At 43.8% G+C, this 134139-nt stretch overlaps 2 protein-coding genes across 2 annotated transcripts; one reads left to right on the forward strand and one right to left on the reverse strand.

The window, feature by feature from the left end:
* Nucleotides 1-28834: 28834 nt before the first annotated feature.
* On the reverse strand, nt 28835-121337 carry LOC147642015 (phosphatidylinositolglycan-like protein). Its single transcript, XM_086802149.1, has 5 exons — nt 121006-121337; nt 120839-120923; nt 74875-74929; nt 29360-29498; nt 28835-29236 (listed from the first exon to the last, which is right to left on the reverse strand). The coding sequence occupies exons 1-5, from the start codon at nt 121195-121197 to the stop codon at nt 29168-29170; spliced, it is 540 nt and encodes a 179-aa protein (XP_086658275.1). The 5' UTR covers nt 121198-121337; the 3' UTR covers nt 28835-29167.
* LOC147642016 (uncharacterized) lies at nt 110325-111507 on the forward strand. The gene is made up of 2 exons (XM_086805323.1): nt 110325-110521; nt 110640-111507. Exons 1-2 carry the CDS (start codon nt 110325-110327, stop codon nt 111505-111507), a joined length of 1065 nt encoding a protein of 354 aa, XP_086661449.1.
* Nucleotides 121338-134139: the final 12802 nt, after the last annotated feature.

Raw genomic sequence — 134139 nt, forward strand, 5'->3', positions numbered from 1 at the left:
GAGAGAGAGAGAGAGACCCCACAACCCAATGTAACCTGCCCCAACAAAGTAAAACCACCTCTGAGCCACCGATGATGTAGGCCACGTGGTAGATGTATGTGTGAGCACTTATAGTAGCCTTGGACACATAGAGAGAGAGTGTGTCAAGGACTATGGAGTTTAGGGACTTGAGGCACTGGTCACGGACTGCCAAATAAGAAAGAAACTTGATACAGGGTCCAGGTGTACTAAGATAACTTGAGGGGAGGTGTAGGCACTAGTCACGGACTATCAAGTAAGGGGAGGCAAACTTGGTATAGAGTCTAGGTGTGCTAGAGAGTATTCACTTGAGGGGAGGTGTTGAAAATACAAGTGAATAGGGTGTGTGCGAGAACAAGCCCTTGGTTAGAGGCTGTAAAAGAGAAGATGCAATTGTGAAAGAACCTGTGAAAAGGTGAGAAGAATCTACTGGGAGGGAATAAAGGGTAGCATGAGAGAATTTAGGAAGTGTGGAGATATTCTGGGAAGTGTGGAGTTATTCTGGGAGATATTCAAGGAAAAGAGAAGAGGTGGAGAGAATTAGGTAAGAGGTGGAGATATTCTGGGAGTAAATCATGGAGAAATCAATGGGATTTGATGCTTGATGTAAACTCTATAAATTGAGGCATAGCCCTAATGAGAATTTACTGGTTTTTGAGTATCCATGCCTACATTAATCTATTTGCTAATTACCTACTAATTACATCTTAATTATTTGTTAATTACTTTGTTAATGATGTTGATTCTAGTGTTTGATCCACCATAGCTCATCACAATGCCCAAATTTCAACAGTTGGGTGGTTGGCTAACCCATGGGATTGGATGGGGTTAGCCTGGATCGATGGATTCTATAATAAAATTCAATTCTGTTAAAGTTACGATAGTTGAAGTAAGTTATAGGATAATCCTTGTTCTATGGAAAAGAATCAACGGTTGTGCCTCTTTTGATGGGGAAAAAAGCGTTGGTCTCTATGAACAACGTGCAAGTTCCTCCTTTGAACTGGCCATGTGACCGCGAGTTTGGTAAGAATACAAAGGATAGTTAAGGCTCTTGACTACATTAGGAAATTTTCCCAAAGGAATCGCCTATGCTTTCCGAGAGAGGAAAGTTTTTTCCGGTTTGGAAGAACCGAGGGATTACTCTCTTCTCCGGACATTCGTGGGTGAGGCCCGAAGTGGGAAGCTTTGCCTTGCCCATGAGGTTGCTACTTCCACTGCCAGCACTCCAGAGTTCAATGCGCAGAGAGGGCAGGGATCTCACACTAATGGAGAGGTATCAAAGTCGTCCTCTTCTTATAATGACTTTCCTTTTCCCTTTCCCTTATTTTGCATCCTTTTTTGGCACTTTTTTCCTTCATCATCATCATCCTCTTCATCTTCATCATCCTCTTCATCTTCATCATCCCCTTTATCTTTTATAAGACCTTTGTCCTTGCCTTGAACATGTGATACGTAGACTTCTAGGCTTCACAATTCAAAAAGATATAAGAAAAATTATTTAAAATAAAGGGAAATATCTAATTGTATAGTTCATACCATGGTTGATTTCTTTGCTTTACAAGCCCAAGTATACATCTCCTTATCACTCTTGGGAAATTTTACACTTAGAAAGTCAAGGAACAATGGGAATATCTTGTATATTTCTACATCATCCCAAAGGTCTCAAAGTGGCCTGCTATGTATACATAGTGCTCTCATGTTTTGGATTGCGCCAATCTTTTAAGAATTTAGCCACATCTACGATAGATCTCTCCACATGGCACTTACAAATCCATCTACATATTATTATTTCCGTTAAGTTTACAAATATAAGAGTACAACTAAGTAGTAAGTATGCTTTGTAGAATGTTATACACCTAAACACACCACGCTTGGTAGCCTTGACGACAGCAGGGTTTGAAGCTACCACACCTTGTTTCTTTATGGATACCACCATTTCCTTGATAAGCTTCCAAAAATACAAACTCTTAAGATTGACAAGGTCCTCCATGAATGTATGTGGAAAAATTACCTTGTACTTTTCTGATATTTCTACAAGGACGGCTACATCCTATGCTCCAATATCATGCCATATGACTTCTCTTCAAAGCCAATCCCTGAATAAACTTGCATTTGTTGCGTTGCCATTGAAATTGTTATTCAAACAAAATAGATTAGTTTGTAAATATCAAGAAGATGGGGAAAGCAATTATTACATACTTTTAGGGATTTGTGAATCCTTCAACCTCTACAAATCACCATCAATTAAAATATCCAAAATCTATGCTTTTCAGGCATTTGGTAACAAGCTAGCTGCCAAGCTGTATGACCTATCCTCTGTCAAACAATCCAATTTCTCGTCCCAATTAACTTGCACTAGTCGTCTGCAACACAACATCAAAATTAAATTGCAACATTAAAACCATAGAATGTTGTTGCCTACGAAATAGATAGAGGAAAGAGTGTAGGACTTCTTACTCAAAGAAACCTTCCCCTTGTGCAGGGTTTGTAATCACCGCTAGCCGCCTTGTAGCATGCCTCCACTTTTTTTCATCTTTATCAAATGTCGTTCTCCATTTCTCGTCAGACTCATGTGCAGGCAAACTATTTACTAGGGAGTCAATATCTCGAGTGGCTGTGAGGTACTCATCCTATTATTCACAAACTACAACATTAGTGGATAATATGAGAAACATAGTACGTCAAATATTCCTAATTCAAAGAGTCTTAAAACATATATTCTCTTACCTATTTAAGCAAGCTATCACTATGAGAACCTCCCCCTCGCTATCCTCATTGAATTCAATAAGGATAGCATCAACACATGGATGTCTTGATGAGACATTCTTGAATGTGACAGTTAGATAGTGCAGATCTAATTAGTCCCAAAACTATTTTATAAAATAAACGACCGCATTCAAAAAAGTAGGCAATTTAAGTAGACTCACATTTATTAATCTCCTCAATCCATTCCACAACTCGATGATTTACATCCCACACATACAACATCTTGTTGCTCATGAATTCCTGCTCTATGCCTTTGATCATACTCTCGAACTCCTTGTTTTCAAATATCATCCCATGCATTAACATCATCTTGATTCACTTCTCTAATAGGATTATGAGATGAGAAGATGAAGCAAATGAACCTGCATCTATCGGCAACATAGCCATTTATATAAAATTCCCTTGCCAGCTTCTTGTACCTAAACTGCACTATTAGGCACAAGTTTGTACAAGGGAATAGGTGGCAAAGGAGTGGATTTCACCACCTGCAATGTACATACACACACATTATGCTTGGTAATGCAAAAGATACCTTATGTAAGATTTGATCAAAAGTGGTGAACAATTACCGTCACTCTACCTTATGTAAGATTTGATAAAAAGTGGTTAACAACTACCTTCACTCTGTTAAGGCTGTCATGTAGGAGTTCTAATCAATCGGGTTGCATGAGTCACCATGAAACACACTTCATTCTTGCCTTCTTTTTCAATTCTCTCTTCCACCTCTCCTACTTCCTTAGTTTCTTTAATGGTTTTGAAAGAAGCACCTTTCTTCGAAGACTTAGCAACTCGACTTGGATTCCTTCGAGAAGGACTCTAATCATCATCTTCCTCTTGCACTTTCTTCCTCTTCTTGGTACTTGTCACTTCTTGGATTTCTTATATGGAAGGTGTGCTCTTTACACGTTTTGCACGCTTTGGATGTAGGATTTCCTTTGATGTATATGCAACAATCTAAACACATCGACATATGCAAGACATATTACTCTCAAAAAAACCACTAAAAAAGAGCATAATTGGAAAGGTGGAGAGAGATAAAATAAGACTTACACATTTTCTAGCTAGCCACACAATGATGTATCCTTTGATTTGATTTAACTTGTCGATATCACCATCTTTTGGGGAAAAGGAAGAGGAACTTCTCCCACTTCAACATCTTCTATCGACACGCCAATATGATCAAGTGGTAAACCAATTCCATGGACAATATCCATAGTGGGATCTACATGCAAAACAGTCCCAGGAGCTACCTTGGTATCATTGAACATCAAGAACACTTGTGTCCCTCTTTGGAATTGAGGAGATGATGCCATGAGGACGAACAAGTTGCATAAGAGATTGAATAAGGAAGAAAGACCCCTAAAAGCTATAAGAAAGCATGAGAAGAAAGAGATTGAATAAGGAAGAAAGACTCCTAAAAGCTATAAGAAAGCAAAAGATAAAAACAGAGTAAAAAAGTAATAAATATAAATAGAGAGATAGATATAAATAGAGAAAAATTATTAAATTGAAAAATTTAGGGTTTTGAAAGAAGATAAAGAAGGAAGAAACAAAGAAGAAGAGAGAAAAGAGAAGAAACAATGAAGAAAAGAGAGGAGAGGAAAAGGAATAGAGAGAGAGAGAGAGAGAGAGAGAGAGAGGGGGGGAAAAAGAGAGTGAAGGAAGGGTTGGTGAGAGAGAGAGAGAGAGAGAGAGAGAGAGAGAGAGAGAGAAGGGGAATTCTGGGAGAGAGAGAGAGAAAGAGTGTGTGTGTGTGTGTGTGTGTGTGTGTGTGAGAGAGAGAGAGAGAGAGGGAGGGTGCTATCCTTTTAGGGTATAGGGAGGGAGAGAGTCTGTGAGAGAGAGAAGAAGAGAGTCTATAAAACAGAGAAGGAGAGGAGGCTATCGTTTTATGGGGGACAGGGGACCGTTTTGCTTTTAGGGAGGGAGGAGGGAGGGGGGAGTGGGCTGTTGCTTTAGGGGGGGAGTGGCTGCCACGTTTTGCTTTAGGGGGAGGGGGGAGAGGGCTGCCGCATTCATAGGGGAGGGGGGAGTGGATTGCCACATTTCACTTTAGTGGAGGGGGGAGAGGGCTGTAGCGTTTTGCTTTAGGGGGAGGGGGGAGAGCGCTGGCGCATTCACTGGGGGGTGGGGAGGGGAGGGGAGGGGAGGGGAGGGGAGGGGAGGGTTGGTGCATATGGGGAGGAGGCCATTTCAAGCATTTAATGGAGGGGGGGAAGGCACGTGTATCCCCACTAAGGGCGACCGTCACCCTTAGTGGGGTTGGGGGTTGAGACACTCCCACCAACTAAGGGTGACGATCACAGAGGAGGAGGAGAGGGTTGTCGCATATGGGGGGGAGGGCATTTCAAGCATTTAATGGAGGGGGGAAGGCGCGTGTACCCCCCACTAAGGGCGATCGTCACCCTTAATGGGGTTGGGGGTTAAGACACCCCCACCAACTAAGGGTGACGGTCACGAGAGAGGAGGAGCAGAGGGTTGGGGGGGGAGGGCATTTCAAGCATTTAATGGAGGGGGGAAGGCGCGTGTACCCCCCACTAAGGGCGATCGTCACCCTTAGTGGGGTTGGGGGTTGAGACACCCCCACCAACTAAGGGTGACGGTACATCTCATCCATTCACATGTCATCGCATCTATTCACATGCATCACATTCATTGCATCCCCATCCCATCACATACATTCTATCCCCATTATATCACGTCCACATCTTTCCACATCACATCTCATTCATTCCATCCACATTACATCACTTCCACATCTATCCACATCATATCTCATTCATTCCATCCACATTACCTCACATCCACATCTATCCACATCATATCTCATTCATTCCATCCACATTACATCACATCCACATCTCATCACATCCATACACATCCCATCTCATTCATCCACATCCATCCAGTCATTCACATGCACGTCTATCCACATCCATCCATTCATTCACATTCACATCTATCACTTCACATCTTATTCTCATCCATTTACATCACGTCATATCTTATTCTCATCCATTTACATCACGTCATATCTTATTCTCATCCATTTACATCACATCACACCCATAATTATCATCACATCTCATTCACATCTATTCACATTCACATCCACATATATTCACATAACATCACATTTCATCCACATCTCATCACATTCACATCCACATGCCTTTACATCACATCACATCTCATCCACATCCACATCTTTTTATATCGCATCACATCTTATCACATTCACATCCATTTAATCACATCACATCCTTTCACATATCCTCACATCTCACCACATCCACATCCATTTAATCACATCACATCCTTTCACATATCCTCACATCTCATTCTCATCTCTTCATTCACATCCATATCCATTTACATCACCTCACATCCCATCCACATTCATTTACATCACACCACATCTTATCACATCCATATCCACATCCATTTACATCACATCACATCTTATCACATCTTATTCACATTTAGTAACATTTTTTATTTTTGATACCGATGGGACTTTTCTAAATTTCTTCCAATTGCTTGGCCTGGTTAAACGTACTTTTTCTCGACGGATATTTTCATATTCTTTCTCAAATTTCTCAAGTAAAATATATTAAATATTCTTCTTTTGAGTAAAAGATTCATGGGATTTACAAAAATCAATTCTACCCATATTTCCCAATAATGCTCAAAATTCCTCTTTTGATAAATACTCATAATTTAAATTATGATAAAATTTTCTCTTTTTGGATTCAATTTCTTGGATCTCAAAGATCATGGGAATTCCTCTTTTTGCATTTAAATGATTGAATTCCAAATGTCATGGAAATTTCTCTTTTATCATAAAATAACTTTATCTAAAATTTCTCTTTTCTTTAATAAAAATATCCATTATTTTAAATATGTCAAGAATTCCACTTTTACCATTTAAATGATTGAATTCCAAATGTCATGGGAATTCCTCTTTTATCATTTAAATTTTCTCATACATAAAATAAATTTATTTAAAATTTCTCTTTAATTAAAAATATTCATTATTTTTATATACTAGAATTTCTCTTTTTCCATTTAATTACATGGATCTCCATTATCATGGGAGTTCTTCTTTTTGCAATTACCAAGAATTCTCTTTTCTTTAATTAATTATTTATGCATAAATAATAAAAATTAGTTTCCCATGAATTTGAAGAAAATCATTCTTTTAGCATAGGATGTCCAATCCTAGAATCTGGTAGGAAGTCCTCTTTTAGCATTATGCAAAGAAATGAGTTATGTATTAATTTCTAAAATTTTTGCCATAGCTTTGCTGTGCTATTATTGATAATTTTTAACATTTTTAGAAAGAATAAGACTTTGTAATACAATTATGATAGAATAACTATCCTTAGACTAAAATCCAATTTATGGAATTAAATCATAATTTTACCATAATTTTATTAGCATAAAAGCAAAAAAATCCATTTTCTTAACCTCTAGCTTAACAAGCTTAGAGATTGATTTTGAATTAAGAATTTATCAATGAGAAGCATTCATTTGCTTAAGAATTAGTCATAGGAATGACTATTCTTTTGGGAGAGACAGATATACATAAAAAGAGAGATATACATAAAAAGCATTCTAAATAAGCATAAAGATTAAATTTTTTGTGATTAATCATTAAAACTCTTAGAGAAAGCTTGATTTGCATAAAAAACAACTAAATAGAAACTTCTCATGCTTGAGAGGGGTTGAGAAGTGAAATCATTGAGAATATAATCAAAAACCATTAATTTCTTCTTACCCTTAGGTTTGGCTTGCTTCTTTATCTTAGAAGGAAGCCCCCAACCAATCAATTGGTTTAGTACGTTGAGAAGAAAGCTTCAAGGATTGTTGAAGAGAGAGAGACAAGCTCCAAGCTCTCCAAAAGTAGAGGCTTTTTAAGGAATAATTGAAAATATCATTATTTTAATGTAATACTCGCATGGTATAGTTCATAGATTATTTTACAAAAAACTAAGGATCTATTTATAGGTGACGGAGGCCACTAACCAAGTCCAACTGGGTTCTAGAATTTTCCAAGTTTAGTTTGGCACAATTTGGACAAGATTTGGATCAGTTTGGCTCCCTTTTTTATTTGGTTTGATCCAGGAGAGAGGAGAGATAAAAATATCACAATTTTTTTGAATTAAAAACTCATCCACATGTGTGAAATAGGCGCCTACCTCGAAGGTCTCCCCCTCCTTACCAAGGTGTCAAAAATTCATCATTTCTCCAAAATATCTCATATTTAAGTAATATCTCTTAATTTTTAACTAATAAACCTTGTACTCAGTCAACTCCTTATCTTATGTAAGCATTTTCTCATTTTTGGGTATTTTCTTTTATTCTTTGGATTTATCACATCCCGACACTTGGATTAATCCTATTGTCCCATAGGAACCTTAATTAGACCATAATCTAGAAATTTCTAAAAATCTAGACCCTTAGGCTAAGGTCCCTTATATCATTTTTAATTGAAAAATGCACATTGAAAAGTTAATTTTGAACTTCTGTTTCAGGGGAAACCATTTTAAACACTAGGAGGATTTTTATATTCAAAGATATCTCAATTTGGATTGCCTCTCTCTAGACATTTTCTCTCTCTAGGCCAAAACAGGGTAAAATAAGATCTTTCTCCTATTTCAGAGAGGGGAATAATTTCAAGAACATAAGGGGAGGTTCTTACACGACTCATTATTAGATAACAATTCATTCAGAACATATCATTCATATCCTTAACGCAATAATGGTCCATCAGGCCGAAAATTCCATCTGAGCATTCCTCCACAGGAATTTCAATTATGCAGGTTCTCAATTTGTCATCCCTTAATTTGAGCCACTGGGTCAAAGGTCAAATAGCAGCAATCTGTCAGCACAATCCACTAATCTCGTAGTGATTTGCTGAAGTCATTATCGCCATTCTAGTTATTAACATCATTATTGGGATTCGTCCCATTCATCCTCATTGTGGCTTTGTTCAACTTATCTTCTTTCAACCAGAATTCAGGAATCATCATCTTTCAATCAGAATCCAAATCAACTCATCAATTCTCAACCAGAATTCTAAAATCATATCAACCAGCATTCGAATTCATCATCTGGATAGCATTTTTGCTTATAATTTCAAGGTCTTAGATTTACTCATATATATTGTCAATAAAGAGCTGCAGATATAGGGTAGTCATGGTCCTTGGAGTTATAAGGTAAATACCATCATATCTAGGCCTCAAGCGAGTCAAGGATCCCATACAATTGCGGTACTTCCATCTGAAGACCCAATTATCAATTTATGAATCTTTATTCTGAATATCAATTTGTATGAATTTCATCACACAATTACAATCTTTTACTGGTACTTTATAGATTTTTGACATTTCTTGCTTCTCGGTTGATCCACTTTAGCCAATTTGCTCTGATACTAGCTGAAAGACCCTTGCCCCCTCCCTACAACGAAATCGGGGGTCCTATAGCAGAGCAGAAGTAGCACTTCTTGCGCAGGAGGGCAGAGCCTCTCACTCGGGGCCTCGCCCACGGATATCCAGTCAAGAGACTAATCCCTCAGTTCTTCCAAAACCGAACCCGAAAAAAGTTCCCTGGCCCAAAAAGCACAGGCGATTCCTCCACGATATTTTTATTCTAACATAGTCAAGAGCCTTAACTAACCAAACTGATCCGACCGAACCCGTAAGTCACATGATCAGATCAAGGAAAAGACTTACACTTGGATCATAGAGACGAATGCTTTTTTTCTCATCGTCGAGAGGCATAGCCGTTGATTCTTTTCCATAAAACAAAGACTATCTGGGATTTACTTCATCTATTGTACCATAACAGAATTGAGTCTCATTTTAGGGATCCATCAGTCTAGCCTAACCCTATCCAGTCCCATGGGTTAGCCAACTGCCCAACTACTGTACTGATAAGATCCATTTAGGAATTTGGTTATGTTTTGCCTTGGGTACCAAGGAAAAGAGTTCCCAGGCCCCCTAGTCAGCGCTTCAAGCAAACTTCAAGATAGTCACACCACTTACACACCCATTATGAAATTGCCTGTTTCACAAATTCAACTATCGTTAAAACAATCTCTTAATGAAACCATAGTATCATTGATCATAATCCTCCAAAATAATCCGATTGAATTCTAATTTCCAATCATTCCTTCATCGGTATACCCATGGCATCATTGGCAACCAGAACGCTCACCCCACTGTTAAATTTGTAGCAATGTGATGAGCTATGGTGGATCAAATGCTAGAATCAACATCATTAGAAAAGATATTAGATGATGATTAAGACAAGATTAGTGAGCAATTAACTGATAGCTTAATGTAGGCATGGATAATCAAAAACCAGCAAATTCTCATTAGGTATACCCATGGCATCATTGGCAACTAGAATGCTCACCACTGTTAAATTTGCAGCAATGTGATGAGCTATGGTGGATCAAATCCGGTTGAATTCTAATTTCCAATCATTCCTTCATCGGTATACCCATGGCATCATTGGCAACCAGAACGCTCACCACTGTTAAATTTGCAGCAATGTGATGAGCTATGGTGGATCAAATGCTAGAATCAACATCATTAGAAAAGATATTAGATGATGATTAAGATAAGATTAGTGAGCAATTAACTGATAGCTTAATGTAGGCATGGATAATCAAAAACCAGCAAATTCTCATTAGGCCAATGCCTCAATTTATAGGGTTTACATCCAAGCATCTAATCCCATTGATTTCTCCTTGATTCACTCCACCTCTTTTGCTTGATTCTGACCACCTCTTCCCAGAATATCTCCACACCTCCTAAATCTCCTCATGCTACCCTTTATTCTCTCCCAATAGATACTTCTCACCTTTTCATAGCTTCTCTCATATTTACAGATTCTCTTTTATAGCCTCTTGCTAAGGGCTTGTTCCCGCACACACCCTATTCACTTGTATATTTCAACACCTCCCATCAAGTGAATACTCTTAGCACACCTGGACCCTATACCAAGTTTCCCTCTTACTTGATAGTCCGCGACCAGTGCCTCAAGTCCCTAAACTCATAGTCCTTGACACTCTCTCTGTATGTGTCCAAGGCTACTACAAGTGCCCGTGACCTTGACTGAAGTGCTCACACATACATCTACCACATGGCCTACATCATCGGTGGCTCAAAGGTGGTTTCACTCTGTTGGGGCAGGTTACATTGGGTTGTGGGGTTTCTCTCTCTTTCTCTCTCAGAAAAGATGATTTGACTCCACTTCCTTAGGAGCCTCCATGAAGTTTGCCGATATCGTTCCTTCTCCATTGGGTTTGCTGTAGCAGTCTCTTGCCATGTGTCCTGGCTTTCCACAATTGTGGCAAGTGAAGGTCCTTCCTCCTAGTCTTCCTCTTCCTCATCCTCGTCCTCGAGAGAATCCTCCTCGGGTGAAGAATGCTTTTTCTTCTCCAACTGTTGAGTCCAACCATTTCTTCTCTTTGACCTTGGTCTCTTGCTCTAGTAGAGCTCCTTCTATCTCATGCAGCTTTAATTCAGGTACATTCTTTAATGTTGCTAGAATGTTTTCATATTCACCTTTGTCCACACTCTTCAGAAGCACTGCTAGTGCCTCATCATCTTCTACCTTCTTGCCAATTGCTGCCAGTTGTGTTGCTTAATGCTTTTGTATTTGTTCAAGTGTGTGATTAAAGGTTCACTTTCCTTCATATCCAATTTGTAGAATTGCATTAACAGATTTATCTTTGAATTTTTTACTTGAGTGCCAAATAATTTATTGAGTTCATCCCATGCATCTTGCCCATTGTATCCCTGTGATATGATGAATGATTTCATCATTTAAACTGAGTGCAATGAGTCCTAATGCTTTCTCATTCCTGCTCTTCCACTCATTTTTCCTACTCACTTCTGGGCATTCATCTCTTCCTTCAACTAGCCCCCACAGATTTTTCCTCATGAGCAAATACATGGTTTTTGTGTATAAAACTGCTCCCCATTAAATTTGGCTATCTCTTGTGCCGTCCTCATGATGATGTGAAGGGGTCCTTACCTCTTTGATTCAATTTCAAGATTCAAGGGTAGTGTCTACCCTTTTACAACTCAATCTGGTGTTTAGGTGATGATTACAATAGATTTATTAGCATAAATTCACCAGAAATTACATAAAACAAAGGGTAACAAATCTGTACTGAGAATGGTTGGAGTATCAAACCATCTCCGAATTGCAATCTGAAGTTATAGGGATCTGTATCAGATACCCAATGGTTAATTTCAACCCTCAATTGCACCAAAATACAGTGATTAGTACTGATTAATCACTGATTAGCAAAATAATCCTCTGTTTTGTGTGCAAAAAATAGAGTATGCGGGGAGTCCATATCTGGGGCCTTAGAGTTCAAAAGAGCTCAACTCCTTTCAAAGCCATCAATAGCCGTTAGTCTAGTAGAGGATTAAGCCAAGAAATACAAGATTTGACCAAACATTAAATGCTTAATCTTTGTTTTGCCAAAGTCACCTGCAGATTTGATGTAGAGCTTGGATCTCACTCTAGACTTGATGAAATCAAAAACTGTCTTCACCAGCTTGTAGAGCACCCTTGAAAACCCCTGGGTCCAAGAGGAATTAGACCAATGTCAGGAGTAGATTTGTAATTTCCTTCTAGAAATAGGTGCTTCAAAAAATGCAAAAATCAGGAGCATGCGCCGGCAGTTTAGCGATTTGATTTGACTGGCTGAAGCACAGGGAGTATGGCTACATGTGGCTAAGAGGTTTTGGGCCAATGTTATGTGTGAAGGAAGAGAGAGCTCCTCCACCAGCTGGGGATACAAAGGTTAATTGAAAAAGAGCTAAAAATTTGATTTTTTTCTAATCCTAATTAACTAGGTGATTAGCAAGATAATGGGCTCATAAATTTGATGGCTTCTAAGCTAGGCTTTGATACCATGTTAAATTTGCAGCAATGTGATGAGCTATGGTGGATCAAATGCTAGAATCAACATCATTAACAAAGAGATTAGATGATAATTAAGATGAGATTAGTGAGAAACTATTTGATAGCTTAATGTAGGCATGGATAATCAAAAACCAACAAATTCTCATTAGGCCAATGCCTCAATTTATAGAGTTTACATCCAAGCATCTAATCTCACTGATCTCTCCTTGATTCACTCCACCTCTTTTGCTTGATTCTCTCCACCTCTTCCCAGAATATCTCCACACATCCTAAATCTTCTCATGCTACCCTTTATTCTCTCCCAGTAGATACTTCTCACCTTTTCACAGCTTCTCACTTATTTACAGATTCTCTTTTACAGCCTCTTGCTAAGGGCTTGTTCCTGCACACACCCTATTCACTTGTATATTTCAATAACCACCTGTTCACTCAAGGGCCTTTTCAATAGTTCCTAGCTCATAGTACCTAGAAATATATTCACTTATAAAAATCCAGACGGACTCTCCGTTGAAGATCAGCAAGATCAACCAACAGATCCATATAAAAGAGCCATGGACTCATCCGTTGAGGACCATCAAGGCCAATCAACCAGATCCATGCCCGAGTTCAGAAAATAACTCTAACTCCTTGTTCCATTTTCCTCCTCGATGCACGCATGGGTATCTTTGGCGACCCAGAGCCCGAGCACCGTATGGTTTGCACTCTCTTTCGCAAGTCACCTAGCACTTCACTCATAGGCCGCTTCCTTCGTCCCTCATCCACCATACCGGAAGCTCACCATTTAAATCAAACGGAGGCTGGTCCCTCAAGACCTCGGCCGAGACCTTGCTACGCGAGACGTCCTCCATTGACTCTCCGTCAGCTATTGCAACTTTATCAATTTGGTCTCCACGATCTCATTCACAAGATGGTCAAAATGCTTTCCCAGCATTCATGACAAAATAGTCACTTAAAAACAGGTCATAATTCCAGTTTCTAACGAACTCTCATCTTTCCACATTGTTCCACATCATTTCTCGTTATTCCACATTTTTCTACATCAATTCACATTGCTTAATCCACATCCAATTGTATGGGTTCCCATCATCCTTCATCCATTCTCATCTAATCACATCATCAATTCACATTGCTTAATCCACATCCAATTGTATGTATTCCCATCGTCCTTCATCCATTCTCATCTAATCACATCATATTACATCTCATTACATCTATCCACATCTATCCTCATCACATCTCATCCATTCTCATCTACCCATATCCACATCACATCACATCACTTCCATTCACATCTCATCTCATCCATTCACATCTACCCTGACCACATCACATCACATCACATCCATTTTCATCACATCTATCCTAATTCACATCACATCACATCTCATCTATTCACATCTATCCCGATTCACATCACATCCATTCACATCACATCTCATTCATTCACATATATCCCAATCACATCACATCGCATCCATTCACATCACATCTCATCCATTCACATCTACCCCGATTCACATCACATCCATTCACATCACATCTCATCCATTCACATCTATCCCAATTCACATCACATCACATCCATTCACATCACATCTCATCCATTCACATCTACCCCCGATCCACATCACATCTCATCCATTCACATCTATCCCGATTCACATCACATCACAACTCATACATTCACATCTACCCCGCATCTCATCCATTCACATCTACCCCGCATCTCATCCATTCACATCTACCCGATCCACAACACATCTCATCCATTCACATCTATCCCGATTCACATCACATCACATCCATTCACATCACAACTCATCCATTCACATCTACCCGATCCACATCACATCTCATCCATTCACATCTATCTCGATTCACATCACATCACATCCATTCACATCACAACTCATACATTCACATCTGCCCCGATCCACATCACATCCATTCTCATCACATCTCATCCTTTCACATCTATTTACATCACGTAACATTCATATCCATTCTCATTGCATCTCATCCATTCACATATATCCCGATTCACATCACATCCATTCACATCAATCCTGATTCACATCACATCACATATATCCATTCACATCACATCTCATCCATTCACATCTATCCTGATTCACATCACATCACATCTCATCCATTCACATCTATCCCGATTCACATCACATCACATCCATTCATAGCACATCTCATCCATTCACATCCACCCCGATTCACATCACATCTCATCCATTCACATCTATCCCGATTCACATCACATCGCATCCATTCACATCACATCTCATCTATTCACATCTACCCCGATCCACATCACATCCGTTCTTATCACATCTCATCCATTCACATCTATTTACATCACGTCACATTCACATCCATTCTCATCACATCTCATCCATTCACATCTATTTACATCGCGTCACATTCACATCCATTCACAGCTCATCGCATCTATTCACATGCATCACATTCATTGCATCCCCATCCCATCACATATATTCTATCCCCATTACATCACGTCCACATCTATCCACATCACATCTCATTCATTCCATCCACATTACATCACGTCCACATCTATCCACATCATTTCTCATTCATTCCATCCACATTACCTCACATCCACATCATATCTCATTCATTCCATCCACATTACATCACATCCACATCTATCCACATCTCATCACATCCATACACATCCCATCTCATTCATCCACATCCATCCAATCATTCACATGCACGTCTATCCACATCCATCCATTCATTCACATTCACGTTTATCACTTCACATCTTATTCTCATCCATTTACATCACATCACACCCATACATATCATCACATCTCATCCACATCTATTCACATTCATATCCACATATATTCACATCACATCACATTTCATCCACATCTGATCACATTCACTTCTACATCCCTTTACATCACATCACATCTCATCCACATCCACATCTATTTATATCACATCACATCTTATCACATCCACATCCACATCACATCCTTTCACATATTCTCACATCTCATTCTTATCTCTTCATTCACATCCACATCCATTTACATCACCTCACATCCCATCCACATTCATTTACATCACGCGACATCTTATCACATCCATATCCACATCCATTTACATCACATCACATCTTATCACATCCGCTCACATCTTATTCACACATTAGTAACATTTTCTATTTTCGATACCGATGGGACTTTTCTAAATTTTTGCCAATTGCTTGGTCTAGTTAAAGGTACTTTTTCTCAACGTATATTTTCATATTCTTTCTCAAATTTCTCAAGTGAAATATATTCAATATTCTTCTTTTGAGTAAAAGAATCATGGGATTTACAAAAATCATTTCTACCCATATTTTTCAATAATGCTCAAAATTCCACTTTTGATAAATACTCATAATTTGAATTATGCTAAAATTTTCTCTTTTTCGATTTAAGTCCTTGGATCTCAAATATCATGGGAATTCCTCTTTTTGCATTTAAATGATCGAATTCCAAATGTCATGGGAATTCCTCTTTTATCATAAAATAACTTTATCTAAAATTCCTCTTTTCTTTAATAAAAATGTCAAGAATTCCACTTTTACCATTTGAATGATTGAACTCCAAATGTCATGGGAATTCCTCTTTTATCATTTAAATTTTCTCATACATAAAATAAATTTATTTAAAATTTCTCTTTAAATAAAAATATTCATTATTTTAATATACCAAAATTTCTCTTTTTCCATTTAATTACATGGATCTCCATTATCATGGAAATTCCTCTTTTTGCATAAAAATAAAATTACAAAAAAAATTCTATTTTCTTTAATTAATTATTTATGCATAAACACTAAAAATTAGTTTCCCATGAGTTTGAAGAAAATCATTCTTTTAGCATAGGATGTCCAATCCTAGAATCTAGTAGGAAGTCCTCTTTTAGCATTATGCATAAAAATGAGTTATGTATTGATTTCTAAAAAAATTCCCATAACTTTGCTCTATTTTACTGATAATTTTTAATATTTCTAGAAAGAATAAGACTTTGTAATAAGTACCCGGAAATATATTCACTTATAAAAATCCAGATGGACTCTCCATTGAAGATCAGCAAGATAAACCAACAGATCCATATAAAAGAGCCATGGACTCATCCGTTTGAGGACCAGCAAGGTCAATCAACCAAATCCATGCTCGAGTTCAGAAAACAACTCTAACTCCTTGTTCCATTTTCTTCCTTGACGCATGTGTGGGTATCTTCAGGGCAACCCAGAGCCCGAGCACCGTATGGTCAACACCCTCTAGGATCCTTCACACGTCACCTAGCACTTCACTCATAGGCCGCTTCGTTGGTCCCTCATCCACCGTACCGAAAGCTCACCATTTAAATTGAACCGAGGCTGTTCAAGGCCTCGGCTGTTGAATGTCTTACACAGGGTCACCGGTTGTGATTGAGCCTCATAATGCTAAACCTAAAAGAGCAACCAAAATACAAAGCCTAGAGGAGTATCGCTTTCTCTTTCAAGACATACTCTCTACAGAAGAGTCATTTGAAACAGACTGTACGAATTATAGGCTTGAGAAAGCACGTAAGGAATTGGATAATTCCCTTACAAGATTAAAACAGTCTCTCAAAACCTCATTTGGAGGAATGCTCTTCTCTCATGATAAAGCCAGCATCACATCAACACTTGCACCTTTAATGGCTCAACCTGAGTTATACAAGGACATAATGAACTACATAAAACAGGAATATCAGGATTCGCAAGTTTCCAAACAGCCCTCATTAAAAATTGTCAGAGGACCAAGTGTGCCATTGTACGCATTGGGTACTCTTAAAAAAGCTGAGATCCAAATAGAGCTAAGAGGATGAAACTGAATGGGAATATGAAATAGATATAGAATCTGAAGCTGAAACAATAACCGAAACACCCATGGTTCCTTTGGAAGATTCTATCATGGTATGGTTGGATTTCTCTACAGGCAATGATGTTCAACGCAAACGCGCATTGATTAGCCCTCGAGCAAGTCATAACATCATGACAATAGACACTTGGGTGTCATTGGGACAACCTAAACTCACCCTGACAAGCAATAGTCTTGCAAAAGGAACCAATGAACAAAACATTGATGTTCCAGGCTACTTTAGATACACTACTCAAACAATCAATTAGCGATATGGAATTTACATTTCATGTCACCCAAGCTTCCCTTGAGTATGATGTCATCCTTGGCAGACCTTGGATAAGTGAATCATTGTATTCACTAGATGAATCCATGCAAACAATCACCTTGAACACAAGAAGCTATTGCTTAGTAAGTCACGACCTAGAAGATTTAAAAAAAATCATCTCCAGGTCAAAACCTTCAAATTCACAGAATTTCATATTATGGAATTACAATTCACGGAGTTCCATCTCATGGCTTAAGACTTCACATTTAAGCCTCATTACGGATTAAGCCATATCACACAATAGCCACTATATATTTGTTAAGCTTATCACTTACTATTCTTTTGGCTAAATTAATGTAGCAGCTTCTCCATGAGTACAAATCCATACTCATGCACTAAAGAACATTTGCACCAAAGCCTCACCATCAACAACTTCCAAGTACATCTCTGGATTTGATGGGGGGGCCATGGTGGGCGAAAGCTTGGTCAACGGTACAACCCATCACTAGGAATTTTCCTTCAAATTACAAACCTCTCCAAATGACAACATAACCTTCACAACTCAATGATTTTCAATCCCTAGTGAAGATCTCTATATTAGCCTCGTAAGTTGACGTAATTCTTTCAATCCTCACCAACAAGTGGCTACTTCAACACAGAGTAGTTCAATAAGAGTCTATATGACTCAATTCTTGTACTTCATGTAAATCTGCTTTTAAGAGCACTTAAATATGCATAAAAATATAAAAAGCACATCGGCAAAAGAAGACAGGATCGGGTCCTACTCAACAAAATTTGACAAGAATCTTGCACACAAAGGGATAACATCACAAGCCAATTACTTCAAATGATGAATGTCGCTTCAATGAATCAAATGGGGAATTGAGAATCACCATCTTGTTATGATGATTAAGTCTACATTCCTCCGGATCCTTCTCTCCAATTATTAACATCTCTTAGTGTCCCCACTAACAAAAATCACATGTAACCTTGCCGATGATTGCCAAAAACAAATTGAGCCCAAAAAAGGGATCTCAAACAAATATAAAAATGTAATTATTGGCAAAAAAACCCCCACCCCGTTAGGAATTCCCAATACACCACTAACCTCTTCATTCATTAACTAGCTTTTCTTATTCCTTCTGGAGGAACAAAGACTATTGAACGTCATTCAACATCAAAGTCATCGACAAAGCTTGTTCATTCTCCCCACACAAAGGTCCAACGAGATCTCGCGTGCGGATGCGATCGTCACATCAGGAAGGGGGGAATGTTAATCCAATTCTAAGATTAACAAGAGCTACCACCATTATCTTACATAATCAAGGAGTCACGGTAGATACAACAAAGGGTCATACATTCAAGATATGAAGCAATAGTGTCCAAAGCTATAACTTGGATGGGCGCCCGTAATGGTGTGATGGAGTATTTATGGCAATTCTCGCTTCAAGAGTGTGTGATAGCAAGTTAGGATGAAGTCCTAAGTGATGTACTTCATTGGATATATTATGAGAGTAGTCATTGTAATAGCATTAGGCCTCTTATGAGAGTAGTCATTGTAATAGCATTAGGCCTCTTATGAGTCTAAAGTGCCCGACCGGCCATAGTTTAAGTGAGTGTGAACACTTATGGCTATGTATATAAGTGAATTTCTCTCATAATACAATATACTTTCCCATTGGGCAATTGAGTCTTGCTCTTGCTAATCCTCTTTCTAATCGCTCTCCCTAATGCATGCTAGTGAGGTGAGAGGAGGGATGAGGACCCGTAGTAGTGCAACACGGTGGTGTGGCAACGCTCGTGGGAGATGCAGTTGAAATACTTCTCAAGGAGTTGTAGAGCTTGGAGACCTCAAGGATTACGAGCTCGGCCATTGGAAAGATCCTCATGACAGTTGCGGTTCACCAGGTAATCTCTTTTTAGATGTGTTTCAAGGAGGGTTAGGGTGAGCCATAACACTTGAGATGAATGTAGCCACTTGAATTCAAAAATCATAATTTCTCTCTAAGTATTTATAACTCTCAAATTTCTAAGAGTCTAGAAATAATCAATACGAGGGTCATAATCTTGTATAGCTTATTCTTAAAATCTATTTAAATGAGTCTTGGAGCTTTTATGATCTTGTATGTACTAAAGTGTAGGTGACAAACTTTAATGTTAATAATACTTAGTAAATAAATTTAGAAGAATCTTGGACTTAGAAAATTTATTTTATGTCAACTTGTTTGAAATCTTGGTCAGCTTAATAGTATTCAGCCTTGCCTCAAATTAATAATAGCTCAATTGAAATGTTTTGGTATCATGTCCTTTTTTATTCATCCCAAAAATCTAATATTATTAGATTTGGAATAGTACTAACAACTATGGGTGAATCTGCATTCTTTAATGACTCTATACTTCACCATTCTTGTCATAAAATTTGACTACCTTTGTTAGCCAAGCATTCTATTGTCAAGAGTCTCATTCGGGTTGAATATGCATTATTAGGAATGTTGCTACAAAGCATTCTATTCCTATGTATGAGTGGATACTCTTTATCGATGCATATTTAGTGTCATACATCACAATGACTATCCAACTCATTTTCTTGTCATTTAGCTAGTGGGTCATTGGCATTTAGTTGTGGCCATGTAGAATTCAAGACTCTTACTTGTCTAGTGGCTCTAGATATTAGGCTCATTCTAGTCGAGGCATCATCCCTTGTTGCATGTGTTTTGAGGATTTCCATGTCTTTTTTCCTCTCGTAATATGGCCTTTACGTAGGCTCCCAAAGCATGGTCTCAGAAGATAAATGCAAAGTGTGATTTTTGAGGGAGCTTGGTGGAGGGAGCTTTTCTTAGTTGTCCTCTCTCTCTACTTGAACAATCTCTGTCTAACTATTGCCACCACCATCTCCGCCCACCACCGTCTACCCAGCCTAGCCTAACCCACACCACCCTCTCTCTCTCCTTCTCCCACTCTCTTCCCTCCCCCTCTCTCTTTTCCCTCCCCTTTCACTCTCTCTAACTATTGCCACCACCATCTCCGCCCACCACCGCCTACCCAGCCTAGCCTAACCCACACCACCCTCTCTCTCTCCTTCTCCCACTCTCTTCCCTCCCCCTCTCTCTCTCCTTCTCCCACTCTCTTCCCTCCCCCTCTCTCTCTTCCCTCCCCTTTCACTCTCCCACCCATATTTTCTCATGTAGAACTGTGAAGCATGCTTGGGATGCACATGTTGCGCTTAACATGGCCTACTTACCTAAGAAGTTAGAGTCCGAGCATATGAACGAGGAAGATTTAATGAACGAGTTCCTAACAAGGATTATAGATCTCAAGGAGCAGTTAGCATGTACTAATGAGGCATATCTAGATAATTCTTTAGTATCTATTGTTCTCGTAGCTCTACCGGATTCATAGCACAATTTTGTATAAGCCAAAGGTAGAATGAGCCCAGTCTTCTTTGGAAAGGATGCCGAGAAGAGGGGTGATCAACCTACAAAGAAAGGCAAATGCAACTATGATCAAAAGCAAATGCAACTACGATCAGAAGCAAATGCAACTACAAAGAAAGGAAAATGCAACTACGATCAGAAGCTAGGCCATTACATTAATGAATGTAGAAAAAGGCTAGAGAAGGAGAAGAAGAAAGAGTTAGGCATGGTTGTGGTGCCTGATGCATCAGCACACCAAGTGCTAAAAAGGAGTTAGCGAACTATGCACAAGTTGATTGGGCATTCATTATGCACTGCAATCATGATCCTTATGTCCATAATATATGCATGTGAGTGACAGATTAGCATGTCTGGTACTTTGATAGAGGTACTAGCAAGCATATTACTTCTCAAAGTGATTTATTTTCCTCACTTGAGTCTTCTCCTCGAGGAGGAATAGTCACATGTGTAAACAACTCCTCGTATGCACTAAACGGAGTTGGTTAGTAAGGTTGTTCTCACTACTACAAACAAATGGTGGGACAATCACTCTCTCAGAAGTCATGTTTGTGCTAGGCATCAAAAAAACCTTGTTATTAGTCTCTGACATTGCTAGGGTAGGACTAGTGGTCAGATTTATTGATGAGACAGGTGTACAATTCATGACCATAGTGATGGAGACATCACGATGGTATCTAGTACTCTAAGCCATGGGCTTTATAGGTTGGACAGGTATAAGAGACTAACACATGATTCTTGTTCAGTTATACTACCACACATGATATGAGTGACACGGAGCTATGGCGTGCCTGCTTTAGTCACTTAAATTTTGGTAGATTGTTATACCTTAAAATGTAAGAGATGGTGTCACAGTTGCCAAAGCTTGACACCCCCCGTCAAATATATATGTGAGGGGTACATTTTGGGCAAGATGCAATGGGCATCATTCCCCAAAGATGGATCAGTATCTCTACTTTATGAATTTTATTGATGACTACTCCATACGCACATAGGTGTATCCGTTGAAGGCAAATTCAGATGTTTTTACATGCTTTAGACACTTTGTTTCTATGGCTAAAAATGTGTCTACATATAAAGTCACCACCCTTCGTATATATCAAGGGGGAGGAGTGTATGGCAAAGGGGTTTCATGTATATATGGCTAAAAGAGGCATAAAACATCAATGTAGAGTGCCTTATACACCTTAGCAAAATGGTGTGGCTGAGAGGAAGAACATATCTCTCATGGAGATGGCATGTTACATGGTTGAAGGCCAGGATTTGCCTCATGTTTTTTGGTTAAAGGCAATTATGTATGCCTCCTATGGGTTAAACACATGCCCCCACCAAGGCCTTGGAGACAATTACCCCTTATGAAGCTTGGAATTTCAAGAATCCCTCTATAGCTCATTTGCAGGTTTTTTGTTATCTTACTTATGCTCTATACATATATATACATATACATACATATATATGTGTGTGTGTGTATGTATATATATATATATATATATATATATATATATATATATATATATATATATGTATGTATGTATGTATGTATGTATGTATGTATGTATGTATGTATGTATATGTATACGTATATATGTATGTATATATATATGTATATATATATATATATATGTATGTATGTATGTATGTATGTATGTATGTATGTATGTATGTATATGTATATGTATATGTATATGTATATGTATATGTATATGTATATATGTATGTATATATATATATATATATATATATATATATATATATATATATATATATATGTATGTATATGTATATGTATATGTATATGTATATATGTATACGTATATGTATACGTATACGTATACGTATATGTATATGTATATGTATATGTATATGTATATGTATATATGCATATATATGTATAAATGTACGTATGTATGTATACGTGTGTGTGTATGTGTGTGTGTGTGTGTGTGTGTGTGTGTGAATATGTATATGTGTATATATTTAGATACTTATACATTCATTTATATATATATACATATCTCTTCCTAAGCACAACAACGCAATAAGCTAGCTGATAAGGTGGTAAAATGTATTTTTGTGGGATACAGCTCAGAGAGCAAAGGATATAGACTCTATTATCCAACCACAAAGCGGATTTTGGTGAGTAGAGATGTTATCTTTGTTGAGAACTCAGTTCAGCCCATGCTTTTGTAAAAAATAGCAAAATATATGCTCATAAATGGTTCACCTACATCTTGGAGGCTAAGCCTAGCACCTGTCTCTACTATTGTAGCAACATGCTTACAATCTTCCAGACCAGATTGTGTAAGTAGCCTCTATACGTACTTTGACTTTAACATCACATTACCATCATTACACTGTGCATAAATTGTATGCCTAAGTAGTAATGCAACAAGTGCAAATCTGTCATCTCAAATTAGACATGTAATTTAGCCTTGACGACTAAAATCTTCTCCTCATTAGGGCGTGTGAGCTGCTAGCATGTCATCAACGTATCAAACGATGACCAAAAAACAATCTTAACTAATGTACATTCCAACTATGATGCATTACCAATGCAATAATACACCTGATTATAGTCATACAAGATGTGGTTGCAAAGGCCTCATCATAATCTATGCCCTTGTCTTGAGTATAGCCCTTTGCAATAATCTTAGCCATATAGCGATCAACACTACCATTAGCTTTACGCTTTAGCTTATAAACCCACTTCATACCAATGGCCTTTTTAAGGCAAATCTACTAAATACCAAGTGTCATTTTTTAGGATTGAGTCGTACTCATCTTGCATGGTTTGCATCCAATGATCATTTTCATGTGTTTCCTCAAAGGAAGCAAGCTCCTCTTCACTACATATACTGGTGACGAGAGCATGATCCCACAAAAGAATAAGATGCACGATAAGAACCTTCACGTCTCCTGCTAGGAAAAGGAGTAGCTAATTTGCTATCTCGCAATGTCTACACAAGCAATTTTGGCATACTCTTGGTGGACGCCTATATGGTTGCCCTTTCCTCATCCACTGCATTATCCATAATTGCCTCATTATTAGAGTAATTTGTGGGCTGAAATTTGGGCCAATTTTTATTCACTATTGCAACACCTTTTTGAGCATTCATTTTCTCCTCATATGGCTACCTAGCATTTTTTAAAGGTATGTCACTTTATCTACAAATTGTTGGGTGCCTCATCTATCTATGTAATACGAGGCCAAACATTCAGTTTGGGGTCCCCCAGTTGAGCAAGTTTATGCACAATCTCGAAAGTAAGCATGTAGGCTGCCAACAACAAGCGAGTATTCAAATACTTACAGGGCTTGGATTATTCTATGCTAAAGGTGGTAATATTCAGCTGCATGCTTTCAATTATTTTGATTGAGCTGGATGTTATGACATGTGAAGTGTCCACTAGTGGCTTTTGCATTCACCTTGGTGATTCATGTATATCATGGCTCAGCAACAAGAAGTAGACACTTCAAGCTATGAAGTATGTATGGCAACTTTTACAGTGCGACTATGAAGTATGTATGGGGGTCAACTGCCTTTTAGTAGCGATCTTGGTGTTGGACGACAGTCCCCCACCTTTATCTGCACTAACAACCAGAGTGCATTAAATATTGTGAGGAACCTAGTGTCTCATACTCGTAAAAAGCACATTGAGGTGTATTATCATTATGTCAAGGAGAGGCTCATTTTATGAGAGATTTGTCTAGCTTATATCTCTACACACCACGACAATGTGGCAGATATGTTCATGAAGGCTCTCTCACAAGAAAAGTTCAAAGCTTTTCACAAAGCTTTAGGCTATTAGAGATTTATGGTAGTGATGTGGATGTAGGCGAATAATGGTCCAGGGTACTTTTTCCCTCCTCATGAGGTTTTTTCCATTGAGAATATATATGCACTATTATGAGTGTGTAAGTGATCTTATCATGTCATCACTTCACTTGTACTTCACTCATTCTAATCAATCTAGTTTGAGTGCTATACTTCCATGTATCTCTCCTTGCTTGTTGCATCTATGTGTGTGTTGCTACATTGATCGCCACTCCAACATGGATAAAGATGAACAAGATGTCATGCCAAAGAATAAGAAGTGTAAATTTTGAAAGTAAAAGTGGGAGAGCTACAAAGGGAAAAATTAAAAAAATAGCATGCTAAATGTGCTAGTGATTGACTTACCATATGACATAGAGATGAAGAGGTATATATAGATGTAGGACGCAGAGGTGGACGTAGATGTATAAACTTAAACCATGTAGAGTCATGCACAGACAAAACATGTACCTAATTGAGAAATAGTTGGAAAAATTATTATGGGACAAATAGATGAAGACTTAGATATTGAGTTACTATAGGACACACAAATGAAGAGGTAGATACATAAACTTAAACTGAAGAATGAAGATGTAGAATCCATGAACAAACAAAACATGTACCTAATTGAGAAAAAGTTGCAAGAATTACAATAATTGAAGATGGCTAAACAAAAAGAGACTATAAAGGTGCTATGCTCTCAAAATGATGCTCATGCAAAAAGAATGAAGTATGAACATTTGGAGACAATGATGTCCATGCATAAAAAATAAAGTATGAACATTTGGAGAGAATAATGTCCATGCATAAAGAATAAAGTATAAACATTTGGAAAGAGACTTTAAATACAAGGATAGACTTGTAAGAAATGACCAAGCAAGACTAAGTGATACGAAGAAGGCATAAGAAATTTGTTAAGATGAAAACCAAAAGATATCCAAGAAAAGGGTCCCAAAGTGGGGAGTTCATCCAAAATGAAAGTACCTCAAAAACAAACAATGTACTAGACCACCAATATGCAACCATGTCCTAAAAAAGCATGGTCCACTATAGTTGTTGGTAATGTTGTAACTTTGTACTTCCTTATGTCTTGAAATTGTATGCTTAATTTTTTGATCCTTAGACTACTGCGGGGAATCGTTATTGCACCACAAATTATACAAAAGCTAGAGACGCACATTGCTTATTAGAGGAAAATAAATGAGAGCCAATTAAATATAGTTTTTGCTTAGCAAGATCTCAATGGCACTGACTCAAAATATGAGTGAAAAGGAAACAAAACAACACTCATGATATATAGGGATAGGCAATCCTTTTGGCTTTCTCCTACCAAAGGTCTTTGTGATGATTGTGATACCTAAATGGTGGATTACTTTTGTAGCTGATGGTTACCTAGATTCTTGTCAACTCTTTATTGGATACATAGTGAGATGATGAATGTTGGATAGATTATGGTTATAATATTGCACGATTGGATCTTTTGATTGATTGTTATAATGGCTTTATATTATCTAACTTTGAACAAATTAATAAAGGAGTATGGATATCTCACCACATTATATCTCCTTTAAGTAGGATTATGAAGCTCATATGCACGTATGCACACATATACGCACGTGCATGTGTGTGCACGCACACATACACACATAGAGAGAGGGGAAAAATATCTTCCTAAGTCATGTGATCACTTGACTGGGGCTAAATGTTATCACCTCAATGGTGTCACCTTCCCACAAATATTTTAAAGAAAAAAACCAGCCTTTCAATAGTGAACAATGTCTCCTACATAATGTCTCGTACAAAGGCATGGTATACAATAGTAAGAGCTTCATAGTGATTAGTTGGGATCTATATACTATGGTGCTACTCTCATCCCATACATATTGATTTGTGTATCAAGACAACCACTATAATCTTTTTTCATACATGTAGAGACAAACAGAGAAGGAATCCCCCTTGAGAGGCACCTCCCTTAAAATTCTATTGAAAGAGCAACAGAACGCACACGTGCGCGAGAGAGCGAGAGAGAGAGAGAGACAGAGAGACAGAGAGAGAGAGAGAGAGAGAGAGAGAGAGGAGACTTCTGCTGCTTAATTCTGTATGCACCAATTCTAGAGAGAGAGGGGGGGGGGGGGATTGCTGCTTACACACGCACATGGAGTGGGCCCAAGAGGTAAGATTGAGGATTTGAAATATAACCTTTAACACAAGCATAAAGCTCAAAAATAATGGTCGATTATTCTTCCCAAATTATTAGAAGCACCTACCTAAATACTACTTAACCTACCCATATCACTTCCTACGTTAACTCCAATCAAATCTACATCAGCCCTAGTAACTACTCACAAGATTTCTTATTGTGGAATTCTAGCCCTAGCACCTAGCTACTAACAAGGTTTCAAATGTATATGCGTTATGATATATTGATTCTTCAATGGCAAATATAGTTTTGGGATCCTCTCTCACTTCTAGAAGAAGCATGGAAGGATTATGATTGTCATTATCTTGAGGAGGTGGTATCGGGTTCAAATCCACCCTAGTGGCATCTCGATTCAGTACCAACTCACATTAAAACCAGCATACTCTCTTTCATGTTTTATCTGTTCTTGGACATCCTTAGTCAATATAATCAAATTATGCTTATTACCTGTTGCTCAAATTTGTTGTGTTTCTCTTGCATTATCTGGTTTTTTGTTAACTAGTCAGTTGGCAAGACGGATGATCCCTGTATCTAAGCCAAGAGGGTGCACGACAGTGACAAGCTGATTGCATTGTCCTCTTGAGACCAGTGTTGATAGGCATTTAATCTATGTAACGCTTTATCCATTAGAACTGTGATTTAGTCAATGAATTAGTAAGTCGAATTCCATCCAAGCATTCAAGTAAAGTTTTCGTTTTTCTCATTGTTTTCGATTGATTTTTGGAGGTGAAGTACAAGGGAGCTTGCACCTTGATCTGATATACAATCACATTAATGTCATTCATACCAGTAGATCAAACCTAGAAACACACTTTTTTTAAATGATCTGGAACACGATCAAATAATGCTTTTCTGCTACAATCAGTTCCATGCCTTTCAACCATACCCTGTAACATCCATTTCATTTCTTTCTCCTCCTGAATTAATGCTACTCGATTCATTGAGGTTTCCACAACACAAATGCACTGCTTTCGATCTCACATGCAATCCCAATCCATGTTTTAGATCCACACGCATCTCTACATGTTTAAGATCCACGTGCTCACAAAATTTTCTGTGAGCTCCATTTTAGCCCGAGCTTTCTTTATGAAAGGATGAATTCTAAATTGAGAAAGATTTACAATACCACTAATTGGAGAGTATGCTAACAGAAACCTCTATGTGAATGTATAACAAAGTACAAAATGATGAGCTTTCCTACCCAATGACACCGACGACTTGTTCTTATTTCTGCTTGTTGAAAGAAGACACCCACCAGGTGATATGCTTAACCTGAGAGGCCATCTGATGATTTGGTGCAATGAGTCAAAAATTCATGGCTCTACCTGGACCTGATGAAAGTGTCCTCTTTTCTAGACTATTGCTCAGCACTATATGCACTCAACAAGTATGCCGCATTCAAAATAGCACTTGCAGACTACTTCATAGAGTGACAAACGTCAACCAATGGATACCAAAAAAGCAATACAAAATGCCAATCGATGAAGGGAAATAAGACGGATACAGAGTTTAAGCTGCACCCAAAACAAACAACAAACCAAAAAACTAGAGTCATAAGAAAATTTTTCTCCTCGGTGCCCAAGCATTAGGCTGCTCAATGGGTTTCCGAAGGGCTTGGTCTCACTTGGCTAGTATGAGACTTAGCAAACACATTAAACAGCACAATATGAGATAATATATAGCTAAAATGTGCAGGGGTGGAAGTGTGTATTGCAACAAGGCCAAGATTTATTGTGGGTCATCTTTGAGGTTCGAGTCTTCTCCGTTGAAGGTTATGCTCGCACTGAAAATCCTCACTAATTTCCAACAGCTTCACATAGTGCTTTCCAGATTGGAATAAGCACGCTAAGAGGAGGCCGCACTTCCTGGTTATGACCAAAGCAAGCATGTGGAGATAAAATCAAGCTATTTCAAATGTTAACAACTCAGTAAGTAGCTTTAGCTGAGAATACGTCTTTGCACCCAAATATCATGACATGGCAGATTACCTTGAAGGCAAGAACAAGCTTCGAGTCATCTCTTAGCAGCAAAGCCAGATAATAATAACAAGAAGTTGGTGTCACCGCCTCATTGATAACTGCTGCTAGGATTCGCTTTAACGGCACAAACTGGCGCTGCACTTTTCCACTGCATACACAAGGTGGATCTTTTGAGCAATGCCTACAGTATCCTGTATAGACAATCAATGTATATTAAGCCTGTATGACAGACAGATCCCCTGCATGTCCAACAGGAGATATCCCCACCCACAAGGGATATCTCCCCTTTTCGGATCTGTCTGTAAAGATTCTTAGATGGCACAATATGTTTTGCATCAGGCATCATATCTTGCTTCTAGCTGGATGTATGGACCATCCAATGACTGGCAGTTGTTTTGGCTTCTGTCACTAGACATGACTGAAGGAACGTTTGAGAAACAATGTGCATCATTGGAACCAGCAAGTCACAATCAGACTAGTCATGTCTGTCACTAGACATGACTAACAGTTGTTTTGGCTTCCTTCAGTCACTAGACATAACTGAAGGAACGTTTGAGAAACAATGTGCATCATTGGAACTGGCAAGTCACAGAAGAAAGACATCACAATCAGACTAAGGAGCTCAAAAGGGGACCGGTCTTCCTTGATTCTGACCAGGTTGTCAAACCAGAATGGACCAAGGTTACACTCGTGTTGCCTAGGGTTTGACTTTGGTTGACAAACTTTGGACTGAAGGTCTATCAACATTGTCTTGATATTTGACTATCATCCACTTAATTTTAGTAATTTTCAGGCTTATTTTTGTTAAGGTTTATATATATACTACTTCAGGCTGTTTTATGGAAGGTCTCACATTCAGGTTTGCTTTTGACTTGCTATTGGTACAAAGTATCAGCCTAATACTGTCGATGCAAGATGAGAAATAAAAGAATATTGTTTTCAAGGGGGGGGCAGAGGGAGGAAAGAGGGGGAAGAGAAAAAGGAGAGGGGAGGGTAAGGGGACCTGTGTGTGGGGAGTTGTGGGATAAGCCAAGGTCAAGTCCCCCCTACCCCAGCTCCCCACCCCCCACGGTTCATCTTCACATAAACATTTGTGCCAAACTGGTTGCCCTGTGTGCAGCCTGCAAAGAGCACAAATGCAAGCAAGAAAAACATTTCATTCGAGGTGCAGTCTCAAACAGCCCTGTGTGCAACCCCCGAGGAGAAACGCAGCCCTCAGCAGTCAAACACACATCAGCCATTTGGCGACCAGTTTTTGCCTGGTCTCAGCCCATGTGCATGCATCTACATTTGTGCCTCAACCAGACGAAAAGTCAGGTACAGGTCAGTTCTCTGCTACAGTTTTTTTTTTTTTTTTTTTGGTAAGAAGCATTGTTCTATTACTTCACTATACAAGGAAAGAAGCCCCAAAAGTGAGGAGAACTTCAAGATCAAAAACAGTGGAAAAACAAGTCTAACAGCAGCTGGTCCATCTCTTGTGGTCTATGGCAATCATAAAGAGATTGACGCAAAGACCGACGAAAGTATGAGTATATTTGTCAATCTGTGTAGAGTGAAAGATCAGATGATTGCGGCCAATCCAGAGTGTCCAAAGTGCCCAAAAGCATGTCCAAGTGAGGAAACCTCCATAATCAGCCATTCTTTGGTGATATCTCCCAAATATTGGAGAAGCAACATCCTAGAAATCTAGAAGCCAAAGAAACAGATAATCGAAGCAAGAAATCTCTGGTATCGAAACAAGCCCATAGTAAATGAGACACAGTCTCATTGCGATTTGAGACTGTGTCTAGAGTTAAAAGTTATCCTTCTTTTGGCTAGAGTTTCACCAACAGGTAGCACTCCACCCAAGCATCGCCAAAGGAAAACTCTCTACTTTAATGGCGATTTATTGGTCCAAATCTTTTGGAGATATTTTTTCCACTTGGCTGTCTTATCCATATTCCAAAGCATGTTCGAATGAGTAGCAATCCACGGCTCCAAAATAATCAATATATATATTCGCGCAGTAGTGAGTTGTGACAGGTGTTTGGGAAAACCCAGCTCCTCTCTCTGCAACATCCAATTCAACAATTTGTTGTCTCGAATGACAGGTGGAATCACTTCAAATTGTTGCAACAAAGCTCTAATTTTCTGCCAAGGCAAACCTGTAATGCATGCCCAAATTTCATATCCTCTACGCCTGTGGGAATGTAAGTATCCTACCATCCGGAGAGACATCCTGGATTCGACGTATATTTTTAGTCGAAAGAAAATAGGCTTTCCTTGGCTCCTGAACTGCCAAAGGTTCCAGAAAAACTCTACTCCAGTGAATGCTCTCCAATCTCAATGAGTTACCTATCTCTAATGGTCTTCCAAACCAATGCAAGTATTGGAGGACTTTTTCCAATCAACTATCAGTCTAGTAGTGAAAGGACAGCCTGGTATCTTCCCTTGCAGCTTTCCAAGAGTAAATCCCAATGTGTGCATTGCCATCTGCCAAAAGGGTCTGTTTTAATTGCAATACACACAGCTGCAATCATCACTATCCAAGGCTGCTCTTGAGCCAAAGAAAAGTGGACAGCAGAGTTGCTTTTCTTGCCAAAACATGATAATGAATATTGAGAATATTCTCCTATCCTTATGAGCAAGAAGCTTGATTTGGCCTCTCGAGCCTTGGTAGCTAACCAAGTGCTTCTGGTGACAACTACTTGTTTTGTCATGTCTTGCTGGGTTTTCCATAAGGGATGCATTGGCCAGCTTCGTCAGCTTATTCAGAACTTCTCTTGGTCTAAATTAGATGGCATTGTACACACCAAGGCGAGAGTAGCTTGGCCTTGGAAGGAATTTCTTTTGCCAACAGATTACAAGGTGCACTCCAATTAGGGGAGGTAATTGGATTTACAGCCCACATTTTATCTTTTTGGATGCAGAGCTGCACCAACCACCTTCTTTGCCTCTGGTGAGATCTCTTTTGCGAGGCTACGATTGCATGATTAGTTTCTTGGTTCATATACCTCCATGGTCAGTTGAGGAGGCTAACAGGTGGCCCATTGTGTGGAATGACTTGATTTTGGATGAGTATGGTAGACATCTTGGGGCAGCCATGCATGGGATTACATGAGGAGTTTCTTGGTTCATATACCTCCGCCGTGAATTGAGGAGGCTAGCAGGCCGCCCATTGTGTGGAATGACTTGATTCTGGATGAGTACAGTAGAATTCTTGGGGCAGCCGCGCATATCCACTGGGCTGTCTGGGCGACTCTTTTCCCCATAGTGTTGGATTGGAAGAGGCTTAAAAGCTTCACGGAGCATGAGAGAATGCTTCCCACACAGCACTTGAGAGGCACTAGTCAGAGGATTATGCAGATTGAAGCAGCCATACCCAACCATTGGATCACAGAGAACTTCATGCAAGGGCCTCATCACTTATGGTTTGGGGTGTTTTCAGGGACACGGGTACCCCTTCAGGTCACGTGCCTTCCCACTTTGGGTATGTCTCAGACCATGGAAGTCCTATGGAAAACCAAGCATTAGAAGAAATCTCTTAGGCTTTTGACAAAAAGGGAGATCAAGCAAGGAGAAAATATCAACCAGTCAATCTGGTGCCTTGTGGTGCTAGCAAGGTTTCACATGAGTGGAAGTAAACAAGATGCCATGATCCCACTCTCATGAATTGGCCGTGCTTTCTCTTTGCAGCCATTGAGGATCCCTGAATCCTGGCCCAAGTGGCCATGAGCGTGTGGATTATATCACACCGAATCCTGTAAATGCACCGTGTATCATAAACCGAAGTGCCCTCCATGGCCTCAGTGCATCTAGCCTTCCAAATGTGCTAGGGTGTGATGCTAGCAAGATCTCCCATGCAGTTCCTGACCTCTGTGCTGGTGAAACGTAGACCGACTCTAGCAAGTCGTGAAAAGGCACCGCCGATTGACTCTGTGGCTAATCCTTGTGACCATATCTTTGTCGTTCCCCTCAAACTTGAGTTGAGGGCCTGAGTGTGTCAATGACGCAATAGCACCAAAACAAATGTAAGCATCCCTCCGGATCCTTCCAAAAACGTGTGCTATTGCAATCCAAATTCTCTGTGCCTCCTTGCACTCCCATAAGCAATGGTAGATTGTCTCTGAAGCTCTTGCCCATCTCGAGCAAGCTGGGCTAGCACCAATGACCGATCTCCGCTAGTTGTTGGCAAGACCACCATGTAGAGAAAGCCAAACGAAAGAGAAAGTCTTCGTTTCCTTGTATGAGTGCCACCACCTCTGCCAAAAAGCTCAAGGGTGATCCCATAAGCCTCCCATTGAGGTCTAAGATTAGGGATTCTCTAGATGTGTCCTAGAACTAGGTGTCTAGCGTTCCGCACAGTGTAACTAACGAAAGGCATGCTTTTCATGGGGTTAAAAGCATCCCTCCACTCCCACTCACCACGGTCCTAGTGCAGGTATCGGATAGGACATCCATCATATAACTAGAGGCTCCAAGAATCTGAAATCATCCCATGAGGGGGATCAATATAGAAGTGCTTCTCTGCCCTGCCCACCACCTCACCGACCGGACCATTGGACCCTCAATCATATCCTGCCCAAGACTTCTCTCCAAGAAACATCTATCCTGAATGGAGAGAAAAACTGGTACCTTATCCTCATCATATGTTTCTTTGTCCATACCAATAGAGACAAGATAAACCATACATAAGCCATCAAGATGGACTATACTATCCTCAGGCGGACAAGTAAAGGCCAGGTAGGCAATTGCCACTTTTTGCTTTCATCTTCTAAAAGACCTAGTCTGTAGCATCACTAGCAGATACATTCCACCCCAATGGATAACCCAAATGTCTAACAATATCTATTGGTGGAAAAATCTGTCCTTGGCATAAAAATTTGTGCCAATCGCATGCTCTAAGTGGTAGTAGTTTGGATTTGTGAAAAATTGATAAACAATCCTGCAGCTTCCCCAAACAATTGAAGAGCATAAGGCTTTGCAAATCTTGCAGAGTGTTTTGGGGACAGAAAAAGGAATCATCAGCATAAGCCTGTGCCACTAAATTACAACCATCTGCCAATTGCAAACCATGCACAAGCCCTTGATCCATGAGTTTGTCAATATATAGAAGCAAAGGGTGAGTGGCGATTGCATATAGTGATTCACTCAAAGGACAACCTTGCCTAACTAATTTACCTAATATCCAAGGACAGGACAATCGTTTTCCAATTTACAACGCATTGTACTGTCTTGATCAAGCCAATAAATGACTCGCTACATTTTAGGCCCAACACCAGGTTTTGTCATCACTGCAGCTATGAAATCTCATTGAACGGTAGCAAAGGCCTTTGCGACAGCTATCTACAGCAATAGTACATCCTGTTGTGAGTATTTGGCATACTCAATGCCGACATTTGTCTTCTAGGCACAAAACCATATTGGACTTGATGTAATCTTCTATGCAGGATTTTTTTGACTCTCCGAGTTATCATCTTAGTGATGATCTTATAAATAGCAGGCATAAGAGTAATAGAACGCCAGTCCAAAAGATTCCTACAAAGCTGCTTCTTCAGCATTAATTTGACTAGTCCTTCTTTCCAAGATGACATGCATAACACCATGTTGCCATGATTGATTGATCATAAGTAACAATGGCCTCAAGCAGGTCCCAGAATTGCAAAAAGAATTCCATAGTCCATCCATCCCATCCACGAGATTTTCATTTGTCTAAAGCCTTGACTGCATTGCGTATCTCCATGGACGTAAATAGGCTTTCTAGTTCAAAGGCTTCCTACACATCCATTATTTCTTTGACATTCTAAAGCAATCATGTACGAGCATGTCATAGTAAGGGTTTTAGCAAGAGGCGATGCAAAAACTTGCTGAAAGTGAGTCACATTTCTGCACTAGTTGCATGTTACATGCAGAAGCTTGATGAATAGAATCAGTTCTTCAATGGACAAAATTCAGCAATCTTTCGTGACGAAGATAAGGTACAAGATAAATAGATATGTGCAGAAATAGAGAGAGAGAGAGAGAGAGAGAGAGAGTCACAAACGAATACCCTCTGTAGGACCCCCACCACGGATGGTGTATTTGCTTTATTAGAATGATGAACAAATAACGCGAATTCTGTAGATCCGCTGATCGGACTCTTGACCTTCAACCTTCACCTTGGCTATGGAATCCCCTTTGGCTTTCTTGGCCCTTGTAAGACTTCTAACTCTCTTTCCCATGCTCTTATAGCCGCTAAGCTGCTGGTTGGTGGATGCATATTAGCAGTCGGCCTATATATAAAATCACTCCACGACCAGAAAATTATACATATAAATATACGCCTTTTCTGTATGCTCTAGCCACCTTCTCTTGGGCTGTCCAACCTGCGCAAGGCTGCCCCCCTTGTTGGGATGTCACCACCTTGTGAATTTGTGCAGCAACGAACATATGGGCATGGTGGTCAGCATGCAGGACACAAGTGTCTAGACATTTATTGAATGTTCACACTTGTGTTCAAATTTTGAAGGGTCCCAAAGGGACAAAGGTTTTATTCAAACCATAAGTGGGAACAAAAGGTTAAAAAAACCTTTTAAAATTAAAAGAACTCCTTTTTGGTGGTCGTGGCCCTTTTTGGGAGGGCCCACGTTATTTTTGGAGCTCTCTTTTTCTTTGGGAAAAAGTCGGGCTACTGGCTGCACGTGGAGGAGGCTTTTCGTGGAGAGAAGGTTGGCACATAGGGGCTGCTGCAACGAGACGACTGCTGCAATTACGGGGGCACACAAGCTTTTCTCTCCCACTTCCTATCATGGAACGGACTGGTGGGCTGGTCGGCTGAAGACACATGCGCAGGTTTCTCTGGCTCCCATACTCTCTCTCTCTCTCTCTCTCTCTCTCTCTCTCTCTCTCTCTCTCTCTGGTGAGAGGCGGCTGCAGAAGAGGAAATGCACAGCACTATTCTCTCTCTAGGCGATTGGTTGGGCTACAGAGAAGCGCAATTTTGGACTACACGTGGCCAGGACTGCAGGTGGGCAGGACTGTCTCCCTCTCTCTCCATTGTAAATAGGCAAGTAGACTGTAAGAGGCGCAACACGCTTTCTTTCTCTCTCTCTTGTTGTGGAAGACTGGCGGGCTGGGCTGTTGAGGCACAGTATTGCAGACAGCTCTTGATAGCAAATAGAGCATCTCCCACACTTACTCTTTCTCATGGAAGGTGGCATGTTGCAGGGGAAACAGGGGGAGTGTTGTTGGACAGAGACAGCCGGCTCCTATTCTCGCTCTCCCTTTTACAAGCTTGTGGGTGCTGCCAAACGCACACAGGTTAAAGCTCTTCTTTTTCCGGCTCGTGGATTGTTCGGGAGTGTTTCTCCTGGTCCCTTGTGAGAGGAGGGATTTGCAGCCTAAGAGCACAGAAACAGGAGCAAACTTAGCATGTTTTTGGAAGAGATTACGAACTGATGTATGGCTGTGTTTTTGGCTATGTGCATGGGCCAGTTAGATGCGTATTCAAGGCCTCGTGGATGTACTGGCTGATTAGAGGTGAATAACAGTGTGGTGTTTTGGGACACAGGGCTGTGCGAAACGTCTATGCTAAGAGGTCCAGAGGACTGGCAGTTTGGACATGCATATGTATAAGCCATGATGTACTGAGTTGAACTCTTCCATTGAATATGAATAAAGAAATACCGAAAGGGGTGCCAAGACTCAACGCAAAATGAAAGAAAGAATTCTTTGTATCCTTTGTAATAATTATACTTTCTTCTATGTTTTTCATGTTTTCCTTTGAATTTAGATAAGCAAGAAAAACCATTCATTTGGATAGATTCGTGCATAGAAGCTGGCTACTGGTGCGTGACCATAGATCATCGTGGGTCCACGCAGTGGGATAGAACATAGATAGTGCACACTTCCACCTATATGACCTGATTGGGCGCCTATGGCCGGAACTCAAGTATACCAGGATCAAGCTCGCACATAGAAAGGATTGATGCCTGGGAGTGTGGGCTAGATCCACCAGAACAGACAGTTACAATCGATAAGATGGCATTACCAATTAAAGTCTATGTTAGAGTGATTGCTTGATTTTCATTTTACATGAGTAAGATGCATAAAAACCATTACTGTTTTGGGAATGTGGACGAAAAGAGCTTTCATTTGACTCCCATATTGAGGGGTCCCTAAAATCTAGGGCCAGCCCCTAAAAAATAGAGACCTCAATTCGCCCTAAGAAGGCTAATCCTAAAAAATAGAGATTTCCTAAAATTTAGGAATCACTTACTATATTTAGTAATTTTTGCACCCTAATTGTGCTTGCTAAATTTGGAGGTTTCTATTTTTTGGCAGTTGACACCTCACCACAAAAAGTTCTAGAGAGAAAGAATGGACGAGTGTCCCAACACTTGTCACTTGAGTTTCCACTTGTCCCACCTTCTAACATGTGGTTGAACACTTGCCTTTTTCAGCCTTACTTTCCCTCTTAAGCCTTGAGGCTCTCTTTTCCTATAAATACAACCCTTTTCCTCTCATTCTACACATAACTCCCGTAAATCAGTCCCTACTCATCCTAAAGCAGCTCACACCACTTGGATACAACCCCTATCTCTCCATCAACGCTTCCACATGATGTAACTACTCCATCTTCCACCTTTTCCCATGCTGTCCATTATTGCAGCAAGTCTATAAATGAGGTTTCAGCTCTCTTATTACTCCAATTTCAGCTTTATAAAGTCTCTTTGCGCTTCATCTTTGGATCAAGTACAAAGTTGTAGCCATTGTACAGCTCTACATCAACAAGAAGGCTAATTACTCTCTCTCCCATTCGCGCTTCTCACTATCTATGTATTGTAAGAAAATGCATTTGCATAATTGCTTGTTTTTGTATGTTCATTGTCATAGACTTTTACATGGTCTATGAGAGTGAAGATTACTTCTTCTTCACTATCAGGTTGATTGTAACTGAACTCAATCCTAAAGTACTTGGATTGAGTAGAAATAAATTCCCATCTTGGGGAGGGTTTCCCATCTTTAACCCTCAATTTGGCTCATCATATGTCTCTCAACTTTACTTCCAATATGTATTGTTATCTTATGCACGTGTTGTAATTAATTTCAGCATTAAGTTATTTGGAGTTAGTTTTGTTTTTCATCTATTTTAAGTGTGAAATAACCATCGAAAATAAACGGGAACATTAATTACTAAGCATACCACCTTGTACGGGGCACTTAGGGCCAACAGGTGTCGTCGTTCTTTTCATGTAGGAGCACTCTAGCTCCCTTTTGCCTGTCTTATTTGCTGGATTACAACTGTGTGTGGATGACTGCTAGTCTACCGCACTTTAGTCTCTACCAAAGGCCGGTTTCAAGATTCCGTTGACAGGACCATCACCAACTTTCCCAAGGGGGTGAGCTCTGGTTGTCTCGAGGAAAGTCGTCGCTGAAAATTTCAGTAAGATGTCTAACTATAAGGATGACTATGACTAAAGAGCAGGAGACCACTCCTGGGGGGACTGAATCTAAGGATGTACTTGCAGGAGAACATGCTGCAGCAGCAGATGCACGTTATGAGGATGTAACGCAGCCAGAAAATATGCCAAGTAAAGAGGAAGAGGATGCCCAACTCTAAGCCTGATTGGCAGGGGTAGTGGATGTGTTCATGCAGCTCACGCAAAGTGAGAAGTTTGCTGAAATTATGAGGGCCCCTTCTGTGCCAAAGAAGAAGAAAAAGAAGGTGCGTTCTAAGAACCCACCTCAGGGCAACAGTGGTGCCTTCCCACAGGATCCTGCTTTTGGACAGTTTTCCAACATGTAGAACACTTACGGTGCAAACCCACAGAGTTCCTTTTTTCGGGCAGCCACCTATTCCACAGCAATCTTTGCATCCAGGCTATTTTGGCGGTGGTTTCGTGTTCCAATCTATGACTGGGGGTTATCCTCAAGGAGGTATGGGAATGCAAGGAAATTTTGGAGCTAGTTTTCAGCCTCAAATGCAAGGCAATATGTATGGTGGTATGCAGCCCGGAATGCAAGGGAATATGTATGGGGACATGCAGCCCGAAATGCAAGGAAACATGTATGGGGGCATGCAGCCCTGTATGCATAGTGGCATGTTTGGAAACATGGGAGGATCCGCAAGCTTGCATGGTATGCAAGGTGTGGGAACTAGCAATGTTGACCCTAGTATGGGCATGAATACAAGGGGTAGCAATCTTGTGAAGCCACTTCCTTATTACGATAACCTAACGCCTATGGGTAAGGCGAAGGATTATAAGGAAGGGGGAGCTGTAGTGAAATTTGACACATTCAATGGGACCAAAGATAGGCTCAAGGCTCTTACCTTTTTACAGCAGTTTGATGTTGCTTTTTCTGGTGGTAATTACACTGAGTCCTCAAAAGTGCACGACTTTTCTCAAGGGCAATGCATTGCAATGGTGGTCCGCTCTTCTTTTGCAAGGCATAGCACCATCTACCTGGATACATTTTAAACAGGTGTTCTCTTTCGTGTGGCTCACATCTATGTTTCAGGTGGATGTAATGACAGCGTGGCATAAGTTTGATGATGCATCGAAATGTGAAAATCTTGCGGATTATAACAAGAAGTTTTGGGAAGCTCTACTCCCAGTTACTTCTTATCGTGCAGTGCCACTGTCTGAGCAGGTTGAGAAGTATTGTTGTGGGTTTCCCAAGGAAGTGTGTGACTATTGCATTACGACCCGAGTAACAAATATGTCGCAAATGATAGAGAATGCCATGACGGCAAATGCGTTACTCATTGGGGTTTCAACTGGATTGAAGGGCAGCAAAGGCACTAGCAAGAAAATTGAGAAGTCAGGGCATGCATCTCGGGATGCAACAGTGGTTGCTGAGACGTGGCGTAAGATGTTACCAATGCCTAAGAGAACTTCTGAGGAGAAACTAGATTTGTTGGATGCCAAGAAATGCTTTTTCTGGTACTTAAGAGGGACATATGTCTTTCAGTTGTCTCAAGCGTAAGTCCAACAAGAACTCTGACACTAAAGGGAAGCCCAAGTCTAAGAAAGCAAAGCCTTCTATAGGGTTAGTTCCTGATCTTGTTGTGAAACAGCTAGGTGGTGAGGAGACTGAGTTGTGCAGAGCATGGGACAAAGTTAGAGATCAAAATGCTTTGATTTTCTTTGACACAGGTGCTAGAGCCAACTTAAGCTCACAAAATTTGGCTGGCAGATTGGGGATCCGTGCGCAGAGAAGATGCGGCCCTTGTATGAAGCTAATATGGCTTGTCCTGGGTATGCAGAACCCGTTACCCCTATCATTGGAAAGTTGAGGCTTCATGTGCAAGGTTATGTGGACAGTGAGGAATTTTATTGATGGGTGTGATGTTTTGTTGGGTATGCCATGGTGCCGTAGTGGTGGATACGTACAACAGGAAGATTACTTTGACTCATAGAGGGAAAGAGCACATTTTGGATGTAAAGCTTAAAGGGGAATCTGTTCCTATTGTATCGGCTTCGGCTATTTCATCAGTAATGAAAAAGCAACTTCCTGCGTACTTGGTTTTTGTTAAGGATGCAAAAGATAATAAACCTCAATCTAATTTGTCTATGTTAGATAAAGACAGGACCGATTTCCTATGTGAGTATCAAGATTGCTTTTCTGAGTTATTGCCAGGAGAACTTCCTCCAGAAAGGCCGGAAGATCATGCTATTGATCTTATTCCAGGGAGTACCCCACCAAATAGACTCTCGTACCATGTTAGTGCAGCCCAACAAGAGGAAATTATGAGCCAAGTACAAGCGTTGTTGAAAAAGGAACTGATTCACCCAAGCTCATCACCCTTTTGCTCACCTGTGCTCTTGGTGCAAAATAAAGATGGTTCTTGGCACACGTGCATAGATTACAGGGTGCTAAACAAGAATACCATCAAGAATCGATTCCCTATTCTGAGAATAATTGACATTTGGACCGCTTACAGGGCTCCACAGTCGTTAGTCGGATATACTTGAAAAGCGGTATATGCAGATACGCATTAGACACGAGGATGTGCATAAGACAACATTTCAGACCACCATTGGGCTATATGAGTTCTTGGTCATGCCCTTTGGCTTGACAAATGCTCCTACCACCTTTAACAAGATGATGGACAAGATTTTCCGGCCTCATCGAGTGTTTGTGGACACATTCTTTGATGACATGATTGTGCATTCATGCTTAGAGGAGGAGCATAGGGAGTATTTGGCCACAGTGTCTAAAGAACTCCAGAAGCATAGGTTGGTCATAAATGGCAAGAAGAGTGAATTCTTCTTGGAAGAAATACACTTCATCGTGTCTTAAGGATCCTTCGAAGGTAGAAGCAATTCTCAATTGGCCAGATTTGAGGACCGTGCATAATGTACACAGCTTTTTGGGATTGTGTTCCTATTACAAACGGTATATACGATATTTTGCTAAGATTGTTTCGCCCCTTCATGCTTTGACAAAGAAGAGAACTGCGTTTCAATGGGCTGATTGGGAAATTGTAGCCCTTAAGAAGCTTAAAGAAAAGCTTACTTTGGATCCCGTATTGGTACTACCGGATCTCCGAAAGGCCTTTGTTGTCCAGTGTGATGCATGTGGGAACAGCATTGGGACAGTTCTCATGCAGGAAGGACATGTGATAGCCTATGAGAGTCGTATATTACAAAATGCCGAGAAGCATTTACAGGTCTATGAGAAAGAGATGTTGGCTGTAATTCATGCTCTTTCTACATGGAAGCACTACTTGCTTGGGACTGATTTCACTGTGCAGACAAATCATCAGACCTTGTGTTATTTCCTCGTGCAGACTAAGCTTTTTGAGAAGCATATGAGATGGGCCAACTTTTTGTCTATGTTCCACTTTCAGATTGTGCATATGGAAGGTGTCACAAAATTCCTTACAGCTTCTATTTTTCTACTGTTCATGTGTGGCAGGTGGAGCCTGACATGACATGCATGTATGGCTGGTGTAGCCTAACATGGTGTGTTTGTGTGGCATATGGAGCCTGACATGATAGTACATGTGTGGCTTGTGGGGCCTGACATGATAGTACATGTGTGGCTTGTGGGGCTTGTATTTATGTTCTGGGAAGGTTCCAGAAGGATCATGAGCCCTGGACATTTTATGAGATACAACTGAGCAGATGGGTGTTTCTTCCAATATAATTACACTCATGTGTGTGCATGACTTTTATTTTATCTTTGGATGACTTGTCTTGTTTGCCTGGACAATGCCTGAGATTTCTGCCTGTGCTGTCCATGGGCAAGGGACGCCTAGGCACCCTGTGGACGTGTATGTGCACACCTGTTTGGGACTAACAGGTGGTCTACATGTGTTTTGCAGGTGGTAAGTATTCCCAAAAACTCAATTTACAGCTTTATGAGTTCACATGTTAATAATTATGGGTGCAAGTTCACACTCACTTATAAGTGACTGGACAACTTATAAGTGAGTACACATTGAGTAGGACTTATTTAATACATGTGGCCGCCAAAGACCGGGCACTGGACATTGTTTCAACTCCCTTCATGTAGGCGCCTCTTTCTAGACCAGAAAAGCACACGTGTGGGCTATTTTCAACAGGGGAGCCTCCAATATTGACAAAAACTCCAGATTGAGGGGGGCGCATGCTTTTCAGGAGTGCATGAGGACTGGTCGGCTGGTTTTCAGCCTGTTGGCAAGTTTCTACAGCCGTCCATCGCGACTGAAGTTCACCAAATGCATGGGAGAAGCTTGCCGACTCTTGCTGCATGTTCTCCACTGCTGGGCGGCTGATTTACAGCTTGAATAGAGGCTGGACAGAGGTTAAAAACAGGGAGGAAGAGCTGGTCGTGGGCTTCTAGACAGCTTTCCTTCCGACCGGAGGTTTGCAGGCTTGTGCACAACTGCTGGTTGCTTTCTTCTGTGGCTACTGAGGGCTGGTCGACTCCTAAAAACAGCCTTTGATGGTTGGTCGACTTGCTCTATGAGCCAAACAGGAGGAAGACGATGATGTTGAGTTGTCCCGGGCTGATGTGGGAGTGCTATGGGCTGTCCATAGTTGTCCTGCATGTGCTTGATGCCGGGAATGCTCACTTGTGCTGAGATATGTCAGCAAATTCAGATTATGTGATGTTTTCATATTGTATTGGAAGAAACAGGTGCAGCCAGTGGTGAACCCTGGGCACCCGCAAAGTTGTATTGGAAGCAGACTCCTTTTTGGTAATCTAACCACCCATCTTCTGGCCCCTAGTGTGGTGTACTATGCAGCTTTGTCATCTTGTTTTATCTGGCATGCATATGTGTATTTTCAGATTTCATGATTGATTAGATTTTTCGTGTTCAGTTGCCCCTTCCGTTTACATTGGTATCAGAGCTTGGCTTTCTACACAGTTGTGCCTACTATGATGCTGGATATGGCTGTAAGGAGTCATTATCCGTGAGAGAAGGTTGGGATTCCGAGGTAGCCCTCATCTTATTGTCGCGCCTTGAAAGAGGTTACCTTTGGTTTAAGCGGCAGTGAGTGTGCGGAAAGGCTTCGTAGCCTTCCTATCTGTGTAGGGGCACTGTTGCACCCTTGCAATCTAGTCCGTATCATACTTGGGAAACTGGTAGAGAGCCATTCCGGGGCACGAAAATTTCTTTTCTTTCTAAAAAGCTGAAAGATACATTATGGCCAGCCAGTCTGATCATTCTGTGGAGGACTCTATCACCCGTATTCGCCGCATGCGGGAAGAAGATAGAGACGGGGATCATGTTGGGGCTTTGGCGGGTAATGATCCACCGTTATCTGCCAGGGCTGAGGATCAGTAGGATATTGATGCCTTGATGAGTGAGCTTGAAGAGCTCCGTGCCTTGCAAAGAGATCCTGATGTACACAGGGTCATAGAATCAAAGTCTCATGTCAAGGCTGATGTGGTCACTTTTGATGAAATTGCCCAACAGATGGGAATCGACAAAGAGGGCATGCAACCCAAGCAAGTGATGTAAGTGGGCATGCAGCCCGAGCAAGTGTTTTGAGGGGGCTTGTAGCCCATGCAACAGATTTGAGGGGGCATGCAACCCGAGGAGATGTACATCGACATGCAGCTCGTGGGAATGATGAGGGGTTTTCAGCCCATTTGAGAGATGCAGAAGATCTTCATGCATTGTCGGTGGTATCTCCACCTTCTAGGTATGCTCCTACTCCTAAAGTTCCATCCAAAGTGGAGGGTGTTACGCGGGAAATCAGCCCTAGATCTGGGCATCGTCGCCAATGTAGGCATGACGAGGAGGAGGATGTATTAGAGCGTCGGGATGCCCGTCATGGCAAGAAGGCCAAAGAGTTCAAATCAGGGGACAAGGACATTAAATTCGAGAGCTATAATGGAAAGTTGGATACTACCAAGGCACTTGCTTTCATAAGACAATTTGAAATAGCCTTTTGCAATGAGGAATTTACTAAGAAATTTATGTTCAGGCATGTGGGTATGCATCTTAAAGAGACTGCAAGTGATTGGTGGATGGCAACACTTTTGGATAGGACACCTGCCCGTACATGGAGTGCTTTCAAAGAGCAATTTTATGATCAGTTCCTTCCTCCTCACTTTGAGAAGGATGTACGAAAGGAATGGGATTGGCTAACACAGGATGAAGACGAATCCGTTTCTTCTTATGTTTCAAAGTTTTGGCGGATTCTTCTTAAGGTCACACCTTTCATCACGATTAGTGAGGACGAGAAGAAAAGAAAGTTTGAGTCAGGGCTGCAACGAATCATTCAAAAGAGCCTTGCACTGTACTCCCACAACACTTTACAGGAGCTCATACACTCAGCAACTATTTCAGAGGAGTTGCATGGCAAGGGAGCATCAAAAAGACAAGAATTTAGCTCATACAAGGGAAAATTCAGAGCTAGAAATGAGCAGAAAAAGGGTGGACAGCCACCTAAGTTTATGTCTCATGAATCCAAGGATGCAAAAGGGGGTTCAAAAAAGAAGCCGGGGGATAAAAAGGATGATCCTAAGCTGTCCAGACAGTATATCTTTGATTGCATGAGAGAGGGGAAGTGTTTCTCTTGTGGGAGCAAAGATCACATGAAAGCTCAATGCTACCAGAATCTCAAAAAGAATAATGTGCAGGATGCCAAACCAAGTGTGAATTTTATACCTGATGTTCAGGGTAACAATGCACATGAACCAAAGAGGAGGATTTTATGCAAAGCTTGGGGCAAGTTAAAGGACCAAACAGCTTTATTCCTTTTTGATAATGCCTCAACAGATAACTTCATATCCATACAGATGGCTGCTGCTCTTGGGTTAAAGCCTGAGGAATTGGACATGGGCTTTCATGCAGATGCTGCCTTTGAGGGCAAGGAAGTTAAGGTCGCTCCCATCATTGGGAAGCTTCGCATACAAATTCAGGGATATTTGGATCATGAAGACTTCCTCGTGGCACCACTTACAGGATGTGATGTGTTACTTAGGATGCCTTGGCATTACCGTTTGGATCCCAAGATTTTGCACATAGAAAAGAAAGTTATGTTTACTCATAGGGGTAGGGAAGTTTGTATTGATGCGGGTACTACTGGGAGTACCATACCCGTTGTAAGCCATATATCTATTTCAAAGGCAATAAAGAAATCAGCTGTCAAAAAGCTCGCTGAAGCTCCCGCTCTCCCCCCTGCTCGCGCTGCCTGCACGCCCTTCCCCCCTTCCCTCCCTCGCGCCCTCTCCCTCCCACCTGGCCTCGCTTACGCGCCCCCCTCTGCCTGGCTTTCTTGCGCTGAAGCACCCACCCCCTTCTCCTCGCCTTCGCGCTCCCCTCCCCTCTTCAGCGCCTCGTCCCCCCCCTCTTCGCAAGCCCTCACATTCCCCCCGCCCCTCCTTTCGCGCAGCCCCCCCCCCCCCCCCGGGTTTTTCTTCGCCGCCTTACCCCTCCCTCCCCGTCCTTCTAGTTTTTTCCGCCCCCTGGGTTTTTTTTCCCCCTTTTTTTTTTACCTTCCGCCTTCCCCCTCCGCCCTTCGTGTGCAGCTCGGTTCTTGCAGGTCTCTCCGCTTTCGCTCCGCCTTCGCCATAGCTTCAGACTCTGATGGAGGCTCCTCTCGCCCCACCTCAGAGGGACTCTTCCACAGCCCCCTCGCCCGCCCCTGAGGATACCCCCATCAGGCTTTCTCTTTCGCCAGAAGAGGAAGCGAGCCTCGCCGCAGAGGTGGAACGCCTCCAGGCACATTCCACCATCTGCCGTATAGTCGGCACTCGCCCCAGCAGAGGGGAGATCCGGGATCTTCTCCAGGCCCGCCTGCTTGCAGATGTGGGCAAGATCCTGGATGTTCAACTACTGGGTTGTGGACACTACCAGATCGAGACAGCCCAGAGCGTGGCCCAGGTCCTTGCCATGAGTCCCCTTGACATCAGGGGCGCTCGGGCATTCTTCAGACCTTGGCAGCATGGCTTTGACCCAGCAGCGGCCGAGCAAGGAGAGCGCCTCTTCCATGTTACAGTTTGCTTCCCTGGACTCCGCCGCGAGTACCTTCCGCTCCTTTCGAGGCTAGGAGCACTGGTGGGCTCGGTGCTCGAGGCTGGCCCCACAACAGCTACAGTGGTGGCTAGAGCAGCTGGGCTACCTTCGGTCAGAGTTTTGGTTTCTGACATCTCCTCCCTTCCGAAGGTCATTCAACTAACTAGGATAGGGGGGGGATGGATTGATCAGAGAGTGGAGTTCTCAGGGCTCCCGAACCAGTGCTTTATTTGCAGGCCACCTGGCCAAGGCCTGCCCTCGCAGGAGACCCCGACCTTCACCGCAGCAGCAGGCCCCTGATGGCCCGCCTACAGATGCGGCTCGGTAGGCAGCCTCCGGGACACCTGCTCAGCCCACAGAGACCTCGGAGTGGCAGCCTGGACAGGGGCGCCGTCGAGGGAGACAGCCACAGCAGCACGCCACAGAGATCGATGCAGCAGCAGCCACAGTCTCAGCATCACTGGGTTCCCGTGAGGAATAGCTTTGCTCCCCTCCAGGAGGAGACCCCAGTGCCGACTGAGGACCAGGAGATGCCAGCACCCCCTCCTTCTTCGCCCCCACACCCCCCCTCCCCCGTCCCCCCCTCCCGCCTCGCTTCCACCTTCGCCTCCCCCCGTCCCCGCTTCCGTTTCGGCAGCGGCTCCTTCCCCACCCCCTTCCCCCCCCACCCGCCTCAGCTCCCCGGGAGGCCCTGGCAGTCCCCTGGCATTCACCTGCAGTCTGGAGGGCTCTGAGCACCGACCTTGCTCGAGCACCGCAGAGGAGACTTACCATGCCGATTCGGGCTTCACGGATATCATCTATCCGCAGTCGGCTGAGTCGTCTCGGCACTAGACAGCGCTCGGAGGCTTTTGATTACTCCTTCACACGGCTTTTTGGAGCAGAGGGCCCCCATGAGCCAGCACCCATCAGAGTTCATGTAGTGATACCTCCGGCCCGCGGGGAGGAGGCACTTGATTCAGCGGTGGCCCATGCGACCGGGAGTGGACTCTGGAGCTCGCTCTCAGCACTTTGAAGACTTAGGCAGTTGAGTTTTCTCACCATGTGAGCGATCTGGAGGTGACAGATGTGATAGGCCGACTATGGGAGTTGGCTCACTTTTTCTTGGATCCCGAGAGTGTGGATGCCTCAGGGATTTGTCATTTGGTCGTTCGCATAGTGCAGACTTAGCACGCGACCCTGGATATGTATGCATACACGAGGTTGCTCTGTCTGAGCGGGAGGCAGTCGCCATGGGACACAGCCACTGGCGCCTGATCCGTGATTCTTGCAGCACACCGGGTGGGCAGATTCGTAGCCGCTCGGATGGGGACTATTCTCCATCCAAGCCGCTTGCAAAGGCCCGCCGTACGGCTGAGACAGCATCCACCTCAGCATGGAATGTACAGGGCCTTGGCGGAGCACATTATATACGTTATCGTGGTTGCTTGAGGCAAGAGCTTCAGAGATGCCTGGTTGGGGGCAGTATTGATATTTTGATGATGCAGGAGCACCACTTGGGTGAGAGCAGGATCCGGAGATATGGTTCGGTGATGCCTGGTAGATGGGACACCTTTTGGTCTGCAGGGTTTGGCCCTTTGGGTGGGCAGGGAGGAGTATGTATGGTCATTGCGGATGTATGGCGGCAGGCCATTGTGGATCGCGGGACCATTGTGCCTGGTAGAGCACAGTATGTCATTCTGAGGACGCATGATGAGCTCTTGGCGTGCTCAATGTCTATGCGCCCAACCATGCTAGTGCCAGAGCAGAGTTCTGGACCCAGGTTATGGATGCATTGCCAGAGGCCGCACATTGGTGTGTCGGGGGAGACTTCAACATGCTTGAGGACCCGGCCGATAGGGTGGGAGGTAGTCATGTTACAGTGCACGGCACGGAGCTTGCAGCTTTGGAGCGATTTTGCATGTCACTGAGGATCACTGATGCATGGCAGCATGGGCCTTCTCCCGCTCTCAGGACAGTCTTAGTTTCTCTCGGTCGGATCGCCGGCAGGGAGGGACTAATCTATCATAGATTGATCGCTTCTATGTGGGCGACAGGTTAGGGGAGCGAGGGGGCTCCGTTGGCATTCTCGCTGGCACCTCTTTTTCAGACCATGCGCCAGTTATTTTGACACTTGAGGAGAGGACACGGGAGACCAGCTTGCAGTTGAGGATCCCAGAGAGGGTACTTACAGATCCTAGTCTCGCTGAGGACATTGAGAGGATATGGCATGATAGTCAGAGCTCTGACCAAGAAGCAGCAAGCCAATGTGCCCAGGGACTCATCGAGCTTAGCTCTTTTCTCCACGCTGCAGCCTTGACACGGCTGGGAGAGACTCGCGAGCGGGAGCATCGGCTGAGACGCAGCCTTGCTTCGCTTCAGCGCCTTCAGGAGCAGCAGCATGCATGTGAGTGGGTGGCGTCCCAGCTGAGCCAGGCACGCCAGGAGGTTAGAGAGGCAGAGGAGCAGAGACATGAGTTTTACTATCGTCGCCAGGCCTCTCAGTGGACGCAGCTTGGTGATAGAGTGACTGGGGAGTTTTTTGAGATTACTAGACCCCGCCATGCTCGAGCAGGAGTCGCCAGCTTGGGAGGCCGGACGGATCGGTAGCTACTGAGCCCAGGGAGATCACAGCCATTGCCACTCGGTTCTATAGAGACCTGCTTTCAACGGAGCCAGCCACTGAGGCTCGAGATGCTTGCAGACAGACTGTGTGGGCCCATGTGCAGAGGAGGGTCACAGATCGTATGCGTACAGTTCTGGGAGAGCCTCTTTCAGAGGTTGAGCTTGCTAAGGCCTTGAGGGTCCTTTCGCGCCATAGTTGCCCAGGGGAGGACGGATTAACGCCTGCCTTTTTTATGTGCTATTGGGACCTTTTGGGGCCAGGCCTCCGCAGGGGCTTTCAGTATGTTTTGGACACTGGGGTGATGCCATAGAGCTTTTGAGAGGGTTTGATCTTTCTTATCCCCAAGGGGGAGGGGGTATCAGATGATATTCAGCATTGGAGACCTATTACGATCCTCAATACTGTCTACAAGGTCTTAGCAAAGGCCTTGAGTTTGAGGATCCAGCCCTTCCTGGGGGAGTTGATTCATGCTACCCAGACAGGATTCGTCAAGGAGCGTAGTATCCTTGACAACATTTTCACCTTCTGGGAGGCGACGGCCCGAGCTAGATTTCTTGGTGAGGACTTGGGCGTGATGCTTCTCGATTTTGAGAAGGCATATGATAGAGTCGATTGGGGTTTCTTAGGGCACTATGCTTCGTCTGGGCTTTGAGCCAGGTTGGATTCGAGGGGTGGCGGCTCTGTATTCCACAGCTCGTAGCAAGGTGCTGATTGCAGGAGGACGGGGGCCGAGTTTTGAGCTGACCAGATCAGTCCGTCAGGGGTGTCCTCTCGCCCCGTTTCTTTTTCTCTTCTTTGCTGAGGCTATGAGCATGTATCTGTCGGCAGAGGAGGTTGGTTTGAGAGGACTCCAGCTCCCAGTCCGGGGGGAGGACTTGCTCGATGCTGAGTTTGCTGATGACACGGGCTTATTTTTGCATGGCCAGGAGGCCAATCTTCATCGGGCAGAGCAGTCGCTCCAAGTTTTTAGTGCAGCTTCGGGAGCATTGATCAATTGGCGCAAGACAGTGGCCTTTTGGATCAGTAGCGCTCCCACTCCGGCATGGAGCCCAGACCCGGGTTTTAGATGGATTCCTCCTGGCACAGCAGTGCGATATTTCGGATGCCAGATTGGACTAGATTTGTCACCCGAGCAACAGATTGCCTCGCTTCTTCTGAGCATTTGGAAGAAGCTTTTGTATTGGAGTACAGCTCGGCTATCCTTGGCTGGGAGGGTGGTGGTGGCAAATCAGGTGCTTTTAGCGACCATGTGGTACATTACGTCTTGCTGGATCTTCTCGAGCTCTTGCATCAGCCAGGTACAGAGGCTGATCAAGAACTTTCTTTGGTCTGGGCGGGATGGTCAGCCAGCCCGGGCAAAGTTTGCTTGGGCAGTTATTACACTTCCGCTAGCCCAGGGAGGCTTGGGCATTATAGATCCAGTTGATCAGAGTAGAGCCTTATTGGGGAAGCTTATTGTTCGGGGGCTGCTTCCAGGCACTAAGCCTTGGAAAGAGCTTCTTTTGCAACGGTTGCAGGCTCGGGCTCCCCCAGCAAGGGGCACTTGGGCACCAGAGATACGAAGAATCTTCATAGAGATGAGGAGGACAGGCCTCAGTAGAGGATGGGAGGACAGATTTGCCTTGAGCATTCTGAGAGCTTGGGAGCTGCTGAGACCGGGGCTCTCTCAGAGACCTCCTTCTTGTGTTGAGGAGCGGGCCAGACAGCCACTCATCTAGAGCCCAGCGGTTCGCACAGAGCAGGGTCATATGCTGGGTTCTCGGCCTCGTCTAGCCTGGGGACCATCGGCGGCAGGCCCAGCACGTAGTTTTGGAGACTGGCAAGCCTTCTGCAATCTCCCAGAGGAGATCCAGGTGGAGAGGCTGAGTCACTTCAGAGGGGGGTTGATTATGAGGGATGACATTCAGGAGGCACTCACAGAGGAGTGGTTCACGTCTCTCGAGCTAGTGGCCCCACGGTGGATGGGAGCCTTTACACAGTTGGAGATCCTGATTGCTGTCAGAGCTTGCACTAAGGATGGCAGATGCCTCTACTATGAGATCCAGGATGAGGGCAGACTTCAGAGAGTGGAGGTGGAGTCGCCTTTGGTTGTAGAGTGCATCTTTCAGAGGATACGGGTAGTGGCCGCCACTTCTCGGAAGTGGCATATTGACCCAGACCCTGCAGATGTGCTCCCTAATTGGCGCATATGGGCATATGCAGCGCGCCCCTTGGCCCAGCTCCAGTGGGACCCTAGTGAGTACGAGTGGCATGATCCTTATGCATCCCTTGAGGCCACAGAGATCACCTTTTTCCAATATACTGTTCGGTTGGGGCGACATATTTTGACGGCGAGGAGGATGGTCTCTCCAGCTGCATCGGGGCACTGGCGGCTACAGGGACTCTCACAGGAGTTCCTGGAGGATTTTTGGACCCGGCTTTGGGCTAGTCGACAGGCACGTAGGATCTCGACTTTCCAGTGGCTGGTCGCCCACAGGGGCTCAGCAGTTGGCACCTGGCTTGTCTACAGCGGTCTTCCGGCGGCCTGCGTCCGATGCGACCACCCTCTGGAGACACAGAGACATTGCCTATGGGACTGCCCTCAGGCGCAGCAGATTTGGCTGCGGATGCTGCGCATTCTGGCCCCCCTCTCTCCAGAGGGTATGTATACGTGGGGTGCCGCTGCTTGGTCGACTTCGTCAGGGCCTGCTATGGGCTATGAGACGGAGCAGGACAGCCAGGCCATCAGACTCATTAGGGGCCAGCCTCGCCTTGTTCCTTCACCGGATTTCTCGTCCGCCAGTTGGACACAGGAGAGGGATTTACGATGGGAGCTCCTCAGCAACCTCACCATCTGGTTCACCTGGAGGGCCCGGTGTTTCAGGGCTTTTGAGGGGAGACTGGAGCCACCAGCAGAGACTGTTCGAGGGATTTGGCAGGAGTTGATCCACACCCTGCGAGGACAATATGACCGCATCGGGGCGACTCGGATGAGGCGATCTTGCGGCGCCAGGCTTTTCACACCACTTGGCGCAGTGGCCCCTTCTATACCCTACACGCAGGGTCCCCCCGTTGGCACTACAGGCCACCTGTTTGGCTTTTCCCCCCTCCTATTGTATGATATAGCCCCTCAGTTCTTTGTACTGATACTTGTACTTTTCAGCACCTAGGGAGAGTCTCCCTGGCTGCCTTGTTTTATTCTCTGCTCTATTTTCTTATGAGCAGGAGAGAATCTTTTGTAGCCCTACGGGCGTTTTTATATAACTAATGAAAGGATCTTTTCTTGGAAAAAAAAAATCAGCTTGTTCTTACTTGGTCTTTGTACGTGATAATGTTGCGCATGATGCTAAAGCTCCCGTAGATCAAGATAAGATTGATTTCTTAAGTGAATATGCTGATTGTTTTGCTGATTCACTTCCGGGACAGTTACTTCCAGAGAGACCAGAGGATCATTGTATTGACATAATCCCTGGGAGCTCTCCTCCTAACCGACCTCCTTATAGGGTAAGTGCTGCCCAACAGGAGGAAATCATGACTCAAGTAAATGATTTACTTGAGAAGGGGTTGATAAGGCCAAGTTCTTCACCTTATTGTTCTCCAGTTTTACTTGTGCAGAAAAAGAATGGGACATACAGGATGTGTGTTGATTATAGGACCCTTAACAAGATTACTATCAAGAATAGGTTTCCGATTCCCCGATTCTTGATAAACTTGAGAAAGCTGCTTGTTTCAGTCGCATTGATCTTAAGAGTGGTTACCATCAAATTCGAGTGGTACCTCAGTCGCATTGATCTTAAGAGTGGTTACCATCAAATTCGAGTGGTACCTCAAGATGTGCACAAAACGGCTTTTCGAACATCATTTGGATTATATGAGTATTTGGTTGTGCCATTTGGACTTACGAATGCTCCCACCACTTTCAATACAATGATGGACAGAATTTTTAGACCTCACCGCAAGTTCACATGAACTTTCTTTGATGATATTATCATTTTCTCTCAGCGTGAGGCCGAACATAAAGAGCATCTTGCCATTGTTTTTGAAGAGCTAAGGAAACATAAGCTTTTCATCAATGGGAAGAAGAGTGAATTCTTCTTGTCAGAAATTCACTATTTAGGACATATTGTTTCCAAGGATGGAGTACGCATGGAAAGATTCAAGCAATCAAGGATTGGCCAGAACTGCAGAATGTGCATCAAGTTAGGAGCTTTATTGGTTTATGCTCGTACTACCGTCGATTCATTCGACACTTTGCTTTCTTAGCTTCACCGTTACATGATCTAACGAAGAAGAAAGTAGCATTCCGTTGGTCGGAACCCAAAAAGACAGCTTTTCAGAAGTTAAAGGATGCCATCATATTAGGGCCAGTTCTTATTATTCCAGATTTGCATAGGCCTTTTGTGATCGAGTGTGATGCATGTGGAGATTGCTTGGGGGCTGTTTTGAACCAGGAAGAACATGCAGTGGCTTTTGAAAAACACCGCCTGCAACATGCGGAATTGTATTTGCAGGTTTATGAGAAAGAGTTGTTAGCCGTTATTCATGCCCTTCAAACATGGACACATTATCTTTTGGGAGCTGAATTTATGGTAAAAACAGACCATCAGAGTTTACGGCACTTTCTTACACAACCTAAAATCTCGGAAAAGCATCTAAGGTGGGCAAACTTCTTGTCCATGTTTCATTTTCAGATTTTGCATACTCCGGGCAAGAAGAATTTGGTGGCGGATGCTTTGTCACGCAGGCCACGAGTGCATGCCATAACTACTGCCTACCACCAGGACTTATCAAGGATGCCAGATATGTATGCTTTGGACACAGATTTTCAGCTTATTTGGGCTGATTTGATTCATGGTACTGCTGTCCATCTTATTCGATTAGAGATGGGTTTTTGATGATGCAGAATCGTATTCGTGTAGTGTGTGAATTACGCCAAAAGGTTATGGAAGAGTGTCATGCTCCGCCATATGCTGGTCATCGTGGTATTCTGGCTACTACACAGGCTTTGGAAAGATATTTCTTTTGGCCAGCTCTACGCAGGGATATTGAAGCTTATGTGTGAGAGTGCATAGTGTGTCAGAAGGTCAAGTATGACAGACACAAGACACTTGGTTTGCTTCAGCCTTTACCCATTCCACAGGAACCATGGGAAAGCATTGCTATGGATTTCATTATGGATCTTCCAAAATCAGCACATGGAAATGATGCTATATGGACTATTATAGATCGTTTAAGCAAACAGGCACACTTTATTCCTGTGAGGAAAACAATCAAGCCAGAGCACATGGCAAAGTTATTCTTAGCACAGATTTTCAAACATCGTGGCATATGCCCAAGTCTATTGTGGGAGATAGAGATCCTCGGACTACCAGTTTATTTTGGCGGGCATTGTTTGATAATAAGGGCACAAAGTTGAGTTTTTCATCAGCCTATCATCCTCAGACGGATGGTCAGAGTGAAATAGCAAATTCAGCTGTGCTTGATTTGCTCAAATGTTATGTATCTGAGCAGAAGTCAGAAGGAAAAAGTATTTGCCATTGGTTGAATTTGCATACAATAACACAGTGCATTCTTCAACTAATAAGGCTCCATTTGAGATAGTCTATGGCAAGGTGGTGCTTCCACCTATCTTACGAACAAAAGATGAAAACTTTGCAACAGCAGATGAGTATGTCTGTCATGGCCCTGTGAAAATGGAGCAGGACAAGTGTGGGCATGGTGGTTGCAGGGTCAGAATATTTTATGATTCACATGGGGGGTGCCCGGACAGTGTTTAAAGATGTGTGGACAACCCTAGGTGTGAAGGGGGAACATTAAAACATTAACTTTTAATGTTTATAAAAGTTGCCCCTAGGCCTTAGTGGCCCTAGGGAACTTATTAAGTTGGGGCCCTAGGGATTAACTTGGGAAGGAGGTTTTCTCTCTCTTCACTCTCTCTCCTCCCTTTTTGGGGAGTCGTGTAGTAAAAGTGGAGCCTTCCTTCATGCGCTTGAGTTCCATCGTGGGAAAGCTGAAGAGGAGGAGAAGGCGGCTGTTTTGCTGCAGGGTGCTGCTGTTTTTCTGAAGGAACCAGCCGTACAGCACTGTACGGCCAGTACAGGACACTCTCTCTCTCTCTCTTTCTCTTCTGCTGCTGGCGGCGCACAGGACAGTTGCTGTTTGGGACTGCGCAGAAGGCTTGTGCAGGCTGCACAGCTTGTTTTTCAGCAGGTACACCTGGTACGGCTGCCGTACAGTGTACGGGCAGCCTGGTACAGAAGGTACAAGTGCTGCAGGTGGTGTAGACAGGTGCTGGACAGGCCTGTGTACTCTGATTCAGGCAGGTACAGAAGTGGACAGCAGGCTGTTTTTGCAAGTACAACGCCTGGCACGCATCCCGAGGCGGTACAATCAAGTACAGTGCTGATTTTCAGATCTGTACTTTCAAGGACAGCATAAGAGTGAGCATCAGGAGGAAGATACAGGCAAGTGCAAGCACATGTGTGAAGCAGGATTGTGGGTTCAAGTGCCTGCAGGCACAGATTGGTGCTGTTGCTTCCTCCAGAGTTGTTTCACGAGCTGAACTTGGTAAGCCTTGACTCTGTTCATCCATCTCTCTTTCTATTGCTTGATGTTTGCTACAGGTATGTGTTATCTGGCTCCTTGTGAGAGGAGGAGTATAGCAGATTGACAAGAGATTAAGACAGGGATTGAACAGCACATGTATGTTGAGCTGAGAAAATGTATCAAGCTCTAGAGTTATGCCAGATGTATGCCCATGGCTGGCCTGCTTTGTGAACTTGGCTGATCAGAGGGTGGCACAGTGTGTTGCTTGAGGACACAGATCTGTGTGCATAGATCCTCTGTGCTGAGAAGGATTTGTGGGCAGTCAGATTGGACTACAGGTGTAAACTCTTGGCTGGTTTTTGTTTTGTACTCAGCCATACATACTATTTTAATGGAATAAAGAAATACCGCAAGGGGCGCCAAGCTTTGGGGCCAACAGGTGTCGTTGTGTATTCAGATTTGGGCACTCTAGCTCCAATCTGTGTTTTGTTTATCATCTAGACTACAAGTGGACGGGTGTTAGCTCTTACCGCACTCTGGTTTTCTATCAGAGGCCGGTTTCAAGGTTCCGTCCCCGGGACCAATCATCAACTTTCTGAAGGGGGTGAGCTCGTGGTTGTTTTGGAGAAAGCCATCGCTGAAAATTCAGCAATCATGTCTGATACAGAGGAAGAGTACTTCTATCAAGAAGAAGAAGAGCAAGAGTCTTCTCCTGAAAGAGATGTATCTGAGGATATTTTTGCAGGAGAACAGGCTGCAGATGTTGAGCCTTATGAGGATGTAACACAGCCAGAAGATGTGCATGGTAAAGAGGATGATGATGCTCGGTTCAAAGATCGCTTGGCTAGTGTTATGGATACTTTTATGCAGCTCACACAGAGTGAGAGATTTGCTGAATTTTTGAGATCTCGCTCAGAGCCCCGCACAGAGCCCCAGAAAAAGAAGAAGAAGGTTCGTTCGAAGAATCTTTCTCAAGGTCATAGTGGTACCACTCCACAGGATCCATCTCCTGCCCAGTTTCCGAATATGCAGCATGCTTTTGGTGCTAACCCACAGAGTTCCTTCTATGGACAGCCACCTATTCCTCAGCAGAACATGCATCCAGGGTACTTTGGTGGTGGCTCGGTGTTCCAATCCATGACTGGGGGTTATCCTCAGGGAGGCATGGGTATGTATGGGCCTTTTGGAGCCAATTTTCAGCCTGGCATGCAAGGGAATATGTATGGTGGTATGCAGTCCGGTATGCAAGGAAATGTGTTTGGAAGCATGCAACCTGGGATGCAAGGCAATATGTTTGGTGGCATGCAGCCAGGTATGCATAGTGGAATGTTTGGAAACATGGCTGGGATGTATGGTATGCCTGGTGTTGGAATGGGAAATGTTGACCCAATGATGGGTATGAATGTTGGGGGCAGCAATCTTACGAAACCACCTCCATATGATAATCTAACGCCTATGGGCAAGGCGAAGGATTACAAGGAAGGGGGAGCTGCAGTGAAGTTTGACACTTTCAGTGGGGCCAAGGATAAATTGAAGGCACTCACCTTTTTACAGCAGTTTGATGCTGCTTTTTCTGGTGGGAATTACACAGAGTCCTCGAAGGTGAGGAAAGCTGCCACTTTTCTCAAGGGCAATGCTTTGCAGTGGTGGTCTACTCTTCTTTTGCAGGGCATAGCACCCACCACATGGGTCCAATTCAAACAGGTTTTCTCTTCCGTATGGCTCACATCTACATTTGAGGTGGATGTTATGACTGCATGGCACAAGCTGGATGCTTCAAAGTGTGATAGTTTGGAGGATTATAACAAGAAGTTTTGGGAAGCTCTACTCCCAGTGACTTCTTATCGTGCCGTGCCATTATCTGAGCAGGTAGAGAAGTATTGTTGTGGGCTGCCCAAGGAGGTACGAGATTATTGTATAAAGACAAGAGTAACGAACATGTCACAGATGATTGAAAATGCTATGACAGCTAATGCGTTACTCACAGGTGGTTCATCTGGGTTTAAAGGCAGTAAGAAATTGAGCAAGAAAGCTGAAAAATTTGGGCATGCTTCTCGTGATGCTAAAGGGTCTACAGAGACAAAGTATAAGAAGTTGCCAATGCCCAAAAGGACTTCTGAGGAAAGACAGGCTTTGAGAGATGCTCAAAAGTGTTTTTACTGTACTGAAGAGGGGCATATGTCATTCAATTGTCCCAAAAGAACGTCCAAGAAGGACCCTGACACTAAAGGAGAGCCCAAGCCAAAGAAACAAAAGCCTTCTGCAGGCTTAGTTCCTGATCTTGTGGGGGAGCAGCTAAGTGATGAAGCTACAGAGTTGTGCAGAGCATGGGGCAAAGTGAGAGATCAGAATGCTTTGATCTTCTTTGACACAGGTGCTAGAGCCAACTTCATTTCACCAGATTTGGCTGGCCGATTGGGGATTCGCGCAGAGGAGATGGGGCCGTTACATGAGGCAAATATGGCTTGTCCAGGGTATGCAGAACCCGTTACTCCTATTATTGGGAAGCTTCGGCTTCATTTGCAGGGTTATGTGGACAGCGAAGAGTTCTTCATCATGCCTTTGGATGGCTGTGATGTTTTGTTGGGGATGCCATGGTGCCACAGGGTACATGCGGTGGTGGATACTTTCAATAGGAAAATTACTCTGACTCATAGAGGGAAAGAGCATGTATTGGATGTAAAACTCAAAGGGGAATCTGTTCCTATTGTATCCGCTTCGGCGATTTCATCAGTAATGAAAAAGCATCTTTCCGCGTACTTGATTTATGTAAAGGATGCACAGGATGATGAGTCTAAGTCTAATTTGTCAATGTTAGATAAAGACAGGGCTGATTTCTTAAGTGAGTTTCAAGACTGTTTTTCCGAGTCATTGCCAGGAGAATTACCTCCTGAGAGGCCAGAAGATCATGCCATAGATCTGATTCCTGGTAGTACTCCACCGAATAGACCGCCGTATCGTGTTAGTGCAGCCCAACAGGAAGAGATTATAAGTCAGGTGCAGGAGCTATTGAATAAGGGGTTGATTCAGCCTAGCTCATCACCCTTTTGCTCACCTGTGCTCTTAGTGCAGAAGAAGGATGGTTCTTGGCGCATGTGTATAGATTACAGGGCGCTGAATAAGAATACCATCAAGAATCGATTCCCCATACCGAGGATCGATGACATCTTGGACCGCTTACAGGGCTCCACAGTTTTTAGTCGTATTGACTTGAAAAGTGGATATCATCAGATACGCATTAGACCCGAGGATGTGCATAAGACAGCATTCCGAACCACATTTGGGTTGTATGAGTTCTTGGTTATGCCCTTTGGTTTGACAAATGCGCCTGCCACATTTAACAGAATGATGGACAGGATTTTCAGGCCTCATAGAGAGTTTGTGGGCACATTCTTTGATGATATGATTGTGCATTCACAAAATGAGGAAGAGCATAGAAGGCATTTGGCCATTGTGTTTGCAGAACTCAGAAACCATAGATTGGTGGTTAATGGCAAGAAGAGTGAGTTTTTCTTGCAGGAGATACATTTCTTGGGGCATATAGTGTCTGGTCATGGAGTCCGTATGGATCCAGCAAAGGTGGAAGCAATACTTAATTGGCCAGCTTTGAGGACCGTGCATGATGTACGCAGCTTTTTAGGATTGTGTTCCTATTACAGGCGTTACATACGGCACTTTGCTGAAATTGCTTCGCCTCTTCATGCTTTGACGAAGAAAGCAACTCCGTTTAGATGGGCTGATCGGGAAATTACAGCATTCAAAAAGCTCAAAGAAAAGCTTACTTCGGACCCAGTATTGGTGTTACCGGACCTCCGAAAGGCTTTTGTTGTCCAGTGTGATGCATGTGGAAGTAGCATTGGTGCAGTTCTCATGCAAGAGGGACATGTGATAGCCTATGAGAGTAGAGTTTTGCAAGATGCTGAGAAGCATTTACAGGTGTATGAGAAAGAGATGTTGGCTGTAATTCACGCTCTTTCTACATGGAAACACTACTTGCTTGGGGCTGATTTCACTGTGCAGACAGATCATCAGACCTTGCGATATTTCCTCACGCAGACTAAGCTTTCAGAGAAGCATATGCGTTGGGCAAACTTTTTGTCAATGTTTCACTTTCAGATTGTGCATGTGGAAGGCAAAAAGAATGTAGTGGCAGATGCTTTGTCACGCAAGCCACAGGTCTCTGCAGTTTCACTTGCTTATCATCATGAGCTTGATGAAATGAAAGAGCAGTATGCCCATGATGAGGATTTTGAAAGGTTGTATGATCAGATGTCTGAGGGTCAGCGGCATGAGCATTACACTCTCAGAGATGGGTTTTTATTGATGCATGGCAGACTGTGTGTTACCAGGCCATTGCGACTCAAGGTTATGATTGAAAGTCATGCTCCACCGTATGCAGGTCATAGAGGTATTGACGCCACGGTCAAAGCAGTGGAGACTTTCTTTTATTGGCCAACCTTGAGAAGAGATGTTGATGCCTTTGTGAGGCAATGCATCGTATGTCAGAAGGTAAAGTTTGACCGTCAGAAGACACCAGGGTTATTACAGCCTTTACCTATTCCGGATAGACCTTGGGAGAGCATTGCCATGGATTTTGTATTTAATCTTCCACGGACACAAACGGGAAATGATGGCATCTGGACTATCATATGCAGGTTCAGTAAGCAGGCTCATTTCATTCCCGTGAGGAAGACAATTAAAGTGGATCATATGGTGAAGTTGTTCATGGCGAACATCTTCAAGTATCATGGCTTGCCTACGTCTATCATTAGTGACCGTGATCCACGGATGACGAGTTTGTTTTGGAGAGGGTTGTTTGACAACATGGGTACAACTCTCAAGTTTTCATCGTCATTTCATCCACAGACAGATGGTCAGTCAGAAGAGGCTAACTCTACAGTGTTGGATCTTCTCAAGTGTTATGTGTCAGAGCACAAGCAACAATGGGAAAAGTATCTTCCTTTAGTGGAGTTTGCATATAACAACACTGTACATAGCTCGACAGGCAAGGCGCCTTTTGAGATTGTAGAAGGAGGGAAGAAGGTTCCACCCATTTTGCATACAAAGGATAAGATCTTTGAGGCTGATCAGTATGTGGAGAGCTTGGATGAAGCTTATCGGAGAGTTAAGTTGGCCCTCCAGAAAACTCAGCAGAAGCAAAAGAAAGCCGCAGACCGTCACAGACGTGATTTACAGTTTGCATTGGGTGATTGGGTTCTTTTGCGTTTTGAAAAGGCTAGACTCAAGAAGATGAAGGGTAAAGAGCGCTTATTCCCTAAGTTGAGCATGCGATATTATGGGCCTTTTCAGGTTTTGGAAAAGATTGGTGAGGTAACCTATCGTTTGAAGTTACCAGATCACTGGAGGATTCACAATGCTTTTCACGTGAGTCTTCTTAGACCTTTCCGTGGGGATGTGCCTGAGGATGTATCAGATGAGGCTCAGCCGGAAGTTGAGGAACTTGATGAGGTTCTGATTCCAGAGCAGATACTGGCACATAAAGAAAGGAAGGTACGAGGTAAAGTTTCCCGTCGCTATCTTGTGAAGTTCAAGAACTATTCACCGATGGATGCGAAGTGGATGGAGGAAGGTGACTTAACAGATTCACCTCAGGTTTTGCAGCTTTATCTCGATGCCTTTGAGTTAGAGCCGACTCTTATTGTGGCTCATTCAGGTTCAGCACAGCATGGGTCTGGAGCATTACCTGATGCTCAAGAGGGGGGTAGCACCTCCACTCCCTTGATACAGACAGGCTCAGATGACATCTAGAGGTCGCTTGATGCAGATTTTATCTCATCCGAAGGTACTGAGGCTGACAGTACATTTGTTTATGGGACTTCTATGATATATGTGTACTAGTCACATGAGATTTTTGTGGATATGTATGGTTCACAGTGGTATACAACTTGGACTATTACTATGCCATTGGTTTGCAGTGAATATTGATACATGTGTGTGGCTCAGAGAGATTGGGACGCTGATCTTGCCATATTGTATATTTCACTTTGGATATTTTGATGCATCACCAGAATGCAATCGAGGACGCTTGCCATCTTTCAAGAGGGGGGTATGTCATGGCCCTGTGAAAATGGAGCAGGACAAGTGTGGGCATGGTGGTTGCAGGGTCAGAATATTTTATGATTCACATGGGGGGTGCCCGGACAGTGTTTAAAGATGTGTGGACAACCCTAGGTGTGAAGGGGGAACATTAAAACATTAACTTTTAATGTTTATAAAAGTTGCCCCTAGGCCTTAGTGGCCCTAGGGAACTTATTAAGTTGGGGCCCTAGGGATTAACTTGGGAAGGAGGTTTTCTCTCTCTTCACTCTCTCTCCTCCCTTTTTGGGGAGTCGTGTAGTAAAAGTGGAGCCTTCCTTCATGCGCTTGAGTTCCATCGTGGGAAAGCTGAAGAGGAGGAGAAGGCGGCTGTTTTGCTGCAGGGTGCTGCTGTTTTTCTGAAGGAACCAGCCGTACAGCACTGTACGGCCAGTACAGGACACTCTCTCTCTCTCTCTTTCTCTTCTGCTGCTGGCGGCGCACAGGACAGTTGCTGTTTGGGACTGCGCAGAAGGCTTGTGCAGGCTGCACAGCTTGTTTTTCAGCAGGTACACCTGGTACGGCTGCCGTACAGTGTACGGGCAGCCTGGTACAGAAGGTACAAGTGCTGCAGGTGGTGTAGACAGGTGCTGGACAGGCCTGTGTACTCTGATTCAGGCAGGTACAGAAGTGGACAGCAGGCTGTTTTTGCAAGTACAACGCCTGGCACGCATCCCGAGGCGGTACACCGTACAATCAAGTACAGTGCTGATTTTCAGATCTGTACTTTCAAGGACAGCATAAGAGTGAGCATCAGGAGGAAGATACAGGCAAGTGCAAGCACATGTGTGAAGCAGGATTGTGGGTTCAAGTGCCTGCAGGCACAGATTGGTGCTGTTGCTTCCTCCAGAGTTGTTTCACGAGCTGAACTTGGTAAGCCTTGACTCTGTTCATCCATCTCTCTTTCTATTGCTTGATGTTTGCTACAGGTATGTGTTATCTGGCTCCTTGTGAGAGGAGGAGTATAGCAGATTGACAAGAGATTAAGACAGGGATTGAACAGCACATGTATGTTGAGCTGAGAAAATGTATCAAGCTCTAGAGTTATGCCAGATGTATGCCCATGGCTGGCCTGCTTTGTGAACTTGGCTGATCAGAGGGTGGCACAGTGTGTTGCTTGAGGACACAGATCTGTGTGCATAGATCCTCTGTGCTGAGAAGGATTTGTGGGCAGTCAGATTGGACTACAGGTGTAAACTCTTGGCTGGTTTTTGTTTTGTACTCAGCCATACATACTATTTTAATGGAATAAAGAAATACCGCAAGGGGCGCCAAGCTTTGGGGCCAACAGGTGTCGTTGTGTATTCAGATTTGGGCACTCTAGCTCCAATCTGTGTTTTGTTTATCATCTAGACTACAAGTGGACGGGTGTTAGCTCTTACCGCACTCTGGTTTTCTATCAGAGGCCGGTTTCAATGTCTGTGATTTGGATACTGCATTTGCACAGGTTCGGATAGCCATAGAAAGATCTCAAGCTAAACAGAAAAAGGTAGCTGACAAACACAAGCGAGAGGCGGTTTTCAAGGAAGGTGATTGGGTATTACTAAAGTTTGAGAAAGCACGTCTTCGGAAGCGGCCACGTACGGAAGGCCGGTTTCCTAAGCTTTCAAATAGGTATTACGGGCCATTCCAAATTTTGCAAAAAATAAATGTAGTGGCATATAGATTGGTATTGCCCGATCACTAGAAAATCCACAATGCCTTTCATGTCAATTTGTTAAGGCCTTATGCGGGACCACCTCCTATGGAACCAGTTTTGGAAGATCCACCTGAAGTGGATGAACTTGAGGAGGTATTGCAACCTGAGCAGATAGTTTTTCATAAAGAGCGCAAGCCTGCAGGTGGCAAGCTAGTGCGCAAGTATCTTGTGAAGTTTAAAAACTATTTGTATGGATGCAAAATGGATGGACGAGGATTATTTTGCGAATTATCCGGAACTTCTGAAGGCCTACTTGGAAGCTTTTCAGTTACGGTCAACTGCTTAGAAGCCGGGGGGAATGTCACAAAATTCCTTACAGCATCTATTTTTCTATTGTTCATGTGTGACATGTGGAGCCTGACATGCCATACATGTATGGCTGGTGTAGCCGGACATGGTGTGTCTGTGTGGCATATGGAGCCTGACATGACAGTACATGTATGGCTGGTATAGCCTAACATGATAGTACATGTGTGGCTTGTGGGGCCTAACATGGTGTACATGTATGGCCATGAAGCCTGACATGATGAAAGTCTCCGGGACTAGCTATCTTGGAGATCTTGTGTATTTATGTTCTAGGAAGGTTCCGGAACAATCATGAGCCCTGGACATTTTATGAGATACAACTGAGCAGATGGGTGTTTCTTCCAATATAATTGCACTCATGTGTGTGCATGACTTTTATTTTATCTTTGGATGACTTGTCTTGTTTGCCTGGACAATGCTTGAGATTTTTGCATGTGCTGTCCATGGGGCCGGGGACGCCTGGGCACCCTATGGACATGTATGTGCACACCTGTTTGGGACTGACAGGTAGTCTACATGTGTTTTGCAGGTGGTAAGTATTCCCAAAAACTCAATTTACAGCTTTATGAGTTCACATGTTAATAATTATGGGTGCAGGTTCACACTCACTTATAAGTGACCGGACAACTTATAAGTGAGTACACATTGAGCAGGACTTATTTAATACACGTGGCAGCCAAAGGCCGGGCACTGGACATTATTTGCACTCCCTTCATGTAGGCGCCTCTTTCTGGACCAGAAAAGCACACGTGTGGGCTATTTTCAACAGGGGAGTCTTCAATATTGACAAAGATGTACACATCTTCGTATACTCAAGACCTGTCCACGTCTCAGTAGGCCCTACCTGCGCAATTGCTTTCACCATTCTTTTCCATTGGTCTGTCCTTAACACATTGAAGGATATATTACACTCAATAAGAGTACGACAAATCTCCATTTCTGCCACCCTTTGCCGCTCCTTTACCCAAGCTTGTGATGAGATACAAGAACGCAGAGTGGATTTCTTTGATGCCTCCCCTGTACCTCTCGCATCTTGTGGCAGGAGGTCCTCATCATCGGCAATACGTGCCCTCTTCCTGCCTGTGGTGGATTGGGCTGAAGCCAAAAGACTTTCACCCTCATCTATTGTATCTGAACCTGTAACATCTCCAATAAAAGCATCATGGAGAGCATCTTGTGTACTTTCACCACCTCTAACACTGCTTGCACCACCCATTGCAGGACAATTCTCCGAGGACAATTCTCCGAGGACAATTGGTACCTCAAAGCTTGTGGTATTTTATCACATGGACCACATTGATTGGTGCACCCGATACCTGTCATGTGCTTGATGACGCGAGTTATGGTGCTAGTGTACTGCTCCTGGTCAAGGCAGAGTTTCCACATATAGTGTGGACTCCATGTGCTACCCATTGTCTTGATTTACTTATCGAAGACACTGGGAAGCTTGTTTGGGTGCAGCCCATTGTTGCAAATGCTGTAAAGATCACCACCTTCTTCCGCAAGAAGCATCAGGCTCTTGCCATCTTTCGCAGCCATAGCCCTTTCGATATGGTGAGACCCTCCAAGACCAGATTTGCCTACATATTCTTGGTCTTGGATAGGCTCTACAAGATAAGAGATTCACTATCATCAACAATTGTGGATCCAAGGTGGCGACAAATGCATCATTCAGAGGATGAGCGTACAAAATACTTGCAGAGGCAGATCCTGGATGATGATTTTTGGCAGCAAGTTCATAGCCTTTCAGTTGCACTTAAGCCCGTGTATGTCCTTCTCCGACTTACAGACATGGAGGGCTCAACTTTGGGGCTGGTCTTTCATTTGTTTATGCAAATGAAAGACCATGTTGCTCAATGCTCCATGATGACTACTCAACGGTAAGCAATAGTTCTAATTTCTTCCTCTTTCTTTGATTTTTATGACTTCTCGATTCTCGATTCTCATGACATGTCAGGATTGACATGTGTACACTATAACCTAAGACATGTATTTTCAATCTCTCATTTTCAGCCGAGGTGAGATCTTGGACATTGTAGACAAACGGTGGACATTCATGAGCCGTCCCATCCATGCGATGGCTGCCATGCTCCATCCTCTCTACAGGTCGCCAGAGCTATGGAATAATACTGCTTTGAGCATGAAGCAGTCAGAGTATGTTGGAAGGATGTTCTCAGAGGAGGAGCAACTTCAAATCGATAGAGAGTTCACCACGTACATGAATGGTATTGGTGCTTCATTTGCGAGACCTGTGTCATTGAGGAAGGAAGCCATGAAATTCCCTTTGACATGGTGGCACTCTTATGGAAGGGTTGGTCTTCCAAACCTTTCACGCTTTGCTCTTCGTGTTCTATCTCAAGTAACTTGTAATTAATCTCTAAAGTATAGTCTTCGGAAGTGAAGCTTGATGTTTTAGCATTAAAAGATTTACAAATTTGCTTGCATTGCACTCATTTTTGCACAGGATTGCTCAGCTGGAGCATGTGAGCGGAACTAGAGCTCATACTCTCTTATACACACCAAGATTCGGAATCGCCTTAGTACTTCTCAATTAGAGAAGTTGGTGTACTGCAGAGCTAACATAAGGCTCGTGCGAAGCTACCATGCTTTGGGGTCACCGAATGTTGGGGTAAAGGCATTATGCCCACCCTTATAGTGTGTACAAGCCCATAAGTTATAGTACATAGTACACTTAGTACTTTTAATGTACTAAGTGCACTATGTGTACTAGTGCAATATACATGTGTGATAGGGGAGTCACACACTAAATGCTTGAGTTGACTTATCCCCACAACTCTCTCTCTCTCTCTCTCCCTTCTTTCTCTGTGTGTATGTCTCCCACATGAAACCCTAATTAACTCTCCCATTCAACTGGTATCAGAGCCCTGGTTTTAGGGTTTTATTCTCAAGTGCTGCATCGCTGGAAATCGGCGTAGAAGAGCTGCAAAACGACCTCATGTGCTGTACGGACTCCTGTGTGCTGCTGTGCAGACCTGGTAACCCTGGTTGCCTCGCTTCTTCAGCCAAGTCGTAGGCAGCGTGAGCAGCTTGCAGCAGGCGTTAGTCGCTAGTCGGCTGGCTACTAGGCGTGAGCAAAGCACTCAACAAACAAGGTTGAGTCGGCGGCACCACAACGCTGTTGACACTGCGGCTACTCCTCGCTCGCCTGCCTCGCATGCGCTTATCCGCCCAATGTTCACACAGCCTTACGCCTTGTGGACCAGCGAAGCCCAGGCTGCCTCGCGCAGGTAGCCAACAGCCAGGCAGAGGCGGCGAAGGCAGCAACGCATTGGGCGTAGAGGAGGCCTGCGCGAGAAGGAGGTGTGCGCCCGAGCTTCGAAAGCGAGCCGTAGCTACGAATGAAAAAGTAGCCTTGCCATTGCTGGAACCAGCGAACTTCGTACACAGACGGTCTCTCGACACGACCACGTGCTCTCTTTTTTGGCTTCACAAAGACCCCACGCCTGCGACCAGCCCAAGCCCGACTACAAAGGTCTGCACAGATTTTAGCAGCATCAGCAAACCCCACTTTCCTGCAGCAAAAAATCAAAAAATTACCTGAGGTATTTGCTTCAATTTTTTGGAATTTGCATGTCCAATTTGCAATTGAGCAGGTACAATCATCAATTGAGCACGTCAGGTGCCGAATTGCTCAATTTTTGAGCAAAATTGGCAAAATTGGGTGACATTGGTCACAATCAGGATCAATTTGCAGGAAATTGGATGTCAAAATTTGGGGTTTTTGATGTATTTGTGCAATTGGGCATTCATACATGCTGTATGATGTGAGAAATCGCACATTCAAGCAAAATTGCAGCAAATTGCAGTGCAAATCAAGGGGCTTTTGTGCCGATTGGATTGATTTGCATGCAGGCACTCGCATTTGATGCTTTGGGCAATGTGTTGATGCCTGTCAAGCACTCAATGTGTCTGTAAATCAAAGGGCTTTTATGTACTGGATGTATATGTGGCCAGGGGGAAGCACTGTGAAGACTCAAGATGCCTTCATGTGCGTCAATGTACCATTTATGATCAGCAATTGATCTTAAATCAAGGGGCTTTTCAAGATTTTATGCTTGTTGAGCTTGGCAAAGCAGCAGGCAAGACTTTTATGCCTTGAATCCTCAGAAATCAGCTTGCAGTCAAGGGGCTTTTGCCCAATTTCTGTTCGGGACTGTTGTATGCAGTGTTCGGGACTGTAAAAGTCTGATTTTCACTCATTTGGACAGCCAGGAGAGCATTTATTGCTACTGTACCTGCTGGTACAGATTTGGTACAGCTTTGTACAAGTTTTGGCATGGCTGCACATTGATTTGAGTGAAGAAAAGGTTCATTTTCAGCTGCTGTACTTGCTGGTACAGCTTTGTACAAGTTTTGGCATGGCTGCACATTGATTTGAGTGAAGAAAAGGTTCATTTTCAGCTGCTGTACTTGCCGGTACAGATTTGGTACATCATTGGTGAGCACTTGGTACTGTTGTACAGTACTTTGGAAGGGCAACAGAGCACATTTGAGGTGCTGTCCTAAATCTGCAGCAACCAGATTTTGGTGATTTTATCACATACAGTGGGAGTAGAGTTGCATTTGTGCTTCCGCAGTGGGAGATAAAGCTTGGGAGAACAACTGTGAGCACTTTGTGTGCTTTTGACATTTTGCAGGGAGTCAGGCATTGACAGGTTGCATATTGCTATGGCAACCACAGGTGAGAGCTCTTCATTGCTTCACATCAAGAAGCTTGAAGGCTCACATAACTATGATATTTGGCAAACCCAGTGCTATAATGTGTTGCTCCAGAAGAAGTAGCACAAGCCTATCAAAGAAAGGGGTGTAATGCCCGCTTCTCTTACTGCTGAAGAATGGGAAGATATGGATGAGCTAGCAAGATCCACCATCATGTTGTCTGTGTCAGACACTTTACTTTTCAGCATTCGTGAAGAGAAGACAGCTTGGGGAATGTGGCAAAGATTGCAGGACTTGTATGCCCAGCAAAGTGCCTCAAGCAAAGTGTATTGGTTGAAGAAACTCATAGGTCTTCAGATGAAGGAAGGGGCGTCTATGGCAGCCCATCTAAATGAGTTTAATGGTATTGTCAGCCAAGTTATAAATCAAAAGTTGGCAATGGACGATGAGTTCAAAGCCACTTTTCTCTTATGCACTTTGCCAGAGAGTTGGGACACATTCAGGACAGCCACTAGCAATTCGAATGCTATGCTGTCATATGCAGATGTTGAGGGTGCTCTTCTTCAAGAAGAGATGAACAGGAAAAACAACTCTGTTGGAAAGTCCAATGCAATGAATGCACGTGGGAGATCCCAGCAAAGGGGAAAAAGCCAAGAACGGGGAAGGAGCAAGTCCCGCTCCAAAAAGGACTTGGAATGCCATTATTGTGGCAAGAAGGGACACATCAAAAAGCAATGCTACAAATGGAAAAATGATCAAAAGGAAAAGGGAAAAGGCAAAGACAAAGACAAAGATGAAGCCAAAGATGTAAAGCCAAAGGGCAAAAGTAGAGTCAAGATTGAAGAAGTCAATGTGTCACATTCACGTGACAGTGAGGATGAGGTCCTATTCACATCTTCACTTGATGCCCGTTCACTTCTTACAGGAGATGGTCATGGTATGCACTCGTGGATCATTGATGCAGGTGCCTCCTTTCATGTCACAGGTTGCAAAGACTTGTTTGTCAGGTATACTGCTGGCAATGAAGGAGTAGTTTATTTGGGTGATAACCATGCATGCCAGATTCCCGGCAGAGGTGATGTGAGGCTTGTGTTTTCAGATGGCTCACAGCTTATGCTCCATGATGTCAGGCATGTGCCTAAGATCAAGAAGAACCTGCTTTCTACTGGACAACTTGATGATGCTGATTATGTTACCACATTTGGTCGTGGAAAGTGGAAGATTAGTAAGGGCTCACTGGTTGTTGCCAGAGGCTCTACGGTGGACACTCTTTACTTCATGCATGCAGGTGTTTGTCACCATGCTAATGTAAATGCAACCGAGCTGCCGGAAATCTCTATGTGGCATAGCCGGTTGGGACACATGAGTGTCAAAGGAATGGAGCAATCGTCTCGTTTCGGTTACTTGCCTTCTCTAAAGTTCTCAAGTTTTCAGTTTTGTGAGCATTGTATATATGGCAGGCAACTCCAGTGCCCCCACAAGAAAGCTCTTGGACAGAAAGATGCTCAGTTAGAGCTTGTGCATACAGATGTATGTGAGATGCCTCAGCTTTCTTTGGGAGGGGCAAAATATTTTGTCTTTTATTGATGATCCCACACGCAAGGTGTGGGTCTATCCTCTTCGTTTGAAGAGTGATACATTCTCAGTGTTTGAGAAGTTTGTTGCTCATGTTGAGAATCAAACTGGCAAAACACTGAAGGCTTTGCGTTCCGACACTGGTGGAGAGTATATGTCCAAACAGTTTCAGGACTTTTGTGATGCTAAAGGCATCAAGAGGGAGCTCTCTAATCCTTATGATCCTCCACAAAACGGGACAGCAGAGAGGATGAACAGGACCATTCAGGAGAAGGTCCGTTCTATGTTGTCACATGCTGCGTTACCTCATGGTTTTTGGGCTGAAGCTGTTATGACAGCCGTTCATCTTATAAACAGGTCACCTAACGCGAGGCTTGGTGGGAAAGTGCCAGAGGAAGTATGGACAGGGAAGCCTCCGTCCTGCAAGCACTTGAGAGTGTTTGGTTGCGTTGCGTACGTGCACATACGCAGGGAAATGCGCACCAAACTTGATCCTAAGTCTCACAAATGCATATTCCTAGGATATGGTGACAGAGGTGAAATGGGGTATAGACTTTGGGATCCAGTGAATAGAAAGATTATACGCAGCAATGATGTCATTTTTGATAAAACATGCATGTATAAGCAGCCTGCAAGGCAACAGGAGCCTGGCAGAGTCATCTTTGAAGATGATGGACATCATGGACAACAACCAAGGGCTGTAAATCAGCCATTACAGCAGCAAAACCAGCCCTTAAATGGTGCTGAAAATGGTCCAAATGGACAGCCAAAGATGGCAGAAGATATCCCTATGGATATACCACAGTTAGAGGAGATACCGGGCATGATTTTTCAGCCTTATGGCATGGAACAGGAGCCACCAATGGGTGATATGCAGGCTGGACAGCAACCTGCAAATGATGGTCATTGGGTACGGAGGTCCACAAGACCCTCCAGAGCCCCTGACAGGTTTGTTCCAGGGGTTGACTGCTTGATGCTCACTGACTGTGGGGAGCCCTCATGTTATAAGGAGGCTTTACAGAGGGCAGACAAGGCTCTTTGGGAGCGTGCCGTGAAGTCAGAGATGGATTCTCTGCACAAAAATGGAACATGGAAGTTGGTGCATTTGCCTGCAGGCAAGAAGGTTTTGCCTTGCAAGTGGGTTTACAGGCTCAAAGTTGCACCTGATGCAAAGCCAAGATACAAACCCAGGTTAGCGGCTAAGGGCTTCAAGCAGGAATATGGTGTGGACTTTGATGAGATCTTCTCTCCAGTGGTCAAAATGACCACACTTAGAGCTGTATTAGCTTTGGTTGCTCATGATGATCTGGATTTGATTCAGATGGATGTGAAGACTGCTTTTCTTCACGGTGATCTCCATGAGGAGATATATATGCAACAGCCAGAGGGTTATGCAGTGAATGGAAAGGAGAAGCTTGTATGCAAGCTGAAAAAGAGTCTTTATGGGCTCAAACAGGCACCAAGGGAATGGTATCATAAATTTGATACATTCATGAAATCCCAGAAATTCAGGAGAAGTGACATAGATCACTGCTTATACACCAAGAAAGCTTTGGATGGCAGTCTATTGATTCTCATCTTGTATGTTGATGATATGTTGATTGCCGGGAAATCTCGTAAAGAGACGGATGCCTTGAAAAAGAGGCTGCATCAAACCTTTGATATGAAGGACTTGGGTGATGCAAATCACATTTTGGGTATGCGAATACTTCGGGACAGAAATCAGCATGTGTTGTATTTGTCTCAGAAGGAATACATTGGCAAAGTTTTGCAGAGGTTCAGTATGGACGGGGGGAAGAAGACTAGTACTCCTTTGCCTCCATATGTGAAACTCAGTGCTATGGACAGCCCACAGTCAGATAGTGGCAAGGCTGATATGGCCAAGATTCCGTATGCTTCAGCTTGTGGCAGTCTCATGTATGCCATGGTTGCTACGAGGCCGGACATTGCATTTGCAGTGGGAGTGGTTTCTAGATACATGGCCAACCCTGGCAAGAAGCATTGGGAAGCAGTGAAAGGTGTCATGAGATACCTGAAGGGCACACAGGATTTGTGCATATGTTTTGGCAAACAGGATGCATTAGTGCATGGTTACACGGATTCGGATTATGCCAGTCATCCAGATAACCGGAAGTCTACTACCGATTATGTGTTTACATTCACAAGAGGTGCTGTGTCATGGATATCTAGGATGCAGAAGTGCACTGCCTTATCTACTACAAAGGCCGAGTATATTGCAGCCACAGAGGCTTGCAAGGAGGCATTATGGCTATCTCGGTTAGTGGTTGATTTGGGTTATACAGGGGATATTCCATTGTTGCATTGTGACAGTCAGAGTGCCATCCAGTTGGCAAAGAACCCTGTCTTTCATGCAAAGACGAAGCACGTGGATGTGAAGTATCACTTCATCAGAGAGGTGATAGAGAACAAGCAAATTCAGCTTGTTAAAATTCATACGGATGACAACCCGGCTGATCGGTTGACAAAGAGTTTGCCTCCAGAGCGATTTGCTCATTGCAGACACTTGATGGGCATTGGATGAGGCCAGTTTCAGCCTTGATATGGCCTTGTATATTATCATGTACATGCTGATTTTTTCTTTTCCTTTACTTAAGGGCACTTTGCCTTTAAGTGGGAGGTTGTTGGGGTAAAGGCATTATGCCCACCCTTATAGTGTGTACAAGCCCATAAGTTATAGTACATAGTACACTTAGTACTTTTAATGTACTAAGTGCACTATGTGTACTAGTGCAATATACATGTGTGATAGGGGAGTCACACACTAAATGCTTGAGTTGACTTATCCCCACAACTCTCTCTCTCTCTCTCTCCCTTCTTTCTCTGTGTGTATGTCTCCCACATGAAACCCTAATTAACTCTCCCATTCACCGAAGCAGGTATAAATTGGACTCAAGAAGAACTTAGAAGTAGAAATTTTTTTCTAGTTCAATGAATATCCAATATGCAATTTGTGGCATGTTTAAACAGGTTGATCCAACACTACTCAAATTGGTAGATGAACCCAGCCCGGAGCTTGTGGATCGGCAAATTAGAGATGAGCAAGATGAGATTTTGAGAGCTTTACATAGAGAGCTTGAGAGTGTGGATCATTGTTTGACCCGCTCACGTGCACGATCTCTCAGCATTCCTCTACGCCAGGCATCTCCAGATCCAGGCTCTGCGAGACGAGAGAGCATTCGCAAGGGAAAGCTTCCAGTTCGTCGCACCCAGCAGAGGCATGCAAATGAGGTTGTCCAACTCATTCACACTCAGATTCCCGAGGCACATGACGAGGATGCACTGGAGCTTGTTGTTGCTGAGCCAGAGTTCGATGAAGAGGGCAATGGTATCAATGATGGAGGCATGCTCTCTTCAGAAGACTCATCATCTTCATCAGATGATGAGATTTGAGACTCTTGCGTCTAGAGTCTAGACAACTGTAGTGTTTCATTGTTTTGCTTTTTGCACTTGTGGACCAGGACGTGTGCTGTAGACATGATATTTGTATTCTCTTTTATCATCTATGACTTTCATGGTTCTTGCTTATATCACTATGACTGTTGACATGAGGTATTGTGTAATGGGCAGCGGGCTTGGTAACTGATTTAAACTTTAAGTAATGAAGTTCAGTCTTTATTTTAAGTATTTTGGTTGCTATGTCTACAAAATATTCAGGTTTCTAGGACTGTTTACAAATGGTACGTACTGTTTACGTACCTTAAAATTTGTTCCGTACAGAAGTACATTCCGTACGTACTGATAGTGTGCCGTACACTACGTACCTTTCCACCTTGCTCTCTATTGTGCACATTAAGGTTTGCTTACACAACTAGGCTTGGATCCATGCTCTGATGGCACACCCACAAGAACACAGGACAAATTGTCAGCATCACAAGTGAGCCACACGAGGGTCGACATCAATGTCACTACAACTGGCATGAGGAACAGTCATCTAATTGTTATACCCACAGTGAGGTTTCTTCTGATTATCGTCACTAGGGCGGACATTATCATGACTATAGTCTTTTAGGAATCATTATCCTTGATATGACAAACTGTAATAACAGCGCTGAAACTGATACTGTGTTTCCTAAGTTGCATCTAACAAGGGATATTCTTTCCAGACTACAAGGACTGTCAAACAGTGCCATTTTGCAACTGTTTCTCTCTTGTTCCAAGATGTTCTTTGGTCTGTGATCGACCTGATCATGCTCCTATAAATAAATTAAACTATTGACTAAGTTATCACCCTCATGAGGTTACTTCTTCGACTTACTAACATGCACCACGTAGGAAGCCACCTACCAATCATGCCTGTCCCACATACAGCAGACCTGCCCAACCATCTTTAGTCAACAGCATCTCCTAGTGGGATCGGTATGATGGGTGCATAAAGGCCTTGTTCATATGTCATCTCTACAAGTATATACACACCTCACAACTTGGGGATAAATCCTATGACAGATAGGGGACAATTGCATGTCATTATGTTGTGCTTCTGGACTCTAAAAGCTTCGATTGTATTTATTACACTAGATGTCTCACATATGCTGCACTAAACAGATTGTTCATGGAAAGGGACAAAGATCATTCAAAAACTATCAGCATGCACAAACCTGTAATAGGACGTCTCGAGCTGTACACCAAATGTGGGCATCACCACTACAGCCTCTGCACACATACATGTATTCAAAATCGTTACTAGAACAAGAAGTAATGGTAAGTAGTATCGAATAGTTATGATACAAAAACACCTAAGTCAAGAACACTCTTTCCAAAAATTGTTTTCAGACAAACTGTTAGATACTCTCACAAAAGAAATGACTATGAAGATGCAGGGAACCCTTTTAGATACAAAAGTATACTTGAAGAGACTCATCCACAAAACACCGGCATTGGGTCCCAATGGCTAGCGCACCACTGCCCCTCCTCCTCTTCCTCCCCTTTCCCCCCATTCTTCTCTACTGATTTCTGGTCTGTTGTCTGTGCTTCAAGGCTGCCTCTCAAGGGCTGAGGGCTGCAGTGAGGCTGAATGCTCAAATAGGAAGGAATGGCTTCCTATATCCCCCCCCCCCCATTTTTAAAAAACACCTTTTCTTTCAGCTGGTTGTCCGATCTGCTTGATGTAGAGGACCCAAGAAACAGGAAAACCCCTAATTATGGACCAAGAGGACCTTTTCACATGGCCAGCCCTTGGCTGGGCATTGGGCTGGAATCAGCCCCTAAACAGGCCCCAACCTGCTCCACTTGCACCTTGAGTTCCATGCTGGAATCTTCCCACCATTGCAGCCCAGTCCCTGCTCCTGTCCACGCCTGTCTCATGTTCCATTGCCTCTTACACTCGGAAACCCTTCATGGGCATGCTCCCACCGTCCCCTAAGCCTCAAAATCACCCTGACCTCTGTCCCTTTATCAAATAGCACTCACGAATTTCAAACTCTTCTAATATGTTGTAGTTCCCCAACAGTATGACATGTAAATTTATGCTGGGAGTAATGCATTTGACAAAAAGAACTATCACCCCGGCCTCTATCTCTTTATCAAATAGCACTCACAAATATCCAACTCTTCTAATATGTCATAGTTCCCAATTAGTATGATATGTAAATTTATGCTCGGAATAATGCACGTGACAAAAAGAACTTACTCATGCTATTTAACAGAAAACACAACAATTCTGCTACAATGAACTATTGGTATTAGGGTTAGCATCAAAGCCAGCTATGGAGGTTCAAAGATGTCCATGGCTGAGAGAGAGAGAGAGAGAGAGAGAGAGAGAGAGAGAGATGTGATGAGCTCAAGATTGCAAGACGCAATGAGGATTAGATTGATGTGATTAACCTTCGCCAAGTACAATACTTTTAAAGCCTTATCTTTTGACCCATTCCAGCTAATGACACATGGCATATCCCATGACATCACTACTTACTACACACACATGGCATATCCCATGACATCACTACTTACTACACACACATAATATCTAGCCTTAGAGGTTGTTCACACACATAAACACACCTCAGAGCAAAGGTGGGCGTGTGATGAGGAACCTCTAATAGTTAGGAATACACATACTCCATCTTTGGTCCGAACTTGGCATGTTCATGGCTGCTGGCTCAAAGGCTCGTGTAACTTGGCTAAGAGGCTGGTAAGCTTGGCTCAAAGACTAGTGAGCATGTCCTCAATAGGCTCAAAGGCTCAACACTAGCATGACTCGGAGGCTTATCCTAGCATGGCTCAGAGGTTCATGTAGCTTGTCCCCAACTTAGACTCGGGGGGCAAGGTAACTCTGGGAGTTAGTGAACCATGACCTATATTGGTTTCATGCACAATAATCCCCCCTTGCTTTGATCAGGGATAATGGAGTATTTATGGGAGATGACTGACTCAAAGCACACATACACTGATTATTACATCTCGATTTGGATTTAATCCAGGCAGAGTACCCCACACACACACAAACATTATTTATTCATATTTTGGGGGACTACCTGAGCAGAGAACCCTTGACACTCACACACACAGAAAACTAAACGAAAATGTCGAGGAAGAGGGATCCCCCCTTCAATTGCGATGGCAAAGCGCCTTTTTGCGGCGGCGTTTCCAAGGTACCGAGACTTGGGTCTCAAGTGTTGAAGGTCTCGATGAAGCGCATGAAGAGTGTGGTGATGATTCCATTGGACCATATGATGATGGCTTTGTTGATGAAACCGTTGTGAAGCTATTACATGATGTCTGTGTTGTTATTACCAAATGAGCAAGCATAATTTCATTCATTTTTATTTCCACGATGGGAGCAACCTCTTATTAGACTCTTTTACACCAACCTCTTAATAACCTTATCCCTTAAGGTTTTAAAAATAGCTAAAGATTGATGCAGTCTACGGTCGCTCGAGGCAGGTGCAGACATGTAGGCGAAGGTCGTCCTTGACGATGGGAGAAGCGCTGATTTGGGCGGTGATGGCGAGCTGATGATGAGTTGGCAACAAGAGCACATAGCTGTGCTGGAGCAAGGGTTAGTGGCGGCTGCAGAGGGGCGCAAATGGTGAGCAGTGATTGAGCATAGGTTCTCTCACTATGAAGGCACATATGGCATCAGCAGTAGAGACGATGGAGGACAATGATAAGCGAGGGGTGTTTGTAGCGAGACTACAGGAGCCGACGACAAAGTCAAACTGAGCAAAGCACACAACAGAGAAGACATTGGCCAAGCAACGCTGGTGGCAATTATTTCCGCCCAATAGTAAAGAGGCGCTACATAAAGCCAATGCACCTTTGAGCACACGAAGAAATGTTGTCCTAGAGCTGGTGCAGTCGATGAAGGCAGTGCTACTGATGTGAGCGGGGACTCCACAAAGCAAAACAACTGCACTGAACTCTGTAGCACATCAATATTGTCATGGTGTTGCTAATAGCGAAGATGGGGGGCTTGATCATGTTGCAGCAGACTCCTAACAAGGATATGGCTCTGATACCAAATGTTGCTATTAGGATTACCATCAAAGCCAGCTATGGAGGTTCAAAGATGTCCATGGCTAAGAGATAGAGAGAGAGAGAGAGTAAGATGTGGTAAGCTCAAGATTGCAAGACTCAATGAGTATTAGATTGATGTGATTAACCTTCACCAAGTACAATACTTTTATAGGCATAAATCCTTATCTTTTGACCCATTCAAGCTAACGACACATGGCATATCCCATAACATCACTGCTTACTACACACACAATATATCTAGCCTTAGTGGCTTTTCAACACACATAAACACAACTACACATACATGGGCACACAAACAAGGGTATACGCACACAAAGTGGACACACACATGAAGCTCCGATTTCCCAACATGAACTTTAAATTGACTTCTAAAGTAAAGTAAAACTAAAAGAACTAAAAGGATAAGGTACATGCACCACTAGAATGCTGCTTGCTTTTACTCATAAAAACCACATATACGAAAAGAAAGGATTGTTGAGGTCCCTTGTAAGGGCATCTTGCGTAAGCAGTTAACTTATTAACAAATAAGACAATGAGACGATTAAAGAACTAAAAGGATAAGGTACATGCACCACTAGAATGCTGCTTGCTTTTACTCATAAAAACCACATATACCAAAAGAAAGGATTGTTGAGGTCCCTTGTTGTAAGGGCATCTTGCGTAAGCAGTTAACTTATTAACAAATAAGACAATGAGACGATTAAATAATGGAATAAAACCAGAATCATCCACATAAATGAGCATTGGTCTCAAAAGTTAGGTTTTAGGGTTTAGGGCCCCTCTGACTTTGCTTTACTGGTATAAAATTGGAAAATACAAACTGAATGTTCACTTGGTGGGCTACCAAACCAGAAGCCTATTGATAAGAATACAAAAGTTTTCATATAAAAGATGATGTGATTAATATCTGAAATACATATTTATATTTATATGTACATATATATACACACACACGCACACATATACATATACATATACATACATACATACATATATATACATAGACACACACATGTAACATGCGAAAGATTACAGACAAGATGATACTTTGATAAGGAATATTCAGCAACTTGGTTCTTGACGAATGCACAATGTAGCGGAGATAAGAGTGCAAGAGAGACACCCAATTGAATCCCAAATACCCTCTAAAAGGCCCCCAACAAGGACTAGTGTATTTGCTTTATTGAATGATGAAAAGACTGACTTTCTTGGAGATCTTCCTTGGATGTAAATCTGTGCTGCCTGAAGATGACCTAATTCTTGACCTTCAAGTTCACCTTGCTTCAGACTCCCCTTGGCTATCCTGGCCCTTGGAGTATTTCAGCACTTGTGAATAATGAGATACTTTGACCTTTTGCTAGCCTATGTTTTTATAGGACCCAAGAAGGCTAGTCGATTTGCATAAAAGCTTGTCGGCCTGTTCCACATTGCTCCACGCCCTATTTTGACACCATTATTGTGGCATTCTTTCACACATGGCCCACATGGGCTGCTGGCCAACTGCTTTGACCGGCCGACTAGCTGCTAGAGCCCCTAGGCCTGGCTGCTAGAACCCCTAGGCCTGCCCAGCCCTTCCATGGACTGGTTTGCTTGGGCATGGGGCCCCTTGGCCCCTAGGTTAGCCCACAAAGGCTGCCCACCTTGTAGGCAAGGCCATTAAGGCTTTATGGGGTGGCCCTGCCCCTTTGCCTACCTGCCCACATACACAAGGATGTATGCAAAAAGATTGCTAAACCTCTAATCATTCAAGAGGACACTATGTCAAGGCCTCTGTTGTGGGTGTGCCCGCCCATTTTTGGTGTCTTCCCAGTTTTCCTCTTCGTATTTTTTCCCAATTTTCTGGAGATGTGTGGGGGCTGTCGGCTGCCCTCAGGTGTCTGGCTGACTGAGTATGTGTTGTCCATGTGATCTGGTGCTGCCCGACTGTATCCAACTGTTGGCGGAATGAGTTTTTCTACAGGTCGTGGCACCAGGGCAGCAGTCGGCTGATTCTAAGCTGGCCAACTGTTTTTTTCTGGTTGTGGGCTGCTGTCGGCTGTCTCTGAGCTGGCCGACCAATAGCCAAGGGCCATATAAAATGGCCCCTTGCACACACACTTCATTGTGTATTGCGGGATTTTATTGGTGTATATAGCAGAGTTACACTAGCTTCTCTCTCTCTTTCATCTGTGTATTGCTCTCTACAGCAGTTGTCTTCATTTCCGCTGTGCATTCTAAGTCCTGACAGTTATTCCACTTTCTCTTTTGCCAATCTGTCTGCCAAAAAAGCCTACCGTCGTCTTCTTCCGCAACCATGGAATCAGGAGCATGGCAATCATTTCCGGCATTTGGGTAGGCCGCTTGGGTGGTGGAAAACATGTCTTCATCGTATATGGAAAAGTAAGCTTCCCTCAAGCAACGGGTCTTTTTGTGGCGATGTCTGGTGAGAGCCCTCCCAATGAGTGTCCTTCTGGCTTCCCGACGTATTGTTTCCTCGGCTTGCCCTATTTGTTCACATCCACGCGAGGCGGTCCTGCATCTTCTCTGGGCTTGTCCTACCGCTCGAGATTTCCTGGCTCGTTTGACAACTCTTCTCCATGCCCAGATCCCAACCTTTCCTTTGGCAGGCACTTTTGACTGTTTGGTAGATATCCATCTACCCCCGATTATGCTCTCTTTTTTTCGTGATGCCATTATTGGGCCTTATGGAGTTTATACCATGCCCAAAACACTCAGTTGTTTGGGCACACTTCAGTGGATGTCTTCGCCTTTTTCAGATTCTCCTTGCTCCAGTCTCTCCAAGATGCCCACTTTCTTGGAGACCTCGGTCCTCTCCACGGCCCAGTTGGACGTGTTTTATCACTGTTTCTAGTTTTCCGTAGTAGTTGCTCCATGTTGGGGCAGCTATGAATGTACATTGCATTTATAATGAAATAGTGGTTTTCACCAAAAAAAAAAAATGTGTGTGTGTGTGTGTGTGTGTGTGTGTGTATGCATATGTATATGTATATATATATACACATATATATACATATGTATATATTTATATATGTATGTGTGTATATTCACACACACACACACACACACATATATATATAGTTGACTCGCTTAGTGAGAGAGAGAGAGAGAGAGAGAGAGAGAGAAAAGAAAGAAAAGATATATTAACATCTACGGAAGGCCAGATTGGCCTATGAGACAAATCAGTATACAACATAGCGAGTCAACTATGTATACATATATATATTTTTATATATATATAGTTGACTAGCTAGCAAGAGAGAGAATATGTATATATGTGTGTGTGTGTGTGTGTGTGTGTGTGTGTGTGTGTATATATATATATATAGTATGTACACATAGTTGACTCGCGATAACGACATCCATCAGTGCTACCAGCTCGGCTGTGGTGATCCACTGAGGGTCCCCATATCTCCACTCCATACAGCATGGCTGAAGTGACCAAAGTACGTGATCAAGCTCTACGAGCAACTGCAAAGTTGCAGCTTATACACAGTGATCTTTGTGGTCCCATGCGGACGAAGTCAGTAGGAGGTTGCTTCTATTTTGCTACATTTATTGATGACTTCTCTCGTATATGCTGGGTCTATCCGTTGACACAAAAATCACAGGTATATGATGCATTTTTGGCCTTTGTAGCACTTGCTGAAACAGAGTCAGGATGCAAGGTTAAGACCCTCCGTTCTGACCGGGAGGGGGGGGAAATATGTGTCACACATGTTGAATTCCTTTCTTGAGAGTAGAGGTATCAAGCATCAGTATACTACTACTTATACTCCACAGCAAAATGGGGTTGCAGAAAGGAAGAATCGGTCACTCATGGAGATGGCCAGATGTATGTTAAAGGCAAAGAAGCTACCACATGTCTTTTGGGTGGAAGCTGTTATGTGTGCTTGTCATATTTTGAATCGATGTCCCACAAAGGCATTGGTTTCCATTAATCCTTTTGAGGCTTGGCATGGCCGCAAGCCTTCGGTATCACATTTTCGTACTTTTGGGTGTCTTGCATATGCACACATACCCAAAGAGTTGAGGAGGAAGTTGGATGATAAAGCCACAAAATGTATTTTTGTTGGGTATAGCCGTGAGAGCAAGGGCTACCGGTTATATGACCCACTGTCCAAGAAGATATTTACTAGTCGGGATGTGATTTTCGATGAAAAATCAAAATTATCCATGGCTAGTTATGATGCAAATCAGGCTGAAAATGATGTGTTTGAAGGTCTACTACCTATGGAGTTTCATTCCACAGTTGGTGATCCAACCCATGAGGGTGTAGGGCAGCCAGCTAATCTTGAAGATGGTGCAGAAATTCAGCAGGAGATTGAGCCAGAAGTTGAGCCAAATATGGGGAAACAGGCTCCACAGGTCAGACATATACCTAGATGGTATTTGAGGACATTACAGGACAGCCATCTAGATGCCCCTCTTGCTGGCCGTACTCATAGGGAGACAGGGACCAATGAGCATGCACACATCATGGATTTAAATATGGTTATGGCAGCTAGTTTACAGGATGATGATGAGCCTGATTCATTTGTGGATGCACGAGACAATGTGCATTGGAACAAAGCCATGCAGGATGAACTTGATTCTATTTAAAAGAATCAAACATGGGATTTGGTTGATCTGCCCAAAGGCAAGAAAGCTATTGGTACTAAGTGGGTCTATAAGTTGAAAAGTTAAAAAAAGACATGCAGATGGATCCATTGACAGGTACAAAGCCCGTCTAGTTGCAAAGGGCTATGCACAGAAGAAGGGCATTGATTATGAGGAGACATTTGCTCCTACATCCCGTATGTCGACACTTAGGAGTGTCATTGCATTGGCTGCACATCGTGGTTGGGTTGTTCATTAGTTGGACATCAAAACTGCTTTCCTACATGGGGACCTCGAGGAGGAAGTTTATGTACATCAGCCCATAGGTTTTGCACAACATGGTCATGAAGGGAAAGTATGCAGGCTGAAAAAGGCCTTGTATGGTTTGAAACAAGCTCCACGAGCTTGGTTTGCAAAGATAGATGCTTTCCTACTCGCTCAAGGCTTTGTGAACAGTCCATCAGAAGCCACTTTGTATGTAAAGAAAGAAGAGAAAGATCTTCTGGTCATCAGTCTTTCTGTAGATGATCTTTTGCTCATGGGATCAAATGATGACAAAATTGCAGCTTTTAAAGAGATACTGCAACAGACATTTGCCATGTCTGATTTGGGGCTCGTACACTACTATTTGGGCATACAGTTTGTGCAGGATAACAGAGGCATTGGGTTGTTGCAATCTCGGTATGTTGCTAAACTTCTGGAGAAGTTCAAATTTCAGGATTGCAAGCCTATTAGCACTCCTATGGAGCCTGGGATGAAACTATCACTACAAGATGACAGTATTTTATTTGATGCCACTATATATGCTCAGGCTGTTGGGTGCCTTATTTACTTGTGTACTACACGGCCAGATATTCAGTATGCCGTATCTTAGTTGAGCAGATTCATGCACAGCCCGCGATTGTCACATTGGCAAGCTGTGAAGCGTGTATTTCGGTATTTGCAGGGTACCTTGTCTCTTGGATTGCTTTATCCTGAGGGGGTAACATGCAGCTATATGCTTACAGCGATTCAGATTGGGCTGGTGATTTTGATACCAGACATTCCACTAGTGGAAATTGTTTCTTTCTTGGCTCTTTATGTATTTCTTGGCTAAGCAAGAAACAGACCACAGTGGCCACTTCGTCTTGTGAGGCAGAGTACAGAGCAGCTTACACTACTACCGTTGAGTGTGTATGGCTGCATCGTCTTATGACTGATATGGATATTTCAGTGGAGGAGCCTACACCTATCTATACTGATAGTCACAGTGCCATTGCCGTGGCCAGGAATCCTGTGTTTCATGCTCGCACGAAACACATTGAGATTCACTATCACTTTGTTCGGGAGAGACTCCAGGCAGGTGACATCAGTCTGATTTACTGCCCTATAGATCAGAATGTGGCAGACATCTTCACCAAGGCACTACCACGTCCGAAATTCGAAGCATTCCGCACTGCTTTGACTTTGTTTCCTTTTGTTGGATGATGTACAGTGATCACATATCACTCCAGGGGGGTTTGTTGGGTTTTATGCTGTGTATGCACCCAAGGGAGTGCTAGTGATCATCAGTAGGTTACTGGGGCACTTTTTACTTCAGTTAGTGGAGGTTTTGTCCCCCAGTTTAGCTTAGTTTCACTTATAATGGTTTATAAGTGATTTGGTCCACCTGGCACAGTTTATGGCCGGACCATGTGAACACACTTTAGGTCACATCTTTTATGTGGCTATTGTACTCCTTTTTATTATTATCAATACATGAGAAAACGTGTTCCTCTCTCTCTCTCACGCCTCCTGTTGATGTGCCTTCCAAAACCCTAACCCTAACAACTCAACCCTACATAGTGAAGGGAGGGTGGGTGGGAAAAAAATGAAGAAGAGGCTGCAACTAATATGCAAGGTGGCTGTCCAACGGTGATAGCCGCCTTCAACCCAACCTCCAAGTCCCGAACAACCCAAGAGATCTCCAATCATCACCAAAAACCAGCAGTCACGCAAGCTCCTCAAATCTCCCGCAAGCTCCAAGGTCTTCAAGAAAATGTAGCAAGACACCAACAATGAAGATGAGCAAACGCAAGAGAGAACCACCAGCCTAGAAAACGCTGAATTGTGTGGAGAAGAGCAAACACAGAAGAGAGAGAGAGAGAGAGAGAGAGAGAGAGAGAGTATGAATATATACAAGATCCGGTACACATACCCAATACATGAGGTGTGGGGGCCAAGCCCACTATATATATGGTCCAGGGCTGCTGGTCGGCCAACCCAAAACAGGCCGACAGCAGTCCCAATTGCTAACGACCCAAAAACAGCAGTCGGCCAGGTCATCACAGTTGGCCAGACCAGAAAACAGGTGGCCAGCATACTCCTGCCCCACGACCACAAAAAACAAGGAAAAAATACATGGAAAAAACAGGGGGGAAGATGGAGAAACACCTAATGGGCGGGAACACCCACAACAGAGGCAAACTGGTATCCCATACCACGGTCCACCAGTGACCAAGCCGAACTACCACACTGCAGCTCTGACCCTGAGGTCCTACACGCCTCCCGGTAGCTCTCTACTACCGCATGGATACCTTCTTCTGTCTAATAAGTGCCCGAAAATCATTTATATAGCAATAACCCTGCTATTATTGGCCCTTGCTTTGTTTATTAGCCGTTTGGTTATAATTATCCCCTCCCTATCTATTATTTATGAGCCCACAGCCAAATCCACACCTCATCCTCTTAGCACCCTTAGCCTATGTGAACCCTCCAGGTCCCCACACCCTGTTAAGCCTTAACTCTACATGACCCTCACCTTGGGTTAACCTAATCCTAAGCCAATCAAGATGTAACATACTTTTGCCAATGAGGTGATAGCTTAAGTGATAAAGATGTTTGTCTAGGACCAAGAGGTCCTCGGTTCAAAACCCCACATGGTGCTTCCTCGGCGGCGTCGCCTACTAGCGGATTAAAAGCATCTACAAGCCGGACGCCTACGGGCAGTGAAAAAATGGTAACTATGGGAGACTCTTGGGCAAAAGAACAGAAGAGGAGGGGGGGGGGAGGAAGAGGGAAAGGGAGAGGGAGAGAAAGAGGGAGAGAAATATGTGTGTGGTAACATACTTCCCCCCTTTTGTTCAATTCACATCCTCATGAATCCCTAAGGAGACAAGCTTTTGTGAGCAAATCCTCGGATTGGATATAACTCTACTCAAGTTCTTTGGAGTACATGACCCTCACCTTGGGTTAATTGTTGGTGTTGGACTCACACACTCACACACACAAACCTGCACATTAGGGTTAGGTGCAGGTTTGTGTGTGTGAGTGTGTGAGTCCAACGCCAACAATTGGTATCAGAGCTTCAGTTCAGGCCCCTCTGGAAGTTCAGACTTGGCCCTGCAGCTGACTGTGGAATTCTGCCGGACGGATCCGTCGCCTGCGAAATTCCGTCGAAGATCCAGTTTCCGGCCGTCGCTTGGCTTCTGGCGCCCAGCTCCACCCACCAAGCCAGCGCTCTCAGTGCGCAGCCAACCGCCTCTGCCCAACCCGGCCGGCGCTCTCGCTGCGTAGGCCGCCGCCGCCTAGCCCGTCGGCTCTGTTCGCTGCCGCCCGCCCCTCGACTCTATGCTGCGGCTCCCAGATGCTGCGACCACCGTTGGCACTCCACCTCGACCTACGCTCGCAACCCGCCTCAGCCTGCGCTTGCCTACCCCAACACCTGCACCTGGACTGACGCCTGCAATAATACAAGTCCCTGCCATCCGTACTGTACTCGCCTACAGGCACTTTTCATGTGAGTAAAAATATGCATTAAAATAAACAATTTTTACAGACACTTCTGTGCAGGTCAGATTCAAAGAAAAAAACTGCAGGTGGTACAGGGTTCAAGCAATTTGGGGGATCTCTGAATTTGAGGCCAAATTGAAAAATTGGAAATGTTGCTTTGCTTGCAATTTGGGGGTTTTCCAAATTGAGGTCAAAATCAACAAATTGAGCCTCTTTCAGTTGCAAAAATTTGGGCCTTTTGTGAAAATTGGCCAAGTAAATGCACATTGAAGCGATTGAAGTGCATAAAAATTGGGGCTTTTCAGATTGGAGCATGTAATTGGGCATTACAGCTGTGATTTGTCGCGTATGTATACACATTGTGTGTAATTGGACAATTTGGTGCAGGTTTACACTTGCTTCAATTTGCAGGCAAACATTTGCACAGGACATTTGGTTGCCTGGCAGTGCACATTGGTGCTTGGTTTGCTTGCAGGTATATTTTGTTGACATGGCTCAAAATGCTACAGATGTATTTGGTGTGCTCACCCAGGAGGACAAGTTGGATGGATCTAACTACTCCCTCTGGAGTTTCATGATCCGTAATTTGCTGGTAGCCAAAGGGCTTTGGGACATCGTGTGTGGTGATGACACACGCCCAGTTACCATACAGCCAGCCACGCCTCATAGGGGAGGTGCTCAAAGATCTCCTGATGTAGAACCTGCTCCCACACAATAGCAGAAGAGATGGGACTCTAGAGATGCACAGGCCATGTCATTGATAGCCCTTTCAGTGAAAAGGACTATTATTCCGCACATTCGTTCTTGCAAGACATCAAAGCTTGCATGGGACACATTGGAAGCAATGTATCAGGTACGCAACGAGGCAAGAGTTGCCTACTTGAAGAGGCAATTGGATCTTCTTTCTATGGATGAGGGTGACTCCATGGCAGATCATCTCACAAAAGTGAAAGATTTGCAGGAACAATTGCTCAACACTGATGAGGTTATCCCAGACAGACAAATGGTCACCAATACTCTTCATTCTTTACCACCTTCCTACTTGGGGTTTCACACCTCTCTCAACCTCTCAAAGAGAGGAGGTGGTGATCCCATCACTTTTGAAGAGCTAGTGGGTTTACGCTGGCAGGAAGAGCAAACAAGAGCAAACTTATCGAGCAACCGTGGTGGAGACAAGGCATTTACCGCCAAGGATAAGGGTAAAGCAAAGAGCTTTAAGCATGGGGGACAACAGTCTAGCAAGGCTGGTCATGGACAGCCCTCTTCTGGTGGTGAAAAGTCTGACAAAGGGGATGCAAACAAGCCCAAAAAGAAGGGCAAATGTCACTACTGCCATAAGCCTAGACACTACATCAGTGAATGTGGGAAGCGGATTGCAAAAGAGAAAAGGAAAGAAGCAGGCAATGCAGTAGCAGACTCTTCTGATGACAAAGCACAGCAATCAGCTAATGTAATCCAGGAAGAGTACACTTTTTTGGTCACATGCACTAGTGGCAAACCAAGTGCTTCAGACAATGATATGTCTTGCATTGCATCTGACAGACAAAATGTATCATGGTATTTTGATAGTGGTGCTTCGAGCCACATCACTTCATGCAAATATGTATTTCAGCACTTGGTTTATGCTTCAAATGGCCGCACTGTATCATGTGCAGATCATACCACATATCCAGTAAAGGGAATTGGCAATGTCATACTTATTGCAGCCAATGGTGTCAATATATGTATGAAAAATGTATTGTATGTTCCAGGGATAAAGAAAAATCTGCTCTCCGTCTCAGCCATAAACGACCAAGGTTTAAAGGTTTAATTTGAAGATGGAAAGTGTTTGGTAAAAGACCCATCAAAGGGTTATGAAATAGTCACTTCTGGAATACGATACAAAGGCTTGTTTAAGCTGGACAGCTATGACAAGCGTACTTATGATGCAAATACAGTGGCTGCCCACACTCCTGCTATGCATGATGCAGAACTATGGCATGCTCGTTTTGGGCATGTAAATTTTCAGAGTTTGATGCTTATGCAGAAGCATCATATGGTTGATAATATGCCGCCTCTTGAGTCTCCACCAAGACATGTATGTGAGGGGTGTATTTTGGGAAAGATGCAACGAAAACCATTCCCCAAAGATGGAGCTGTTAGAGCTGAAAGTAAATTACAGCTCATACATAGTGATGTATGTGGTCCAATGGGACACCATCCATAGGGAGGCATCTTTACTTCGTCACATTCATTGATGACTACTCCAGGTTTGCTTGGGCTTACCCCTTGAAAGCGAAAGCAGATGTGTTTACATGCTTTCGACACTTTGTAGCAATGGCTGAAAATATATGTGAATGTAAAGTCCAAACACTCCGCTCAGATAGAGGTGGAGAATACATGTCAAATGCATTCAAGGATTATATGCTTCAAAAGGGCATCAAACACCAATGTACTGTGCCTTATACACCGCAGCAGAATGGTGTAGCTGAAAGGAAAAATAGATCTCTCATGGAGAAGGCAAACATGTAGAACATGTGGAACAGCCAACCATTCAGCCCCCTTCTATGGAAGAAGTGGAAGATCTTGTCAGGGAAGAGCAAATTGGTGTTGGACTCGCACACTCACATTAACCTAACCTTAGGCCAATCAGGATGTAACATACTTCCCCCCCTTCTGTTCAATTCATGTCCTCCTGAATCCCTAAGGGAGACAAGCTTTTGTAAGCGAATCCTCATATCACATATAGCTCTACTCAAGTCCTTTGGCTCTTAGCTAGCCAGTATAAGACTCCTCTTGTAGACCTTGCTCAAGGAATCCATAGGAACCCTCACCTTGGATTAACCTAACCTTAGGCCGATCAGGATGTAACATACTTCCTCCCTTCTGTTCAATTCATGTCCTTGTGAATCCCTAAGGAGACGAGCTTCTGTGAGCAAATCCTGTTAGCAGTCATCTCTTGTCTGTATAGTTTACACCAAGGCCTCTGTTGTGGGTATGCCTGCCCATTTTAGGTGTTCCCCCATTTTTCCTCACTTTCCATAGTTTTTCCCATTTTTGCTAGCTGTGGGAGGGCTGTCGGCTATATCAACTGCTGGCCAGCTGATTCTGTGCTACCCGACCTGTTCTACAGTGCTGGCCGACTGAGCTTATGCTAGTTGACTAGTCGTGAGCAGTTAGGTCTGTTGTCGGCTTGTTTTGGGCTGCCCGATTAGCAGCCTGGGGCCATATATATTGGCCCTGACCCCCACACTTCCATTGTATCATTTCCAGGATTTTCTAGTGTATATAGCGAGTTTATACAGCTTCTCTCTCCCTCTCTCATCTGCGTTTTGCTCTCTACAGCAGTTGTCTTCATTTCCATTGTGCATTCTGACATGGTATTAGAGCCCCAGGTGGCTTGAAGCTTGGAGACAGTGGAACCTCGAGGGTTTGCTGATTTGTGGTGCTGACTGGAGATTGCTTGGGCTGTTCGGGAGTTGGAGATCGAGTAGAAGGCGGCCATAACTGTTGGACAACCACCTTGCATACTATTTGCAGCCTCTTCTTCATTTTTTTCCCACCCACCCTCCCTTCACAAGACCTTGTGAACCCTTGAGATGGCAAACTTGCTTGCGATGGCTGAGAAGCACGTGAAGATCCCTACTCTCCCAACATTCCCAGCGGATCGACAATTGGTCGGGAACAACTACATCATATGGAAGGTAATGATGGAGTCTGTCTTGGAGTCTTAAGAATGGCTAATGTCATTGTGGTTAGTGTTCCACGGCCGGAGTTCGAGGACGGGGAGCTTTTACCCTCTACTCGGAAAGAACAGGAGGCTCGGGCACAGTTGTGGAATGGTGTCAATGGCTGTGTGCGTTCTTTCATCTTCCTTAATCGCACACCACAAGTGATCAATCATATAAAGCATATGACGTTGGCCAGAGGGATTTGGCAACATTTGGCTTCTCTGTATAACAGGTATCACCCATGAAGCAGATCTCCTTGGAAGTGCAGATGCGGGTGATGCATCCTACAAAGTCTTCGACGATGCGAGAGCACATCAACAAGTTGCAGGCTCTTCAGCAGGAGGTTCTTCAGGCTAGGAAGGAGATATCTTCAGAGGACATGGCCATCACGTTGTTGTCTCATTTTCCCTCTCAGTACTCAACATATTACTCCTCTTTGATCACCACTAGCAAGCTCAGCACCATTACATGGGAGAAGCTTGTGCCTATGGTCTTGGACCAAGAAGAGCGTTTTACTAACCCTCCACAGGGCAGAGGTTCTGAGGCCTTGACTGGCCAACGGTCGAAAGGCCGTAACAACAACAATAATAAGAGCAAAGGGAAGTCTTCTGAGAAGAAACCCGACTCAGATTGTGAGAAATTGAAGGCCGAGCGGACCTATTAACAGTTGTGGCGAGAAAGGCTTGGCGAAAATGTCCTAAGCGGAGTACCTCAAAGAGTGCTGATTCTTCAACTTCAGCTGCAAAGACTCTAGCCTTTGTGCACTTGGAGATTTTGGACACAGATGCTTCATCTTCTTCGAGCGAGGAGGCAGTTGGTTTCACCGCTAGCGATACTCGGGAGTGGATTCTTGATAGTGGTGCTTCCAAGAACATGACTACTTCCCGAGAGTTTTTACAGGGTCTTAAACAACAGTTAGGACGCATTTTCATTGGCAACAATTCCACTATGCAAATTCATAGTGAGGGCAGGATGGAGATCATTCCCGATGACAAAGGGAGGAAGCATTCCTCTCGTGTTCTTTACGTCCCAACACTTGGTTTTCATCTATTATCAGTGCATGAGGTTTGCGAGATTGGCTTCCGGGTGGAGTTTAAGGAGCATTCTGTTGCTCTACGGGACAGAGAAACAGGCCAGGTAGCATGGGAAGGCGGACTGGAGAACAATATCTACAAACTCTCAGCACTCTCCTCTCTGACAAGCACTCAAGTCGGTGACTTGTGGCACTTCCATTTTGGCCACTTGAATGTGGATGCGCTGCGGCGGGCTTTCCGGGACCAGATGGTGGATGGCTTGCTAGATGCGGGCAGCAGGCAGGGACGCTATAGTTCTTGCATCCGTGGTGAGCAGCACAAGGAATCTTTTCTGATGCAGGCTTCTAGGCGGGCTTCGAAACCTTTGGAGTTGGTACACAATGACTTGTGTAGACCTACGCATACCCCATCCTTGGGAGGTTCTTTGTACTTTATGCTACTTCTTGATGATTGTCGCAGATTCACATGGGTTTATTTCCTTTCCCAGAAGGACAAAGCTTTTGCTCGGTTCAAGGAGTGGCATGTTATGGTGGAGAAAGAGTCTGGATTGCAGATAAAGACTCTTCGGACTGACAAATGAGGAGAGTTCTCTTCTAATGCCTTTATGCAGTTTTGTGCGGAACATGGCATCAAGCGGGAGTTGGCAAATACAGGTTCGCCGTTCAATGAATGGAGTGGTTGAGTGAAAGAACCGGACTGTGGTGAAGATGGCGAGGACGATGTTGGAGCATCATGATCTTCCTCGTCCACTTTGGGGAGAGGTGGTGGCAACGGCTGTCCGTATCCTCAACCAATCTCCGACGACTACTGTACCAAAGATGACTCCATTTGAGGCTTATTTTGGCAGGAAACCAGATGTCTCCCATTTCCGTGTGTTTCGGAGTGATGCCTCTGTTCACATTCCAAAGAAGCAGAGAGGGAAGCTTGACTTGAAGTCCTGGAAGCTTGTACTTGTGGGATATAACTCTCTTTCCAAAGGATACAGGTTGTTTGACCCAAAGCAAAACGAGGTTGTTGTCAACAAAGATGTTGTCTTTGATGAGCATGTTCCAGCTTCCACTGTTGATGAGCCGCCACTTCTTGGAGACCCAAATGAGTCTGAGGATGATTCCCAATCTATTGTTCTAGCTAGACAGCCTCAATCAGTTATTGAGGTTAAGCCCAAGGCTGCAGATGAGCCCCAGCAGTAGCAGGAGGCTTTGCGTTCTGTTCGAGTACCAAGGTGGTTGTTAGACACCCTTCGGGAGTCGGGTGTTACGGAGCTTCCCTCCAAGTGGACCACATAGGACGAACCTCAAAGATCGCACAGAGTTCGTGACAAAAGTCATTCAGTGAAGCTCTTATAGGTAAACTATGCTTTGATATCTCATATCATGCGGACAAAGGGCCCACTTCCGTGAAGGAAGCTCTTTCTCAGGAGACTTGGAGGAAAGCCATGCAAGTGGAACTAGATGCCAAAGAGAAGAATAGAACTTGGGAGTTGGTTCCGAGGCTGTCAAAACGGTCAGTCATTGGTGTCACGTGGGTCTTTAAGACCAAGTATACGTCTGATGGGTCGGTGCACAAGCACAAAGCCAGACTTGTGGCTAGGGGTTATGCTCAACGGCCTGGCATCGACTATGAGGATACCTTTGCACCGACAGCAAGGATGACCACGATTCGGACCGTTCTTGCCCTTGCCTCTTCTCAGCGGTGGCCCGTATATCAAATGGATGTAAAATCCACGTTCCTTAATGGTGACTTGCAGGAGGAGATGAATGTCACGACCCTGTGTATTTCTCTGGACAAGATGCAGATGTGCACGGGGACATGGTGGACAGTGTGAAATGGCATCAGGTGGGAGTGAAGATGGAGGCCCATGTGTGGATAACCCCAGGTGTGAAAGGGGACAAAGGAATTTTAGCTTTGAAGGTTTAAAAACCTTTAAAATCATTTATTAAGCCCTTTATTAAAGAAACGTGGCCCTTATGCTATATTTGGGGCCACGTGTGCTTTTTGGGCAGAAAAAAAGCAAGAGGCGCCTAACTCTTGTGGAGGGGTGTGCTTTTTGAAAGAGGTGGGCTGCAAGGAAGCATGGGGATGAACAGCACGTGGGTTTTCTCTCTATCTGGCTAAGAGTCGACTGCAGCATTCCCACGTATGAGCTCTTTGGAAAAAGAAGATGCTGGCTGCGCATGGAAGGGCTGGACTGCAGGTACAGTCCACGTGGCAGTGTACGGCTGCTGTGCAAGTACAGTCCACGTGGCAGGTCAGGCGGCTGTCTGCAGGTACTGTCCATGTGGCAGATTTTTGGTTGTGCAGATTCTGGCGCCTACTGTGCAGGTCTTGGGCTGGCGGCTGGAACAGTAACTGCAGGCCTGTACGGACAGCAGGTACAGTCCAGTACGGAGGCTGTACGACAGCTGAATTCAGGTGGCAACTTCACACTTTTTCGTACAGGTGGCTGCAGGTTGAGTACTGTTGCAGGCGGCGCATCACCAGGATACAGGCGGCGCATAGAAAGCTAGGCCATGTGTGTGCTTTTTGGAGGACGCCGTGTTTTTAAAGAAAGGAGGGGCTGGTTTTTCATGAACATAGACATCATGTCGATGGCGTTCATCAGATGGAACTTTCAGCCTTTCTATGCTTTGATTCAGGACTGTTTTGGGACAGTTTATGGGCTGTTTTTGTTTGGTCGCAAATTCAGTCATGTGCTTGGGTTTTTGGCTGCAAGTACAGGTCATGTGGTTATGTTTCTTGGCATGGGAGTGAAGCAAGCTCGCATGGCTGCGTGCTCATGGAGCAGATTGTTTTCTCTTGCTAGAAAGGAACAGTGGGAACTACAGCTATGGGCATCTCTATGTTGCCAGATGTTTCATGAGGGAACAGGTAACTAGATGTGTGCCGTTGTTGGCGAGGAAACATGTTTTTGGGTTTCTCCAGGAGATAGGTCACATGCAGGCAGAAGGTACAGGAGTGGACACATGTTTGGTACAGCCTTGCTACTGACAAGACAGGGGTCAGGGAATCCATGACAGAGATGGATAGTACCCTTGGAAGGTAGAGAGGGTTTGTACAGGTGTGTCAACTGTATGGTATGCTGTGCTGTGATGCGAGTACTCTTTTGAGAGACAGTTTGGGAGTCTGTGTTGTGATGCAGAAGCACTGGATGGTCAGGGTGTGATGCTGTTCATAGTGTGAGAGGCTATGGATGGATGTGGCAGCCTTGATCATGGGAGAAAGCTTCTGTATGCAGACTCAATGTGAAGGATCTTTTGATATGAACAATGGCTGGACTTGTTTGTGGATGCCGTGTGGACAAGAAGCCAGACGCAGGTTCTTTGCAGGCTTCAGGAGTTCTACTGGGACGGCTGAATTACCAGCCTTATATTGTAATCAAAGCTCTTATATTCAATTAAAGAAATACCGCAAGGGGCGCCACTGCGATTTGGGGCCAATCAGTGTCCGTGTACTTTTTGTAGGAGCACTCTAGCTCCCCCTGTTTGTTTTCCTTTTCTAGGTCCTCAATGGTGTTGAAGTGTTTTATGTGCGAGTGTTTGTTCCACCGCCCTTTGGTCTTTCTGAAGGCCGGTTTTCAAGGTTCCGTTGCCGGGACACATCGTCGACTTTCTCAAGGAGGCGAGTCCGTGGTTGCTTTGGTTGGGACAATCGCCAACTTTCCTAAGGGGGCGAGCTCGTGGTTGTCTCATGAGAGTCACATCAAAAGCTTCAACATGAGGAAAGTGAAAAGGAAGTGGAGGACACAGTACAGGATTTTGTGTCTTTGCCTATATGAGGTGAAGAGCAAGAGCTGAAGATGAAGCTCAGGAGAAAAGACACCAAGGACAAGAAGTAGTCGACCAGGAACAAGAAGCAGTTGAAGTGTTATGGTGCAAGAGATGCGTTGAAGGCTATGGTTTTCAACAGTTTGTCACCGATGGTATCTTCATAGAGGCTTCATGGGTTCGGAAGACAGTTTCTTTCTATGTCAGTGGTGGTCTACTATGCTTCATCGAGGACTTGTGCTTACCACTTGGGTGGAGTGCAAGCAGGTTTTGGGTGCCTGAGGATGTATCAGATGAGGCTCAGACGGAAGCAGAGGAACTTGACGAGGTTCTTATTCCCGAGCAGATACTGGCACATAAGGAAAGAAAGGTACAGGGTAAGGTTTCCCGTCGCTATCCTGTGAAGTTCAAGAGCTGTTCACTGATGGATACGAAGTGGATGGAGGAGGTTCACTGATGGATGCGAAGTGGATGGAGGAGGGTGACTTAGCAGATTCACCTCAGGATTTGCAGCTTTCTCTTGATGCCTTTGAGTTGGAGTCGACTCTTGTTACGGCTCATTCAGGTTCAGCAGGGCTAGGTCTGGAGCATTGCCTGATGCTCAAGAGGGGGGTAGCACCTCCGCTCCCTTGTTACAGACAGGCTCAGTTGTCATCTAGGAGTCGCTTGGTGACATCTTTGTATTCACCCGAAGGTACTGAGGCTGACAGTACATCTGCTTATGGGACTTCTATGATATTGTGTTCTAGACACATGAGATGATGGTTGAGTATGGTTCACAGTCGCGCGCACCTGGAACTCTAACTGCAACTATGGATAACTCTATGGAGGACATAAGTCTTGCGAGCAGTCCTAGAGTTGGTTTGGTTCATGGAAATATGGATCGAACTCTATTTGTGCATGTATGCATACACTTTTTGAGGTAGAGGTATTTTTGTATTCTGGTGCCATTGGATCCTGGTATCATTGAGAATACATTGGGAAATACTCTGCATTGTGTTGAGTGCTGCATGTATGTTGGTATGATACATCAAGTGCTTTATTATGTTCATGGATGCACCACTGGGTGTAACTCCTGCGGGATGGCCATGAAACATATGTGGGAAAGTACGTAGTGGATGTAGTGTTTGGATGCATTGAGTGCTTTCATATGCTCATGTTTTACCTTCAGTCGTGGGTCCTGCGGGATGCCCATGGGCGTAAGGCTTGCGAGCAGCCCTTAGACTGTTACTGTAGAGTAGGTAGAGCATTTTGAGGAGCATATTGTTTGCGAATGCATGTGTGTCATGCATATGTGTGCCATATGTAGAATGATGCATGGTTTTGTTTTTGGCTAACACAGTTAACGTGTTTCCATTTGGTTTTAGACTTTTGCTGTAGGTTCTGAAGGAACAAGCAAGAGGACAGTGTGGCTTATTGTGCAGGATGATTGTTCTATCATCCAGATGCATTGGAAGGCCATCGTTTTTGCCATATGGGGTATCTTTGCTCATGAGATGCTTTACTGTGCCATTGAGTGCAATCGAGGACGCTTGCCATTTTTCAAGAGGGGGGTATGTCACGACCCTGTGTTTTTCTCTGGACAAGATGCAGATGTGCACGGGGACATGGTGGACAGTGTGAAATGGCATCAGGTGGGAGTGAAGATGGAGGCCCATGTGTGGATAACCCCATGTGTGAAAGGGGACAAAGGAATTTTAGCTTTGAAGGTTTAAAAACCTTTAAAATCATTTATTAAGCCCTTTATTAAAGAAACGTGGCCCTTATGCTATATTTGGGGCCACGTGTGCTTTTTGGGCAGAAAAAAAGCAAGAGGCGCCTAACTCTTGTGGAGGGGTGTGCTTTTTGAAAGAGGTGGGCTGCAAGGAAGCATGGGGATGAACAGCACGTGGGTTTTCTCTCTATCTGGCTAAGAGTCGACTGCAGCATTCCCATGTATGAGCTCTTTGGAAAGAGAAGATGCTGGCTGCGCATGGAAGGGCTGGACTGCAGGTACAGTCCACGTGGCAGTGTACGGCTGCTGTGCAGGTACAGTCCACGTGGCAGGTCAGGCGGCTGTCTGCAGGTACTGTCCATGTGGCAGATTTTTGGTTGTGCAGATTCTGGCGCCTACTGTGCAGGTCTTGGGCTGGCGGCTGGAACAGTAACTGCAGGCCTGTACGGACAGCAGGTACAGTCCAGTACGGAGGCTGTACGACAGCTGAATTCAGGTGGCAACTTCACACTTTTTCGTACAGGTGGCTGCAGGTTGAGTACTGTTGCAGGCGGCGCATCACCAGGATACAAGCGGCGCATAGAAAGCTAGGCCATGTGTGTGCTTTTTGGAGGACGCCGTGTTTTTACAGAAAGGAGGGGCTGGTTTTTCATGAACATAGACATCATGTCGATGGCGTTCATCAGATGGAACTTTCAGCCTTTCTATGCTTTGATTCAGGACTGTTTTGGGACAGTTTATGGGCTGTTTTTGTTTGGTCGCAAATTCAGTCATGTGCTTGGGTTTTTGGCTGCAAGTACAGGTCATGTGGTTATGTTTCTTGGCATGGGAGTGAAGCAAGCTCGCATGGCTGCGTGCTCATGGAGCAGATTGTTTTCTCTTGCTAGAAAGGAACAGTGGGAACTACAGCTATGGGCATCTCTATGTTGCCAGATGTTTCATGAGGGAACAGGTAACTAGATGTGTGCCGTTGTTGGCGAGGAAACATGTTTTTGGGTTTCTCCAGGAGATAGGTCACATGCAGGCAGAAGGTACAGGAGTGGACACATGTTTGGTACAGCCTTGCTACTGACAAGACAGGGGTCAGGGAATCCATGACAGAGATGGATAGTACCCTTGGAAGGTAGAGAGGGTTTGTACAGGTGTGTCAACTGTATGGTATGCTGTGCTGTGATGCGAGTACTCTTTTGAGAGACAGTTTGGGAGTCTGTGTTGTGATGCAGAAGCACTGGATGGTCAGGGTGTGATGCTGTTCATAGTGTGAGAGGCTATGGATGGATGTGGCAGCCTTGATCATGGGAGAAAGCTTCTGTATGCAGACTCAATGTGAAGGATCTTTTGATATGAACAATGGCTGGACTTGTTTGTGGATGCCGTGTGGACAAGAAGCCAGATGCAGGTTCTTTGCAGGCTTCAGGAGTTCTACTGGGACGGCTGAATTACCAGCCTTATATTGTAATCAAAGCTCTTATATTCAATTAAAGAAATACCGCAAGGGGCGCCACTGCGATTTGGGGCCAATCGGTGTCCGTGTACTTTTTGCAGGAGCACTCTAGCTCCCCCTGTTTGTTTTCCTTTTCTAGATCCTCAATGGTGTTGAAGTGTTTTATGTGCGAGTGTTTGTTTCACCGCCCTTTGCTTTATCAGAGGCCGGTTTACAATGAATGTTGAGCAACCTCCAGGCTTTGAGGTTCCAGGATCAAAGGGGATGGTTTACAAGTTGCGGAAGGCCTTTATGGTCTTAGATTTCAAAGATCAATTGTTGCAGATCCTAACTTGTATCTCTTTCAGGAACGCGGTTTGGTCACGTTGATTATCCTTTATGTGGATGATCTCATTCTCACTAGCGGTCATGTGTGTAGGCATATGCTCACTTATGCTAGTGCTATGTGTGAACAGGGCTTAACCAAGGGCACTTTTTCCCATGTGATTTTTCCCCTTGGATATTAAGTGTGAAAGGACACAACATATAATATTTTGTACTTCTATATTATATGGATGTAGCACACATGCAAGGGTTGACTTGCATTTTGTGGATACCACACTTTTGGCTCTCTCTCTCTCTCTCTCTCTCATTTCTGTGTGTGAGCTTCTCTATCCTGCACCTAACCCTAATGTGCAGGTTTGTGTGTGTGAGTGTGTGAATCCAACACCAACAATTGGTATCAGAGCCAGGAGCTGGCCCTGGAGTTCTGGCCCTGGAAAATCTGCAGGAAGCTCACCGAATTTCCGTCGAATTCTGACTTTCCGGCCGTTCACTGGTTTTCGCGGCTGCCGCTCACCTCCGCCGGCTGCGACAGTGCTCAGCTCTCCGCCGCCACTCGGCCCCGCCAACTTCCAGTGAACAGCTCGCCGCCGCCGCCCAACCACACCGACGCTCATACTGCGCGAAGAGCCGCCACCGCCCAGCCCGGCCGGCTGCGATAGTGGGCAGGCCTCCGCCGCCGCCGGGTCCCTGGCGCAGCTACGCCGCCTCCGCCTGGCCCGTTAGCTCTGTGCGGCGCCGCCTCCGCCTCCCTCGACCCTGCGCTCCGGTTCCCCAGAGCCACTGCCGCCGTCGCTGCTGCCTTCCGGCCGCCCAGCAGACGGTTTTCGCCTCCAACACCCAGACGCCTCCGTCCCCTGTTGGCACCCAGCGCCTGCCCCTCCGTCTGCGGGTGGTCACACCAACCAGCCAGACAGCCCACGGTGCCACCTATACCTGGCTGACTGACGCCAGGCCCGTTCCGTATTATGCCATCCACGCACTAGCCTGCAGGTACTTTTATTTCAGAATAAATTTAAAAAATAAATAAATAAAAAGGTTGCAAGCATTCTGGTGCAGGTTCAGCAATCTTTTGGGGTTTGCCAAAGGTTACCCTCACCCAGAAAAATTACAGGTGGTGCCATTCAATTTGTTTCGTTTGGAATTTGGGGGTTTTCCAAATTGAGGTCAAAATCAGCAAATTGAGCCTCTTCCAATTGCAAAAATTTGGGACTTCTATGGAAATTGGCTAATTAAAAGCACATTGAAGCGATTGGAGTGCATAAAAATTGGGGATTTTCAGATTGGAGCATGTAATTGGGCATTACAGCTGTGATTTGTCGCGTATGTATACACATTGTGTGTAATTGGACAATTTGGTGCAGGTTTACACTTGCTTTGGTTTGCAAGCATACATTTGCACAGGACATTTGGTTGCCTAGCAGTGCACATTGGTGCTTGGTTTGCTTGCAGGTATATTTTGTTGACATGGCACAGAATGCTACAGATGTATTTGGTGTGCTCACCCAGGAGGACAAGTTGGATGGATCTAACTACTCCCTCTGGAGTTTCATGATCCGTAATTTGCTGGTAGCCAAAGGGCTTTGGGACATCGTGTGTGGTGATGACACACGCCCAGTTACCATACAGCCAGCCACGCCTCAGAGGGGAGGTGCTCAAAGAGCTCCTAATGTAGAACCTGCTCCCACACAAGAGCAGAAGAGATGGGACTCTAGAGATGCACAGGCCATGTCATTGATAGCCCTTTCAGAGAAAAGGACTATTATTCCGCACATTCGTTCTTGCAAGACATCAAAGCTTGCATGGGACACATTGGAAGCAATGTATCAGGTACGCAACGAGGCAAGAGTTGCCTACTTGAAGAGGCAATTGGATCTTCTTTCTATGGATAAGGGTGACTCCATGGCAGATCATCTCACCAAAGTGAAAGATTTGCAGGAACAATTACTCAACATTGATGAGGTTATCCCAAACAGACAGATGGTCACCAACACTCTTCATTCTTTACCACCTTCCTACTTGGGCTTTCACACCTCTCTTAACCTCTCAATGAGAGGAGGTAGTGATCCCGTCACTTTTGAAGAGCTAGTGGGTTTACTCTTGCAGGAAGAGCAAACAAGAGCAAACTTATCGAGCAACCGTGGTGGAGACAAGGCATTTACAGCCAAGGATAAGGGTAAGGCAAAGAGCTTTAAGCATGGGGGACAACAGACTAGCAAGACTGGTCATGGACAGCCCTCTTTTGGTGGTGAAAAGTCTGACAAAGGGGATGCAAACAAGCCCAAAAAGAAGGGCAAATGTCACTACTGCCATAAGCCTGGACACTACATCAGTGAATGTAGGAAGCGGATTGCAAAAGAGAAAAGGAAAGAAGCACGCAATGCAGTAGCAGACTCTTCTGATGACAAAGCACAGCAATCAGCTAATGTAATCCAGGAAGAGTACACTTTTTTGGTCACATGCACTAGTGGCAAACCAAGTGCTTCATACACAGATATGTCTTGCATTGCGTCTGACACACAGAATGCATCATGGTATTTTGATAGTGGTGCTTCGAGCCACATCACTTCATGCAAAGATGTATTTCAGCACTTGGTTTATGCTTCAGATGGCCGCACTATATCATGTGCAGATCATACCACATATCCAGTAAAGGGAATTGGCAATGTCATACTTATTGCAGCCAATGGTGTCAATATTTGTATGAAAAATGTATTGTATGTTCTAGGGATAAAGAAAAATCTGCTCTCCGTCTCAGCCATAAACGACCAAGGTTTAAAGGTTGAATTTGAAGATGAAAAGTGTTTGGTAAAAGACCCATCAAAGGGTTATGAAATAGTCACTTCTAGAACACGATACAAAGGCTTGTATAAGCTGGACAGCTATGACAAACGTACTTATGATGCAAATACAATGCCTGCCCACACTCCTGCTATGCATGATGCATAGCTATGGCATGCTCGTTTTGGGCATGTAAATTTTCGGAGTTTGATGCTTATGCAGAAGCATCATATGGTTGATAATATGCCGCCTCTTGAGTCTCCAACAAGACATGTATGTGAGGGGTGTATTTTGGGAAAGATGCAACGAAAACCTTTCCCCAAAAATGGAGCTGTTAGAGCTGAAAGTAAATTACAGCTCATACATAGTGATGTATGTGGGCCAATGCGGACACCATCCATAGGGAGGCATCTTTACTTCGTCACATTCATTGATGACTACTCCAGGTTTGCTTGGGCTTACCCCTTGAAAGCGAAAGGAGATGTGTTTACATGCTTTCGACACTTTGTAGCAATGGCTGAAAATATGTGTGGATGTAAAGTCCAAACACTCCGCTCAGATAGAGGTAGAGAATACATGTCAAATGCATTCAAGGATTATATGCTTCAAAAGGGCATCAAATACCAATGTACTGTGCCTTATACACCGTAGCAGAATGGTGTAGCTGAAAGGAAAAATAGATCTCTCATGGAGATGGCAAGATGCATGGTGAAAGCACAAAAGTTGCCTCACAAATTTTGGATGGAAGCTATAATGTGTTGAACAGGTGTCCAACGAAAGCTTTGAAAACCATAACACCATTTGAGGCTTGGTATAGCCGAAAGCCAACAGTGGATTATATGCGTACATTTGGGTGTTTGGCATATGCACATGTGCCAGAACAACTCCGAACAAAGCTAGATGACAAAGCAATAAAATGCATTTTTGTGGGCTAAGGCAATGAGAGCAAAGGATACCGTCTTTATAATCCAACTACACGAAGGATTTTTGTCAGTAGAGATGTGGTATTTGCTGAAAATTCAGAACAGACCATGTACAGCTTGTATAAAAGTAATGATACAGGCATACAGGACATGTTTGATGGACTTTTACCCATTGCAATTAGGGGGGATTCAGATCAGCCAACCCCTACACAAGAAAATCCTCATGTAGAACATGTGGAACAGCCAGCCATTCAGCCCCCTTCTATGGAAGAAGTGGAAGATCTTGTCAGGGAAGAGTAAACAGCCATAGACACAGCCAAGTCAGTGCCAAGATGGTTGCTGAAAACTTTGCAAGAAAGCAAACTTGCAGCTCCACTCACAGGTAGAACAAGGGCTAGTTCCAGCCATGCTTTGAATATACATCGTGGGGAGTCTGCATTAGCAATGGGTGGTCTCTTTGATTCAGAAGAGCCTTCTTCTTATGAAGAAGCACATGAGAATGAGCATTGGTTGCAAGCTATGCAAGCTGAAATTTCTTCTATCATGAAGAACAATACATGGGATCTTGTGGAATTGCCTAAAGGCAAGCATGTCATTGGAACAAAGTGGGTGTACAAAGTCAAAAGAAAGTCTGATGGCACTATTAACAGGTACAAAGCAAGACTTGTGGCGAAAGGCTACTCCCAGAAAAAGGGAATAGATTATGAAGAGACTTTTGCTCCTACTTCGAAAATGACCACAATAAGATCAGTGATTGCATTGGCTGCACATAAAGAATGGAAAGTGCATCAATTGGACATCAAAACTGCATTCTTAAATGGGGATTTACAGGAGGAAGTATATGTAAATCAGCCCATTGGTTTTGTAGTTCCTGGTGAGGAACATAAAGTATGCAGGTTACACAAAGCATTGTATGGATTAAAGCAAGCTCCAAGAGCTTGGTATGATAGGATACATGCTCATCTAACCAGCCAACGTTATGTGAATAGTCCAGCTGAAAGCACCTTGTATGTGAAGAAAACCGATGCCGATATTCTCTCAGTCATCTTGTATGTAGATGACATGCTCATTACAGGTACTAGCAAAGCACAAATTTCAGATTTGAAAGTTGATTTGAAAGCTGAATTTGATATGTCAGATTTGAGGCCTTTACACTACTATCTCGGCATACATTTTATGCATACAGATGATGGCATTGTTATGCAGCAAACTAAGTACATAAAAAGTATGCTAAAAAGGTTTCACATGGATGAATGTAAGCCCATTTCTACTCCAGTAGAACCAGGTATACGGCTTACTATGCATGATATTGGAGAGCCTTTTGAGGCTGGCATTTAAAGCCAGGCAGTGGGATGTCTCATTTACTTGTGTAACACGAGGCCAGATATATCTTTTGGGGTGTCTTTGTTGAGCAAATTCATGCACAGCCCAGGCACAAAGCATTGGCAAGCAATCAAATGCATTTTTCGTTATCTTAAGGGTACCCTGGATCTTGGTTTGTTCTATCCCAGGGGGGGCAGCTTGCAGCTTTATGCATACAGTGATTCAGATTGGGCTGGTGATTATGATACCAGGCAATCCACCAGTGGGAATTGTTTTTTTCTTGGCAGTTCATGCATATCTTGGTTGAGTAAAAAGCAACCCACTGTTGCCACATCTACTTGTGAGGCTTAGTACAGGGCAGTCTTCACAGCTACAGTAGATTGTGTATGGTTGAGGAGACTATTGGCTGATCTTCGTGAGTGTCAGCAGACACCCACCACCATTCTCAGAGTGCTATGGCCGTGGCACGAAATCCAGTATTTCATGCACGTACCAAGCACATTGAGATTCATTATCACTATGTCAGAGAGAGGCTACATGCAGGGGAGATCAGTTTATCTTACTGCCCTACACAGGATAATGTTGCAGATCTATTCACAAAGGCTTTACCTCGAGAAAAGTTTGAAGCTTTCCGCAAAGCTTTGGGCTTACTCTCATACAGAGAGTGATCTGCTACCTTGTACAGGTTCACACTTCCACTAAAGGGGGGATTTGTAGGCATATGCTCACTTATGGTAGTGCTATGTGTGAACAAGGCTTAACCAAGGGCACTTTTTCCCATGTGGCTTTTCCCCTTGGATATGAAGTGTAAAAGGACACTCTAACATATAATATTTTGTACTTCTATATTATATGGATGTGGCACACATGCAAGGGTTGACTTGCATTTTGTGGATACCACACTTTTGGCTCTCTCTCTCTCTCTCTCTCTCTCTCTCTCTCTCTCTCTCTCTCTCTCTCTCATTTCTGTGTGTGAGCTTCTCTATCCTGCACCTAACCCTAATGTGTAGGTTTGTGTGTGTGAGTGTGTGAGTCCAACACCAACAATGTGGAGCACATAGCAGTGACGCAGGCTGGCTTGTCAAAAGAGTTTGAGATGACCGACTTAAGCTTACTCCACTTCTTGGGATTGAAGATTTGGCAGACCTAGAGGGGGTTCCTTGTCTGCAACGGTATAATCATGAGTTACTTGAGGCCTTTGGGATGGAGAACTGCAAGCCTATCACGTCACTGATGGACCCGAACACGAAGCTTACAGTGAATGATCCTTGTGAGTAGGTGGATGCCTCTCTGTATCGGAAGCTCGTTGGTTCATTGATTTGGTTGTTGAACACCAGATTGGATTTGAGCTCTCCCGTGGGGCTGTTGAGCTCGTTCATGCAGATGCCTTTAAAGACTCACTGGGATGCAGGATTGCAGATCTTGTGGTATCTGCAAGGTACGAAGGATCTTGAACTCTTCTACGATCTGGAGGGGAAACGAAGGACCGAGTCCGACTCCAAGGCTAGAGTGACTCAGATTGGGGAGAAGATCTTCTACATCAGGCTACGGATTTACCCTCGGCTCAAGAGCTATTTCATGGAGCAGCAAGAGGCAGCCAACTATTGCCTTGTCATCTACAAAGGCAAAGTACCGAGCTGCTTGTGGTGCTGCTTGTTGCGAGGTTGTGTGGCTGCGAAGGTTGCTTGGCGAGATTGGGTTTCCACAGAAGGAGCCCACAGTCATCCAGTGCGATAACTAGAGCTGTATCGCTATTTCTCGGAACCCGGTCTTCCATCCCCAGACCAAGCACATAGAGATACAATTACACTTTGCTCGTGAGAAGATTTTGGCTGGTGACATCTTGCTTGTTTATTGTTCAACGGAGGACAATGAGGCAGACCTCTTCACAAGTCTCTACCTCGGGCTATGCTCCGGTAGCACTCCAGCTCACTGGGGTTGGTTCCACATCCAGGAGCTAAGAGGGGGTGTTAGCAGTCATCTCCTATCTGTATAGTTTACACCAGGGCCTCTGTTGTGGGTGTGCCCCCCCATTTTAGGTGTTACCCCATTTTTCCTCACTTTCCATAGTTTTTCCCCATTTTTGCTAGCTGTGGGAGGGCTGTCAGCTGTATCAACTGCTGGTCGACTGATTCTGTGCTACCCGACCTGTTCTACAGCGCAGCGGAGATGATGACCAGATCTGGGAACACGAGCAAAACGCAGTGCAAAAAATCACAGCACGAGAGAGAGAGATAGAGGCGTGTAACTCTGCTCTATATACACAAGAAGATCCCGAGTATGATACAAAATGACAAGGGGGCTGGGGGCCATTTTATATGGTCCCCCCATCAGCAGTCGACCTACTGTAGGGCAGCCGACAGGACACAAAACACCTCCACGACTGAAAATCCACAGTCGGCGAGCAGCATAGTGGGTCGGCCAGCATCAGGAAGTCCACGACTCATGCAATGCAGTCGGCCACTTCCAGAATCTCCACCGATGCAGTCGGCCAAGTTCAAGGTCCTCCTGCCACTACTAGACTGCCTCCCATGCCACAGAAAAATAGGAAAAAATACGGAGAAAGAGGAAAAATGAGAAAACACCTCATAAGGGCGCCCACAACAAAGGCCCTGGTGTATAAAAATAGACAGGAGATGACTTCTAACACCCCCTCTCAGCTCCTGGCTGTGAAGAGGTTCACCGTACTGTCCTCCGTCGAACAGAACTCTAGCAAGATGTCATCAGCAATTTGTTCACGAACAAAGTGCTGAAGGAGCTATGGAAGCTCAGCTGTAGAGAGTTAGGGTTTCATGTGGGAGACATACACAGAGAAGAAGGGAGAGAGAGAGACAGAGAGATGTGGGGATAAGTCAACTCACAGTATGAGTGTGTGACGCCCCTATCACACATGTATATTTGCTCTAGTACACAGTGTGCACTTAGTACATTAAAAGTACTAAGTGTACTATGTACTATAAAACTTATGGGCTTGTACACACTACAAGGGTGGGCATAATGCCTTTACCCCAACAACCTCCCACTTAAAGGCAAAGTGCCCTTAAATGAAGGAAAAGAAAAAATCAGCATGTACATGATAATATACAAGGCCATATCAAGGCTGAAACTGGCCTCATCCAATGCCCATCAAGTGTCTGCAATGAGCAAACCGCTCTAGAGGCAAACCAACAGTTCAGCCGGGTTGTCATCCGTATGAATCTTGACAAGCTGAATCACCTTGTTCTCTATCACCTCTCTGATGAAGTGATACTTCACATCCACATGCTTCGTCTTTGCATGAAAGACAGGGTTCTTTGCCAACTGGATGGCACTCTGACTGTCACAATGCAACAATGGAATATCCCCTGTATAACCCAAATCAACCACTAACCGAGATAGCCATAATGCCTCCTTGCAAGCCTCTGTGGCTGCAATATACTCGGCCTCTGTAGTAGATAAGGCAGTGCACTTCTGCATCCTGGATATCCATGACACAGCACCTCCTGTGAATGTAAACACATAACCGGTAGTAGACTTCCGGTTATCTGGATGACCGGCATAATCCGAATCCGTGTAACCATGCACTAATGCATCCTGTTTGCCAAAGCATATGCAAATATCCTGTGTGCCCTTCAGGTATCTCATGACACCTTTCACTGCTTCCCAATGCTTCTTGCCAGGTTTGGCCATGTATCTAGTAACCACTCCCACTGCAAATGCAATGTCCGGCCTGGTAGCAACCATGGCATACATGAGACTGCCACAAGCTGAAGCATACGGAATCTTGGCCATATCAGCCCTGTCACTATCCGACTGTGGGTTGTCCATAGCACTGAGTTTCACATATGAAGGCAAAGGAGTACTAGTCTTCTTCCCCCCTTCCATATTGAACCTCTGCAAAACTTTGCCAATGTATTCCTTCTGAGACAAATACAACACATGCTGATTTCTGTCCCGAAGTATCCGCATACCCAAAATGTGATTTGCATCACCCAAATCCTTCATATCAAAGGTCTGATGCAGCCTCTTCTTCAAGGCATCCATCTCTTTACGAGATTTCCCGGCAATCAACATATCATCAACATACAAGATGAGGATCAATAGACTGCCATCCAAAGCTTTCTTGGTGTATAAGCAGTGATCTATGTCACTTCTCCTGAAATCCTGGGATTTCATGAACGTATCAAATTTATGATACCATTCCCTTGGTGCCTGTTTGAGCCCATAAAGACTCTTTTTCAGCTTGCATACAAGCTTCTCCTTTCCATTCACTGCATAACCCTCTGGCTGTTGCATATATATCTCCTCATGGAGATCACCGTGAAGAAAAGCAGTCTTCACATCCATCTGAATCAAATCCACATCATCATGAGCAACCAAAGCTAATACAGCTCTAAGTGTGGTCATTTTGACCACTGGAGAGAAGATCTCATCAAAGTCCACACCATATTCCTACTTGAAGCCCTTAGCCACTAACCTGGCTTTGTATCTTGGCTTTGCATCAGGTGCAACTTTGAGCCTGTAAACCCACTTGCATGGCAAAACCTTCTTGCCTGTAGACAAATGCACCAACTTCCATGTTCCATTTTTGTGCAGAGAATCCATCTCTGACTTCATAGCACACTCCCAAAGAGCCTTGTCTGCCCTCTGTAAAGCCTCCTTATAACATGAGGGCTCCCCACAGTCAGTGAGCATCAAGTAGTCAACCCCTAGAACAAACCTGTCAGGGATTCTGGAGGATCTTGTGGACCTCCGTACCCAATGACCATCATTTGCAGGTTGCTTTCCAGCCTGCATATCACCTATTGGTGGCTCCTGTTCCATGCCATAAGGTTGAAAGATCATGCCCGGTATCTCCTCTAACTGTGGGATATCCATAGGGATATCTTCTGCCATCTCTGGCTGTCCATTTGGACCATTTTCAGCACCATTTAAGGGCTGGTTTTGATGCTGTAATGGCTGATTTACAGCCCTTGGTTGTTGTCCATGATGTCCATTATCATCAAAGATGACTCTGCCAGGCTCCTGTTGCCTTGCAGGCTCCTTATACATGCATGTTTCATCAAAAATGACATCATTGCTGCGTATAATCTTTCTATTCACTGGATCCCAAAGTCTATTACTCCATTTCACCTCTGTCACCATATCCTAGGAATATGCATTTGTCAGACTTAGGATCAAGTTTGGTGCGTATTTCCCTGCGTATGTGCACATACGTAACACAACCAAACACTCTCAAGTGCTTGCAGAACGGAGGCTTCCCTGTCCATACTTCCTCTGGCACTTTCCCACCAAGCCTCGTTTTAGGTGACCTGTTTATAAGATGAACGGCTGTCATAACAGCTTCAACCCAAAAACCATGAGGTAACGCAGCATGTGACAACATAGAACGGACCTTCTCCTGAATGGTCCTGTTCATCCTCTCTACTGTCCCGTTTTGTGGAGGATCATAAGGATTAGAGAGCTCCCTCTTGATGCCTTTAGCATCACAAAAGTCCTGAAACTGTTTGGACATATACTCTCCACCATTGTCGGAACGCAAAGCCTTCAGTGTTTTGCCAGTTTGATTCTCAACATGAGCAACAAACTTCTGAAACACTGAGAATGTATCACTCTTCAAACGAAGAGGATAAACCCACACCTTGCGTGTGGCATCATCAATAAAAGACACAAAATATTTTGCCCCTCCCAAAGAAAGCTGAGGCATCTCACATACATCTGTATGCACAAGCTCTAACTGAGCATCTTTCTGTCCAAGAGCTTTCTTGTGGGGGCACTGGAGTTGCCTGCCATATATACAATGCTCACAAAACTGAAAACTTGAGAACTTTAGAGAAGGCAAGTAACCAAAACGAGACAATTGCTCCATTCCTTTGACACTCATGTGTCCCAACCGGCTATGCCACATAGAGATTTCCGGCAGCTCGGTTGCATTTACATTAGCATGGTGACAAACACCTGCATGCATGAAGTAAAGAGTGTCCACCTTAGAGCCTCTGGCAACAACCAGTGAGCCCTTACTAATCTTCCACTTTCCACGACCAAATGTGGTAACATAATCAGCATCATCAAGCTGTCCAGTAGAAAGCAGGTTCTTCTTGATCTCAGGCACATGCCTGACATCATGGAGCATAAGCTGTGAGCCATCTGAAAACACAAGCCTCACATCACCTCTGCCGAGAATCTGGCATGCATGGTTATCACCCAAATAAACTACTCCTTCATTGCCAACAGTATACCTGACAAACAAGTCTCTGCAACCTGTGACATGAAAGGAGGCACCTGAATCAATGATCCACGAGTGCATACCATGACCATCTCCTGCAAGGAGTGAATGGGCATCAAGTGAAGACATGAATAGGACTTCATCCCAGAGTCACACGGGGACGCGGGGACGGGCCGTAGGGACGCGGGACGCGGGGACGGGCCGTAGGGACGCGGGACGCGGGGCGCGGGGACGGGTGGGACGCGCAGGGGACGCCGTGCAACACGGGGACGCGTTCCCGAAACGCGGGACGGACAGGGGACGCGGTGAGGGGACGTCTCCAACGGCCAGAAACGGGCAGAAAACGGGCAGAAACGGGCAGATTTCCAGCTATAAAAAAAGGCACTCTCTCTATTGCACCCACACTCATTTCTCAAGCCTCAAGCTTCCAAATCCAAACTTCAAAGTTCCAAGTTGTGCCAACTTCCAAGCCATCTCTCTCTCTCTCTCTCTCTCTCTCTCTCTCTCTCTCTCTCTCTCTCTCTCTCCAAGTTCCATGATCCATCCCTCTTGAGACTTGCAAGCCTCAAGAGTCAAGCAATACTTGCAACTCTCTATTGCACCCTTCTTCCCTCTCTCTCACACTATCATCATTCATGGCATCTCAAGGTGAAGGTGCCGCCGCCACATCTTCCGTTGCGGGCTCTTCACGAAGGAGGCCGGCAGTGCACACATGGTCATGGTGGGATGAGGTCCACTATGCTAGTCGTGGAGTGGGCGGTGGTTCAAGGGCATGGAATTGCAAGCTTTGTTCCTACAAGAGAAGTGGCGGCGCCAACAAAGTGCGAGCTCACTTTTTGCACGAGGCCGGTCATCAAGTGCAATTTTGCGCACGCGTTACTCCTGAGAAGCGAGCGGAGCTTCTTGAGAAGCTCAAGGTTTATGAGGCGGCCGAGGCGGCAAAGAGAGGGCGACATGTTGCCGTTGATCCTCATGATGTGGTGAGAGCACCAGAGCAACCGACGCGAATGGAGGTGGAGAGGAACCCAAATCTTGCTTCAAGCTCTCAACCATTCAAGTCCACTCCATCCACATCGGGTGCCTCCATTCCCATCCGCCGTCAATCCACTCTTAATGAGAATTGGAACCCAAAATTGAAGGATGAGGTGGATAGGTCGGTGGCTAGGTTCTTCTACCACGACCACATTGCGTTTCAAGCGTCACGGTGAGAGTCGAGACTCAATTCTCTTCACTCTTTCTTTTTTAATGTCTCATGCTTCAAAGCATTTGTCATATTGCCAAAAAAAGCTAACATGCTACATGGTTTTCCTTACTTGAAATAGGTCTCCTTACTTCCGTGAGATGGCCACAGAGATCGGGGAATATGGGCCCTCTTATGTGCCACCATCATTGGAAAAGATTCGCACCACTTTGCTTGATAGGGAGAAGTTGGCCGTTGAGCAGGCGACGGCGGATACAAAGGCAACATGGGAGACTAACGGAGTCTCTCTCATTGTAGACGGATGGAGTGACACGCGCAAGCGCTCCATCCATGGAGTGGTGGCCTACTCAAGGGGCAAAGTGTACTTCATCGAGTCACATGATGCGAGTGGCACTGGGAAGGCCATGGATGTGCTTGCCGCGGAATGGGCGTCCACGATCGAGGTCATTGGGCCGGAGCTTGTGGTCGGCATGGTGGCGGATGGAGAGGCGTCAAATAGGGCAGCCGGGAGCATTATTGAGTCAATGTATCCATCCATCACAGTTTCTTTTTGCATGGCCCATTGTCTCAACAACCTCCTCAAAGACATAGGTGCCTTGCCATGGATTGCACCCACCATTGAGGAGGCTAACCAGCTTGTATCCTTTGTCCTCAACCACCAAAGGCTGCGACATGAGTTCTCTAAAAGGAGCACTCTTTCCCTCCTCAAGTATTCTGAGACAAGGTTTGCATACAACTTCCTCATGCTAGGCCGCTTGTCTACATGTGGCGGAGCCCTAAGAGGGCTTTTCCTTAGTGATGAATTTTCTGCCATGCCGCAGTCAAAATCGGCAACAGGGAGAACGTGCCGAGATCGCGCCGACGATGCCGCTTGGTGGGAGAAGGTGAAGACACTCGATGCCTTGGTCAAGCCTATTGTTCACCTTCTACGAGTCATTGACGGCCGTGAACCATGTATCGGCAAGTCTATGAGGCCATGGATCGCATGATCGAGTCACTCCAGCAGCTTGTGCCAGACAGGGCCGAGTTTGAGGAGATCCACTCATTATGTGAGTCCAGGTGGAACTCCTACTACTCCCCTCTTCATGCGGCTGCCTTTGTGGTTGATCCAGAGTTCCAGGGCAGAAAGCAAGAGGCCGACAAGGAAGTACGCAGGGGATGGCGGATCATTTTGGAGCGCTTAGAGCCCGACCCTACCATCAGGCGGAAGATCAGAGACCAGCTATCTCAGTACAGGATGCGGCAGGGATCTTTTGGATGTTTAGATGCACAGCTTGACCGCCTCAAGATTGGGTCTCCTCTTTGGTGGGAGGATTACGGATCAGATGGGCCGGAGTTGCAGCGCTTGGCTATTCGCATCCTTAGCCAGGCTGTGAGCTCTAGTTGCTTGGAGCAACTTTGGAGCGTTTACAGTCACATTGCCTCTAAGAAGAGGAACCACCTTGAAGTGCAAAGGGCAAGTGATTTGGTTTTTGTGAGCGCTAACTTGCGCATGCTATGTGCGACAGCAACAGGGAAGGCGGATCCCTTCACCGAATGGGAGATGGCACAGCAGGATCCTGCAGCTCAGGAGCATCTTGAGGAGGTAGAGGAGGAGCTACAGCATGAGGGGGAGGAGGAGGCTTCAAATGGCATCGACGACTTCTACTTCCAAGCCTCCCGCCAGGCTAGCACTTCAGGAGCTTGAGGCTTGACTCTTGAGCCTTGAGCCATCTCACCTTTTTTGTGCCCACTGCCAATGGCCATGATCTATTGTGATCTATCTAGTATCCCTATTTTGTACCCACTCTTTTTTGTAACCCTCACTGCCCATGAGGCATGTACTTATCTCTTTGTATCTATCAGACTATCAATCACATAATCAGTGTGCCATCGATGTTTTATTAGCGCATTTTGCTCAAAATGACTCTTGTTTTTTTGTCTATTCGGTGTAAAATTTTGTTCAAAGTGTGTCTCTATATGTATGTCATGCATACAACTCCTAAATTGCTTTTAAAAAAGAGGTTTTTTTGCCGTTCCCGACCCCGTCCCCGGGACAGCACTTCCCCGTCCCCGTCCCCGTCCCCGTCCCCCGTCCCCATGTGACTCTGCTTCATCCTCACTGTCACCTGCATGTGACACATTGACTTCTTCAATCTTGACTCCACTTTTGCCCTTTGGCTTTGCATCTTTGGCTTCATCTTTGTCTTTGTCTTTACCTTTGCCCTTTTCCTTTTGATCATTCTTCCATTTGTAGCATTGCTTTTTGAAATGTCCCTTCTTGCCACAATAATGGCATTCCAAGTCCTTTTTGGAGCGGGACTTGCTCCTTCCCCGTTCTTGGCTTTTACCCCTTTGCTGGGATCTCCCACGTGCATTCATTGCATTGGACTTTCCAACAGAGTTGTTCTTCCTGTTCATCTCCTCTTGAAGAAGAGCACCCTCAACATCTGCATATGACAGCATAGCATTTGAATTGCTAGTGGCTGTCCTGAATGTGTCCCAACTCTCTGGCAGAGTGCATAAGAGAAAGGTGGCTTTGAACTCATCGTCCATTGCCAACTTTTGATTGATGACCTGGCTGACAACACCATTAAACTCATTTAGATGGGCTGTCATAGACGCCCCTTCCTTCATTTGAAGACCTATGAGTTTCTTCAACCAATACACTTTGCTTGAGGCACTTTGCTGGGCATACAAGTCCTGCAATCTTTGCCACATTCCCCAAGCTGTCTTCTCTTCACGTATGCTGAAAAGTAAAGTGTCTGACACAGACAACATGATGGTGGATCTTGCTAGCTCATCCATATCTTCCCATTCTTCAGCAGTAAGAGACGCAGGCATTACACCACATTCTTTGATGGGCTTGTGCTGCTTCTTCTAGAGCAACACATTATAGCACTGGGTTTGCCAAATGTCATAATTATGTGAGCCTTCAAGCTTCTTGATGTGAAGCAATGAAGAGCTCTCACCTGTGGTTGCCATAGCAATATGCAACCTTTGACACAGTCAATGCCTGACTCCCTACAAGATGTGCAAACACTGCACCAAAGCACACAAAGTGCTCACAGTTGTTCTCCCAAAGTTTATCTCCCACTGCGGAAGCACGAATGCAACTCTCCTCCCACTGAATGTGATAAAATCACCAAAATCTGGTTGCTGCAGATTTATGACAGCACCTTAAATGTGCTCTGTTCCCCTTCCAAAGTACTGTACAACAGTACTAAGTGCTCACCAATGATGTACCAAATCTGTACCGATAAGTACAGCAGCTGAAAATGAGCCTTTTCCTCACTCAAATCAATGTACAGCCATGCCAAAACTTGTACAAAGTTGTACCAAATCCGTACCAACAAGTACAGCAGCATTAAATGCTCTCCTAGCTATCCAAATGAGTGAAAATCAGACCTTGACAGTCCCTACCACTGCATACAACAGTCCCGGACAGAAATTGGGCAAAAGCCCCTTGACTGCAAGTGGATTACTGAGGGTTCAAGGCACAAAAGTCTTCCCTGCTGCTTTGCCAAGCTCAACAAGCATAAAATCTTGAAAAGCCTCTTGATTCAAGATCAATTTTTGATCATGAATGGTACATTAATGCAAATGAAGGCATCCAGAGTCTTCACAATGCTTCCCCCTGGCCACATATACATCCAATACATAAAAGCCCCTTGATTTACTGGCACATTGAGTGCTTGACAGGCATCAACACATTGCCCAAAACATCAAATGCCAGTGCCTGCATCCAAATCAACCCAATTGGCACAAAAGCCCTTTGATTTACACTCCAATTTCCTGCAAATTGACCCGGAATGTGACCAATGTCACCCAATGTTGCCAATTTTGCTCAAAGTCTGAGCCATTTGGACTTGTACCTGCTCAATTGATGAAAATGGACATGCAAATTCCAAAAAAAATTGAAGCATATACCTCGTACAAATTTCTGATTTCTGTAGGGCAGTAAACGGCGGGTTCCTCAAGCGGGAGTATGGTTGAAGGGCTGATACTCTGATGTAAGCTGCAGCTCTAATGTGTGCAAAGCTTCTCTCTGTGCAGGCTCTCTGTAGACCACCGACAGCAACAATCATGGCCGCTTCTCTGACATCGCGATTGGCCCATTCATTTGTCCAGCCTGAGCTCGAGAAGGGCTCTCTGGCTGCTGCTCTCAAGCTCGCTTCTGTGGCAGGCAAGGTAGTGGGCGACAGGACCTCCACGGGGACACGTAAACGTAAGCGACGGATACTGCTGCCACGCTTTCTTTGAAAACGGCGATCGCAAACTGGAGCTGCTTTTACGTGTTCGCCTGAGTATGCATACCCGCCTGCCTGCATGCACATATCCGCCCACCTGCCTGCGTGCGCTTATCCGCCCACCTGCCTGCGACTACACAGGGACACACAGTCGCTGCCCACTGCACACACAGACTGCGCCTTACACACAGTCGCTGCCCACTGCACACACAGACTACGCCTTACACACACGCAACCTCTCTCATGGGACTGCTGCGCCAGACCATGCGTTGACTCTACACCTGACAACACACAAGGCTGCAAGGGTACTACTGGAAGACGCCTGTCCTGCTGTCTCAAGACCACACACAGAGCTCTGATACCAGTTGAAGGAGCTCTAAAGAGCTCAGCTGTAGAGAGTTAGGGTTTCATGTGGGAGACATACACAGAGAAGAAGGGAGAGAGAGAGAGAGAGAGAGAGAGAGAGAGAGAGAGAGATGTGGGGATAAGTCAACTCACAGTATGAGTGTGTGACTCCCCTATCACACATGTATATTTGCTCTAGTACACATAGTGCACTTAGTACATTAAAAGTACTAAGTGTACTATGTACTATAAAACTTATGAGCTTGTACACACTACAAGGGTGGGCATAATGCCTTTACCCCAACAAGTGCCTGTGGACGACAATGGGTTCCTCCAGTGTGGAAGCCCAATCCTGCAATGCAACCTCTATAAGCTCACCACCTCACGAGCAGCATCACAAGCAGCCCGGTACTCTGCCTCTGTCCTCGACAAGGCAAAAGATGACTGTCCCTTACTGCTCCGAAAAACTGCTCCTGGGCCTGAAGTAGATCTCCTCGTGTTCGGATCTCCTCCCCAAACTGAGTCACTCCAACCGTGGAGTTGGACTCCATCCAACAATCCCCCTCCTGTGTACAAGAGTCCATGATCCTTCGCATGCCGTAGAAACCACAGGAAACGCAATCCTGCCTCCCAAAGAGTCATCCGCAACCATGAGCTCAACTGCCTCATCAGGAAGCTCCCGTCCAATCTGGTGTCCATCAACCAGATCAATGAACCATTCTGCTTCTGAGTCATAGAGGCATCACACTGCTCACAAGGATCAACACCTGTTACGTTGTAAAAACAAGTCCTGGAAACCTGTTGAAGACCACGCAAGGCCTTCTCAAACCTGTCAACCACCCCCTCTGAATCCGGAACCACAAAGCCTGGAGAAACCACCTCCTTCTGCAAGTAATCAACTGCCACCTGCTTGGCTTTCCAAAAGGTCCCCGTGGAAAGAACATCCTCATCTACAGGAGGTTCTTTGTCCCGAATCCTACGAGACATCAGAGCATAAGTTACCTGTTCAGTTTCCTCTGACTGACGAACACAAGAACTACCAACATCAATACTGGAGAGTTCCTGCCAACTGTTGCCATCTACTGGCAAGCTATCCACCATCTGGTCTCGGAAAGCCTGCACCTGCAACGTATCCACACTTAAGTGGCCATTACCAGACTGCCACTCGTCACAAACCTGAGGACCTGGGAGAGAGTGCTGAAAGCTTGTAAACTCCATTCTCCACTCCGCCTTCCCAAACCACTTGGCCTGTTGCTTTGTCCCCGGAGAGCAACAAAATGCTCATCAAACTCCACACGTACACCAGTCTTGCAAACCTGATGCACTGACAACAGATGAAAACCAAGTGACGGAACATACAACACCTGGGAGGAATGCTTCCCCCCTCTGCCATCGGGAACTATCTCCATCCTGCCCTCACTGTGAACTGGGATAGTGGATGTATCCCCAGTAAGAATGTGACCAGAAAGCCTGCAGAGATCATGTAAACCGGAACGGGAAGGAGTCGTATGCCTGGAAGCACCACTATCTAGAATCCACTCCCGATTATCCGTTGCGGAGAGTCCTCCAATCTCCTCCCTGCCTGAAGAAAATGAAACAGCGGTGTCCACCACCTCCACGTGCACAAAAGCCGGAGTCTTCATGATTGCTGCTGAGGAATCTTCACCCTTCTCGGTCTTCCGCTTGGGACACTGCCTCCAATAGTGGCCTTTCTCGCCACAATCATTACAGGTCCTCTCTGCCTTTAGTTTCTCGCGGTCAGTAAAACGGACTTCTTCTCAGAAGACTTCTCCGATGAAGCCTTCCCTTTGCCCGTGTTATGGCCTTTCGACCGTTGGCCAGTTAAGGCCTCCGAACCTCCACCCTGAGGAGGGTTCGTGAATCGTTCCTCCTGGTCCAGGACCATGAGCACAAGCTCCTCCCACGTGATGGTGCTGAGCCTGCCACTGGTAATCAAAGACGAGTAAAATGTTGAGTACTGAGAGGGCACATGTGACAGCAACGTTATGGCCATGTCCTCTGACGATATCTCCTTCCCAGCCTAAAGAACTTCCTGCTGAAGAGCCTGCAGCTTGTTAATATGCTCCCGCATCGTCGACGACTTTGCAAGGCTTATAACCCCGCATCTGTACTTCCAAGGAAATCCTCTTCATGGGTGATACCCTGTTGTAAAGAGAGGCCAAATGCTGCCATATACCTCTGGCCAGCGTCATATGCTTTACATGATTGATTACCTGCGGTGTGCAATTGAGAAAGATAAACGAATGGACCCTGGCGTTGACACAATCCCACATCTATGTCTGAGCCTCCCGGTCCTTTCGGATCGACGGTAACTCCCCTTCCTCTACTTCCGGCCGTGGAACCCCAACAACGACGAAATCAGCGAGATCGTAAAACTCCAGAACAGATTCCATCATAACCTTCCATATGCCCTAGTTGTTACCGTCCAACTGACGGTCCACCGGGAACGTGGGGAGTGTCGGGATCTTCACATGCCTCTCGGCCATCTCAAACAGATCTGCCATTGCAGGGATGTACTCTGAAAAGGGTGGGTGGATGGGAACAAAGAAGAACTAACACCTGCAAGTGGCTGTCCAGCAAATCAGCCCGCCGTCCTCTTGCTTCTCCTCTTCCCAAACAATCCCGAACAGTCCACCAATCAGCAACACAACAGTCCCCCTCTTGCTCACACAAATCCCAAGAACTATCTAGAGCCTTGGCTCTGATACCATGTCAGAATACGTAGCGGAGATGATGACCAGATCTGGGAACACAAGAGCAAAACGCAGTGCAGAAAATCACAGCACAAGAGAGAGAGATAGAGGCGTGTAACTCTGCTCTATGTACACAAGAAGATCCCGAGTATGATACAAAATGACAAGGGGGCTAGGGGCCATTTTATATGGCCCCCCATCAGCAGTCAGCCTGCTGTAGGGCAGCCGACAGGACACAAAATACCTCCACGACTGAAAATCCACATTCGGCCAACAGCATAGTGGGTCGGCCAGCATCAGGGAAGTCCACGACTCATGCAGTGCAGTCGGCCACTTCCAGAATCTCCACAGATGCAGTCGGCCAGGTTCAAGGTCCTCCTGCCACTACTAGACTGCCTCCCATGCCATAGAAAAATAGGGAAAAATGGGGGGAAAATATGGAGAGTGGGGAAAAATGAGAAAACACCTCATAAGGGCGGGCACACCCACAACAAAGGCCCTGGTGTATAAAAATAGACAAGAGATGACTTCTAACACTACAATGCTAACCGACTGAGCTTATGCTGGCCGACTGTTTTTCCTGATCGTGAGCAGTTAGGGCTGCTGTCCGCCTGTTTTGGGCTGGCCGACCAGCAGCCTGGGGCCATATATATTGGCCCTGGCCCCCCACACTTCCATTGTATCATTTCCGGGATTTTCTAGTGTATATAGCGAGTTTATACAGCTTCTCTCTCCCTCTCTCATCTGCGTTTTGCTCTCTACAGCAGTTGTCTTCATTTCCGCCATGCATTCTGACAAATCCTTGGATCACATATAGCTCTACTCACGGATCCACAGCACAACTTAGCTCTCATCTGTGCCCCTCTGCTTTTTCTTCCAGAAAAAGCTGGCGCCCCTTTTTCTAGCACACCTACTTTTTCCCCCTCTCTCTGGCCATGTTTCAGCCTGCGCGCTTTTTCTGCCTCTTTGTGGCCGAGTTTCAGCCTGCCCACAGGTGGTTGCCCTGCGCCATCCTCCCTCTCCTCCTCCACACAGCCTGCACAGGATCAACCTGCCCATGTATGGCTGTGGCCTTGGGCACCATCATTCCCGGCCCATACTGCCTGGTTTTGGTGCACAGTGACCTCCCATGGCTGGCCTGATCTGGCAGCCCTTGGCTAGCCCCAAACATGGTGCTTTTCCTCCCTCAGAATCAGCCTAAACTGAGTGCTCCTCTCCCTTACCGGCTGCCTTCATCCATGTGCCCTCAGAACTGACCCTCGCTGCCCCCCTTCTATGGCCGCCTTCTATCACCCAAGGCCTTCTTTCTCTACTGGTCCACCTTTGCTGAGAGGTCCCGACTCCCAGCCATGAAAAACTTTTTCTTGATGATTTTTAAGGCCTCCTAGCCACTTCCTACTGTCTTGCAGGCATGTGGGGACAATCCTTGGGCAAAAATAGACCTTACATGCACATTGAAGCTGCTGTCCAGCCTGTATGAGGGTTGCTTTTTCACCTTCCCTCAATCCCTTGCACATCCACACAAGGAAACAACTAAGGATGTGACTATGAAATTGCGTGTAAACTCCATCCAAGGAAATACCAGTGTTGCTTGTTTGGAAATGCACTTAGCTCATAGACGCATTCCATCGTTGAATCCGGTGACTGTTCTATCTACTGGGATCAAATCCAAACCAGCTTGGTGGGCAAGCCACTCAGATATGACATCTTCAATAATGCTACAGTCAAACAAGCCTACTACGGCATCTGCTAAAGTGCCACAGTACTTAAGGAGATGCTCTCCCTTGTCTGGAGTCCCCTTCTATTGAGCTTCAAGCATTCCTGACGACTGAACCTCCATGTTATACTAATGACAGTACTAACAATTGGGTCGGGCAGGGGAGACTCTATGGCGTCAATCCTGGCAACAACTAGTAGGGTTGATACCGTGGTGTAAGATGTCCACCCTTTATACCCTTGTGGCTTTCTCGTCTAGGTAAGCTTGGGTGCAGGTGTGGCAGGTGCAAGTGGTAGCTTCCGCTAACTGTCCTAGGGTTGCCCCCATGGTCTGTCCCTTATTCCCGATATTTTGTGCTTTCTGTTATTGTAATTCGTTTTTGCACTTTGTGCAAGCAAAACCTCATGGTCAAATGAAGTGGGCTGAAACATCCGTACCTCCCTATGGACTCAGCAGTTGGAGCACTTGCTTGGTGAGGGAGGCTCCCAAGTTCGAACCCCGCTTGAGCTCCCCATGCAGAACCTCTACCCTTGGGCGGGTCTGCATGTCAGGATCTAAGGAAGAAAAAAAAAATGCATTCAGTAGTTAGTTAACCTAAACTTCAGCAAACTATTACATGTGCTTGAATATCCACTAGGCTTAAGCCTAGCAGAGCCTCAACCTCCGTCTTGGTGGACTGAGGTTGTAAGTTTAAATCTTGTGCACACAGCACTTTTGTCGTTTAGAAAGGTTCGCATGATCTGAAATGTGTTGATTGTGAGTAGAATGTGATACCAGTTGCTTTTGATGCCATCAATTGTCATGGTCATGTGGGTCGCAGGAGAGGAAATCGTGGCGTTTCAATCAACAGGCATTGTTTCACAGAATAATCACGAGATTTGGCCGACTCAGCAGTCAAAATCCTTTCCAAGAAATGCTGACGTGTCGCACAGATCTCAAGACTGCAATCACCATCGATCCCTAAAAATAGGGCCGTTTTTGCTGGAATCTGATGGGTCATGCACATTTCTAATCAACCGTCCTCATCAGCTGCAGAATACGTCTCTTGTTGCCATCATGTATTGACATTGGCCCCTGATGGCCAGGAAAGGCATCCCCAACGTGTTTCCCTACTCCATGGAGACTACTGCACCTTTGACTGGTTCATGCCGTACTTCAACTGAGCTTCACTGGTCCTCAGTTACGATCTCATGAAGAATGCCATGAACCTCTATGTCCTCTGGCTAGCTAATGGTCAATAGGGTGTTTATTGCCAAGTGAGATATGAGCGAGTATAAATTCAGGAAATATACACCACAGAGGATTTGGGTCTTACCTTCTTCTACAGCATTCCATTGAAGCACGAGGCTGACGAGTCCATAGGTTAAGATCACGCACTGCAGTCCAACACCTACAGTTACCTGGTAAAAAGGGTTCTAAAGTTGATTTATGTGGGGTAAAAGGGCTATTATAGAAATAATAGAAACAAGACTTGGCAAGTACCACGGAGAAGAAGATGGAGTAGGAGAGGGCGAGGACCAACGTGAGCGAGAGAAGGTAGGTGAGGCGGCCACGCAGCTTGCTCCGCTTCTTCACGATCACGCGGTGGGTGTTGACAAGGCGGAAGCACCTCTCCTCCCCGTGCTCGCACAGGTACAAGTAACGCGAGTTGCTAGATGCTTGCTCACGATCCATTCTCCATAGCCTGGCCTACATCGGATTATCTAGCGTTCACAACTTCAATTTACACACGGACATAAGCTACCATCATCCCATGATGCCCTCTACCTAACCGTAACATACACCACAAGGTATCCCCTTCCTTGAGAGAGAGAGAGAGAGAGAGAGAGGTATTAACGTCGGTAGAATGCAACACGAGGGCATATACACGACCAAGGCAGAAAGGGGTAGAATGCAATACGAGGGCATATACGACCAAGGCAGAAAGGGGAGAGATTCACGGACCAAGGCAAAAAGGGAAGAGATTCATGGTGCCCCTTTCGTCTCATCTCATTTCAATTTTTGAAAGGAGAGCCACCCCTTCTCACCTAATTATTTCCTTCAATAGAAAAAATAGGGGCCTCCTCCTTAAAAGAAGATGAACTTCATAAAAGGTTATGATGAAAACTTCAACGTGTAAGTGTTTATCTCTTTCTCTCTCTCATTGTAAAGAAAAAACAAAAGACATTATATGTAAGATGCACTTACTTAACAGTGAGCACACCTCACCATCCATTCCCAGCCATTAAAAATTAATCTAAATTTAAATTTAATTAATTAAAATTATATTTACGTAAATTTATTTATATCTATAAATACATACATATATAGGTATATGTGTCTAAATATAATAAAACACAATATTATATATAAATGCATACATATATATGTATGTATAGATATATGTGTCTAAATATAATAAAACATGATATATATTTACATGTGTGTATGTGTGGGTGTGGGTGTATGTGTGGGTATGTGTGTGTGTGTGTGTGTGTGTGAGAGAGAGAGAGAGAGAGAGAGAGAGACAGTTTCTATGTGTAGGAGAGTGTGTGAGAAAGAGAGAGGGGGTGTGTGTGTGTGTGTGTGTGTGTGTGTGTGTGAGAGAGAGAGAGAGAGAGAGAGAGAGAGACAGAGACAGAGAGAGACAGAGGGACAGACAAACAGACGAGGTATTCTCTTTCCACGTGGCCAAAGGAGAGGAGAGAGAGGGCCAAGGAAGAAAGGGGAGAGATTCATGGTGCCCCTTTCTCAAAATTGAATTTTCTCATCTATCTTATTTAAATTTTTGAAAGGAGAGGTACCCCATCTTACCTAATGGTTTCCTTGAGAGAAAACTATGGGCCTTCTTCTTAAAAGGTGAGCTTTATAAAAGATCATGATAAAACTGCAGCATGTAGATCTCTCTCTCTCTCTCTCTCTCTCTCTCTCTCTCTCTCTCATTTTGTAAAGAAAAGACAAAAGACATTATATGTAAGATATACTTAAGTGAGCACACCTCACCATGTATTCTTAAGATATACTTAAGTGAGCACACCTCACCATGTATTCTTAGCCATTAAAATTTAATCTAAATTAATTAAATTAAAATTTAATTAATTATAATTATGTGTGTGTATTTGTATAAATTTATTTATATCTATAAATACAGACATATATATATAGGTATATATGTATAAATTTAATAAAACATTATACTATATATAAAATATATTTACCTGTATGTGTGTGTGTGTGTGTGTGTGTGTGTGTGTGTGTGTGTGAGAGAGAGAGAGAGAGGCAGACATGCAGACAGACAGACAAATAAACATAGACAAAGGCAGAGATCTTCTATGTGTGAGAGAGTGTATATGGGGGAGGAGATTATGCATTTACATTAGTGCATGTGCAGGTGTGTACATGTGTGTGTGTGTGTGTGTGTGTGTGTGTGTGTGTGTGTGTGTGTGAGAGAGAGAGAGAGAGAGAGAGAGAGAAAGAGAGGCATTACATGTAAGATGTGTTTATTTGAGAGTGAGCACACCTCACCATGCATTCTCGATCATTAAATTTTAATTAATTAAAATTATGTGTGTGTATAAATGTATTTATGTCTATAAATACACACATATATATGTATGTATAGGTATATGCTTATAAATATAATAAAACATAATATTATATATAATCTATATTTGCATGTGTGTGGGGGGGGAGGTGGTGTGTGTGTGTGTGTGTGTGTGTGTGTGTGTGTGTGTGTGTGTGAGAGAGAGAGAGAGAGAGAGAGAGAGCGAGAGAGAGAGATAATCGAGAGCGACTGCAAAGTGATATTTCTGCAGCTATGTGCAACCACGCGCACACGTATGTGTGGAGGTTGATTCATTCCCATTGCTCTGCCTTGCCTCCCCTCTGTGTGCTGCATGCCTCTCTTAACCTTTCACCCCCAGCAAGCTATGTGTGATCACGTGCATGTGTGTGTGTGTGTGTGCATGTGTGTGTGTATGCGTGTGTGTGTGCATGTGTGTGTGCATGCGTGTGTGTACGTGCATGACTCTCACTTCCTCTCTTCCTACAGTTTGCAAGCTATAGCTCTTGTCTGTGTATCTTTGTGAAGCTACATGCATGCATGTGTGTGTGTGTGTGTGTGTGTGTGTGTGTGTGTGTGTGTGTGTTCTAAAAATCTTACGCATGCTCTTATGTTATAAATGCTTACTTGTTACTGCCCATGATATAGTGTGCAGCCTTGTAGCCGACTGTTTATGTGGGTTCTACCCTTGCTCTGTGTGTGTGTGTGTGTGTTTTTTGTCATGGCACAACCTACAACTACTTCTTCATGTAGTATTTTCTGATCTACTATAGACATGTGTGTGGATACACATGAAAGAATCATTAGACACTCACCACACCGGACCTTGTCTCTGCGAGCTACACTTCAGTGACATCAATCTCTATATCTTAAGAGTAAAATTTCTACTCACTTTACTCTGCATTTCTTTCATACACCTTGTAGACCTCCATTGTCAATAAGGCCTTATTAGTTTTAGAAACCACCTTGGTTACATCAAAGAATCACTTAGCACTTATAGGTTGTGTGATTACTCACTTGGATATTATTAGCAAGTAGACACTAATGTATTTGGGATGTTATCCGCTACTATAGACAAGTTATACAGGAGACCAACTACCCTTTATGGTCCTATATGATGTGGCATGTATTGGTAGGCCAAAGGGCTGTGGAATATTGTGGTCGGTATTGAGAAACGTCATGGTTCCTCTAATGAACATGATGTAGAAGGCACATCTACAGACATGGACTCAGTTTCACATGGTATGTTACCACACGATAACATACTTCCTACATAGGAACAAACAAAGTAGGATAGAAGAGATGCGTAGGCACATGTGTTGCTTGCTTTGTCAATTAAGAGGAGTATCATTCCTCACAGTTGTTCATGTAGGACTACTAAAAATCCTTGGATGCACTTGCATCATTGTACCAACAAGTCCATAATAAAGCACGTGTTGCTTATCTACGTAAGCAATTAGAGTCAAAGCATATGAATGAGGGAGAGTCCATGGACAATTTCCTTACAAAAATCAAGGATTTTAAGGGGCAGTTGGCTTGATGAAGTATGTCCTAATAGTTCATAGGTGCCTACTATCTTAAATGTGTTGCCAGACTCGTATTAAAGTTTTTCTTCCACCATCAAACTCATGAGATGAAAGGTAATCCAAATGCCTTAAGTTTGAGAAGTTGGTTTTGTGCTCTTGGAAGAAAAGCAATCTAGGCAAAATAAATTTATCATGCATACAAGAAATCAGGCTTTTGCTGCCAGTCAACAAAGAGACAAAGGTCAATCCTTTCCTCATGGTAGTTACAAGTCAAAATCAAAGTCATCGAGCAAGCCTATAGATAACAAGCCAAAGAAAAAGGAAAAATGCAACTATTGTAGGAAACCTCGTCACTACATTCATGAGTGTAGGAAGCGGCTAGAGAAGGAGAAAAAGAAAGACTCAGGTATGGCAATAGTAGCTGACGCATCAACATCTAATGTAGAAAACAAAAAATCTGCAAACTATGCACATGATGATTAGGCTTTCATTGTGCAATATAGTTTTGATCCTTCTCATAAATAAGGATATATGCATGGCTATTACAGACGTACATGTTTGGTATCTAATAGTGGTGCTATGTTATGAGACTGACAGGAAACACTAAAAGATAATACTTGGAAAGATTATTTATATGTAAAAGTTCTGCATATAAGTAAGGTTCTGAGGATTTCAAATAGGAAATACCTAAGCAATTGTTAATATGCATTAAATTTAAAGTAAAAGGGGAAGTAAATGGTGCGCAATGGAAGCCCAAGGGACACAAAAGAGGGTGCCTCCTTCTAGGGGTAGTTAAGAGACTTGGTTAATGAAAAGGTAATAAAAGGTCAAGGGGCTGACGTTGGAAGGTTGTGCACCACTTAGGCCTGTATAACCAGTTTAGGGTCCATTTGGGATGTGGTTGGGTGGAGAATCAAAGTATTAGTCTTACAAGTCCTCAAGCTTATAAAAAAGCAAGGATAATTACATTGGTATCAGAGCCAAGTTCTTTTTCTTCCGTGTTTCCATTGAGCTACTCATTGCTCCTTAATCTCTTTTTTGTTCATTTCCATAAGCTAAACCCTATATTCTCCATACAAAATACCTCTTGTCTAATAAATTGGGCATAACTATTGCCTAATAAATTGGGCATACTTTAGAGTTCTACATGGAGCAAGTGGAGTACAAGATAACCTTGAAGGATCATTGAAGCAAATACCAACAAGGAGTAATCAAGAGAATTGTTCTTCACATCATTAGGGACAATTCATAATTACCCAACCAAGTAAGGTCATTGTGTTGCATTTTTTTTGCTTTGTAAGAAATTTCCATTTTGCTTAGTGTTAGAGTAAATGGTTTTCAAGGTGGGAAGGATGAAAATGGTGAGAAGGGGAAAACCTAATATCCTCTTTCCATATGGAAGAGGATATTACAAAACCAAATGAAATAGATATGTAAGATTTAGAATTAAATGATTATGAGGATATGGAAATGAAGGAGATGAAAGAAAAAATCTCTAATACAGAAAACAGATTGAGAAAATGATGGGTCTTCTTAGCTCCTTGATGGGAGGTGAAGGATTGGGAGTAAAAGAAATATCTAAAAGTAACATTGGTGAGGGAAGGGGAAAAACTCTAGAAACAAGGTTGAATTTTAGTGGGAGAGAAATAAAGATGCGGTTCATATTTTTCTACAAAAATGCCATGACTTGCATCTTTTTAGAAATGTGCTTGATCATAACCGCCCCATTGAAGCTAGCCTATCCTTATAAGGCAAAGCTTATAAGTGGTGGATGAGTTTAGCAGAAGCTAGGCAAGTACCCGATTCTTGGGATTCATTCAAGGAATTATTCTAAAAGGAATATCTTCTTGAAAATGAAGAAGATCGAAATTGGGAGGAGTGGGATAATTGTTCTATGGAACAAAAGAATAGTGCATGGAAATATTAAGGATAAAATATTTAGAATCCTCATAGATGATATGGCTATGATAAATGTGAGTGGGGTACTGAAGAAAATATGCACGAGAATATTTTACTAGAATGTCATGACAATCCAAGTGTGGGGCACCCAGGGATTTCTAAGACCTATGCACTTGTTAAAAGACAATTTTATTGGGTAGGTTTAAAGAGGGACGTCCAAAATTATGTTGTAAAATTCCCTAAGTGCCAAGTCAATAAAGTTGAGCACCTAAAAGTAGGAGGAATATTACAACCACTACAAATACCTAAGTGTAAGTGGAAAAGTATTTCTATGGATTTCATAGTAGGACTACCCCGAACAAGTAGAGGGCATGATTTACTGCGGGTAGTAGTGGATAGGTTAACCAAGTAGAGGGCATGATTCAGTGCGGGTAGTAGTGGATAGGTTAACCAAGTTGGTACAATTTATAGCAACTAAAAAAGAAGTAAAAACACCAGAATTAGCTAGAATGTTTATCCATCATCTATACAGATTGTATGGATTGGCAGCATATATAGTAAGTGACCAAGATACAAAGTTTACATGCCATTTTTGGAAAGAAGTGTTCAAAAAATTAGACACCAAACTAGTATGAGTACATTTGAACACCCACAAAGCGATGAATAGATAGAAAGGGTTAACCAAGTCCTAGAAGATATGCTTTGAGAATATGTTAATCATAAGCAAAAGAATTGGGATGAGTATCTTCCATTATTAGAATCGCTTATAATAGTGCTAAACATTCTACTACCAGTTTTAGTCCATTCATAATAATGTATTGATTTCAACCTAGAGCACCCATAGCAATTGGGTTACAAAAAGAAAAACTGCTGAGTGTAAAAGACTTTCTCAAAGACATGTAAGACATGCTAAACATTGCAAGAAGCAATGTTAAGAGAGCGCAGGATTGTTTTATTAGTTATGAGAAAGGTAAAAGAAGACCAATTAATTTTGAGGAAGGTGAATTTTTTTATGTAAATTTTTCTAAAAAGTCAGAAACTTTAAATAGTGAAAAAGTTCCAAAGTTAAGTCCAAGGTATTATGGTCCTTATACAGTATTTAAAAAATTGAAAGTGCAGCTTATGAGGTAGCTTTACCTGAAGGTTCCAGAGTACATCATGTCTTTCATGTTAGAAGACTAAAAGGGAAACAATGACAACATCATTGGAAAAGAAGCAATAGTGGATTTTATAGTACCACCTATTCTTCCACATGAGCCTGAAAAGATTCTCAAATATCGAGAAAAGATAACTAGACATTCTATGTTTAAAGAATGTTTAGTAAAGTTTCAAGGGGGAAGAAATGTTATGAGACTGATAGGGAAACACTAAAAGGTAAGACTAAGAAATATTATTTACATGTAAAAGGTTTGCATATAAATAAGGTTCAGGGGATTTCAAATAGAAAATACCTAAGCAATGGTTAATAGGAATTAAAGTAAAAGCAAAAGGGGAAGTAAATGGTGCACAATGGAAGCCCAAGGGACACAAAAGAGGGCGCCCCCTTCTAGGGGTAATTGAAGAGACATTTGGTTAGTAAAAAGGCAATAAAAGATCAAGGGACTGAAGTTGGAAGGTCATGCACCACTTAGGCCTATATAGCCATGAGTTTAGGGTATAATGCAAGGAGCATTACATGCTAGTAAGAACATAACTTCTCATCACACTTTGTTCTCATCACTTGAATCTACTCCACATGGAAACATTGTTACATGTGCAAACAACTTCTCATATCATGTAAAAGGTGTTGGTAAAATTGTTCTCACTCTTGCAATTGTGGAACCATCATACTCTCAGATATATTATATGTAACAAGGATCAAGAAGAACTTGTTATCTATCTTTGCCACCATTAGTAAGGCTGGCTTAGTGGTCCAGTTTGTTGATGAGACAAATGTATTGTTCATGATTGTAGTGATGGAAATACAATTGTTGCTTCTCGTATTTTTTTTCATGGCCTTTACAGACTAGATAAATATGAAATACAAAAGCATGATGTATGTATATACAATCTTTGCTCTGCAAAAAGGCAATGGGTGATGCTAAACTATGGCATTCATGCTTTAGTCACTTGAACTTTGAAAGTTTGTTGCGTTTACATAAGCATGACATGGTGTTTGAGCTACCCCATCTTGAAGCCCCTATCAAACATGTTTGTGAGGGATGTATTCTTGGAAAAATGCATAGCGGGCATCATTTCCTAAAGATGGTTCAACTAGACCTGTCCAAAAATTACAGCTTATACATAGTGATGTATATAGTCCTATAAGGACACCATCTATTGGGGGCTACCTCTGTTTTGTCACATTCATCGATGATTATTCTAGACACACTTGGCTATATTGATTGAAATAGAAATTAGAGATTTTTATGTGTATATAGATTGAAACAGAAATTAGAGATTTTTATGTATATATTGATTGAAACAGAAATCAGAGATTTTTATGTGCTTTAAGCACTTTGTTTCTATGGTTGAAAATGTTTGTACATGTAAGATTGGTACCCTACATACTAATCAAGGGGGGCAGTATATGTCTTCTAAGGAGTTTCATGCATACATGGCTAATTATGGGATAAAACATCAATGTATTGTGCCCTATACACCTTAGCAAAACGGTGTAACTCAATGCAAAAAATAGGTCTTTCATGGAGATGGCACGCTGTATGGTCAAAAGTCGAGTTACCTTGTGGTTTCTAGATAGAAGCAGTCATGTGTGCAACATATGTTTTGAATAGGTGTCCTACAAAGGCTTGGTATACAATTGTGCCTTTTGAAGCTTGGAATGGTAGAAAGCCCTCTGTGGCTCACTTACGCATTTTTGGTTGTCTTACGTATGTACTTGTGCCTTAGAAAATTCTCAAGCAAGCTTGATGATAAGGCTGTTAAATGTATTTTTATGGGGTATAGCTAAGAAAGTAAAGGTTACCATATCTATCATCCTACTACTAAGCGGATTCTTGTGAGTGGAGATGTATTGATGGAAGATGCAATTCAACCATTGCTTTCGTGTAAAAAATAGTAAAATGTATAGTCATAGGACATATTTGACACTCTCCTTCTATTGTTAAATGCAGGACACATTGATGTAGAGCATTTAGATACTTAAAGGAATGCTGAAAATCATCCCACAGGTAAAAAATCAACATGTTTTTTAGCCCACAGATCAACCTATTGATAAGGCAAATGTGGATGATGGAGTTGATGAGGAAAGAAAGGAAATTGAGGAGTTAAAAAGTATGGCAAAACACTACGTAATAGGAAATTGGCCACCTTTTACCTAGCAGAACACGTGCAGATTCTCATCATGCATGTCATGTTAAAATAGATCATGCTCTTATTGTCAATTTATATAATGAAGAAGAACATGTCTCCTTTGATGAAGCAAAGGAATCAGAAAAATGGATGAGTGCTATGTAATATGAATATGATGCTTTACTAAAAAATGGTACTTGGGAGTTGTCTCATTTGCCTTATAGTGGCAAGAAGGCCATTGGCACGAAATGGATTTACAAGCTTAAACGTAAAGTTGATAGTAGTGTCAAACAATACAAAGCAAGGCTTGCAAAGGGTTATACACACAGGAAAAAGGCATTGATTATGGTGAGACCTTTACACCCACATGTCGTATATGACTACCATGAGGAGTATCATTGCATTAACAACACATAAAGGTTGGAATATATGTCAATTGGATATCAAAACTATTTTTTTGAACGGAGATTTGCATGAGGAGGTCTATGTATCTCAGCCTTATGGTTTTGTTTAGAAAGCTCAAGAATTAAAAGTATGCACATAGAAAAAATATTTATATGGTCTTAAGCACACTCCCATAGCATGGTGGTATGAGCAGATACATGCATACATGGTTGCAAAAGTTTTTTGCAACAATCCTACTGACAGTACCCTCTACATTAGGAGAACTAAATATGAATTTATGGTCATCATGCTGTATGTTAATGACATGCTACTCAGGCCCAACTGATTTATAGAGGTCTTTTGAAATGTCAGATCTTGGCCTATTTCACTATTATTTGGGCATTGAGTTTCGATAGTGTAATGATGGCATTATTATGCTACAAACACAATACATAGAGGCACTGTTGAAGAGGTTCAATCTTAGAGACTATAGACCTATTACTACGACTTAGTCTTGAAGATGCAGGTGACCCTTTTGATGTTGGCTTATAGATGCCTTATCTTCTTATATAACACTAGACTTGAAATTCCATATGGGGTCTCAATATTCATCAGATTTATGCATAGCCAAGGCACAAAGCATTAACAATATGTCAAACAGGTGTTCCGTTACCTAAAGGGCACAAAGCACTTTGGGTTGTTTTATCCCAAGGGGGGTAAATCATAGCTGCATGAATTTACAAACTCAGACTAGGCTGTATGATATGATACATGAGTGTCCATAAGTGGTTTTTGCTTTCGCCTTGGTGATTCATGTGTATCATGGCTTAGCAAGAAGTAACCCTGGTCACTTCTAGTTGTGAAGCTACATACAGGGCAGCGTTTACAGCTACAGTTGAGTGTGTTTGGATTAGATGCCTTAATGCTGATTTGGGTATAGCGAGTCCTTAGCCACTACCATATTTATTGACAGAGTCAGAGTGCTATGGTAGTTGTAAGGAATCTAGTTTTCCATGCTCACACAAAGCACATTTAGGTGCATCATCATTATGTCAAGGAGAAATGCTCCATAGGGGAAATGAGCTTGGCTTATGTGCAAACACAGGATAACATGGAAGATTTATTCACAAAGTCTCTCTCACGAGAGAGAAGTTCACAAAGCTTTGAACTTACTTCCCTTTGGGAATTAGTGTGGGCTCCCTCTCACAGTTCAAAGAGCTTGGTGCATCTCTGTACTTTTAGTGCCAGCTTACCTCTTGTTTACATCATCACTCCCATAGGGGATTTGTAGTAGCTATATTTAGTAGAATGTGTGTGAACACACTAGGACTAGCCGTGGCACTTTTTCCTAGGTTTTTTTCTCGTGCTAGTATACACCCATCTTGGGGTATACTTATCATCTTTGTACAGCACATATTCATTATCTATCTATCATCTCATTCTGTGCTCCTGAAATGGAACCCTTTAATCTTCTTGAAGAGAATAATCAAAAACTCATAAAATATATCAAATATTAAAACAACTACTTGAATTAAATTGAACATTAAAGCATATAACAAAACATAAGGCAAGAGAAAGAAAAATATCACCATCAACACCATGCTAGGTGCAATCTTCCCCCCCTTGTGCGTGGCCTTCCGCACACAAGAGTATTTTTATTAGCTTTCTTGCAAAAATAGGCCACAGCCCCCAAAAATATACAAAGTGTGCTTTTAGAGAGCACGACGCTCTTCCACAACAAAAATAGAGTGTCCTAAAAATTGGGGCTAGGGTAAAGCCTTTAGGCTTTAATAAATTCAACATTATGAATGTATTTTTTCCAATGTATCAAAATGGAAAAATCAACTACTAAGGTTACAAGCTACGCTTGTAAGAATAAATATGATGTACATAAGAAACATTCTCCTCAACATTATTTATCAATCCTCGTAATCTTCTTCACCTGAAAATATAAGCCCAATTAATAATTAAATTAATCCCACAAATATTAAACAGGCACAAACCATAACCAACTCATGACTACCAAGCGTAAGTACTTCCAGGGATCACCCTGGCAATACAAACCTAACTAAAATAATCATAGACGGTCCCAAGCATACGTCATATACCGCACGTATTAATATTTATAGTGGTGTCACCCACGATATTAACCTAGCCGGCACGACGCAAGAGTAAAAAGGACTTAAAATATATTCTCATAAGATCCCTCTTGCTTGAGTTTGCAATTGTCCTCAATTGCAGGTTTGCTGGGTTTGAAAAGAACGAAGGATCTCGAGATAAGGTCGGAAAAATTTCTCGGGCATCCATTTTGCATCTTATTGAGAATGGTTTTTGAATGTCAAAAGATATTTAATTAACATGGATCATAACAGTCCCCCCTGTTGGGAATCAACTGTCCTCAGTTGTGCAATCAATGAGTGGATGGCTTCATGGCAGAAATGAACAAGATCATCAGATCAAACAATTTCTGAAAATAAAACCAAACAAGTGAACGCATGTAAAAAGGATCTAAGTGTTCCATACCACAGAGGTACCTCGCTGTAGTGAAAGATAGAAGACATAGATACGTCTGGTGTAGCCATGTAAAACCAATCTAATGTCCCATACCATAGATTAATTCCACACGACACTACCTTAAGAACAGAAGTTTGAGACGGAGTAGCTAATTCCCTCTGAAACTTTCATTCTGACATAACTTTTCTCTATCCTCAAAATTAGACTACAAGTCTTATTCCAAAAATGAATTAGGTCAAAATGGAAATTCTTATCAACTTAAGATTGAAAAAATAATCACTTACATTACTGTCAATAACTTGACGAATTCTAGGGATTTGTTCTTGATCTTAATCTTGTAATTGTCTAACTAAATTCTCAGGATTTGTTTTTGATCTTAATCGTGATGAATTCTCGAGATTGGTTTTTGATCTTAATCTTAATCTTGTAATTGTCTAACTAAATTCAAAAAATTATAATCTTTGAATAGGTTTATAATTCTTGAATTTATGAATCTTACTTGTAAACAATGAAATCTAAAGGGGATCTTGATCTTAAGCTTAATCTTAAACTTGAAATCAGAACTTGAAGAAAGATAGATATCTTGCGTCCTAGTTGATAGCAAGAACTTGATATACTAGTAATGAATGTTGGCTTAGATTAAAAATACTCGAATGGACGAAAAATTGAGAGATTAATCTTTAATTAATCATAATTGCAATTCTTGAATAAATCTTGTTCTTAAGGGGTTTAAATCTTGTGGTTGAATATATCTTTGACTTAGAGCAATTCTTGGTCTAGAAAGAATCTTGTACTTGGATAGATCTTCAACTAGAACACTTGAAAATTTAAACAAAACTTTACTTGAATTGGTATAAACTTCGTAATTGTGATTGGTATACAACTTAAGCTTGGTTTCTAGTCACTTGAGAGCTATTTCTTTACTTTTCTCATCATCACTAAATTCGATGGTGAAGCAATTGATAACTTGAATCAAAGACTGGAGGAACTTGCTTGGTTCTTGAATCTTTAAATTGGTCTTAATCTTCTATGAAATGTCTAGCAATCATTTTTACTTGAATTTGAGCAACTAGATCTTGAAGATAACTTTTGCTAATCTTGTCTCGATCTTTCTAGTTAGGTCACGGTATCTAAAATTCTTTTCAGGAGCTAAAGTTTTCTAACTAGGTCTAGAAGGAAAGAATATTCAGAAAACAGATACAAAAGCAAATAAGAAATTGTATACAATAAATAATTTTTTTTTAACACATACCTCCACCTTTGGTTAATGTGTCGAGTGCGTTGACCTCTTCGGTGTCAAGCATGTCCTTTTGTGCAATTTGGTTCTTCGTTCTAGTTGGGCAAGATTTAGCATAATGTCCCAACATCTTACACCTGAAACACTTGACAATAGACAGCTTGGATACGATGTTATTGGTTGGGCTATGCATGTCAGATGCTTCCACAGTTTTGACTTTCTTC

The sequence above is a fragment of the Cibotium barometz genome, chromosome 1, assembly GCF_041138505.1.
Source record: "Cibotium barometz isolate CiBa-2024 chromosome 1, ASM4113850v1, whole genome shotgun sequence".
NCBI lineage: Eukaryota > Viridiplantae > Streptophyta > Polypodiopsida > Cyatheales > Cibotiaceae > Cibotium > Cibotium barometz.

Bases quoted from the DNA above. Each gene is read 5' to 3' on its own strand.
- LOC147642016 (XM_086805323.1), top strand. From the start codon at position 110,325: ATGGAGGTGGAGAGGAACCCAAATCTTGCTTCAAGCTCTCAACCATTC. The intron at 110,522-110,639 runs GTGAGAGTCGAG...TACTTGAAATAG, and splicing joins ATTGCGTTTCAAGCGTCACG to GTCTCCTTACTTCCGTGAGA.
- LOC147642015 (XM_086802149.1), bottom strand. From the start codon at position 121,197: ATGGATCGTGAGCAAGCATCTAGCAACTCGCGTTACTTGTACCTGTGC. The intron at 120,924-121,005 runs GTACTTGCCAAG...CCTTTTTACCAG, and splicing joins ACTCCATCTTCTTCTCCGTG to GTAACTGTAGGTGTTGGACT. The intron at 74,930-120,838 runs GTAAGACCCAAA...GTATGTGTGCAG, and splicing joins ATGGAATGCTGTAGAAGAAG to AGGCTGTAGTGGTGATGCCC.